Raw genomic sequence first — 144,179 nt, forward strand, 5'->3', positions numbered from 1 at the left:
ATTGCCCGAATTTTCAAAATAGCTCTTAAAACTTTGACCCAACCAGTAGAGCGACCATGCCTGTACCAGACCAGAACAGAGCAGAAAGGCAGTGGGAAGTGTCTGCCTGGAATCTTAGTCAAGTCCCTGTGTGAGCCACGATTGAATCTGCATAGCCATTTAATGTGTTGTCAAATAGGCTTTGTTGCTTTTTACTGAAAATAAAGTCTAAGGAACAAAGACAAAGTGTGTGGCTAATTCCCTGGGACTAAATTTGTTAGTGGCGGAAATATTTTAGGATCAATGTATTTGGGACTGCTTGGTCTCGAGACCCAGTGAGCAGCAAGGCAACTCTGGATCAATAGCAGCGTGCTCTGTCTTGAAGTTTGCGAAGAAAGTGTGTCTTAGGTCATCTCACCAAAAAATCTCTCTCACACAAAAATGGTCACATAGGAAATGATGTATCTGTTACAGTGTCGATGTGAATCAACGCGTCGTACCTTTCAGGGCCCGAAGGGTGTGCATTTTTTGTCAATTGACAACAATTTGATAAAGAGGGAGAATTTTTTTTAATAATGAAAAATAAAGTGTTTCAAAACTAAAATGAGGGTGTGGTTCTGCTTGGGCTGCTGTTGTTTTTCATTTTGTGTTTCAGACAGGATCTCATACTGTAGATCAGGCTTGCCCAGAGCACACTACGTAGCCTAGGTTAGCATGGAAGTCACGGCAATCGTCCTATTTAGCCCTCCAGTGCTGGGACCGCAGGTGAGAGCCCCCACCGCCCCTCCAGTGCTGAGACCGCAGGTGTGAGCCCCCACCGCGGGCGGAAATGAAACAGTCCGGAGCCGTGGCCACAGTGTCCATTGGGCTTGCGATGTTTTTTCTGAAGAAGTTATTTTCTTATTTGGTTCACTCCAGTGCTACCCTAAAAATGGGCCACAGGGTCACTGCAGAGACGCTATTATTGCAGGCTGGCGGTCGCTGCTGCCACTGCCACATAGAGAGGTCCCCAGACATCAAAGAGGACGCCGGATCCCTCAAGCCAGCTGTAACCTCCCACTGGGGTGTCCTGTAGTTAGTAAATGCGGCCACCACTTGCTTTGGGTGTCATTGGTTTTTTTTCTTTTTTTATTGATTTTTATTGAGCTCTACATTTTTCTTTGCTCCCCTCCCTTTCTCTCCCCTCCCCTTCAGCCCTCTCCCACGGTCCCCACGCTCCCAATTTACTCAGGAGATCTTGTCTTTTTCTACTTCCCATGTAGATTAGATCCATGTATGTCTCTCTTAGGGTCCTCTTTGTTATCTAGGTTCTCTGGGATTGTGATTTGTGGGCTGGTTATTTTTTGCTTTATGTTAAAAAACCACTTATGAGTGAGTACATGTGATATTTGTCTTTCTGTGTCTAGGTTACCTCACTCAATATGATGTTTTCTAGATTCATCCATTTGCCCTCAAATTTCAAGATGTTGTTATTTTTTCTGCTGTGTAGTGCTGCTCCATTGTGTAAATGTACCACATTTTCCTTATTCATTCTTCAGTTGAGGGGCATTTAGGTTGTTTCCAGGTTCTGGCTATGACAAACAAAGCTGCTATGAACATAGTTGAGCACATGTCCTTGTGGCACAATTGAGTATCCTTTGGATATATAACCAAAAGTGGTATTGCTGGGTCATGAGGAAGGTTGTTTCCTAATTTTCTGAGAAATCGCCACACTGACATCCAAAGGGGTGTACCAGCTTGCACTCCCACCAGCAATGCAGAAGTGTTTTCTTTACCCCACAACCTCTCTAGCATGTCAGCAGTCACTGGAGTTTTATAAGTTGTCATCAGGAACAGAAGGGAAGATGGCAGCCCTAGCTACAAGGTGACTTCGGCTAAGTCCAGTGCAGTAAAACCGTCATTTCTCTGATAGAAAACACGAAAACTTGGTTTTCTAGTGCAATCTATTGAGCTTCGGAGTTACCAGAGGTATTCCCCCAATGGGCGTGACACGTGTTCTTTCTGACTCACGTTCTTTCTGACCCGCGTTCTTTCTGACCCATGTTCTTTGTGACTCGCATTCTTTCTGACCTGTGTTCTTTGTGACCCGTGTTCTTTGTGACCTGTGTTCTTTCTGACCCATGTTCTTTGTGACCCGTGTTCTTTATGACCCATGTTCTTTCTGACCCATGTTCTTTGTGACCCGTGTTCTTTGTGACCCATGTTCTTTGTGACCCGTGTTCTTTGTGACCCGTGTTCTTTCTGACCCGTGTTCTTTGTGACCCGTGTTCTTTTTGACCCACGTTCTTTCTGACCTGTGTTCTTTGTGACCCGTGTTCTTTCTGACACGTGTTCTTTCTGACACGTGTTCTTTCTGACCCAGGTTCTTTCTGACACGTGTTCTTTCTGACCCAGGTTCTTTCTGACACGTGTTCTTTCTGACCCAGGTTCTTTCTGACCCAGGTTCTTTCTGACACGTGTTCTTTCTGACCCGTGTTCTTTCTGACCCAGGTTCTTTCTGACAAGTGTTCTTTCTGACCCACATTCTTTCTGACACATGTTCTTTCTGACCCAGGTTCTTTCTGACCCGTGTTCTTTCTGACCCAGGTTCTTTCTGACAAGTATTCTTTCTGACACATGTTCTTTCTGACCCAGGTTCTTTCTGACAAGTATTCTTTCTGACACATGTTCTTTCTGACCCAGGTTCTTTCTGACAAGTATTCTTTCTGACACATGTTCTTTCTGACCCGTGATCCTTCTGACCTGTGTTCTTTCTGACCCGTGTTCTTTCTGACCCAGGTTCTTTCTGACCCACGTTCTTTCTGACACGTGTTCTTTCTGACCCAGGTTCTTTCTGACAGGTGTCCTTTCTGACACGTGTTCTTTCTGACACGTGTCCTTTCTGACACGTGTTCTTTCTGACACGTGTCCTTTCTGACACGTGTTCTTTCTGACACGTGTTCTTTCTGACACGTGTTCTTTTTGACACGTGTTCTTTCTGTCATCACTATCTTGCTTTAGGTGTGGCCTAAAAGGAAACATGGCGAAAGAGGGCGTGGACACAGCTTCGTGGTGGAGCTCTCGCCTGGCAGTGGGAGGCCCTGGCTTCAATCTTCACACCCACAAAGGAAATTAGATAATAATCAGTAATGCAGAAGAGGAGCAGGGCCTTCTCTCCTTCACATTTGGGAGGTGCATGGCTTGACTCTAAGCTCAGTATGCAGACGTCGCTGTGGGTTCCATGGGGAAGAGGAGGAAGAGGCTCCGCATCAAAACAGTGCATGTGGCTTAGGACAGCACGCTGAGGTTTCTCTTCAGGAACATTCAGCAGGGCTTTGCAGGGCGAGCTACATGTGACCCCTCCACCCTGCTGTGAGCACCTGGAGGGCTTCCCAGCTATGTGTTGGTCACTAGAAAAGCCTTTCCAAGGTTGTTTATTTAGAAGTAGAGAAGGTGGGTGCACAGGACCAGAATCCAGGCATCTCTGGAGGAGAAAGGTAACAAGGCCACAGGTGGCCACTGGCACCGAGCCCCTCCATCTTGTGGCCACCAAGAAGGAAAAAAAGGGTTTTCCTCTGAGAACATTTCCATTGCAGTGGCCTAGTCTAGGAGCCCTGGTCACACCAGAGTAGAGAAGAGGACACATAACAGTCACTCTCTTGACATAAATATGCCCCAAATGTCACAATGTACATAATGAGAACCTATTCCAGAAATGATCCGTTCTCACAAATCTCCCTTAGCTCTGAAGGGAAACAACACAAGAACAAGGAATGGGATGAACCCAGGCCTGTGATGGTGTCTGTGGTGTGACCGGCGTCTCCAGAAAGGCGTCCAGTGCCATGCAGAGGCAAGTCCTCCACTTCTGCTGAGCTGGGACTCTCTAAGACACAGCCTCCAGGCCATCCTGACAGTATTCCACAAGAGAAAGTAGAGCCATTCCTGACTCTGCAGTGCTCCCCAACTTTTGAAATAAAGAAAACCACCTGTTCTCATGTGTTCTCACGGAAGATCTCATGTGTTTTCTGTAGATGTGATGAAAAGCAACTCAAAGAGGAAAGAAAATATTTAGCTCCCACATCACCACACATTCCATCCCTGAGGGAAGTCAGGGCAGGGTCCCGGAGGCAGGAACTGATGCAGAGACCACAGAGGGTGCTGCTTTCTGGCGTGCTCCCCAAAGGCTTGCTCAACCTGCTTTCCTATTGATCCCAGGGCCACCATCCCAGGAACAGCACCACCCACAGCAGACTCGGCCCCCCACATCAATCATGAAAACGCCCCCACAGACCTGCCTACAGGCTGGTGGGATGGGGTCCTCTGTTCAGCCGGGGTCCACTCTTCCCAGAGGACTCCAGCTTCTGTCAAGTTGATGAGAAACTAACGAGGACATCAGAGGAGGCCGCTCCTAAAAGACAATTTCAGAATCTGTTCACCTATGGAAGGCACCAGCTCTGCCCATTCCTAGTGGCTTCGCTCTGAAGAGCGAGGTCAAGGATGGTGCCTGAGGGCCAATTCTGTTACCCGTGAGCCCCTTCTAAAAGTCTGTAACCACCACATGTGTCTTTACACAAAGTATTTTAACTTTATCTGCATTTCAAGGAAGGAATACAGTGTTTAATGTCATCCATTATGATTGTTCTTCTTCATTTAAATGTAGGAAAATATGAGTAGATTATCACAAATATATTGAAATGGCTTATAATAAATTGTAACTCAATCCTGGCTTGTAATTGAGAATAACAGAAAAGGTGAGAAATTCAGTAGCTTAAAGCTTTGGAAATATCACCAGTTTATCTATCAAATGATTCACTCTGTTTTCAAGTTGTTATTTGGTTGGTGTAGTGTGGTGTGCGTGCATTCGTGTGTGTCTGTCTGTCTATCTGTATGTCTGTGTCTATCTGTCTCATTTAGCATTTACAATCAGAATACTTACTGTGGGGAAATTGCAGAACTTGTGAACCAGTACTTCTGTGTCTGGCTTTGCCTCCATTAGAAATCTGTAGTGTGACTTTGTGCAAGGGTATTTGGTTTGCATTTACCTTTCGGTCTTTGGATCTCCACATCTTGCCAGGAAAACGAAAGAATGATGAGCCACCTCCTGTTACAGTCATTTCACACACTGAAATGAACTCACAGCCGCTTTGCTGGCTTCCTCCCCTTTCCTTGAGAAACAGCTCCACCTTCTGGTGAGAGTGGCCATAACGTCTGTCAGTGGAAGACTAACTGGACAGAAGTTAGAGCCTTTGGGAAGGGGAAACCTTAGCAGAGGAATTGCTTATATCAGATTAGCCTGTGGGCAAGTCTAGGGGACATTGTCTTAATTGATGATTGATATGGGACGGATCAGCCCATCATGAATGATAACCATCCTTGAGCAGGTGGTCCTGTGAAGGCGTAAGTCACAAACAATGCCAATTTGGGATTATGATTAATAGGGTGATATTTATTTAAAGGGGAAAAACTTACAGATCACTTTCAGCCCTCTGCGTGACCAGGAAGGAAGTCAAGTCACCGGCGGAGCAGGAAGTGAAGAGAGAGAGGAGAGGGAAGTGGCCCCTTTTTTAAAGGGAGAGAGACCACGCCCCAAGGGGCTGGTATCTCAGCGGCGATAGGCTGGAGGAGTGGGAGGACCTCCCGCAACACCTCCCCCTTCTGTTTAAATAAGAGAGTTCTAAACCTACTATGAAATTATATACAATAAGTACAAATATGCTATTCTAACTAGCTTAGGTCTTGTATAATAAATAACTTGGCCAAGTCATGAGAGAAAGTAACTACATTTATATAGTCTTCAACCCCATCAAAGATCTGAGAAGGGAAATAATGTTACCTGGGTAATTAGGAAGTTCAGTAAAACAACTTCCAAAACATGCAACAAATCACAGAGACAACTAGCTACCTAGGCAATCACCCAAAGTCACATTAGCAGCGTTGAAGCAACCAACTTTGGCTAAGGCCTAACATAACTGACACACCATTTTCAAAGGCAAGCAACTTTCAAAACTATCTTACCCTGTCTTGGCAGGATAAGACAGCCCTGTTTTATTCCATTGATGCACGCTCTGTATCTTTGTCAGTGGTTGAGGTATGGGCATTTCTTTGCCCCAAGGCCAGTTCTGCCAAAAAGAAATGCTCCAGGTGGAGTGTCTTTGGTGCTCAACATTCTCTCGGGAATAGAGTGGTGTTGCCAGGAGCAATTGTGTCTCACTACCACAAAACTCTGAGTTAGATTAAAGGCCATTTTCTACAGCTCTTTGAAGAAGTTGAAGATTATCTATCTATACTGAGTATAATCTCTATATATCTAAAGAACCTGATTAGTCTAATTATAAATGACAAACTTAGATGACTATTAGTCTATATAATTCTCAATATCTATCTAACTTAAAGACTAAGACAATAAACGACTGTGAAACAAATGAGGACAATGACCTCCAAATATAAACAATGTACAAATATACATTGCAGTGGGTAAACATATACCAATACACGAACATTATATAAGTATCTTAATCAGAGGTAGAAATGTACACTGCAATATGGTAAATATATACAATATATATATGTCAATACATAAAAAATGTTTTAAACAGAGGTAGAAACATGAATGCATACAATAGTCAATACAATTTAACTTTGTATCAATATACAAGAATCTATATCAATATATTTGTCTAACAACAGTAACTCACAATTACAAATCTATTATCCCATCATCCCTCTTTTTTTTTTTTTTTTTCAAAATGATCCCTGAGCTTATAAAATTCCTCCCCCAACCCTCAATCGTATACTAATTATAATCAACCCCTAAATGATGTCCCTAAACCCAAGGGCAAACTTTACTGGGAGAGGGGACGTCGTCCTCTAAAATTACTTCCAGCTGTCATAGGGGCGACGTTCTTTCTGGGGGATCCTGTGAAAGTAAAATGATGGTTAAATTTCAAGATCAATGTCTTTTAAAATTGCAAATAGTCTCTGAGTATTTTGTGGAGGTCTGGCCAGAATGTTGTACAAGATGTGCACCATTTCAGCTAACCAAGTTGGAACTGTCTTGTGCAGCTGGTACCCAAAGCAGGTCTTGTTGTAGCGCTATCAGTATCTGACGTCATATCAACCAGGTGGAGTTGTTGTTATGGGGCCCCATCTTCTTCCTGGAAACTTCAAATGTCACTTCAGGAAAAACTCATTGTTCATTATGAAAAACTTAAGCATTAATCATATAGACATATATATATATATATTCAATGAAAGACATGATAGATATATTCAATGAAAAGTATGATAGATATGAAGAAAAGCAAAGATGTTTTCTAAACTCATATTTCTTTCTGTCCCACATCATGGCTCTTGACATGAGACAGAAACTCCAGAAACTCTGGGTTTTTCTCTTACTAACAGGCTTGGAATTGGAGAGGGACTGAGCCAGAGTCCAACTTCAAAACCAGCTTTATAAATTTAGAAATATGGTTTAATATTACTTACACAACCCATTCAGTTTTCTTGATATTTCCTATCGGGCAGGTATTTTTCCATCTGTCAGTATCCAAACATCCAGGGTCCCTTGAATTTCTCAAAGATGAGTGTTTTCCTGTGGAGATAAGAACAGAACCCTGCCCCCATTCTATATGTTTTTCTTACCACCTGTATGAATATCATCATTGTGGATAAGTTGTCATTTCTCCTTTCCAAGAGGTTTCTCCTCTTCAAATCGAAACTTTATTAATTTTGATGGTATCCACAATTTTTCTTCTCCTGTGGAAACAAGAGCAAAACCCCTTCCCCAACGTAGCACATCTCCTGGCTTCCACTGAGAGGTCAGCACATCTTTGAAATAAATCGGTTGATTTAGTTCAGCAGACTTTTCCATTATCCAATGTCTTTCTGCTGCTGTCGTTCCTTTCTCATTAGCGTTAAGAAAATTCAAGGTTAATAAAGCATTATGTAATCTATTTCTGGGGGTATTTTCGGTCCCTTTCTGTTTGTTCAGCATATCCTTTATAGTACGATTTGATCTTTCTATAACTGCCTGACCTGTAGGATTATTTGGTATACCTGTAATGTGTTTTATATTATAATAATCAAAAAAGCGTTTCATTTTCTTAGATACATATGCTGGACCATTGTCTGTCTTTATTTGTGCAGGTATACCCATGATGGCCATAACTTCCAATAAATGTGTGATTACTGAATCAGCCTTTTCTGAGCTCAGGGCAGTAGCCCATTGAAAACCTGAATACGTGTCTATGGTGTGGTGTACATATTTTAATTTACCAAATTCCATAAAGTGGAACACATCCATCTGCCAGATTTCATTTCTCTTAGTGCCTTTTGGGTTACTCCCTGCAGGCAACGGTGTTTGATTATAGAAAGAACAAGTAGGACATCTCTTTATAATGTCCTTAGCTTGTTGCCAAGTAATGGAAAATTCTTTCTTTAGGCCTTTACTATTGACATGATGCTTCTTATGAAATTCTGAGGCCTGCAACACACTTCCAATCAATAATTGATCAATCTCAGCATTGCCTTGGGCTAGAGGACCAGGCAGACCTGTATGGGAACGGATGTGTGTTATGTACATCGGACAAAGCCTGTTCCTGATTATGTCTTGTACCTGGATAAACAATGAAGTCAACTCTGTGCCATCTGGTATAAATTCAGCGGTTTCAATATGCAAGATAACTCTTTCTGCATATTGTGAATCTGTAACTATATTAAGAGGTTCTTTAAAATCCCTTAGCACCATAAGAATGGCATATAATTCTGCCTTCTGGACAGAATTATAAGGGCTTTGTTCCACCTTACTCAATTCATCTGACTTGTAACCTGCTTTCCCTGATTTATTTGCATCAGTATAGAACGTACGGGCTCCAGTTATTGGAGCATCACGTACAATTCTAGGAAGAATCCAAGAAGTTCTTTTTATGAGGTTAAGTCTACCACTTTTGGGATAGTTGCTATTAATTTCTCCCAAAAAATTAGCACAAGCTCTTTGCCACGGTTCATTGTCTTCCCATAACTTTTTTATTTCTTCAGTAGTAAAAGGCACTATAATTTCTGCTGGGTCTATACCTGCTAGTTGACGAAGTCTCAGCTTACCTTTTATAATTAATTCAGAGACTTTTTCCACATAAGTTTTTAATTTTTTACTTGGTTTATTAGGTATAAATATCCACTCTAAAATAATATCTTCCCTCTGCATTAGAATCCCTGTAGGAGAAATTCTGGAAGGCAATATGACTAGGATGCAGCTAAGATTTGGGTTCACCCTATCCACATGTGCCTCCTGTAATTTTTCCTCAATCATTGTCAGTTCCTTTTCTGCTTCAGCTGTCAGTTCTCTTGGACTATTCAAATCTTTATCACCATCTAAGGTTTTGTTTAAATGAACTATTAGATCAGGTGTTATCCCAACAGCTGGTCGTAGACTGGAAATGTCTCCTAACAATCTTTGGAAGTCATTAAGAGTCTTTAAGCGGTCTCTCCTAATTTGTGCCTTTTGCGTTTTAATTTTCTCTAACCCTATTCTGTAACCTAGGTAATTAATAGAGTTTCCTCTTTGAATCTTTTCAGGGGCAATTTGTAATCCCCACCTAGGCAAGACTTTCTTTACTTCTTCAAACATCCTTTCTAAAGTATCTTTATTTGAATCAGATAACAAGATGTCATCCATGTAATGATAAATAATGGACTTGGGGAATTGTTTACGAATTATTTCCAATGGCTTACTTACAAAATATTGGCACAGTGTAGGACTATTGAGCATACCCTGTGGGAGGACAGTCCATTGATATCTCCTATTGGGCTGAGAATTATTATAAGTAGGCACTGTAAAGGCAAATTTTTCTCTATCCTTTTCTTGTAACGGTATAGTGAAAAAACAATCTTTCAAATCAATAACTATAAGAGGCCATCCTTTTGGTAACAGAGAAGGCAAAGGAATTCCAGATTGTAGTGAGCCCATAGGTTGAATTACTTTGTTGACAGCTCTTAGATCTGTCACCATTCTCCATTTACCAGATTTCTTTTTTACAACAAACACAGGAGAATTCCAAGGGCTGGTTGATTCTTCAATGTGGTGAGCATCTAGTTGCTCCTGCACCAGCTGTTCCAATGCCTGTAGTTTATCTTCAGCTAGAGGCCACTGTTTGATCCATATTGGCTTCTCAGTTAGCCATTTTAAAGGTAGGGCTGTTGGTACCTCTAAAGGTTTGGTATTTGCTGTATGTTCTTGTACAGCCTGAATGGCTAGTGACCTTTTTCCATAATACCTCATCATATACTTCCCAGAATTATGAGTTCCTGGAACTACAGGAATGTTAATCTGGGTATTCCATTGCTGTAGCAGGTCACGGCCCCATAAATTTATGGCAATATTGGCTATATATGGCCTTAGTCTTCCTATTTGCCCTTCGGGCCCTATGCATTCAACCCATCTTGTGCTTTGTTTTACACGAGATAGGGTTCCAATTCCCAGGAACTGAACATCTACCTCTTGAAGAGGCCAATTCGGATGCCAAGATTCTGGGGTAATGATACTTACATCCGCACCTGTGTCTAATAAGCCTTCAATAAAAGTGCCATTTATACAGACTCTTAGCTTTGGTCTTTGATCATTAATAGAAGTCTGCCAAAATATACGTTTACTCTGTCCAACTGGGTTTTTTGACTCATCCTCCACATGGATTTCATCATTTAGACCAGTATTACTTTTTACAGCAGAAATTGGAGCTTTTAATTTTCTTGGTGAGGCACGTTCTCCACTGTGACTGGGAATGACTGGGCCACTGTTGGCTTGGGGGCCTGCGAGAGGCCCCTCAAGGAGTTTCCCGACGGTATCGGGTTGCCTTGTTTGTCTGTTGTTGACCTGCATTCATTGGACCAATGTCGGCCTTTACCGCATCTCCTACATATACCTGAAGGCCTAGGTCTCCTATCTTTGTCATTCCCAGAGGAGATAATATTCCTAGAAATTCTGTGCCTGCAATCCCTTTTCAGATGTCCTAATTTACCACAATTAAAACACCTGGCAGTTTGATGTCTCCTCATTGCTGTGGAAATCGCTTCTCCTACCCAAGATTCATCGTTATAGCTAAACGTCTCAACATTCATCGTATGCTGAATCCATTCATCCATAGGTGCCGATCTAGACTTTAAAGGCCCAATTATCTTTTTGCATTCTATATTTGCATTCTCAAAAGCTAGAGATTCAAGAAGTATTCGTCTAGCTTCTGGGTCTGTTACCCCTATGTCCAGAGCCTTAATTAATCTTTGCAAAAAGTCAATAAAGGGTTCTCTCTGTCCCTGCCTAATTCTGGTATATGATTCAACCCTTTTTGCTGGATCTTGTATCCTATTCCAAGCATTTAAAGCTGCTTGGTGACATAGACACAGTACTTCATCATCATAAAGAGCTTGGACCTGTGGATCAGCATATTCTCCTGCACCAAGAATTTGATCTTGGGAAACCTCAATACCTTTTGCTCTTCCTTGCTGTTCCATATGTTTGGATTCTTCTCTGAAATAAATTCCAAACATCAAGGAAGGTCCATTATCTAAAACTGCAGACACTAACTGATGGAAATCATGGGGGGTAGCTCTAGCATTAGAAGCCCAAGTCCTTATCATTTCCTTTACGTATGCAGAGTGCAAGCCAAAATTAACAATAGCTTGCTTAATTTCTTTTAGATCATTCATTGCTATTGGCGTCCATCTAGCTTCTCTGACTCCCTTTGAGCCTTTAGAAGTTGACGCTTTGTCAGAATTAAGTATAGGGTATGCTGCTAAAACCTTTGGTAAGCCAGTTCTAATAGCTGGTATTGGCATTGTATTCTGTCCTTGTGCCTTATTACTCTGTTCACCAGCTCCAATCATTTCTTCAATCATTTCAAGTCTTTTTATTATTGTCTCTTTTGAATCCTTAATCTCCTGACCTGCATGAGTTTCTAGTAAAGATTGTATGGTTCTTAGGAGTGCCATGATCTTCCTAAATGATAGAATATGCAAAAAAATACTGAAACCTAGTAACCAGTAAATTAAGTTATCCCCATAGTCATATAAACCTTGCATGATATAACCCATTGTATTGGTAACCAGAACAGTAAAATTCGCGTTGGAAACGAGAACTGCCATATTACCTATTATCCAGCAGGTGGCGCTGTTGCCAAGTCTCGATGAAAACACGGTCCTGTTTCAGAGTCCGCCTAGTATTTGTTAAAAACTGGAAAATGTAAGTTGCTCAACAAAGTAAATGTAATTAAATCAATTCCAGAGATGGAACCAGAAACCAGAATCCAGGGGTAGGGAAGAGCAACCTGGAAGCCGCTTATGCCTCCACGTGACAGAGTCACCCTGAGGGGTTGCAGCTTTCAGCAACCACGTGCTCTGGTTCGCGCCACTTAAGAGCTGTGCTTGCAAGGGAGATCTGAAAACGACTCAGAAAAGAGCAAATCACGCGGGCAGAGACTTCGCGGGCCTGTGGAGTTTAAATCCACAGGCAGCGGCTGAGGAAGCAACTGCTCCCGCCAAGCTGAACAAGCGCCCGCCAAGCCGAACTTGCGGTCGCCAAGCCGAACTTCCGGCCGCCAAGCCGAACTCGCGGCTGCGAGCCGGGAGAGGTTCTAAAACCAAACGTTGGGCGCCAAATGAAGGCGTAAGTCACAAACAATGCCAATTTGGGATTATGATTAATAGGGTGATATTTATTTAAAGGGGAAAAACTTACAGATCACTTTCAGCCCTCTGCGTGACCAGGAAGGAAGTCAAGTCACCGGCGGAGCAGGAAGTGAAGAGAGAGAGGAGAGGGAAGTGGCCCCTTTTTTAAAGGGAGAGAGACCACGCCCCAAGGGGCTGGTATCTCAGCGGCGATAGGCTGGAGGAGTGGGAGGACCTCCCGCAACAGTCCTGGGCTATAGAAGAAAGCAAACTGAGCGTGCCCACAGGCAGCAGCGAGCCAGTAAACTGCACTCCCCCGTGGCCTCTGCTTCAGTTCCTGCCTCCAGGTTCCTGCCTGGAGTTCCTGCCCTTGGCATCCCCTGATGATGGAAGGTAACCTATAAGCTAAATAAACCTTTTCCTCACTGAGTTACTTAGGGAGTGGTGTTTACCATGGAAACTATTGCAGGAGCGATTTGCTCTGAAGCAGCCATATTTCCCAACGTGTCCTTGAGTCTGCCCCCTGGATTAGGATACACGGTCATGGCCACGGACCCAGGCTATCAGCTGGAGCAGAGAAACAGACGAATCGTCCTGGCCCTGTCATCACAGTTAGTAACACTTTCCTGCAGAACAGGGTTTTAAAGGAAGCAAAGACTGTACCAGATCACTAGAGGCTGAGAAACAGCAACAGAAAGCTTCTCTCTGGGCAATTCTACTTGTGGCAACTCTTACCTGTTCTCCTTCTAAAGAAATAGCTCCACTTGGAGAATATGGATAGGTTTTGTTTCTTGAGACCACTCTTAAAATTACTCTCCTTTGTGAGATTATAATCACATAGTTGGAACTTCTCTCTGTTTAACCCACTCTGCCATCAAGATTCCGGTCCTCCTACTGCCTTCTCCCATCCACTGAAGCTGCAGTTGCCATGACAACTGGCTATGTATACTTTGTTAACAAGGAAGACACTTCTGTGTCTGATGTGAAGTTTCCTCAGGCAGCAAATGTTTACCCAGCCAACTGCGAACCAGTCTAAAGTTACACAAAGTCATTTTTATTGAATCTTCACACCACTCCTTGGGAGTGAATTGCCACACCTTTCAATAGTAGGAACCTGACACCCAGGCCCGGAGCCAGCAGAACTGAGTCAGGCTTGCATAGACCACCTGTAGACTGTCCTCCCCCACAGACAGGGCGGTAGCAGCCTGACCGGCAAGGACTCCCCCCTCTCTCTCAGTACAATGTTGCCATCAGTGCTTCAGATGCAAAGCTGAGTGAAGAGCCCCACTGCCTTCTTTGAAGTAAGATGAAGTAAGATCTGCACACGGAAAGCAGCCCCATCTTCACCGGCATTGCCTGAAGCTGCACCCTGAGTCACAACCAAAGCTGTGTGATATAGGAGTTCACTACTAGGTACCTGTTTCTGAGGGACAACCCCTCCTACATACTTGATACAGAACACTTAAAATTTCCCCTTCAATGACACCTCAAACTCATGGAGTCCATAGAGGTGCACCAGATAGGAACATGACATCATTTCCTACTCATCAAAAAGGAAGAAGGCAGCATCTCTTGTCCATGCTGGAGGGGCTTAGGATGTCTGCCTCAGGCCTATGACCATGTGTACTTAGATAATATGAGAAAGAAATTGGGGCTTCTGTTTTTTGCTTCCTCTATATCATTTTACATAATTCTGGTGCATAAAAATGAAGTAACTAAATATTTACATATATACTAGGAAAAAAATCATATGGTGCTGGACCCTACATGCTGCAATACCAATCTGCAAAGCACAAAGTGCTCACCAGTGCAGTAATGGCATGACTGTTAGGTGGTAACCAACTACTCTCTGAATGGATTTATGGCCTCTTAGACAGAAGGAAATTCCATGTCTGGTACTGTGATCCTGGTCAAAGGCCCATGGCTAGAGATGTTAGATTCCCTAGGAAGAGCCTACTGTTTCCAGTTTACTACATGTTCCTATTGTCAAACTGCCTTCTGAACAGTTATTGTGTCCGTAGACCTGGGCTGCTCTCAACCTTGGTCATAGCAGCTCCTCATTCAGTAGAGAGGTACATAACTGGTCAAAGTGTTGAGACTATAGACTGGGTATTTAGCCCCAAATGAGACACTTAGTTACACCGCCATCCACACACACTGAGGATCAGGGAACATCTCAAAAGAGAACGGAGGTCTGGAGGGTGCGAAGGAGGGATGTGAAATGCTGTAACCTAGACATGAGATGGCTATCCAATGAACTCATGGTAAGACCAAGCCAGCAAAAATCGAAGCATAGGTGGCCTCGTAGTTACAGTTTCTATCGCAACAATGAAACACTGTGACCAAGAGCATCTTGGGGAGGAAAGGGTTTATTTGGCTTGCATATCCTGAATCACACACTGTCCACTGAGAGAAACCAAGGCAGAAACTCAGACAGGGCAGGAACCTGGAGACAGGAGCTGATGCAGAGGCCATGGAGGGATGCTGCTTACTGGCTTGCTCTGCATGGGTTGTTCAGTCTGCCTTCTTATAGAAGCCAGGACCTCCAGCCCCAAAGTGTCCCCATCCAAAATGGTCTGGGCCTTCCTACATCAGTCACTAATTAAGACAACTCCCCACAGGCTTGCACACAGCCCAATTTTATGGAGGTATTTTTTTCAACTATTCCTCTTGGATACCTCTAGCTTGTGTTATTAAACCAGCCAGGACAGAGGGGTAGACAATCCCCAAGCCCCACCACTTACTGAGGAGCTAATGGCAGTTGATAGATGTTGGAGAAGTGAGGTTCTCTTTTGAGGACGTGGCCACTGGTAGGGTTCCCCTCCTCTAGGGTGTGAATGGCCCCACATCCCCATGCACACGTGTACAGCACTAACTGGACTTGGTGGATTATGAAACAGAACATGAAACTGGAGTGAGAACTTCCGGGGAGAATATGGCAGGAGTTGGAGATAGGGGAGCTGGAAGTAAATATGATCATATTTCAGTACATATCTGTGTGAAATTCTCAAGAACAACGGAAAGCAAATGCATATAGTCAGATAGATAGATCGATAGATAGATAGATAGATAGATAGATAGATAGATAGATAGATAGATAGATAGATAGAGTACTGAATGATTTTATGTCCATTGAGAGTAATTTTGGAAGAGGAAACCCCAGTTCAGAAAATGCCCCCACCAGACTGCCCTGGAGACAAGCTTCTGGTGCATCTTCTTGATTGGGTGATTGATGTGGGAGGGCCCAACCTATTGTGGGTGGGGCCACCCAGAGCAGTGGTCCCAGGTTATATAAGAAAGTAGGCTGAGCAAGCTATTAAGAGCAAACCAGCAAATGGTACCCCTCCACGGCCTCTGCACCAGCCTTCGGGTTCCTGCCCTCTGTGAGATCCTGTCCTGACTCCCCTCACTGATGGACTGCGGCACAGGACTGAAAGCTGACATTAATCCTATCCTCCCCATGCTGCTTTTCTTCTTGGTTTTATTTCAGCAAGAGAAGCCTAAGGGGAAATGCATATATTACATACATAAAACAAGAACTTCATAAATTGGAGTGTAGATATATCAGAGATGGTAGCTAAATCACTCTGGGATAAAGACCTCTCCAAGAAACTGCTCACAAGGGGAAGTGCTGGGGACCTTTTGTGGAGACAGGAAAAGACCAGATTGAACAAGACGCCAGGATGACTTGACCCTTTGGGGAAGGAGAAGTTAAGATATTGCATGTGACCCACAAGGCAGAGCAGAGGACAAGAACAATAACACATTGCATAGGGTTGGGATGTAGCTCTGTGGACTGCGTGTTTGCCTGGCATGTATGAGGCCTTGCTATCAATCCACAGGGCCACATAAATCAGGAGTGGTGGCACACTTACATAGGTGGAGGATCAGGAGTTCAAGGCCATCTTCGGCTACACAGACTTCCAGGCCATCCCAGGTTACATGAGATCCTGTCTCAAAACGATGAGGAGGAGGAGGAGGGCAATGATGATGATATATCACATAGAGCAGTATATGCCTCAATTGCGAGCAGTTTTATGCTCAGAGAAAACTGCTGCTCAAGGCCTAATGATTGCTAAACTGCAACCAATCCCGATCTCATGAGGAAACCTGGCCTTTGTTAGTGTTGCACATAATCAGAACTGTTGTGTCAGCTCTGTGGTGTCTCAGAACAGGAAAAAGAAGAAGGAAGGGAAGGGGGACACAGGCCTTGCCACAGAGCAGTCACGGAGGATGAAACAGAGAAGAAAAGCAGAACCGTCTACAGGGCATTGCGAGCTCCAGCAGCAAACCCTCCGCGGAGGCGGCAGAGCCAGCGCTAACTACAGCGGGTAAGAGCTTTCTCCAGGCCGGAAACGATGGCATTCGATTCGCACGGCCTGTTGTCAAGGTCACGCGTGTCTCTACCCCACTAGCCACTTATTTCCCTTCTTTATCCCCCACCTTCAACTAGCCATGCCTCCCCTCTGCGGTGCCTAATCTATAGGAGACTGAGACAACAGAGCATCAAACGTAATTGTTGTTTACACAGGAGTTACAAAGCCGGGGCTGCTCGCTAAGTGGGTTCTGTGGTGTCAAGAGCAAAGTCCACCACGCTCTGCTCTGTGGGGTGTTCTCAGAAAGCGCTCCCTCGTTTCAGAGCACAGATTCACCCAACTACGCATTTCCTTGAAAGCAGATGAGTATCTAACTGGATCCAAAGGATTTAGAATCTCATGCTTTCAGACCGTTAAGACTTCGCTTAGCCAGGGTCATCACTCTGTCCAGATGTAGCACATGGTAGGTGTGCAAGGAGGTGCGTAGGAGAGCAGTGTCTGTGACTTCCAGTTCGCTGTCAAATCCCCCTGCGCGTGACATGTGCACGAGATGCCGTGACGTGTGCCTAAGATGACTATGGCAATGTTTTATTTATGTTTTAAATAAATGAAGCTTTCCTGAAAATCAGAGGGTAAAACTAAGCCTCTAGAGCCTGGCAGTGGTGGCACCCACCTTTAATCCCAGGATCTGGGAGACAGAGACAGAGGGACCTCTGTGAGTTCAAGGCCACCTGGGCTACACAAGATCGCGCAGAAACAGATCTAGGAGAAGGTGGCTCACACCTTTAATCCCAGTACTGGGGAGTCACATGCCTTTAATCTCAGCACTAGAGGGGAATATAAGACAGGAGGAGACGGAGGCTCGGGGCTCAGTCTGCGGTCGCCCAGCCTTGGTAGAGGTGAGACTTCTCTAGTGACTTGGCTGTTCTGCTTTTCTGATCTTCAGCTTGAACCCCAATATATATCTGTCTCTGGGTTTTATTATTCGTGGTACAGATGGCCTTCTCAAATTTGTCTTCATATCACAGTCTTGGAGTTCAAGCGAGCAGCCACTGGGAGCTGCCTTGTTCTCCTAAAGGGAACAGGGACCACACTGCCTCCCCTTTGAGCAGCTGGCTGTGCCAAGACTTTCCCTGTATAAATGCTGTCTCTGCTCAGGCTAAGTCTGGACAGACTAACCTCATTACTTCAGTTAGATTTCTCTTGTGCATCCAGGAAAAGGCATTCTTTGCTCCCCACGAAAACGTGCCACTCCTAACCCAGACTGAGACAAACCGAGCATTTTGTAAAGGTTGTTGAAACCGTTGAATGGCATCCACAACTGGAACCCAGCTGTGAGATTTCTCCTTTCATTTTGTTTTATCGTTATTTAAAAAAAAATAAAACAAAAACAAAAGCCAGAAGAATATGTTGGTCATGCCTAGCCCTCGCCAAGAGGCTAAGTCTCCCTTTTCCACCATAAGTTTTTGGAAAAGGAATTGTTTTGGTTGCTTGCAACTCACACCAGCAGCTCGGAGGCTAACACTGGAGGACAGTCAAACGGTCTAACCTAAATGCGTTAGAGTTTGAACTCTGGCTTTGCCCATAAGCTTCACAATGGTCCCTGACCTCCGGGGGCACAGGGCGGGATACAGGTTGGTGATGATAGACCACAACTAGACGGCATTTTCTTCTTGGAAGCAGAGCATTCATGGAGTAAACCTTGGAACAACAGACAAGATTAAAGACCGCAGTTTTACAAAAAATTTTAGGAAAATATCTTTTGTTTGTTTGGAAGTGGGATGAGTGTACATGAGTGTGGAGGTCAGAGGTCAGTGTTCCAGCATCTCCCCTCAATCACTCTTCATGGTTTTTTTTTTTTTTTTTTTGAGACAGGGTCTCCTGGTGAACCTTGAACTTGGTGATCTACTTAGAGGGCACAGTCGGTGGGCTCCAGGGACCTGCCTGTCTCTGTCCCCCATCCCAGGTTTGGGGTCACGAATGTGTGCTCCAGCCCTGCTTTCACAGGGGTGCTGAGGCCCTGAACTCTGACCCTTAGCTCACACAGCAAGCGCCTTACACTGTGCTGTCTCCCCAACCCCAGATGCAATTTCTTTTCAAATATCTTCGCCTGTGACTTGTTAAACTGGTCATTGTGGAACCCAGGGGAGGAGGAACAATTATTAACACCAGATCAATCATGAATAAATGGTCGGGCTGTGGTGTATGCCTTCAGACAGATCTCCGAGTTTGAGGCCAGCCTGGTCTATGTAGCAAGCATCATGCTAGCCAAGGCTATATAGTGAGACCCCAGCTCCAAAAAAGAAGATAAATAAATATAAAAATAATTCCATAAAATTTTTTATTGTTTATGCATGCCCATAAGGAGGTCTGTAAAGAACATTTAAATACCCTGCAGCTCACACATGGAATTCATGAGTTCTGAGTCACTAACATAAAGAACCAGCAGAGAGCACTGTTTCCTAATAGGGAAGGAGCTATGGGACCTAAAAGATGGCCACGGGGTGCTTTCCTAGGGCTGCTCTAACAAAGAGCCTCAGCCTCGTACAACAGAAATACCTTTGCTCACAATCTGGAGACTGAAACCAGCATTACTGTATGCGCAGGGTTGGTTTCTTACCCTAAGACCTCACTGGCTGGAGTCTTCACACAGTCCCTCCTGTGCTTCTGTCCTGACCTGGACAGATGTCTCAGTGGCATAAGTCTCACAAAAGACTCTGGTCCAGCACCACGTGGGGTTAAACATCCTGTAACTCTGGGTCTAGGGGACCCAGCATCCTCTTCCAGTCTCCTTGGGTACCAGGCATGGTCATGGTACCCAAATACAGGCAAAGCACACATGCACACACCATCAAAATAAACAAATCCTTTTTTAAAAAGTCATATTAATTAGAGCCCAGACTAATAACCTCATTTAACCTTTTTAAAGGTTATATATCCAAATACAGTCGTATTTCTAAGATTACGACAGGTTGCAACACCAGCATGTGAATGGGGGTTGGGGCGTGACTCGACACATACAAGCTTCTCTGTTTCCGGCTTTGTTAACATTTTTAAGGACATGGACAGACATCCCTAAGCTGCAGCGGTTGCCTGGCCTTGCAAGGACGCGAACCTGCGCGACTGCACAGCGGGTCTGGAATCTGACTCGTTTCCTAGGCTATCAGTTCTCTCTCCATGCTGCTGGACAGCGTCAGTGGTCACAGCTCCCAGTGGGCCCAGTGGTCAAGAGTGGAGCCACTGATTCTGCCTGGCGCAAAGCTGGGGTGTCCGGTAGGCTGGCCGCGGTCAACACATTTCCTTGCTGCTTCCTGTATTTTCAACATAGAAGGAAACGAGCAAAAGATATCTGCATGTCAAATAGTCTTTTGTTTCCTTTTTGTATGGTGTGTGTGTGTGTGTGTGGGTGTGAGAGAGAGAGAGAGAGAGAGAGAGAGAGAGAGAGAGAGAGAGAGAGAGAGAGAGATGAGTGCTCATATAGATACTGGTTTGTGTGGAAGCCAGAGTTCAACCTTCCTTGTTGGTTTCTTGGTTTTTCAGTAGTTGATTTGCTGGTTTGTTTTGAGATAGCATCTTCGGCTGGCCTGAAGCTCTTTAATTAGTATAGCCTGGTTGGACAACAAGCCCAGCCCCATCTGCCCATCTCCACCCCCACAATGCCAAGGTTACCTATGCATATGACCACACCCAGCTTCTTTTTTAAATGTGGATTCTGAAGTCTGAAGTCCGATTCTCATGCTTTCAAAGTAAGAACTTTATAGGCTGAGTTATCACAAGCCCCGGTTTTCTAGAATTACATAACCTGCATGGTTTTGAGTCTCTCAATGATTCGATGGTGTAAAAACTTCCTACTGAATTTCGTCAGTGTGTGTTCACAGAGATTGGAAGTGAGATCTGGGCCCCCCTTGGCAGACCTTGTGAGGTGACCTACCTAAAGATACAGAAGGAAGGCTAAGCAGGGCAGAAACAGGTGGTTCGTGACCCTCCGCAGAGGCCCAAAGGTTCCTGAGACACCGAATGGGGGAGCTGAAGGTGTTAAGGACAAAAACGCTTATGTCACAAAGGACAACAGGTTGCAACAGCAGCCATGCAGAATCTCTCTTTCCAACCACTTCACACACAGGCAGCACAGTCCTCCAAGGTGCCTGGCCTGCATCTGCACCTCGAGGACAGTTGAGCTGATTCCAGGAGAAAAGGGGGGAACCAAGAAAAAGACAGAAGGGCACAGGGTTTGTGTGCATAGCGAACATCTCAAGGTGGATGCTGGGTTGGCAGAGAAGGTGCCGAGTGAATCTTAATAAAGAGGATTGAGGTGGGAAGCCTGTGCAAGGGCAGGGAGCCCTGGTCGTCTTAGCGGGAATCACATGTTATCCCTCACGCTGTGGGAGCCTGGGGAGATTTGAGCAAGATCATCTGTTTGCATTAGGAAGCTGGCCTGCCTGGTATGGGGAAAGTAGGGGGAAAACCATGGGGTTTCAAGGCTCTGCATGCTTGGATATGACCCACAGGAAACAAAGCACAGTCCAGTACAAACATGGGCCACATTCTAAGTGGACACTTGCCCATTTCTGAGGCTTGTATGAGGGTCACCATGGCCAGTTGTCATGGTGAGGGCTTAGCCCTTAGGATGTTGTTGTTGGAAGGGGTAGAACTTCTAGGAAGTGTGCCCTGTGAGAGGTTCTTTGGTCATTGGGCATGCTCCCAAAAGGGATCATGGGATGTCAGTCTACCCTCCCTCCTGCTTCTGGAGTGGATTTTGTTCTGGCGCATGCTTGCCATGACATGCTACCCTCAGTTCCAAAGCCACTGCATTCCAGAATCCTGAGCCCGAAATAAACCTGACCTCATTGTAAGCTGCTTGTCACTAACATCACACAGTGTGGTGGAAAGTTAATACTATACCCTAATTTAAGAAAAAGAATGCAATGACGTAATATTCAATAACCAAATTAGGAGCCTGAAGAGATGGCTCTGCAGTTAAGAGCACTGGCTGCTCTTGAGGGGACCCAGGTTCAGTTCCCAGCACTCACATGACAGCTCACAGTCACCTACAACTCCAGCTCCAGGAAACCCAACACTCTCTTCTGGCCTCTGAAGATACTTACACACATTTGCACATACACAGAGAGACACATTAATAAGGTAAAATAAGTCTTTAAGAAATATATTTAGGTACAGAAATTTAAATATATTTAAGAAATATAGTTAGGTCCAGAGCTTTACAAAGAGCTAGTGTTCCGTTAGCCTCTGAGTAAGCCACTTCTCATCACAGCACTGATGATAGGAACATACATGCAGACACACACACACACTCACACGCACAGAGACACATACTCACACTCACACGCACACACACAGACACAGACACTCACACACAGACACTCACGCACACACTCACTCACACAGACACTCACACTCACACACAGACACACACACACGCACACACAGACACTCACACACACAGACACACATACCCACACACACAGACACTCACGCACACACTCACTCACACAGACACTCACACAGACACTCACACTCACACACAGACACACACACTCACACACACACGCACACACAGACACACACACTCACACACAGACACTCACACACACAGACACACATACCCCCACACACAGACACTCACGCACACACTCACACTCACACAGACACTCACACACACACGCACACACAGACACACACACACTCACACGCCACAACGAACCTCGCCTAGACATACAGCACATACACCCAGTAGCCCCAGGAGACGGAGCTGTCGGCTAAAATCTGAGGTGTATTCCACTTAGGAAACTGAGGTATGGCTGGGATCGTAATTAATTAACAGGAATTAATTCCAGCATGAATCAGTTGAAACAAAGTTGGGTTATTAAGTAAAGAAAGGGAAATAGATAATACATGCTTTAGATTTAAGCAAGGAGGGTGGTGTCTACGGGTCTTAACATTATTCTGTGGTTTTCTAAAACTACACTCTCCCAAAAGAGCGTTAACAACCAGGTTCAGAAGCTAAGTAACTATGTTATAAATTTGAGTTATAAATATGAGAGGTCTTACTTATCTCTCGTACCTCTAATAATTTCCTTTTGTAAGTGAAATTGTGAGGTGATTTACAAAAGTTATTTTTCAAGATTAGGGATGTGAGGGGGAAAACTGACAAGGTTAATGTCAAAGGTCACAGACCTCCAACCCATTCGGTCTAAGGCAAGCTTGTCTCACTTCCTGTTTTCACTCTTCCATGTAAAGTCCCTTAGAAAGGCAAGTGCTGGCTTGCTTTAGGCAAGCTTCATGGTTTCCTAGCTGTTGACTGCACTGATGCCCTCCTGGCTCAGCCAGCAATAAAAGCAAACCAGGTACAAAGGGGAGGGGCTTCTGTTCCTTCCTGGGTCTCCTCAATCTACCTTTCTATTCTGTCTGAAGCCCACAAGCAACACTAGAACTCCTAGACACACTCTCCCCGCCATGAACATATATACTACGTACCACAAAACAGACATGCTCAGATCCCTATACACGGATGCCAGACACACTGCACATAGGCAAAGCAAGTCCACACGTGCCTCACATAATTCTGTTCTCCCCGCACCCCCTGCTCTGTATCCGAGGCTCGCTAAATTAATTTCATGATCCTGAGCAGAAGCCTGGAGAACCGGGACTTCAAGGGAGACAGAGGAAATCCACAGGCCTCTGTGAAGGGGATCTTTGGTCTGTGGTCTGCCCTTGAACTGTAAGTGGAGCTCCTGGTTGGAGCCCGGGCCTGAGGATCCTGCTAAAGCTGAGGGTTCCTCACACTGGCACCTACCAAGGACAAGAGAGGCGGAGTCTGGCAGCTTGCCAGTGGGCATGTGGGAGGGACCCCTGAAAGGATACACAGCTGCCTTCTCCCTGGAAACACCCTCACAATTTCGGTGTTACCTCTTCATTTCACAACACCTTGAGTGTTTCTTTACTATTTTCTGAATTATTGTTTTCCGAAGAACAGTTGAGTCATAAGCTCTGTCTAGTCAGCGCTTGGCATCTGCACGTTCCAAATTCCTGGACTTAACCAATCAGGAAAAAGCATGGGGTCTGTTACAAACATGGACAGACACTCCTCGCCATTGTCCCCTCCACAGCACTGATGTAGCATTTCCGTGGGAGTGGGTATTAGAGTGGTCTAGAGGTGGTTTAATACACAGAAGAGGGGCAGGCCTTATGTATACAGAGCTTGGGCCTCTGTGGAGCTGGGTATAGAGACAGGAACCCTGCAGACAGTTCTCCACAGACATGGCTGGGAGCAGGGGGCGGATTTCAGACAGCGTTAGAAGACAGAGAAGTGAAATGAGATGAGCTATGCCTGCTGGGACAGAACCCAATAGAACAGAGCACACTGTAAAGCTAAGTTCTGATGCGAGAGGGATGGGTATCAATGGATTTTGAAGTTTCTGCAGCTGTCAAGCAAGCTACAGAATAGATGAAGCCGTAAATACAAGGCAGAGAGAAAAGGTCATGTTCATGATTCAGACACAGAAGTACAGAATGGAGCAACCCCAGAAATTAGCAAAAAGATAAAAATCGGAGGCCCACAGCCAATGGTTAACCCTGCCGGGCCAAGGCATTTATCGTCTCCATCAGCGTTTTTCCTGGCGAGTGTCCAATCGGATGATCATCCTTCCTGCTGCAAGCAAGTCCACTTCTTGGCAAAGAGCTGAGGCCTCAGCCATGGGTGATTTCTCTCCTAAAGGACTTGGTTCTTGTCCCCGTATGGATGGGAAGCCATGGCTTTGCAAGCTGGAGAGCCAGGGAAGGTGTCAGCTGCACCTGGAGCCAGGAGGCAGCTGGAGGCAGAATTCCCACACCTACTACAGAACACAGTCCGCTTCACTCAAGGGTTACTGGCATGGTGCTCACTCTCCTTAACATTATCTTCCCAGAAACATCTAGGCTGGCATTCTTCCAAGTACGTACTAGCCAAACTGACGGGTGAAATTAGCTATCGCTCATTCCACCTTAGTGCTCCTACAACACCTGCGAGAAAACACGCTGACAAAAAAGAAACCCAGGGAGGACAGGGTTTATTTGACTCACAACTCCGTCAAGCAGCTAGTCAAATCACACCCACGGCCAAGAACACAGAGAAAAAAACGCACCCATACTTTCTACTTTTTTGCTTGCTAGCTTTCGTCATTCTTACACAGCTCAGGGCCCCAGCCTACGGAATGGTGCTGCCCACAGTGGCCTGGATCCCCTGACTTCATTAATAATCTAGACAACTGCCCCCAGTCACACCTACAGACCAACCTGAACTAGATAATTCCTCATTAAGATTCTCTTCCCAGGTGGTTCAATAGTTGAAGCTAATCAACACCCCACCTTGGGAAATAGTATCACCATCTAACTTAACGTCCTTTCCGTTATTAGCAGATACCGAATTCAGGGTGCTGGGAGTTAAGTTCGTTTCCTTACGTAACCCTTGCCATAGGGACAGTCTAGCACCATATTCTAGCACCATTGGCCTACACACGTCTAACCCCTTAACTAACTCTGTATTACTATCATTCTGGATGGGCAGAGGTCATTCCCAGGGGACACTGTAGAACGTTAGGAAAGCAGCTCTGGTATCATGTTGTTGGGGTGAGTGTTACCACCGTTCCATGAGCAGGGATCAAGGATGCTGACCACTGTGTAATCTCACAACTGTCCTCCATGATGCGTTCATGGCTAGATCCATAAGGGAAATTCCTGTTTGTAAATTATTCAAGCTTAGAACCCATTTCTGTTTTACATCTAACTATATATTTTTTGTACTTGACTCTATAGTCATATACCAAGATATACATGTATCCAAATTCATATGTCTCTTTATCAACAGTGAATGTGATTTTCCCTAAGGAGAACTCTGTTCTGGAGTTCACACCCCATACTAGCTGACAACCGCCCTCCCCCAACCCCTGATCTCATTGCCTTGGCCGAGACTCCTCCCCTCTCCCCCCTCCCCATGTTGGGACCTCAGCAGGCCCACCACAGCCATTTACCTTGAACCCCACTCCCCAAAAGCCAGCATTCTTGCTGACTCACATTCTTTTTCTGGCTTTATTATTTCACAATTCTCTCCTTCCTGTTTCTCACCCCCAGTGGGAAGTCCTTCTCAGTCTCTGATCAACGAATGAATCAAGATTTTGAACCCCAAAACTATCACTTACAAACAAATGCAATCCTCATTTTTCTTGGCCACTCTGCTCAAGAGAGAGACAGGAAGGATCTAGACAACAAAATAACCTTGAAGATTGTCCTGGGTGCTGCCCTTCTAGGATTCCATCAGAGGATTCCTGGGAGCAGGAGTCTGGGTTCTTCCTTTGCTAGTACTGCAGTTCCTTGGGGTCCAGATCCAGGGCTATAGCTTTACAGTTTTGCAGGAATTCCCCCAAAGCCTTCTGTGTCTTCAGGTTCTAATTCCACAGACTCAACCAGCCTTCTATTTAAAATATTCAGGGAAGCAACTGGAGAGACAGTATAGCTGGTAAAGCATTTGCCAGGCAAGCTTTAAGACCCAAGTTCAGCTCCCCAGATCACCTGGGATGACCCAGCCTAAGTTCCAAACAAGCTCTCGGCTTTGGAGCTCTCTCAAGGTAAGTGTTCTCCACTAGACCTTCCTGCTGTTCTAACACAGCCGTGTCTCCCCCACCATGGCTAACACAGCCGTGTCTCCCCCACCATGGGGACCTGCAATCTGAGCATCAGGATGTCTCTCTTTTGACTCTAGAATACCTTTCTGAGGAGATGGCTCCATCAAGTCAAGCACCTGCCTTGCAAACATAAAGACCTGAGTGAAATCCTAGAACCCATGTGAAAACATGGGTGTGGCGGTGCACACTTGTAATCCCATCTAACACTGGAGAGGCAGAGACAGAAGGATCCCTGGGGCTGCTTGGCCAGCCAGCATTCTAGCCTAGTTGGTGACTGCCAGGCCAATGAGAGACCAAGTCTCAAAGAATGTGGGTGGCAGAGGATGACACTCAGGGTTGTCCTCTGATCTCCACTCACATATGCCCATACATATATACATGTGTGCATTCACACACACACATATATACACGTGTGCATTCACACACACATATACACGTGTGCATTCACACACACATATACACGTGTGCATTCACACACACATATACACGTGTGCATTCACACACACATATATATACATGTGTGCATTCACACACACATATACATGTGTGCATTCACACACACATATATATACATGTGTGCATTCACACACACACACATATATATGTGTGCATTCACACACACACATATATATACATGTGTGCATTCACACACACACATATACATGTGTGCATTCACACACACACATATATACATGTGTGCAATCACACACACAAACACACACATATATATACATGTGTGCATTCACACACACATATATATACATGTGTGCATTCACACACATACATATATACACGTGTGCATTCACACACACACATATATACATGTGTGCATTTACACACACAAACACACACATATATATACATGTGTGCATTCACACACATAAACATATATACACACGTGTGCGTTCACACACACACAAATAAGTAGATAATTTTAAGAGAATTTAGAGAACCGTATGGAAAGGTGGGGTGTCAGATTAGAGGGAAAGAGGAGGGAGAAGCATCTCCCAGGGGAAACTGAGCCACTGTCCCTCTGGAAAGACACTGTGTGGATAACTATAGTCTCTAAATATGAGGGCAACACCGTAAGCTCCATGTAGATCTGCTCGGCTGGAGGAGCACTGGCTCAGCGACAGGAAGGCGGCTGGCAGGTGAGGAGCAGACCTCAGAATGTGGTGCTGACCCTGAAGACCAGTGAAAGAAGGAAATGAGTCATTTTAAGACTCTGAGGTGGGGGAAGGTCACGTGCATCTTAGCCAAGTACTCGGGTTGAGGTTGGAATAGAGAGGTTGGGGCAGCGGTGGCAGCTGCCTCTTGCCCTGTCAAGCAAGGTGGAATGTCCCGCTCACCACAGTCTCAACACCCCCTGAGCAGATCTCTTGCAGCCCCTGCTCCACTTCCTCCATCTGCTGGGTTGAGGCTGCATGTGAGCAAGTGGGGTTTGGGCTTCTCAGCCTGGAGACTGAGGAACTGGCTCTCACCCATCTCACACGTGCAGATTTGAGGGAAGTTCATGACCTGCCAAGGGGCACAACCATCTAGAGTGCCAGGCAGGATCTGCCAAGAGAATGCTAAAGTCCAGAATTTGGCCTCAAATGTAAATTTGACCCAGGGTGTGTTTACACTAGCTGCAGGACTAGCTCCAGTCCCCCAGGCACGTTATTTGGGGCTCTCTCCGTTGTCCTGGAAGAACAGGAAGTTTCTGGGTACAAAGCGCAGGAAAGAGAAGGACGAGACCTACATTACTGCAGCTCAAAGAACTTCACTGAATTCTCTTCTTCCGTGAAGCCTCTGACACACCCACGCATTCCATATCTAGAATATGCTTTCTCCACAATTCTCTCTCTCGGCTCTTGTTACAGGCCTTCTCTGCAAGAAAACACTGCCCCACACTTCCTGTAAAAAGCAGAAGCTGTCACTGGGGCTTCTTCCTCCAAGTCCACATACGGCCTACCTTCATTTCCTCCTTTACAAAGGATGTTAACCAAGGCCTTCTCTGTGTTCCTGGACTCTCATCCTCTCTCAGACACTTCTGTCTTGCCTTCATCTCCCTTTGCCAATGGATCCCTCTCTCTAGGGTCATTCCCAACAGGCTATGCTCATGGCCAACAATCCTCCATCTTCCAAACACCACTTTAGACAATGGAACATCTTTTCTAATGGTTGTTGTATGACAGAGTTTTCCTGGGGAGACAACACACACGCCTACTCACTCAAGATAGGGAGCCCACGACAGAACAGAGTATAAACACCACCAAAGCCCACCTGGGTGAACCAATGAGTTTTATGGGGGTTTCTCACAGGAACCTAGGTGAGGGGTTTACCTATAGGAGCATGGGGGACAGGTTACCTACAGGAACATGGATGAGGTGTCACTCACAAGAACATGGGTGGGGGTTACTCACAGGAACATGGGTGAGGGGTAACCTACAGGAACGTGCGTGGGGGTTACCTACAGGAACGTGGGTGGGAGTATCTTACAGGATGTAGGCAAGGAGTTACTCACAGGAACGTGGGTGAGGGATTACCTACAGAAACATAGGTGAGAGGTTACCTACAGGAGCATGAGGGAGGGGTTACCAACAGGAGCATGAGGGAGGGGTTACCAACAGGAACATGAGGGAGGGGTTACCAACAGGAGCATGAGGGAGGGGTTACCAACAGGAGCATGAGGGAGGGGTTACCAACAGGAGCATGAGGGAGGGGTTACCAACAGGAGCATGAGGGAGGGGGTACCAACAGGAGCATGAGGGAGGGGTTACCAACAGGAGCATGAGGGAGGGGTTACCAACAGGAGCATGAGGGAGGGGTTACCAACAGGAGCATGAGGGAGGGGTTACCAACAGGAGCATGAGGGAGGGGTTACCAACAGGAGCATGAGGGAGGGGTTACCAACAGGAGCATGAGGGAGGGGTTACCAACAGGAGCATGGGTGAAAGGTTACCTACAGGAACATGGATGAGGTGTTACTCACAGGGGCGTGGGGAAGGGGTTACTACAGGAATGTGGGTAAGGGGTTACCTACAGGAATGTGAGTGAGAGATTGCTAACAGAAATGTGGGTGAGGGGTCACTTACAGGAGCAGAAGAGACTCTAACACATGACCAGAGCCCACCCCAGCCTGGGTGACAGCTCACAAAGCTGGGAACCTGGAGCATACTGCACAGCCTGCAGGCAGCTCCATGGTTGGAGAGCATCCTTTCCAGGTGCCTCAGCAGGTTATAGCCCCTTTCAGAAAGCTTGAGTAATATATATGTATGTATGTGTATATATACACACACACATCTCCACTCTTTTGGATATTGATATCCACTTATTGTCTCTTTTATTTTATTTTTTATTGTTTTTATTGAGCTATAGATTTTTCTCCTCTCCCCTCCACTTCTACCCTCTCCCATGGTCCCCATGCTCCCAATTTACTCAGGAGATCTTGTCTTTTTCTATGGTGCATGTAGTTTAGATTCATGTATGTCTCTCTTGGGGTCCTCATGGTTGTTTAGGTTCTCTGGGGTTGTGAATTGTAGGCTGGTTTTTCTTTTAAGTCACTTATGAGTGAGAACATATGATGTTTGTCTTTCTGGGTCTGGGTTACCTCACTCAATATGATGTTTTCTAGATCCATACATTTGCCCTCAAATTTCAAGATGTTGTTTTTTTCTACTGTGTAGTGCCCCATTGTGTAAATGCACCACATTTTCCTTATCCATTCTTCGGTTGTGGGGCATTTAGGTTGTTTCCAGGTTCTGGCTTGACAAATAATGCTGCTATGAACATAGTTGAGCACATGCCCTTGTGGCACAATTGAGTATCCTTTGGATATATACCCAAAAGTGGTATTACTGGGTCTTGAGGAAGGTTATTTCCTAATTTTCTGAGAAATTGCCATATTGATATCCAAAGGGGCTGTACCAGCTTGCACTCCCACGAGCAATGGAAGAGTGTTCCCTTTCCCCCACAACCTCTCCAGCATAAGTTGTCATCAGTGTTTTTGATCTTGGCCATTCTTACAGGTGTAAAATGGAATCTCAGAGTTGTTTGATTTGCATTTCTCTGATGACTAAGGATGTTGAACATTTCCTTAAGTGTCTTTCAGCCATTTTAGATTCTTCTGTTGAGAGTTCTCTGTTTAGGTCTGTACTCCATTTTTCTTATTTGATTATTTGTTCTTTTGATGTCCAATTTCTTTATCTTTGTATATTTTGAAGATCAGCTCACTGTCCAATGTGGGGTTGGTAAAGATCTTTTCCCATTCTGTAGGCTGTCGTTTTGTCTTGTTGACTGTGTCCTTTGCTTCTCAGTTTCAGAAGGTCCCATTTATTGTTTCTCTCAGTGTCTGCGCTACTGGGGTTATATTTAGGAAGTGGTCTCCTGTGCCCATGCATTCAAGTGTACTTCCCACTTTCTCTTCTATAAGGTTCAGTTTGGCTGGCTTTATGTTGAGGTCTTTGATCCATTTGGACTTGAGTTTTGTGCATGGTGATAGATATGGGTCTATTTTCGTTCTTCTACATGTTGATATCCAGTTATGCCAGCACCATTTGTTAAATATGTTTTCTTTTTCCATTTTATATTTTTTTGCTTCTTTGACAAATATCAGGTGTTAGTAGGTGTGTCAATTGATATCAGAGTCTTCGGTTTGGTTCCATTGGTCCTCCTGTCTGTTCTTATGCCAATACCAGGTTGTTTTTAGCACTGTAGCTCTGTAGTAGAGTTGAAGTCAGGGATTGTGATATTTCTAGGAGTTCCTTTATTGTACAGGATTGTTTAGGATATTCTGGGGTTTTTGCTTTTCCATATGAAATTGAGTACCAATCTTTTGAGGTCTATGAAGAATTTTGCTGGATTTTTGATGGAAATTGCATTGAATCTGTTGATTGCTTTTGGTAAGATTGCCATTTTTACTATGTTAATTCTTCCTACCCAAGAGCATGGGAGATCTTTCCATTTTCTGGTGTCTTCTCCAATTTCTTTCTTCAGAGATTTAAAATTCTTGTCATGCAGGTCTTCACTTGTTTGGTTAGAATTATTTCAAGATATTTTATGCTATTTGTGGCTATTGTGAAGGGTGATGTTTCTCTGATTTCTTTCTCCACCCATTTACCATCCGTATACAGGAGGGCTACTGATTTTTTTTATTTAATCTTGTATCCTGCTACATTAGTGAAAATGTTAATTAGTTGTAGAAGTTCCTTGGTAGAATTTTTGGGGTCACTTATGTGAACTATCATATCATCTTTAAAAACTGAGAGTTTGACTTCTTCTTTTCCAATTTGTATCCCTTTGACCTCCTTTTTTTTTATTATTGCTCTAGCTGGAACCTCAAGAACTATATTGAATAGAAATGGAAAGAGTGAACAACGTTATCTAGCAGCCAGAAGCGGGAGCCAGAAGCAAGAGAGTGGGCACACATTTGCAGCATAAGAGACCACACCCAAGTGGGCTGGCATCTTAAAGGCTATTGACTGAAGGAGCAGAATGTGCTCCCACAGCACCTCTGCCATTTGTTTAAATAAGAGGGTTCCAAACACAATACAAAACTATATCCACTAGGAATAGATATCAAATACAATTAATTATAACCAGCATAAACAATATTAAACAAGGAATGTATGCTAAATGTTTTAATAAACATCCTATCCTAAGGAGTCTAAGTCTTTTATAGGAAATGACTTGGCTAGATCATAAGAGTACAGTAACTATGGCGATCTAATCTTCAATCCCATTGAAGGCCTGAGCAGGCAGGAAGTACCATCAAGTAGCTTCCAAAGCGAGCAGTATATGATGGAGACAATTAGATACCTGAGTAATCACTCAAAGTCTCATTTTGCAACGTAGAAGCAATCAACTTTGACTAAGGCCTAGCATAACTGACAGACCATTTTCAGAGGAAGGAAATTTTTCAGAATTGTCTTATCCTGTCTTGTCAAGATTTGACTGTCCTGCTTATCTATTTCCAGATACCATGCACTTTGTCAGTAGATGAGGTATGAGCAGTTCCTTGCCCAAAGGCCAATGGTGCCCAGAAGAAAACAAACTTCTAGTGGAGTGTCTTTGGTGCTCAACATTGTCTCAGGAGCAATCATGTCTCATGTCAACAGAACCCTAAATTATTTAAATGCCATGTTCTACAGATCCTTGAAGTGGTTGAAGATTACCTATCTAGTCCGAATACAACCTCTAAGTATCTAAAGAACCTAATTGATCTGACTGTAAGTACAACAAACATGAACAACTATTGACCTATAATAATTAATACCTGTGTACCTTAAAGACTAAAACTTCACATCAGAATATTAAATCATCTGTAAACAAATGTGCAACAAAAGAGGACAATGACCTCAAAATGTAAACAATCTATAAGTATCTTGATCAGAGGTAGGGGTGATATATAATGCAATATGAAAATACATCCTAAAAGTTGTATCAATATAAAAAATGTCCTAAACAGAGGTAGAAACATGCATGTATACAATCTGACAGAATAACTTTGCATAGGTGTACAAATAATGTAAACAAAAATAACAAATATAATTTGAACTTGTATCAATATACAAAAACTATACCAATGTAAATTATCCATGAGAAGGTGCACCATTTCAGCAGCTGGTACCCCAAAAAAAGTCTTACAGTAGCACAGTCAGCATCATGCTGTCATCTCAACTAGGTGGAGTTGTTGCTGTGGGGCCCCATCTTCTTCCTAGAAGCTTCAAAGATTACTGCAGGAAAAGGATCTGGAGGAAAATCTATGTTCATCGTGGAAAACTTAAACATCATTCATATAAATATACATTCAATGAAGAATACGATATAGACAAAAGCAATAAGCCAAGGCAAGGAACACAGGACGTGAAAGAGGAAAATTGAGAGTTCTGACTCCCACAGTCTCTTCCAGAACACACTGTTAATGAACAGGGTCTCCCAAAGGGCTCTGCTTCTTAGGGGTTGCATGGCTTTCCAGGAGAACCAAGATAAGAGCCAGGCACCCTGGGATACATCATACAAACTCGAGTAAGTGCTTGCTTGGAAAGACTTCCTTCTAGGGAACTGTCTGCCAATGGGTCATGTGTGGTTCTTTTACTAGGCTGCTTGACCTGAAAGTAAGATTAAACACTCAAATACAATTGATCATAGTTAACATTTGGATTTTTAAAAAATGATTAGAACAATGATACCTTTTTTTCCCAAGGGTATAAATGGAAATTTCAATAATCCCATATATATGTGTGTGTGTGTATATGTATATATATGTGTGTATATATATATGTGAGTGTGTGTGTGTGTATGTGTGTGTTATATACATATATGTGTGTGTGTTTTGTGTAGGAGGTCCTTCTGTTTATGTGTTGCTTTCATTGGTTGAATAAAGAAACTGCCTTGGCCTAGCTGATAGGACAGAACTTAGGTAAGCAGAGAAGACAGAACTGAATGCTGGGAAGAAGGGCAGAGTGGCAGACACCATGGATCTCCTGCCTGAGACAGACACTGGTTAGAATCTTGCTGGTAAGCCACAGTCATGTGGCAATACACAGATTAATAGAAATGGGTTAAATTAAGATGTAAGAGTTAGCCAATAAGAAGTTAGAGCTAACAGACCAGGCAGTGTTTAAATGAATACAGTTTCTGTGTGACTACTGAGGGTGTAAGCTAGCCAGGTGGCCGGGACAAACAAAGGGCCCCCGCTCCGTGCAACATGTGTTGTACATATGTGTGTGTATATGTGTGTGTATATATATATGTGTGTGTAATGTGTGTATATATGTGTATGTATGTGTGTGGTATGTATATATGTGTGTATATCTGTGTCTATACATATGTGTTGTATATGTGTCTATACATATGTGTTGTATATGTGTGTATATGTATATATGTGTGTGTATATGTGTGTGTATATGTGTATGTATGTGTGTGGTATGTATGTATGTGTGTGTGTATCTGTGTCTATACATATGTGTTGTATATATGTGTGTATATATGTATGTATATATATATGACACTGGACTTTATTCCTGTGCCCTTGTTGCCCTGGTCATCCCCTCCCCCTCTTGCTGTCCCCATCTTCCTCCCAAATATGCCCTATTCTGCTTTCATGACATGAATATTCGTTCTCCTCTCTGGTCTCCCCCCCTCCCTTTAGAACTCTTCTTCCACTCTCATAGACGTCTTTTTATTTTCATCACCTATATTGAAATTTGCATATTTATATATATATTTAAATCTACATTCCATATATGAGGGAAACATATTATTGGTCTGAGTTTGGTTTATTTTGCTGAACATAATGAGCTCCAGCCCCGCCCATTTTCTGCACTATTTCTACTTTTAATGCATATATTATACTTTTAATGCTCAAATGGAGGCACTCAGCACACAGTTTTGTATCAGCTTTACCCCATCTGCTGGAACCTTTTCTGCAGCTTCTTTGAAACTGTGGCTGAAATATTTGTTTGGTAGAGAGCCAGGACCCCAGGTAAGAGCCTTTCAAATTTGTGGGACTGGTAGGAATTCTGCCCCGGGGAACACAAGAGGTAGGCCTGTGACAGCTCTTCACAGCCCAGGAAGAGGCGAGGCGCCCCACAAATGATACCTCGTCGATGAAAAAGTTCCTTTAAGCTGAGTGTGGAGGCTCTCCGTAGTCATTCCAGCACTTGGTGGGTGGGGGAGGGGGATCTCAAGTTTCAAGTCAGTTGGACACATAAAGAAATCTTGTCTTTAAAGAAAAAAAGAACATTTTTATGGTAAAATAATCCCTCCACAAAAACTGTGCATTACCCCCTCCCCAAGAGACCTGAAAGTGAGATTCAGTGCTCAAATCAGGCTGAAAGCGTAGTCAGCCTCACACTGACATTTCCGTCTCGGTAACATTGGTAACATTCGTGTTTAGACTAGCCACACGCCGCTGAAAGGTGCCCAGATTCTATTTTGGAAGACAAAGAATATCAGTGTTTGGTTTAATCTTAATAAAAGCCTCTCCACGGATGCAAGAAACTCCAATCAAACGAGATTAAACCAAATTAAAATGCCCATTTTTTAAAAATAAATGCAGCACTCTCTGGTGGACCGAGAGAGCAAGGCAGGGTGAAAAACCTGTGGGAGCAGCGCTTGGCAACCGACTGGGGCAACTCCCAGGCCAGGGGCTTCCAAACATTCAGCACCTAAGTACGTAAGGAAGGATTGTTCTCTATCTATTTCTTGGGGGGTGAGAGCTGGGGAGTATTAAGCAAAGACCCAAGGAGAAGCAGGGGTTGGGTTTTGGTATTTATAATTTTTGCTTATACCCTGGGTGAAAAGTGACAATCAGAAGAGTTTATAAACAGGTAAGCGCGGGACCCAGGGGAGAGGGTTCATTCGTTGATCGGACCTAGGACCTAGTCCACGCTTAGCAAGTGTTCTGACACTCAGTGACACCCCAACCCCCTTTTCCTTTGTGTTTTGAGCCAGGGTCTCACTGTACTGCCCAGGCTGGCCTTCATTTTGCTCTGTATCCTAGGAAGGCATTGAATTTGAGATCCTGTCGCCCCGGCCTTGCTCGGAGCTGGGAGCACAAACGCGCACCACTGGGTCTGCATCCTGTATATTTGTATCGAGTCATCTCTAGACACTAACCTAGCCCCAAGAGGAGGCCAAGATAATAAAACAGCCCCCCCCCCATCCGTTATCTCTGGCTCCCTAGACTGTACTTGAAGTGGGTGGGGATGCCGCACTCTAATGGTTAAGAAGGTGCCCAATCTGGTGGCCTTGCCTGGGCCTCACTCCGCCCCCGGCCCCGCCTAGCGCCTCGCTCCCAGGTCGCCGCTGGTCAAGCGGCCAGGATCGCGAGGCGCCGGCGCTAGCGGCGCCCGGATCTTACTCCAGACCCGGGAAGCCCTGCTGCTAGCGGAGACTCTCCCGGTCGCGGAGCCCCGGCCACCAACCCGCAGTCTCCCGCTTTCGGCCTGGGTCGGCTCTCGCCGGGTGCGCATCAGCGCCTGTTGCCCAGGGCAGCTCCGAGGTGGCCCCAGGGACATCTCCGAGGGAATCTGCGAGATGCAGCTGTCCAGGTACTGTGGGGACCGCGGGAACGTGGGTGGGGACCTCAGGCACCGCCGACAGTAGGACCAAGGCCGCCTCTCCGCTGCCAGTTCCCGGAATCCCCCTTTCATTTCTCATCCTCGGGACTCCGCCTCTTCCTGCCTGTGTTCCTGGAGGTTCTGGGGACTCTGGCTCCTGCGAGGGCGCACCCCACGGGCTGCGACCCCGCACCCCACGGGCTGCGACCCCGGGGCCATCTCCACGCGGCGGCTCACCCTGCACCAGCGCCTTTTTTCATCGCTCCTGCGGTGAATCCTGGTTTTTGTGGGCTCTCCATCTGCCTTCACCCAACCCGCGTCGTCTCACCCTGAGTGTGCACGGGACACCTCAGCACTAGCCACTGCCAGATCCTAGAGGGTCGTTCCTCGGGATCCACTCCGCCTTGCCAAGCTGGGTTACCCTCTCCAGCCTCTGGGTCCGGGTCTGCGGCATGATCGCCCCCCTATCCCATCCCCTCCCCCCCCCACCCCCCCCCCACCCCCCCCCCCCCCCGGCCCGCAGCAGAAACCCCAGGATTATTTGCTCAGGAGCACACGAGGTCACAGCAGCAGCTATTGGAGTGTCCTGCATCCCGACCGATGCACCCCTGGGAAAGTGGGAGATCGGAGGCGAGGGGTCACGGCCACAGAGGCAGAAGGTGGACAGGGATGGGACGTTGGAAAGGCACTGGGTGAAGAATACTGGGATTGTTGGTAGCTTGTCTTTCTATGCCAAGCAGGCCAGTAGTTGCTTGCCGTAAACAGTTGGCCCCGTCGACCCATTTATTTGGTGAACAGGGCTTCACTGGGAAACTTGTGATAACCTATGAACGTTTACGTTTTAATGTTTGTTTGATGTCCTTGTTTTGCTTGGCAAGAGGTCTTATGAAACAGCCTGAATGTCATCTAAGAAAGGTGCTGGGACTAGGACCGGAGGCTGAGTGTACTCCATCATGCCAGGCCCTTGCCTATAGGTCCTTCTCGGCAGCCTGAGGTGGGGTGGAGATGGTGCGGTAACAGAGCTCACCGAAAGTGTCCTCATCGACTTCACCAACACATTAGAGACGGGGCCACGTCGGATGAGGCCCACCAGTTTGTCTCAGGAAATGGCTGTTGTTTCACAAGTGATCTTTCAATTTTAAGTCATAAAAAGAAAAACCCGGATGTGACTTAAAGGGTTTTTTTTCCCCCTGTTTATTATTGAAACATTAAAAAGGAGCTGGTGATTAAGTTAGTGATAGAGACCTGTCCTGGTAGTCTTGAAAGCCCTAGCTTGGATTCCTAGGGCTGCAAATTTAATTAATTATTTACTGTCGAGTTAAAGAAGATCCACCTCGGGTTTGGTTTGGGTGACTTAACAAAGTGTGATGGCCTGGCTGAGAGAAAACCAGAAGAGGTACCATTTTAGAAATAAGCTACTTTTTCTTTTTCTGTTTTTTTTTATGGTTTGTTGGTTTGTTAGGTGGTAGTGGGGACTGAAACCATATCTGATGAATGACAGATATTCTATCGCTGAGCCACATCTCCAGCCCAGAGGTAAAACATACATACATACCTACACCTGCATCTACACACAGACACACACACACACACACACGTATTTCAGTTGACAGGTGTGGCGGGTCACTGTGGAACCTGCAGCCTGTAAGTTCACTGAAAACTCAAGAGACTAAGGCAAGAAGAGTTTGTGTTTGAGGCTGGTGTAGTCTGCATGGTGAGATCTTAGCTCGGGGGGGGGGGCGCTCACAAAAAAAAAATCCCAAATGCCAAAATAATTTTGTCACTCCCTCCTGCCCACACAAAGCCTCACCGGACTCATTTCCTGTTATATCTCAAGGCCTTCAAACTGTTGAAGATTCAGTGACACAAATATATTCTTTGATTGTTGTTTACCACACATATTAAAATGTCATTGATTTTAAGATTACCTTAAAAGTGTGTAACCAAGTATAAAGTCATTCATACCAGCATGCCTCATTCCAGGAATGTCAAAGGTGTACTCTGTCATCCAGGAAATCTCAGTGCGTGGACACAGGTGCTTGCCAGTCCTTTTTGTGGTTTCTTGTTTTTGGTTTTTTGAGACAGGGTTTCTCTGTGTAACAGCCCTGGCTATCCTGGAACTCACTCTATAAACCAGGTTGGCCTTGAACTCACAGAGATCTGTCTGCTCCTGTCTCCTGAGTGCTGGGATTAAAGGTGTGCACCACCACACATAGCTATAACAGCGCTTCTTATCTGCAGCCATCATGACTGCAGGTTGAGCCGGGGCCCATACTCATGTGTGAGCTGTCTTCACGTCATTATCCCTTACACAGAACAGTGTGGTTGTTTGAATGAGATTGACACCCGCAGGCTCAGTCACGCTTAGTCCTGAACTGATAAACCGGCAGAGAAGGATTAGGAGGCATGACACTGTTGGGGAGGTGTGTCACTAGGGGCAAGCTTTGAGCTTTCAGAAGCGCACTCCAGAGCCAGTCTCCTTCTCTTTGTCTCTACTTTCTGCTACTGTTCCAGAACCTGTCTGCATGCCACCAGGCTCCCTGTCATGGTAGTAATGAACAGATGGTAACCTATCAGAGATTGAAACTGTAAGCAAGCCATGCGGCGCTACATAGTAAGAAGCAAAAAGAAACAAACCACAAAACCAGAATGAACTACTGGTGTGCAATCCAGAAAAGAATAAATGAGAAGCATGTCCTGTGAGAGGAGGTTGACGACTTAGGAACAGTGAGAGGCAAACCGACCATGGAGAACCCTCAAGGGCCTGCCTTGAAGGCGCTCATCCAGGTTCACAAAGAGAAACCGCAATAAGCATAGGAGCTCAAGTCTGATGGCCGCAGGAAAAGAATCTTCTCTCACAGAGTCTTTCTGTTCGTGTGCTCTTTATTCTACTGCCTCTACTCCAGGTCTCCTGTCCTAATTGTCTATAATTTCCTAACTCTACTTCTCTGTCTCAATTCTAATCCAGTCTCTGTTACAAATCTCTGCTCCAATTCATTCTTGTTCTAATTACTCTACATTCTCTCCTCCTCCTCCATCTTATTTCTTCTCAATCTATATCTCCTGCCCTTAGAAATTCCCAAATGTACATGTGTATATATATATGTGTGTGTGTGTGTGTGTGTGTGTGTGTGTGTGTGTGTGTGTGTATACATTCATTAGCAGCAACTTGTTTGTAATACAAAAAACTGCAAGGAAAATTCTCTGGGACACGGGTATTCTTTGAAGATATGTAGCAAAACAAATCAGCTAGTTTGTAGCTAAAGGTGGCTGCAGCTGTGAGGGGGTCAGGCAGTTCTTTAAAGGAACTGCTACAGGTTACAAAGGGAGAAAACTAAACCACTGAGAGATCTAAAGAAAAGACAAAGAATATGTGCATTATTTTACACGTCTGAAATGCGATTAATAATATCTAGACACGGTTAGTCAGTTGGGAGCTATTGGTGTCTTGAAGGACTAAGATAGAACAAGGACAGACACCTGCAATACAGCCCTAATTTATCATAAATCCACTGAGGGCCTTAGATTCTACAAGGCCAGACACCTGCAATTTCATAAGTAAAATCTTGAAAGTTCCGTTTGTGATCCAGGACACATGTCTGGCTGGCTGTCGCTGTCAGGGAGGCTAATGACAGAGAACAGGCTTCTGAGTTTCTCACCGTGATGTGGAGAACATAGTGTAGAGAGAAGTCATCTTTATGACCATCCCAAAATGTGTGCGTCCATAAAATTGAGATGTATTCGTGAGATTACATGTGCACGTTACATGAAAATGCATGGGAGTGGGGAGCTGTCATAGCTGTTATTGTACAAACAAATTCCAGACGGAAGCAGCAGTTCTCAGAGTCAGGGCCCTGCCGGCTCTGCCAGGCAGGCTTCCTCCATCTGAGAGTAATTTCTCGGGTGGATTGACATCTGAACCATCAATTGCTATAAGCTGTAGTTGAGTCATGGCCACAGTAGCTCCTAAAAAACGCTCCTGACAGTAGACCAAGGGTGAGGAATTGGGGTGTGGATGAGAAGCAGGAAGGGGTGGATTGGAAATTTTTATTTCTGGAACCAATAGGAAGATGAATACACTAGTTAGCCTAGAAGCCAGTTTATAAACTGGATATCCTTAAACTTTATCTTAGTTTTTGTTTGTTTATTTTTAATCCAGATATTCTTCAAAATTCCTTATTTTTTAAGATTTAGCCATACTCTGAGCACTAGAGACTGTTCTACAAGTCAACAAAACTCTTGAACATTTTATTTTATAATCACCAGGAAAGAAGCAGGTGGGCAGACATGGCTTTTTCTTTTTCTCACAGAGGAGCAGTAGTCTTTTGTGTGCGCAGAGACCAGCAAGAGGGGAAAGGTGCTCCAAGGTTCTGCCCCAGTTGGAGACCAAACCAGGGTGAATGGTTGGCATCGCTTGCTTCTCCCCTCCTGGCAGTGAGCAAAGTACCAGACACGAGTCTCTGTGGAGAAAACACGCACAGAGTTCTGGAGCAGGCCACGCTCTCTTGTGTGCCTTCTTCCCAGCTCTAGTACGAGCTCCTCCTTCAGGGACATGAAGCTGCCCTTGCTCTCCGTCCAAGCAAAATCAGGCTGAGATATGAGAAAAGAAGCCATAAGATTCTATATGAAATTCCAACGCACTTCTTCACAACAGCAGTAATGGAAGCCAGCCCCGTGCAGCAGAGAGGGCTGGGAGGCCAAGGAAAGATAGGGTAGCATGCAAGGAGTCTTACTTTAAAATATCTATAAGGGACTGGGCTGTAGCTCCCTTGGTAGAGTGCTGGCCTAGTATGCATGAGGCCTGCTAGGTTTCATCCCATCTACCTGGTGACACGCCTATCACCCTAGCATTCTGGGAGGTGGAGGCAGAAGGATCAGAAACTCAGGGTCATCCTTGTCCATGTCATGGTATATGAGTCCTTATCTCAAATACACAGGCATAGGTTTAATGTGTGTGTGTGTGTGTGTGTGTGGTGATAGCTTTTGGCTGATATATATTTATATCTTGGAGCTGAAGAATTTCCTTACAAGTTAATAAAATGGAATTCATGCTGGAATATTGACTAGCCTGGTCTTGTTCAGGTACCCATAGTGAGCTCGTAACTGCAGTGAGTCTGTCCTGTGTAGAAGAGTTTTCCCTAGTCCTCCTGCCCCTGGCTCCCTTCCATGCTTCCCTGAACCTTGGGAGGAGGACACATGATCCAGATGTCCCGCTTACTCTGTGCCGTGGCCAGCTGTGAATGTGTGTTAACCGTCACCCTCCCCGGGCCACTGCTCAGAGATGCTCCCCTGAGGACCAAGGCTGCGCTCGTCTGTGGTAGAGAGACACTTTGATTCTGTGTCTATGTAGCAGAAGGAGAACAGCCTTTCATCCCTGCTAGAGAAGAAATTGTTTTCTTCATGAGAGTGGCCTCAGGGAGGTCGGCTATGCACCAGCAGACGGCCCCACAGCCATTCTTGTATTGAACCCAATAAGTTATTTTTTTTTAAAAAAAAAAAAGCTGCTGTGAGATTAGTCGTGGAGTTGGGGAGGGGTGTGGGTCTGAGAAATCAGCTTCCTATTAATCAAAATGCATCATATGCATATATAAAGCTTTGAAATAAAAATACTGCATCACATTTTCAATCACTACAACAAACTCAAAGGTGAGGAAATGGACATGGAAAGCGAGACTGGATGCAGAAGACTCCATGTGAGTGGAAGACCACAGGGACACAGTCACAGAAGCCATGAGTCAGGGAGAGCGTGGGAAACAGGGACACAATCACAGAAGCCACGAGTCAGGGAGAACGTGGGAAACAGTGACAAAATGAATGTATAGATTTCATTTTTAAAATTAGAGTTATTCATTTTGTTTTATGTGTATTTTGCCTGCATATATGCATTGTGCTATGTGCATGGTTAATTCCCACAGAGGTCAGAAAAGGGAGTCAGATCCTCTAGAACTGGAGTTACAGATGGTTGTGAGCCACCATGTGGGATTAGAACCTGGGTTCTCTGCGAGAGTAACAAGGCCTCTCAACTGTTGAGTCTTCTCTCCAACCCCCAAATATGTTTTTTGTTTGTTTGTTTGTTTTTTGATTTTTAGAGTTAGGGTCTCTCTGTGTAACAGTCCTGGCAATCCTAACTATCCTGAAAGTAGTTCTTGTAGACCAGGCTACCCTCGAACTCATAGAGATCCGCCTGCCTCTACCTCCAGAGTGCTGGGATTAAAGGCATATGCCATCACTGCCCGGCTCAAATAAAAATATTTTAACTCTAGAAAGACTTGATTTAAACCCAAATGAAAGCAGCGGAAAGACACAAAGATAAATCAATTAGAAGACTCTCCTAGAAGACAGAGTACAATCACATGCTTAGAATAGTTGGAATCCTTCATACAGCAAAAGTCACAAGTACAGCAGAAAGTGCACACGAAAATAGCACAAAGGAAATACCACTGGGGCAAAGACAAAGGCCTGCTGGCATAAAAATAAAATAAACTAGCCATGTTCTAAAAGAATGGCATGACCGCTCAGCTCAAGAGGCCGTAAAGGATTCCCTTCAATGAAAAAGGACTAGTTAGGATGCAGGAAGAAAAAGTAAAGGAGGAAAAACCAAAACAAACGAACCAAAAAGCCCAACTGTCCCCAGACTTTGCCAGAATCAGTGGCTCTGAAGGATACAAGGGGGCGGGGCGGGGGGAAGCCTTGTCTGCTGAGCGGGTCATGCAGGTTGAAAGTCAAAGGTCAGACCTCAAATATGAAAGGCCAGTGGGGAGGTAACAAACTAGATAATAAAAGTGGAGACAAGTGGAAATCATGAACAAGGTCAGGAGGAAAACTTGGGCAGTTTTATCTCAGTGCAGGACAGATTGGCTCGGGCACAGGTCGGCTTAGAAGCCAGGGGAGTGCTCTGCTGGGCCCTCACTGAGCCTTCGGTGGCCATGCATGGAGGTGGGGTGGGGTTGGGGGATAAGCAGGATCAAGTCTGGCGGCTGGAAAGTGACACAAACCAAGATGGTCCTCAGGCAGACTGTTCCGGTCAGAAAGCAAATCTCAGGCTGGGGAGGTGGCTCCATGGGTCACTTGTCACTCAAGCAGGGGTTGGTGTTCAATCCCCTAGAACCCAGTTTAAAAAAAAAAAAAAAGGTGGCACAGCCCTGTAATCCTAGCTCTGGGTGATTGACACGGGGTGGGCGGGGGTTGGCACCCTGGCAGCCAAAGCAGCCCTATCTGTAGGCGCCAGGCTCCCAGTGGGAGACTCTGCCTCAGCAAAGTGAGGTGAGGCTGCCCTTGAGCGTTCTGGCTCTAGGAGCCGGCTGCTCCTGTGGAGTCATCCGTCTCTTTAAATAAGATTTCTTGCTGCTTGCCAAAAAGAAACAAAGTGAAGAGTGATGGAGAAAGACGCCCCATATCAACCTCTGGCCTGCACACGCATCCACACACATCGACCTCTGACCTCCACACGCATCCTCACACACACATCGGCCTCTGACCTCCACACACATCCACACACATCGACCTCTGACCTCCACACGCATACACACACACATCGACCTCTGACCTCCACACGCATCCACACACAACATCCTCTGACCTCCACACGCATCCACACACACACATCGACCTCTGACCTCCACACGCATCCACACACATCGACCTCTGACCTCCACACGCATCCACACACACACATCGACCTCTGACCTCCACACGCATACACACACACATCAACCTCTGACCTCCACACGCATCCACACACATCGACCTCTGACCTCCACACGCATCCACACACATCGACCTCTGACCTCCACACGCATCCACACACACACATCGACCTCTACCTCCACACACATCCACACACACATCGACCTCTGACCTCCACACGCATACACACACACATCAACCTCTGACCTCCACACGCATCCACACACACACATCGACCTCTGACCTCCACACGCATCCACACACATCGACCTCTGACCTCCACACGCATCCACACACATCGACCTCTGACCTCCACACGCATCCACACACACACATCGACCTCTGACCTCCACACACATCCACACACACATCGACCTCTGACCTCCACACGCATACACACACACATCAACCTCTGACCTCCACACGCATCCACACACACATCAACCTCTGACCTCCACACTCATCCACACACACACATCGACCTCTGACCTCCACACGCATCCACACACATCGACCTCTGACCTCCACACGCATCCACACACATCGACCTCTGACCTCCACACGCATCCACACACACACATCGACCTCTGACCTCCACACGCATCCACACACATCGACCTCTGACCTCCACACGCATCCACACACATCGACCTCTGACCTCCACACGCATCCACACACATCGACCTCTGACCTCCACACGCATCCACACACACACATCGACCTCTGACCTCCACACGCATCCACACACATCGACCTCTGACCTCCACACGCATCCACACACATCGACCTCTGACCTCCACACGCATCCACACACACACATCGACCTCTGACCTCCACACGCATCCACACACATCGACCTCTGACCTCCACACGCATCCACACACACATCGACCTCTGACCTCCACACGCATCCACACACAACATCCTCTGACCTCCACACGCATACACACACACATCAACCTCTGACCTCCACACGCATACACACACACATCAACCTCTGACCTCCACACGCATCCACACACACACATCGACCTCTGACCTCCACACGCATCCACACACATCGACCTCTGACCTCCACACGCATCCACAGATATCGACCTCTGACCTCCACAAGCATCCACACACATCGACCTCTGGCCTGCACACGCATCCACACACATCGACCTCTGACCTCCACACGCATCCACACACATCGACCTCTGACCTCCACACGCATCCACACACATCGGCCTCTGACCTCCACACACATCCACACACACATCGACCTCTGACCTCCACACGCATCCACACACATCGACCTCTGACTTCCACACGCATCCACACACACACATCGACCTCTGACCTCCACACGCATCCACACACATCGACCTCTGACCTCCACACGCATCCACACACACATCGACCTCTGACCTCCACACGCATCCACACACACACATCGACCTCTGACCTCCACAAGCATCCACACACATCGACCTCTGGCCTGCACATAGCAGCGCACACAAACCTGATCACACCTGCACTCAAACCAAGCAAAACCAGGCATTCCAGTATTTCTCAAGCCTCAAAAGGTGTTGTGAGACTCCTGATAATGGTTTGTTGGGAAGATTAAGTTACTGACCTAATAATATCTGAATCTAAGTAGCAACTTAGCTCTGTGGAAAAATCTCCAAGGTTCAGAAAAGGATGTGTGGTCTTCTTGTGACCGTTTTTGAGCCATTTTTACTTTTTCCATGTTTTTATTTTTTTCCATACTAAAGGATACAAAGAGGATGCTGGGGGTGAGGAGGTGCACTGGGGGGGTGCATTGGGGGATGGGAGGTGCATTGTGGAGAGTGCACGGGGGAAGGGCATTGGGGGAGTGTACTGGGGGTGGGAAGGGCATTGGGGGAGTGCACTGGGTGGGGAGGAAGGGCATTGGGGGAGTGCACTGGGGGTGGGAAGGGCATTGGTGGAGTGCACTGGGTGGGGAGGAAGGGCATTGGGGGAGTGCACTGGGGGTGGGAAGGGCATTGGTGGAGTGCACTGGGTGGGGAGGAAGGGCATTGGGGGAGTGCACTGGGGGTGGGAAGGGCATTGGTGGAGTGCACTGGGTGGGGAGGAAGGGCATTGGGGGAGTGCACTGGGGGTGGGAAGGGCATTGGGGGAGTGCACTGGGTGGGGAGGAAGGGCATTGGGGGAGTGCACTGGGGAAGGGCATTGGGGGAGTGCACGGGGGAAGGGCATTGGGGGAGTGTACTGGGTGGGGAGGAAGGGCATTGGGGGAGTGCACTGGGGGTGGGAAGGGCATTGGGGGATGGGAGGTGCATTGTGGAGAGTGCACGGGGGAAGGGCATTGGGGGAGTGCACTGGGTGGGGAGGAAGGGCATTGGGGGAGTGCACTGGGGGTGGGAAGGGCATTGGTGGAGTGCACTGGGTGGGGAGGAAGGGCATTGGGGGAGTGCACTGGGGGTGGGAAGGGCATTGGGGGAGTGCACTGGGTGGGGAGGAAGGGCATTGGGGGAGTGCACTGGGGAAGGGCATTGGGGGAGTGCACGGGGGAAGGGCATTGGGGGAGTGTACTGGGGAAGGGCATTGGGGGAGTGCACGGGGGAAGGGCATTGGAGGAGTGCACTGGGGAAGGGCATTGGGGGAGTGCACGGGGGAAGGGCATTGGGGGAGTGTACTGGGGAAGGGCATTGGGGGAGTGCACGGGGGAAGGGCATTGGGGGAGTGCACTGGGGGTGGGAAGGGCATTGGGGGAGTGCACTGGGTGGGGAGGAAGGGCATTGGGGTAGTTTTCTGGGGTGGGAAGGGCATTGGGGGAGTGCACTGGGGGTGGGAAGGGCATTGGGGGAGTGCACTGGGTGGGGAGGAAGGGCATTGGGGTAGTGCACTGGGGTGGGAAGGGCATTGGGGGAGTGCACGGGGGAAGGGCATTGGGGGAGTGCACGGGGGAAGGGCATTGGGGGAGTGCACTGGGGAAGGGCATTGGGGGAGTGCAGTGGGGAAGGGCATTGGGGGAGTGTACGGGGAAGGGCATTGGGGGAGTGCACTGGGGAAGGGCATTGGGGGAGTGCAGTGGGGGTGGGAAGGGCATTGGGGGAGTGCACTGGGGAAGGGCATTGGGGGAGTGCACTGGGGAAGGGCATTGGGGGAGTGCAGTGGGGAAGGGCATTGGGGAGTGCAGTGGGGAAGGGCATTGGGGGAGTGCACTGGGGAAGGGCATTGGGGGAGTGCACTGGGGGTGGGAAGGGCATTGGGGGAGTGCACTGGGGAAGGGCATTGGGGGAGTGCACTGGGGAAGGGCATTGGGGGAGTGCACTGGGGAAGGGCATTGGGGGAGTGCAGTGGGGAAGGGCATTGGGGAGTGCAGTGGGGAAGGGCATTGGGGGAGTGCACTGGGGAAGGGCATTGGGGGAGTGCACTGGGGGTGGGAAGGGCATTGGGGGAGTGCACTGGGGGTGGGAAGGGCATTGGGGGAGTGCACTGGGGAAGGGCATTGGGGGAGTGCACGGGGGAAGGGCATTGGGGGAGTGCACTGGGGAAGGGCATTGGGGGAGTGCACTGGGGGTGGGAAGGGCATTGGGGGAGTGCACTGGGTGGGGAGGAAGGGCATTGGGGTAGTGCACTGGGGTGGGAAGGGCATTGGGGGAGTGCACTGGAGAAGGGCATTGGGGGAGTGCACGGGGGAAGGGCATTGGGGGAGTGCACTGGAGAAGGGCATTGGGGGAGTGCACGGGGGAAGGGCATTGGGGGAGTGCACTGGAGAAGGGCATTGGGGGAGTGCACTGGGGAAGGGCATTGGGGGAGTGCACTGGGGGTGGGAAGGGCATTGGGGGAGTGCACTGGGTGGGGAGGAAGGGCATTGGGGTAGTGCACTGGGGTGGGAAGGGCATTGGGGGAGTGCACTGGAGAAGGGCATTGGGGGAGTGCACTGGGGAAGGGCATTGGGGGAGTGCACTGGGGAAGGGCATTGGGGGAGTGCAGTGGGGAAGGGCATTGGGGGAGTGCACGGGGAAGGGCATTGGGGGAGTGCACTGGGGAAGGGCATTGGGGGAGTGCACTGGGGGTGGGAAGGGCATTGGGGGAGTGCACTGGAGAAGGGCATTGGGGGAGTGCACTGGGGGTGGGAAGGGCATTGGGGGAGTGCACTGGGGAAGGGCATTGGGGGAGTGCACTGGGGGTGGGAAGGGCATTGGGGGAGTGCACTGGGGAAGGGCATTGGGGGAGTGCACTGGGGGTGGGAAGGGCATTGGGGGAGTGCACTGGGGAAGGGCATTGGGGGAGTGCAGTGGGGAAGGGCATTGGGGGAGTGCACTGGGGGTGGGAAGGGCATTGGGGGAGTGCACTGGGGGTGGGAAGGGCATTGGGGGAGTGCACTGGGGAAGGGCATTGGGGGAGTGCAGTGGGGAAGAGCATTGGGGGAGTGCAGTGGGGGTGGGAAGGGCATTGGGGGAGTGCACTGGGGAAGGGCATTGGGGGAGTGCAGTGGGTGTGGGAAGGGCATTGGGGGAGTGCACTGGGGGAGGGCATTGGGGGAGTGCAGTGGGGAAGGGCATTGGGGGAGTTGCACTGGGGAAGGGCATTGGGGGAGTGCAGTGGGGAAGGGCATTGGGGGAGTTGCACTGGGGAAGGGCATTGGGGGAGTGCACTGGGGAAGGGCATTGGGGGAGTGCACTGGGGGTGGGAAGGGCATTGGGGGAGTGCACTGGGGAAGGGCATTGGGGGAGTGCACTGGTGGTGCTACAGATCTCCACAGGTGTAAAGTGTGGGTTCTGTCTCAGTGAGGACTCTGAGCATGAGTGAATATAGGCCTGACAGGCTCCTTCCTGTCAGCTCCCCCGTTCCGTTTTCTAAGGACTCACCCTCCTGTAGCTGACTGGCCATCCTATAGCCTTCTATAGGTTGAGGTATCTGCAGACCTCTATTGTAAGTCTGCTAGTGTTGGGGGGTGGGTTATCAACTTATTCCCACCCAGACTCCAGCCAGTTTCCCATTAGTAAAAGAACAAATGGTTCCAGTCCATCCATCTCTGGGCTGAACCACCCCACCCTGACCTCCTGGCGCTTGCCTCCGGAGGGCTTCAGTGGAACAATGAGATCCCACTGCTGTGACCTAGTTGGCACCCGAACATGGAGCAATAGCATTCCTGAGTCCTGGTTAGCCCATCTTGTTTTGGGAAGAGAAAAGAGCTCAGATAAGAACTGGGGCTTTGTGCCCTGAATGCACCACTACCCCCCATTAAAGGGGGCTAAAAAAAGAAACATAGTCAAAGGTACCTTAGGAATCTTAAGACAGGAGAATGTGAAACAAGTGTGGAGTCCTACATCCAAGACCCTGAGACTGACAGGGCCTGACTCCAGAGAGGAGACAATAAGAGCTCTGTTTTAGGAAGGCCAAGCTGTTTGGGGTCAGGGAGACTTTTCAGGGTCTCGGTTAAGAATTCAGGCAGGACTCCAGCACTGGAAACTAGAGTCAACAAAGAAGGATTTAGTTAGAAGCCACCTGGTATGAAACTGAGCCTGGTTTGCCTGGAACAAAGCAAGGGAGAAGATTTTTCTTGGCCCAGAAGGAGAAGAAGAGTGTGTGTGTGTGTGCGTGTTTATGCATGCATGTGTGAGTGTGTGCTTGCACACATGTGGGCATTTGTGCATGTGTGTATGTGCGCATGTGTGTGTGTGTGCTCCCACTACTGAAGCAACTGAGTCTTGCTTGAAATACATCATGAAAACAAAGACCGATCACCATCAGAAAAACAAGAAGACCAAGCGTACAGGCAGGTGTCCAGATGAGACTATGAAAGTGTCCCCTGCATCCAGGAAGGCTCCTAGCCATGCACGCTCTCCCGTGAGTTGTGATGGGAAGTGATGACACACATCACAAGGCTCTCCCGAACGATGCTTCCATAGGAGAGTGGAGAGTGTGATGGGAAATCTCTGCAGAAGAGCTGAGCTGAATTTTAACCTGGAGTCTTTTTTTTTTTTATGTATACAATATTCTGTCTGTGTGTTTGCCTGCAGGCCAGAAGAGGGCACCAGACCTCATTACAGATGGTTGTGAGCCACCATGTGCTTGCTGGGAATTGAACTCAGGACCTTTGGAAGAGCAGGCAATGCTCTTAACGGCTGAGCCATCTCTCCAGCCCCCTCTGGAGTCTTATTAAGTTGTTTGTAGCTTACGCTGAGTCAGTCATTTTGTGGTCCTTTTTCCTTTTGGTTTCCATCTCAGAAAGTTTTATTATGGAGTGGGAGAACCAAAGAATCTCTCTGTGACCTCTAAGACCTCAGTGAGAGAAAATAAATAAGATCAAATGGGGCTCCTTTAAATCTTAGAAACCCGTCTCACCTTGGCGTGGGGAACGCTTTCGAAGATTCAAATCCCAGAAACTAAGAAAATAAATATAGTCATTCCTTGATAACCTCGTGGGTCGGTTCCAGAGAAACTTGGAATACCAAACTCCAAAGATGCTTAAACCCATGTATAAGATGCTGTTGTATAGTGTAACCCCCATCCTCACTGGGCACAGAGATATGCAGCCGGAATCCAAGTACTCAGGAAGTAGGAGGCAAGAGGATCTTCCACATTCAAAGCCAGCCTGATTTACATGGCGAGATCTTGTCTCAGAAGACCAAAAATTGAAGACGTAAATATCAGGGTTGGTGATGTGTGTGGAGTGGTAGAATGCCTTCTAGCATATTTGGGTGTGGGTTGGAGCCCCAGCACTGTGTAAAGTCAGATGTGATGGTAGAGTCCTTACAATCCTGACACAATGCAAAGCAGAAGGAGGAGGACCAAAACTTCAAGGTCATTCTCTGCTACAAAGCAAGTTCAAGGCCAGTGTAGAATACATGAGTCCCTGTTCCAAAAATAAATAAGAATTGTTGCCCAATTTGTACATGTCCGGTTGTGTTGACTGGGTTTCTATCCTGCCCGGTTCCCGCAGTCGTTAAGTCCCAAAGAAATCACACAGAGGTCTACATTAACTATAAACTGATTGGCCCATTAGCTCAGGCTTCTTATTAACTCTTATAACTTATATTAGCCCATTCTTCTTGTCTATGTTAGCCACATGGTTCAGTACCTTTTTCAGAGAGGCAATCACTTCTTCTTCTTCTGTGGCCAGGTCAGGACTGCAGAGGAGTGGGCTTCCTTCTTCCCAGAATTCTCCTGTTCTCATTGACTTGCCTCTACTTCCTGCCTGGTTGTACCGCCTATACTTCCTGCCTGGCTACTGGCCAATCAGCGTTTATTTAAGATATAATTGACAGAATACAGACCACAGTCCCACACAACAGTTGCATTCTTTAATCCTGTCTAAATTATGGACAGAGTAGTCCTGGACCTCTGCAGATCTGGATGTGAGTCTGGGACCTCTGAGGGAATAGCCCTGAGCCAGGACCTCTGTGGGTCCAGGTGGGAGTATGGGACATCAGAGGGAGTGGGGAGGAACCAGAGACCTCTACCAGAGCAGGCCCAAGGCAGCAACCTCAATGGAAGAAGCCCCAAGCAAGCAATCTCTGTGGGAATAGACCTAAAAGACACCTGGTATTGCAGAGCAAACCCCAGGAATACCGAGAAACCTCCAGGAACACGGAGTGACCAATGGAGTGTCCAATGGGGTGATCAACGGGGTGACTGGAACTGTGGCCCTGACTGCACCACAAGGAGCAACCATCTGAGCCTTGGATCTACTAGCACCTGGAAGACTGGCCACCAGAGTCACAAACAGACCCAACTACACCAATCAGAGGAAAAGACAGTAGACAAGATAAGAACACACTCAACACCACAAAGGGCAACACCACACCAATAAAAACTAGTGACCTTATAACAGCAAGACTTGAACAACCAATCAGAGATGAAGCAGAAGAAAATGACCTAAAAAATAACTTTAGGAGAATGTATGAGACCCTTAAAAAGGAAATGAAAAATGAAATAGAGGAAAAGACAAACAAAAAATTGGAAGAAATCAACAAATCCCTTAAAGAAAACCAAGAAAAAGCAATCAAACAATTAAAAGAAACTATTCATGACTTGAAAACTGAAATATAGGCAATGAAAAAACACAAGCCAAGAGAATTATAAAAATAGAAATCATGAGAAAATAATCAGGAACCACAAATGAAAGCATAAACAGAGGAATACAAAAGATGGAAGAGAGACTCTCAAGCGCTGAAGATACAATAGAGGAAATAGACTCAACGGTCAAAGAAAACATTAAATCTAACAAAAGCTTGACACAAAATATCCAGGAAATATGGGACACAATGAAAAGACCAAACCTAAGAATAATAAGGATAGAAGAACTCCAGCTCAAAGGCACAGAAAATATATTCACCAAAATTATAGAAGAAAACTTTCCCAACCTAAAGAAAGATATGCCTATAAAGACACAAGAAGTTTACAGAACATCAAGGAGATTGGATTAAAAAAAAAGTTCCATCACCACATAATAATCAAGACATTAAACATTCAGAATAAAGAAAGAATATTAAGAGCTGCAAAACAAAAAAAGGCCAAGTAACATATAAAGGCAGACCTATCAGAATTATACCTGACTTTTCAATGGAAACATAAAGATCAGAATGTCCTATTCAAGCGTTATGCAGACATTAAGAGACCACAGATGCCAGCCCAGACTACTATACCCAGTAAAACTTTCAATCACCATAGAAGGACAAAACAAGATATTCCATGACAAAACCAGATTTAACCTAGCCATAAACCCAGCCCTACATAAAGTACTAGAAGAAAAACTCCAACCCAAGGTAGTTGGCTACATCAACAAAAACACAGACAATTGATGATCTCACAGCAGAAAATCCCAAATAAGGGGAAAACACACAAATTAGCGTAACCAACAACAAAAACTAAATTAACAGAAGATAGCAATCACTGGTCATTAATATCCCTTAGTGCAAATGGACTCAACTCACCTATAAAAAGACACAGACTAATAGATTGGATACAAAAACAGAATCCATCCTCCTTCTGCATACAAGAAACATACCTCAACCTCAAAGACAGACATTGCCCCAGAGTAAAGGGTTGGTAAAAAATTTTCCAATCAAATGGACCTAAGAAACAAGCTGGTTTAGCTAACCTAATATATAATAAAATAGACTTCAAACCAAAATCAATCAAAAGAGACAAAGAAGGACATTTCATATTAATCACAGGAAAAGTCCATCAAGAGGAAATGACAATACTGAACACCTATTCCCCGAATACAAGGGCACCTTCATTTGTAAACGAATCACTTCTAAAGCTTAAATCAAACATTAAACCCCATACACTAACAATGGGAGACTTCAACACTTCACTCTCACTACTGGACAGTCAGTCAGATAGAAAATTAACAGAGAAATAAGGGAACTAACAGATGTTATGACTCAAATGGACTTAACAGACATCTATAGAACATTCCATCCAAACATAAAAGAATGTACCTTCTTCACAGCATCTCATGAAACCTTCTCAAAAAAAAAATGATCACATACTAGGTAACAAAACAAACCTCAACAGATAAAAAAAAAACTGGAATAACCCCATGTATCTTATCAGATCATCATGGCTTAAAATTAGAATTCAACAGCAACACTAATTCCAGAAAGCCCACAAACACATGGAAATTAAACAATGCTTACCTGAAGCATCAATGGGTCAAGGAAGAAACAAAGTGAGAAATTAAAGACTTCCTAAAATTCAATGAAAATGACCACAAAACATGCCCAAATTTAGGGGACACAATAAAAGCAGTGTTAAGAGGAAAGTTTATAGCACTAAAAACCTACATAAAGAAGCTGGGAAAATCCCACACTAGTGAATTAACAGAACATTTGAAAACTTTAGAACAAAAAGAAACAAACATCCAGGAGAACTAGACGGCAGGAAATAATCAAATTGAGAGGTGAGATCAACAAAATGAAAACAAAGAAAACAATACAAAGAATCAATGAGACAAAGAGTGGATTCTTCGAGAAAAATCAAAAAACAGACAAACCTTTATGCAAACTAACCAAAAGGCAGAGAGAGAATATCTAAGTTAACAAAATCAGAAATGAAAAGGGGGATATAACAACAGACATGAGACATGGAGGAACTTCAGAGAATCATTAGATCGTATTTTGAAAACCTGAATTCCACAAAATTGGAAAACTTAAAGGAAATGGACAACTTTCTGGATAAATATCACTTACCAAAATTAAATCAAGACAAGATAAGCAAAATAAATAGCCCTACAACTGCTAAAGAAATAGAAACAGTCATTAAAAATCTTCCACGCAAAAAAAGCCCAGGACCAGATGGTTTCAGCTCAGAGTTCGAAAAGATTTTCAAAGAAGAGCTAATACCAATACTCTTCAAATTGTTCCACACAATAGAAACAGAAGGAACATTGCCAAACTCTTTTTATCAGACTACAATTACCCTCACACCCAAACCACAGAAAGACATCACTAAGAAAGAGAATTACAGACCAATCTCACTCATGAACATTTATGCAAAAATACTCAGTAAAAATACTGGCAAATTGAATCCAAGAACACATCCGAATCATCATCCATCATGATCAAGTTGACTTCATCCCAGAGATGCAGGAATGATTCAACAGACAAAAATTGGTCAACATGTTCCACCATATGAACAATCTAAAAAATAAAAACCACATGATATTAGATGCCGAAAAAGCTTTCGACAAAATATAACATCCCTTCATGATAAAGGTCTTGGAGAGAGCAGGGGTACAAGGAACAAACCTAAATATAATAAAGCAATATAGAGCAAGCCACCAGCCAACATCAACTAAATGGAGAGAAAGTCCCAGCGATTCCACTGAAATCAGGAATAAGACAAGGTTGTCCACTCTCTCCATATCTATTCAATATACTTCTTGAGGTTCTAGCTAGAGCAATAATAAAACAAAAGGAGATTAAGGGGATACAAATTGGAAAAAGAAGTCAAACTCTGTTTGCTAATGATATGATAGTTTACATAAGCAACCCCAAAAATTCTACCAAGGAACTTCAACAACTCATAAGCACCTTCAGTAATGTAGCGGGATACAAGATTAACTCAAAAAAAAAAAACAGTAGCCTTTCCTTACACAGATGATAAATGGTCTGAGAAAGAAATCAGAGAAATATCACCCTTCACAATAGCCACAAATATCATAAAACATCTCGGAGTAACTTTAACCAAACAAGTGAAGACATGCATGACAAGAATTTTAAATCTTTGAAGAAAGAAATTGAAAAAGACTCCAGAAAATGGAAAAATCTCTCATGCTCTTGAGTAAGGAGAATTAACATAGGAAAAATGGCAGTCTTACCAAAAGCAATCTACAGATTCAATGCAATGCCCATCAAAATCCTAGCAAAAATCTTCACAGACCTCAAAAGACCAGTACTCAATTTCATATGGAAAAGCGAAAAACCCAGGAAAGCCAACACAATCTTGTACAATAATGAACTTTCTGAAAGCATCATAATCCCTGACTTCAACTCTACTACAGAGCTACAGTACTGAAAACAGCCTGGTACTGGCATAAAAACAGACAGGAGGACCAATGGAACTAAATAGAAGACCCGGATATCAATCTACACATCTTCGAACACCTGATTTTTGACAAAGAAGCAAAAACTATAAAATGGGGGAAAAAGTGTATTTAACAAATGGTGCTGGCATAACTGGATATCAACATGTAGAAGAATGAAAATAGATCCATATCTATTGCCATGCATAAAACTCAAGTCCAAATGGATCAAAGACCTCATGAACCTCATAGAAGAGAAACTGGGAAGTACACTTGAACACATTGACACAGGAAATTAATAAATATATATATACTTCCTAAGTATAATCCCAGTAGCACAGACACTGAGAGCAACAATTAATAAATGGGACCCCCTGAAATTGAGAAGCTTCTGTAAAGCAATGGACACGGTCAACACAAGACAAAACGGGAGCCTACAGAATGGGAAAGATCTTTACCAACCCCACATCAGACAGAGGGCTGATCTCCAAAATATACAAAAAACTCAAGAATTTGGTCATCAAAAGAAAAAATTATCCAATAAAAAAAATGGAGTACAGACATAAACAGAGAACTCTCAACAGAGGAATCTAAAATGGCTGAAAGACACTTAAGGAAATGCTCAACATCCTTTAGCCATCAGAGAAATACAAATCAAAACAACTCTGAGATTCCATCTTACACCTGGAAGAATGGCCAAGATCAAAAACACTGATAACAACTTATGCTGGAGAGGTTGTGGGGGAAAGGGAACACTCTCCCATTGCTGGTGGGAGTGCAAGCTGGTACAGCCCCTTTGGATATCAGTATGGTGATTTCTCAAAAAATTAGGAAACAGCCTTCTCAGGACCCAGCAATATCACTTTTGGGTATATATCCAAAGGATACTCAATTGTGCCACAAGGGCATGTGCTCAACTATGTTTATAACAGCATTGTTTGTCACAGCCAGAACCTGGAAACAACCTAAATGCCCCTCGACTAAAGAATGGATAAGAAAAATGTGGTACATTTACACAGTGGAGTACTACACAGCAGAAAAAAACAATTACATCTTGAAATTTGCAGGCAAATGGATGGAGCTAGAAAATATCATATTGAGTGAGGTAACCCAGACCCAGAAAGACAAACATCATATGTACTCACTGATCAGTGGCTTTTAGACATAAAACAAAGAAAACTGGCTTACAAATCACAATCCCAGGGAATCTAGACAACAATGAGGACCCTAAAAGAGACATACTTGAGTCTAAACTACATGGGAAGTAGAAAAAAAAAACAAGATCTCACGAGTAAATTGGGTTGAAGGGGAGTGGGGAGGCAGGGAGTGGAGCAGAGAAAATGTATAGCTCAATAAAATCAATTTAAAAATTCATGTCTCAATTACATGTACTACCTAGTACAATTCAAATGAAATGTAAGCAGTTACATTGTATTGTTTAAGGAATAATGAAAAGAAAAACAATTGTTTGTACCAATTCAATACAGACAATTCTTTTTCTGGTATTTTTGGTCCACAACTGGTCAAATCCACTAATGCTGAATCCACGGATAAGGAGGGACAATTGTACCTTTCCATGTGGAAGCATGAACACCAGGAGCTCCCAAATGATGTACACACACATACACACACGTGTACACACACACACACACACACACACACACACACACGTGAATGCACATGCCAGCACTTGCAATCAAAAGCAGGCAGGGAACTCTCTAGAAAGAGAAAAAAGAATGTGATTCATACAGTGAATTGTCAGGTTCTCATACTTAGAAAGTCCCTGCCAAAAAGAGAAAAACATCAATAGAAGTGGAAGAAAGAGTTGGCAGAAAAGAATGGTACGTAGCCTTCAAATGTGTGGAAAGATACCTAACACCCACCCAGAATAAGAGAGAAAAACTAATATAAGGAAAGAGGGTTTTTATTTATAAATTTGATAAAAAAATAAAACCCAAGGTTTGGATGCTTGGAGAGGGCGTGGAGGGCAAACACCTCTGTGAATTGGTACAGCCTTAAAGGCCAGCGGCAAGACAATTTTTGTCAAAGTTAGAATGTTTAGCCCCCTCACCTAGGCGCTACTGTTTGTCCCCCAGGCCCAGCTTTTACGGTCTTCCCCTAGGCTCCTGTCCTGCAGGCACACACCACCACTCTAGCTGAGTTTGGACATGTGATATAATGACGTAATGAAAGCCATGTGTCCTCGGTCCCACCCTGAAGCCTCTGTGGCCTGGAGGTGTCATTTTGCTGTCTGTCATACTCTTCAGATGGGATTCTCCATACAAGCTCCTGCTGGTCTTGTGTTTTCTCTTCAGTGTCCGAGTAGTGATGCCTCCCCTGTTGCTAGCAGGAGGCCCTGAATGTTCCCTGCTGGTGGGTGTACACCTTGTTCACGTGTGTGTAACTAGACGGTATTAAATTCTTCCTGTGTTGTTCCCTGTAATAACCTAATAGCCATATACCACGGTCTTCACTCATGTTCTGCTAGACTAATAGAACAGCACAGACTGGGAAATTTTTAATAAGCAGAGGTTTGTTTGGCTTACAAGTCTGAACACTGGGAAATCCCACATCACAGCCACAGCAGGAAGGACTGGACCAAAGCAAGACCAAATCCCAATACCAAATCCTAAAGTTCCACCTCTGGCATCTAGGGTCCTGGAGCTATAGCTGGGGCCCACTTGAGCTATTACAGTCTTGGGCAGCCCGGCCCCTCCAGTTCTGCCTGTGGTACTCATGACCTTCTCCTTGGACCAGCTCCAACTTGCCACCTGCAGCTTTCCTTGGTGAACATCCCACATTTTTGATGTCTTCGATACCTAAGCCCATATTACAGTGTGGGCTTGACCTCACAGCTTCACATGCAGCCTATTCAGGAGATGAATGCTAGAAACACATGCTATACCCCCCTCTCAGGACTGGTAGAAGACTCCTTTAATCCACGCATTCTTGGGTCTTGCATTCCTGCAAAAACAGCACCACACAGAACACCAAGATTTGCTGCCACCTTGAGATGCAGAGTGGCCTCCCTGTACCTCAGCTGCTGTCCTAGGCAGCTGTTTTGCAATGGGGCATGGAGGGGGGGAGCGGATACCAGTGGATTCTGTCTACCTCTCCAGTGGCCTTCTTTTCCCAGTGGAATGCATTGTTATAGCCCGGAACGCTCAGTGGGCGGCATCTTGCCTTTGGGATAACTTTCTTATGATCCTAGCCAAGTGCAAACTCCCTGGCTTCTCTTTGGTGGCGCTAACATCTTTAACAGTTGCCAGTGTCGCCCACACCCACCTTGCCTGCAAGCAGCTTTCAACGCGCTGCCTTCTTTGCCAGGCTTCATGTTTCTCCGTGGTTTTCGGCATCACCTGTTGCTCTCTTTCAGCACAGACCTGGATAAGAACGGTGAGCAGTAACCATGGCAGCCTGCGTGTGCATCCCATCTTTAATTAAGACATACTCCTTCAAACAAATCAGCCCGTGACTTCCAACTCAGCCTCCTCAGGCCACAGGCGGAGTCTTTGCCAGACTGCAGCACAAACGACCTTTAGCCAGATTCCCTGGAGAGTCCTTGTTCCTCTCTGAAACCATAGAGTAGAGTCTCTACTGCTTGTGTATCTGAGGGCATTTTGGCCTTCCAAATCCCTATTAAAGCTTTAAGCACTTAATAGGCACTTAAAAGCTTCTGTCACCAACAGCTCCAAAGTCTTCCACATTCCTCCGGAAAACCCTCCCCAAGACTGAGGAACTGCATGGTCAAGGTTGTAACAGCAATGGCTAGTCTTGTTGCTAGTGTTCTGTTTTAGTTACATTTCCCGCTGCTGTAACCAAATACCTGGTCAGAAGGAGAGGATTGTGTTGGCTCACACTTTGAGAGGCTAATCCATCATTGTGGGGAACATATGGCAGAACCAGCGATGGGTGGAGAAACTTCCTAAGTGATAGTGTGTCCATGGAGACATACTGAACAACAACTATATTTTAAAAACAAAGCATTTTCTCTGGTGGGAAGACCTGTCAAATTTGTTTTTTAGGAGAAAAAAAAATAAATAGGAAATGGTTGAATATTCTACCTCTTGTCTACAAGAAAGGGAAATTCATTAGCCAGGATGGTGGTGCCTGGCTGTAATCTTAGCACTTGGGAGACTGAGCCAGGAGGCTTGTTCAAGTTCAAGCCAGCCTGTGTCACATAGTAATAACATAGGTGCTAGAGAGATGTCTCAGCAGTTAGGTTTACAGAAGGTTCAGATTCAATCCTCAGCACCCACGAAGGGAGACTCATAACCGCCTGTAACTCCAGCTCCTTGGGCCTCCACAGGCGCCCCTGCTTACATACACATACCCACACACAGACATGGTCAGATTTGTTAATTTAATTTTTTAATAATTAAAAATAAATTAACCCAATACTCATTGCCTATTCAAACATTTAAGCTTTAAAAAAAAATCTCCTTAGCTAGGGATTGGCACCGCAAGCTGGAAGAAGAGCTAAGCAAATCGATGGTCCAATCCCAAGGAACTAGGGAAGATAAAACCAGGAATTTGGCTGCCTTGTCCCTGCTGGCTTCAAACTCCCTATGTAGCTGAGGATGACCTTGAACTTCTGATTCTCTCCCCATCTCTCTGAGTGCTTAGATGACAGATGTACCCCAGCACACTGAGTCTATGCCAGGCTGGAGACTAGTCCGGGTCTACCAACAGAACCACAACCGTAGCTCGAATTCCGCCAGTTCTCACTTGCCTTTTATTATTGCGTGTGTGGTGTGTGTGACAATATAATTGGGTGCTTCTGAATTTTTGATCACCTCAATATTATATTTTTCAGATGTGAGAGCAGAGGAAGGACTTACAGACTCACCAGGATGCTTTCCAACCGCGCCTTCTCTACCGTCAGTTTCTGTAACCTGTGTCTTGCGCGTAAGTGTTACTGTTCATCTAACAGCTGTTAGAGAAGCAAGCCTGTGTCCACGTCATCACACACAGCCCTGATGTGGTTTGGCAAACCAATGTCCATGGCTGGAGGACCCAGATCGGCATGACCAGTATCAGGCACCCTGTGGTTTTCTGCCTGTTAATTTGAGTTAAGCCGGAATAATGTAAGCTACAATCATATTAGGGAAACACCCTTGTTTCTAACCGAAGGGTGGTTGCTCTAAGTCTAACCACAGTGGAGTGGAGAGGACAATCCCTTTATCTATTTCCATGGACACAAAATTGGAAATCTAGCCCTGAACTTGGGGTTATGCAGTTCGTTTGTTTGTTTGTTTATTTATTTATTTATTTATTTATTTTTAGCCCTTTTCTTCACTACAGTTCTATTTTGTCCCACCCCTTCTCCTTCTTCCTCTTGACTGTTTCACTGACAGATCATCTGTCCCTTCATTTGTCCTTAGGGACTCCTGAGTGTGACCATTGTCCCAGTGTAGGTACCCGTGGATAATGTGTAACCACTCATGGACTCCACCTTCTGTAAAATGCCGGGAATCCCACTTCCCTTAAGTCTTTACCAGATCTGGAAATAAATGCCCCCCTTAACTTAAGCCTGCTCCAAGGGGACAGCACTCATAGCTCCCATCCCAAACCCCTCTCTTCACCGTCCGCCCTGGGTAAACATCTTTACCTATAAAGTGTATTAGTGAACAGCATGATGATTTCTGTGCTGAGATTTCATATGCACAGCTGCTCCTCAGACACTCTCTTCCTACCCAGTCCTCACTGTGTCGGGTCCCAGAGGCCTCACCTTGCTTCTGCCCTGATTGCCACAAGTGTCAGTGGTGCCAGTTTTGGCCAGAAACTTTTCTGTTCTTCACAGTATTTTTGTTAGCACAAGCGAATCTCAGCGTTGGTGAGTGCGCGCGTGTCAAAGGCTCTTAAATTTAGCGTGCGCGCGTGTCAAAGGCTCTTAAATTTAGCGTGATGCTGATAATCTGAACCCAGAATAAACATCTCTGTTACTTGTTTTTCTTCCTCCTAGTGTGCATGATCCTACAATTTGGTTCGCCATCTGCTTTTGTTGGTAAGAATTATTCTGAATTTGGCTATATTTAATGTAAGGGTCAAAGTGTCGGGCTAACAGACAGGGAAAGCTTGATCTCGGGTGTGCTAACAAGCTTATCGGAATCCTTTGTCCAGAAGAGGAGCTAGGATTGTCTAACAGAAGTTTTCATTATCTGTCTCCTATAGCGGCCACAGAAGAAACATACGAGAAAGTTACTGGTAAGTCGCAGCCTTGTGGTGATATGTAGAGTAATAGAAATGGGTTAATTTAAGATGTAAGAGCTAGTTAGGAATATGCCTGAGCCATTGGCCAAGCAGTGTTGTAGTTAATAGAGCTTCTGTGTGATTGTTCCGGTCTGGGTAGCCAAGAGATGAAAGCACAGTCTCCATTTACAGTCTCCTAAAACCATCATAAGAAAAGAAACACTAGTGATCACTAAGACACCCTCTTACAGAAACACTGAAGTTTTAATCTCTCACTAATAAAAGAATGAAGACAGAAAATATGATGCAGACATAGTTTCTCTTTAATATCTCATCTTCTACATACTGGTTTCAGGTAAAGGAAAATACATTTTTAAAACTAGAGTTCTTCTCCCTTTTTGTGACCAGGGAAATTAAAGTGCAGTGGGGAACTGAGCTGGGGAAAGGGAGGGAGGGAGGGAGAGAGACAGGGAGATAGAGAGAGGGAAAGTCTAAAGTGGGTGGAGCGATTTATGGACCAGTGGAGCAAAGAGGATGAGGTTGTGGAAAAAGCCCCTGGTCCGGAAGGAGCATGATTATTTGGGAACCCTTTGTCCAAGTCTGTTTACAGGGTGCTGGTTCCTGTTTGTGAACTTTGCTCCTCTGACAGTATGTTGTCGCTAGCTAGCTGAATTACTTCATTTCCCATGTCCAGCAGACTTCCTGCACGTTCCAGATGCCATTGTGCTTGGGCTTCCCTGGGGGACGTTGGGTCTGAGCTCCCAAGCGGGAGAGCAATCCTGAATTTCAGATTTCATATTTTGTTTGTTTGTTTTGTTTTCTTTCTTTTCACCTCCCATTCCCTCCAGAGTACCCAGAAGAATCTTGCACTGTGAACCTGATATTACGAAACTTCCGGCTAGTTGTATCGTTGGAATTAGAGAACAAGTCACTCCCGCCCACTCACTTTACATTTTGGAGCACAATGATGAGGTTGGTTGGTGTTTCATTTTCTTCTCTTGCTGAATGTGTTACCTTTCTTTCATATTGTGCGATTTCTCCCCTCAATATACACACTTCTGGTCCCAGACTTTTTTAAGTTAATTTATGTGTGTGGGGGGAACATGTGCATGTGTTTGCTGAGGCCCGAGGTTGGTTGACATTATATGTCTGCCTCATCCACTCTCCACCTTAAGTTTTGAGGGAGGGGCTTGAGGCTTTTGCTAGGTTGGCTAGCCAGTAAGCCCCAGGGATCCTCCAGTCTGTCTCCCCAGGGCTAGGATTGTAGGTGCTGCCTCCATGTGATGGCTGGGGATCGAACACAGATCCTCATGCCTTCTGGGCAACCACTTCACTGACTCAGCCATCTCTTCCCAACTCTTTGTCTTGGATTTCTCTTTTTTAAATTCAGAACCTTAAAGGGTCAAAGTCAAAACACTGATCCTTTCTTAATTAATTTGAAATCTTTAATAACCCAAAGCTATTTGGGGGCAACGTTTGTGTTCATAACCAAAGCCAGATTCTTGTGGTTCACAGTGATCTGTTTTCAGTCACTCTGACATTTAAGGGTCTCACTTCCCATGGGGCTCAAAGTCTGTTGACCACATGATGCTTTCCGTCCACGTTTCTTTACTCATGGAGACAGGTCAGATTCTAGAAACTCTGCAAGCTTGGGTCCAACGTCATTTCGCCACTGACAAGCTTGATACTTAGTCCAGAGCGTTTTGTCTCTGCTTAAGGATTGCTACAAGGAGTAAAGATGGAGTTGATGGAGACTACCTTGGCCCTCTTGCTCCCACGCTCATCTTTCCTGCAGCCTTGTTATGACCAAGTAGCTCTTTGAGGAGAGAGTATTGTATATGTAAGCTCTGTGACCTGGCCCAAAATGTCCTTTTCTTGATTATGTACCTGATGTCCAACTGTTAAACTGGCCAGGAGAAGGCAAAGGTCTCTTGTGAATCTCCCTTTCTCCTGACAAGTCTGTTTTTATCTTCTCGATGATCACACATGCTGTTAGCCTACCCGGTCTAGTTTCTGCCACTGTGATAAAACACCCTGGCCAACAGGAACTTGGGGAAGAAAGAGGTTTATTTGGATTACAATTCCAGGCTACAGTCCACTGTTGAGGGAAATCAAGGCAGGAACTTCAAGTGTCACCTCACAGTCATGATCAGAGAAACAAATCCATGGAGCCTTGCTTGCTCTGCTTAAGCTAGTCCTTCAGCTACCTTTTTATACTCATACCATTCAGCACCCAGGCCAGGAAGCAGGGTCACCCACCTTCAGGGTGCTTCCAATGTCAATTAACAATCAAGATAGTCACCTACAGACTTGTCCATGGGCAAACTCAATCCAGATAATTATTCAGCCCTAGGTTCTCCTCCCTCCCTCCTGTTGACAGTTAAAGCTAACCAACACTTTCCCTTTCTTCCCCAAGCTTGGTAGACCAGATGTCCGTGTTGTCCCTAAACTAACACAGTTCTGACTTAAGACTCTGTTTATGACCTTCAGACAGAGAGGGAGGGCTTGGTAAAGCAGTTGTAACTGTCTGAGAGTGAGAGGGAGGTCTGAGGCCAAGGCCAGGAAAGCCTCCCTCCCTCCCTCCCTCCCTCCCTCCCTCCCTCCCTTCATGCAGCAGATTGCATCCATGAAACAAAGCCCTTTCCTCTAGGCACAGATATTCAGAAAGAAGCTGGGGACATTATTAAGCAAATAAAGATATAATGAATCCTCAGGGGGAAAAAGTCCAAAAGAGATTGAAAGTGTGGGGCCAGATAGAGTTTAACATGTCCAATTTTAAGATAAAGTAAGTGTGGAATATCTGGTCAGAGCCCTGAAGGAATGAATGAGGCCCAGAGAGTGGACTCTCAGAACACATATGCTCAGCTTTTCCTTTTTCATCTTCTCCCCCACCCACAAAGCGAAACAGAAGCTCCGAAGGTGCTTGAGAACTGTAGAAATATCACAGAACCATCTTGCGACGTGACAGACAAGTGGAATGGAGCACATGAGACCTATGTTCTCATCATCGTCATTTACAGAGGAGACTCCATGCCGAGCTATTGTGATTCCTCCGTCATGGACATAGACAGTGAGCATGCCTCTCTCTCTCTCCGTGGTTTGCTACATAGAGAAAGGTCCGCAAAGGTGTTTGACTTCAGAGCTGGGTTGACTCTTGGCCCTGCCTTGTGTGGTCATTGATTGCTCAGAGCCTCAGCTTTCTGATCTGAAAAGTGGGTCCGTAACCTCGTCTTCTCAGATTATTGGCAGGTTTTCAGCAGTAGCTGCAGCTGTTTTCCTGATCTCTTTGCAGCCTGGCAGGAAGTGGGGAAGAGCCTGATAGGAAGTGAGGAGGAGCCTGGCAGGAAGTAGGGAGGAGCCTGGCAGGAAGTGAGGAGGAGCCTGGCAGGAAGTAGGGAGGAGCCTGGCAGGAAGTGAGGAGGAGCCTGACAGGAAATGGGGAAGAGGGTTTGTGTGTTTCTTTCTAAGCTGTTGTGTCAGTTTAGGCCAGTGTCTTCCTGACTACCACAGCCTGTCTGAGACTATAACCCAATAAAGCTGCATATGTGAGCCCTAGGACCCTCAGCTCACAGGGTGGAGTGACCCTTTCTCTCTTTCCCTGTGCCTGAGGGCCACCTCCTGGGCACTTGTGTTAGTGGTTCCAGCTCCTTTGTAACTGGTTTCCAAGGTCATGATTTGGTTTTGGCATGCTCTTACAGATCGAGTAGGTGTGTGTGTGTGTGTGTGTGTGTGTGTGTGTGTGTGTGTGTGCAGACATACTTGGCAAATGATAATGTGGCTACCATGACCCATGATTCAGATCTTACGAGGCATGAGACCACTGCAGTGGTATGCAGGCTTTGGATCACCATTTATATCTGTGCATAGACACGCAGAAAAGAGATTGAAGAATAATTTATAGATCATGATAAGGAATATGTATTCAAGTAATAAGTATTTTTCATGATCCAAATAATAAATATGAAAAGAATACTAAAACCTAAGATCGCCAAGTATGGTGGTGCACACATATAATTCCAGCCCCCAAGAGCCTGAGACAGGAGGATTACTGCAGGTTTGAGGTCAGCTTAGGCTGCATAGAATATAGGAAGTCAGTCAGGGCTACATAGTCAGGCCCTTTGTCAAACAAACAAAATCAAATCCCCAGGACTAGAAAAGCAACACAGACCTCCTGCTGTAACACCGTTCTTCTGAACAGATTCAGCAATGCGTATTTAAAAAAAAAAAAAAAAAAACCAAGTAACGTAAGCCAGCAAGATGGCTCAGTGAGTAAAGGCATTTGTCCCCAAACCCAATGATCTGGTCAGTCTCTACCCACATGGTAGAGAAGGAGCAGTTCCCAAAAGTTGTCCTCTGACCTGCACACCTGTGCTGTGATGCATGTGCCCACACACATATGCATGCACACGCACAAATAAAGTAAAAACTTTAAAAAAAAACTTAAAATAGTAGATGTTTTTCTATCAAATATGGAGAGAATATATAAAACAAAAAATCCTTTAACATGTGACGACTCTAACCAAGAATTCCCTATTGCTAATTTGTTATTAAAAATGGTCAAGACGATTGGAGAGATGGCTGGGCAACTAAGAGTACACAGTGTTCCTACAGAGCTGAGTTCAGTTCCCAGCAGCCACAGCTCACAACCACCTAGAACTCCAGCTTCAGGGATCTGCTGCCCTCTTCTGGCCTCTGCACGCAACTGCACTTATGTGCACATTCCCCACAAGTGTGCACACATACACATAATTTAATAATTTTTTAAAAGCACTTTAAAAAAAATCAATGTAATTTTTTAAGATTTATTTATTATGTACACAGTGTTCAGCCTCCATGTATACCTGCAGGCCAGAAGAGGGCACCAGATCTCATTACAGATGGTTGTGATCCACCATGTGAGTTGCTGGGAATTGAACTCAGGACCTTCGGAAGAGCAGTCAGTGCTCTTAACCTCTGAGCCATCTCTCCAGCCCCTAAAAGCACTTTTAAAAGGAAAAAGATTCTGGCAGTGGTGGCACATGCCTTTAATTCCAGCACTCGGAGGCAGAGGCAGATGGATCTCTGAATTTGAGATCAGTCTGGTCTACAAAGTGAATCTCAGGATAGCCAGAGCTGTTACACAGAGAAACCCTGTCTCAGAAAAAAAGAAGGCGACACAGAGAGAAAGAAATAGCTAAGGACAAATGCAAAGATTCAGCTCAAGAACACTGAATGACACATTGGTTCTTTTCATAAATATTAAGGATAATCAATTTGTTCAAAACAGTGAATCAGTTGGGGGTCTAGAACACAAGGTTTTAAATTCATCCTGGAAAGTTACGCGGTGAGTTGGGGGTCAGTGCTCCTCATGAAGGCCAGAGAAGAACACGTTAGACATGGTGGCCCATATACAGGATACAGGCTCTGTTGGTTGTCCTTCATGTTTTCCTTTGAGATTCCCACCCCCCCAAAAATGCAAAATCATCCAAAAGACAAAGATATGAAATTGTAGGTTGTGCCAAAGTCTAACCCATGAGACATGGTTTTCCAGCCCTTGGGGTAGATGATTATGTTTATGAATTACAGTTAAGTGAGCCAGGGATGATGGCTTGTGCTTGGAATCCCAGCACTGAAGAGCCAGAAGGCGAGAACTGTGAGTTCAAGGTCAGCCAGGCTGTGTAGGGAAAATCTGGGTTGTTTTGTTTGTCTGTTTTTTAAGTAGTTAAGTGGCATTAAAAAAAAATGTGGGTTAGAAGGATTTAATTTCCGTGTGTATATCTGTGAACATACATACGCATGTATGGCAGTTATACGCCCCAGTTAATACTTGTGAACACGTATTTATTCATATACATACATCATGGAAGTTAATTATACTCAAAGGAAATTCCCACCTGTATTTTCTGCAAGTGTGTATTGTTGCTATATATTTATGTTAAGTTATAAAGACAAGTCCCTTTAAATTTTGTATGTAGAATACAGCGTGAGAACTGGAACTCTGTTGCTGTCCGTCTCAAATCTGTCTCAATGTGCCATAGGAATGCTCATGAATCGTTTTACTTTTGTATTCTCTGCTTTTCACCAGTAAATGAGCCTTTCTTAGGAGGGGCCACCTTGCATACCAAAAGACCAACTGGAACTCACTCTCATTCTCTTTCCCACACAGTTAGACCTGAGCCGCCAGAATTTGAGATTATTGGCTTCGTGGATCACATCAACGTGACAGTGAAATTCCCACCTGTCACCCCCAAGATATACGGGGAGAGCATATGGAAAGTACTAGGCTCTAAGTCGTTTTTCATCGAAGAGCGGGCGGGCAAGAACATGAAGATGGTAAGTGCTTCCTCGGGTTCAGATCAAAGCGATGCCAAGCTGGCCGTGGATGTTCCTCACTATCTCTTCAAGAGCTGTGTAAAGCCAGGAAAGGGCTGCGTGTTTCTGTCATGTTCGTGTTCGACACTCAGCATTGCAGAGAGAGCTGGGGCAGGGGTAGGAAGGGGAAAGGCGTTGTAGTATCTCCTGTTACATTTCAGCCACGCTTCCTCATGTTCTTACCATGAACTGCAGCATTTTAGACTGTTTCAGAAATGAAGTGTGTTTACTAGGATAATAACGACACTGTGGGATGAAAACTATAGGCAGCAGGGCTCTTCTTTACTAAAGAAAAATCCTCTTTAAATCAAATTAAATCTTGGAATAGAAGAGGCCATTGGTGTAACCCAGGCAACAGGTGGGAGTAGCCTGGACCAGTTGGCCATGGGACCTTCCAGGGCTACAGTGCAGTTTATAAAGGGACTCTAGAGTATGGTCCCTCTAGAGAAAAGGGAAAAGTTAAGGCCACAGCATGTTACAGTTGCCACTAGTGGAAGTCATGAGGACTCTGGCTGAAGCTCAGTTAGGTTTTGTTAAATGAGAGATGCCAAGATGGTGTTCAGCAGGAGGCTGTGGCAGGCGGGTCCCATGTCTGGAGTGAAGGGAGAGTCCTTTGATAAGGGTGCCTCTGGTGAGTCGTGGGACAGAGCCTGACTGGAATGGGCTCCTTCCCGAAAAGCATGGCAGAGCTCGCTCTCCTCTGGAGCGTCTCTTTTAAAGGGAAGGAATGCTCAGTGGGCTGGGGAAATGGCCAGCTATGGTCATGGGCACTCAGGACCTTGGGAGCCTGTTTTATTTCCTTCCCCTGGGAGGTGCTGGCTTCGCTGCTGCACCGTGTCCACCCCGCCCCACCGTCTTTTCCATGACTCCCCTCCGTGCATGAGCTTGTGTTTTGTTGACCCATCTGCCTCTTTGTTTAGTAACCCCTCCTGCTCAGAAGAAGCTGGTAGAGGCGCGGTCTTACTGAAGACTTGTATGACTATAAGTCCCAACTTAAGAAATTGCTACTGAGAGTGCCCTTGAGGAATTGCACAATAAGACTTTTTACAGAGTTAGTATTTGGAGTAGAGGTGGGGCTAAGGGAAAATGGTAATATTGTAGAAAGGATATCACAGGAATCTTCATTCAATTTAGTACTTTTTTTCCTCATCCAGAAAAGGAGTTGATAGGCCAGATGTGGTTTTAAAATATGTGTGCATATGTCTAAACATGTGGTTTGGTGATAAACTGCTTGCTTCTAGAGACGTATAACCCTTTTCACAATTAATCCTATGATGTTTTTAAACCTGTTTACAATTTGAAAAAGGGACTTTTAGAGCTCAGAGCTCTCACCAAGGTCTTAACTGATCTCTCTCTCTCTCTCTCTCTCTCTCTCTCTCTCTCTCTCTCTCTCTCTCTTGTGTGTGTGTGTGTGTGTGTGTCCGTGTCTGTGTTTCTTTTTACAGCACAATCCCAAAATGGATAACACCACGGGGAATTTCACCTATGTCCTCCGAGACTTACTTCCAAAGACAAATTATTGTGTGTCGGTTTATTTTAAAGCTGCAAAGATGGAAGACACCATTAAGTCCCCCTTTAAGTGCACTCTTCTTCCGCCTGGTCAGGAAGCAGGTATGGCTAGGCTTTTAAAATTTGTACTTTTGTTTTGATGGAAAATCTGCTGGATGAAAAAAAATTCTCAAGTTCTAGTGTGCTAAATGTACTTCTTCCAATAAATGCATGTCACGGAGCTGTTCCTACTGGTCCATCTCTAATGTCTAATAACCAAATGTCTGCTTGAGAAGGTCATATCCTCTCTGGCACTTTAAGGAATTCTGGGTTAAACCCAGCGCTGTGTGCCCTTTGGCCATTGTTTGTGCCTAGTGCTAGAAGACTGGAAGTGGCTTGAAGCCCTGGCATTGGACGCCTGGGAAGGTACAGGATGGAAACCGAGACCTTGGGTGTGAGTCCTAAGAATATGAGGGAAGCTTCTCCACAGAGAGGATACAGCCCCTGGCGAGGTCAAGAAGCCTTCCTATTACAGACCCTTGAACAGCCAGTACTACGACCCCAACGTTTCTTTACCTGCGAAGCTGAGCGGCCAGAACAGGGGAGCAGCGGTAGGGAGCATGGGATGTGGTGGTGCATACCTGTACTCTGACCTTCTGGAGGGGAGGGAAGATGATGAGCTTGAGGTCATCCTGTGCTCCACAGTGAGTTTCAAGCCAGCCTGGGTTATGTAGCAAGGCCTTGCCTCAAAAACAGAACAGTGATCAGAGCGGCTGAGTTTAGGCACCCTACCTATTGTCTAGGACGGCCACCAGCTCTCTGACGTCTCACTGAAAGAAAAAGGTTCTGAAAATCCACTGCCACCCCCCCCCGCCCCGCCCTCTCCCCATCCCCCACCCTCCCCACCCTCCGCCCTGCCCAGAGTTGTTTTGAAATCCCTCAGCCCTAAAGACAGCCTCCTCAGCACTGTCGTCCAGCAGAGTAAAAGACTGTATTTGCAAGGGAACCAGGAGATGGTTCGAATGGTAAATATCTCCCATGGATGGACTCATGGTCTGAGCTCTTGACCTCCAGCTGATGGCACCATTTGTGGTCTTTCTGGAAAACTTTGGGAGGTTGGCCCTAACTGACCAGAGTAGGTCACTGGGACTGGCTGGCCTTTGAAGGTTATAACCACCTCTGGCCCTGCCTGCGGAATGTTCTCTGCCTCCTCGTCCACCACCTGAACGGCTTCCAGTCCACACTCCTGCAACCAAGCCCATCACCTCTGCCCTCCTTCCCAGACAGGATGGACACACTCTCCGAAATCATGAGCCAATCCTGCCCCCTCACATTTCTTCTGTCAGGCAGTCGGCTACAATGTTGCCAAGGTAACTTACAAGGGACTCAGCTATTTGGGGACTCACTAGGTAGGGCCTGGCACTAGGTGATCTGGTAGCAGTGTGACTTCATGGTCCTGTGTTCCTCAAAGCCGGAAGATACACAGACTGATTGATACTAAAGGCAAAGGCCAACCCTTACCTTAAGCTGAGTTCCAGTGTCTGTAGCTTATAACTCCTACAAAACGATTAACATAGGCCCCGAGCAAGTCAGCCTGTTCATGTTTGGCACCAGACCTCTTAACTCCAAGTAGACAGCCAATACTCTAGCTCTCTTCTGATCCACTACCCAGTCAGAGCAGGCAGGATAAGTACCTGTTGTCACAGGACGTCCCAGCTTCAAATGCAAGCCACAAGTTCAAGGTCTTCATAGCACTTGGACTCCTGTCCAACTGGGCTACAAAATCAAGAACTCCCCAAAATTCCTCTCAGATCCAATAGTTTGATGACGTGCCTCCCAGAACTCCTGGGACTTGCGTGACTAGTCGGGATAAAAGTTCTACCCGAGTCTAGTGAAGACCTTAGACTCCCCGCATGGGGGAAGGAAGAGTCCCAGAACGCCAGCATGTCCACTCTCCCACATTCAGGGATTGAGCTGGGTCTAATGAAGTCGTTGGCTGCAGCATTAGACTTAGTCCCCTGAAGGGAGGAGGAATACACCTCCCTGGTCATACCAGTTCTTTCCTCTACAAATCAGACCTCATCCTGATGCTGGCTCCCTGTTCTCCAGGGGGTCACCTCATTGGCATAGACTTAAATATGATTGCTACCTTAGTCTCTTTACCGCTGCTGTAATGAAATAACCCAAGTGGATAACTTTATACAAAGAAAAGACATTTAGAGGGCTGGCGAGATGGCTCAGAGGTTAAGTGCACTGGCTGTTCTTACAGAGGTCCTGAGTTCAATTCCCAGCACCCACATAGTGGCTCACAGCCATCTAAAATGGGATCTGATGCCCTCTTCTGGCATAAAATTGTCCATGCAGACAGTGCACTCATACATAAAGTAAATAAATAAATCTTTAAAAAGAGAGATAGGAAAATAGAAATATTTATTTCTACTGTGGGCTTGGAAATGCAAAATGGGAAGGGTTCCTTTCTGAATCTGTAGATGTCACATGCCATGGAGGGGAAGTAGCAAGCTGTTTTATGATCACCCATTCCCCTAATGACAGCATTACTCCACAACTGAGGGCAGAGTCTCATGACCCAAGTCCTTCCTAACACCCCCCTCCCTTCTCAGTGGGCACCATAGCAGGCCTCAAGTAGTGCTTGTTAAAAAGAGCGGCTTTCGGTCAGGGAATTTCATGAGGTCTGAAGCCTTGTGCCTAGAACCAGGAAAAGGGGGGGAGGAAGAGAGGGAGGGAGGGAGGGAGGGAGAGAGAGAGAGAGAGAGAGAGAGAGAGAGAGAGAGAGAGAATATGAACATATGTATATATACAGGTACAGGAAACATCATGATCTTATATACAGATAAAACTCTCACAAGCAATAATTCAAGTCAGGGTGGATGAGATGGCTCAGGGGGTAAAGGTGCTTGCTGCCACATTTGATCCCAGAGCCCACACAGTGGCAGAAAATAACGAACTCCAGAAGGTTGTCTTGAAACCTCCACATGCACACACACACACATGCACACACAAATTTAGTAAAAAAAAAAAAATTTAGTAAAACCACAGAGGAAGGTTTACTGCGACCCAGAGTCGTTGACCCAGCAGCTGGCCGTTCTCTGGAAATTGACCTCTTTTCCCCTCTCCCCACCCGGTGTTCCACCTGCTAAGGCCTGGTCTTGCAATAGCATACTGTGGGTTCATCCCATCATGATCCGGTGTTAACACATGGTTTAATGTGTCGCCGGCCTCCCTTCTGTCATTAACTGAGACAGCTCACGTCTACAACTATCCTGACACTTGTGCTTTCTTGTCTGGCACTCAGCAATCACAGATTCCAATAGTAAGACCCCTCCCGCTGTCCACTACCGTCTGAGCTGCTCTTAACCAGCAAAAGCAGCGGTCAGCAGATACAGCTTGACAGACAGCTGAGACCAGGGCTTACTTTTAGGGTGGGGGCCACAGGAGGGCGTTAGCCCAGAGATATGGTGAGGCATCTTCCCCTTGTTAATCCCTAAATCCATCAAATGGCTCCTAGCAAACCCTGTAACAAACACAGCAATGACAGAAATAGAAGTCTCTGGTGTTGTGGAACTCCCACAGCAGTAGGACACGGAATAGTGAGATTAAAATGTAGAAATAAAGTAACAGTAAGAACCATGGGGGGTGGGGCAGAAAGAAGGTCGGCAAGGAAGTGTCTAGGGGAGGGGTGGGCAGTCACTGTTTCAAATGTGGCCGTCCGGGTGCACATGCCCTTCGATTCCTATTCACTTGTGATTTGTATGGAGGTGAACAAACCCCAGAAAGGGGATGAAGGAACAAGTGTGGGCCAGCAAGGACAAAACTAATGGGTACCCTTGGCATGGGCATCCTTGGCTCAGCAGCCAATCCCAGGGGCTCCTCAGAAACCTGTCACCCTCAGTCACTGGGGTGATTAATAGTCCCGGGTGGTGTGACCTCCAGGTGGGAGCAACTTTGTCTCAGTCAGGTCAAGTCCTTCAGAAGCATCTCATGCTTGGCTGTTAGCCTGCACCAAAGCACCCACGCCTCACTGATGGGTAAGGAATGTGGGTGGGACACCTACAGCATCCGCCACAGATGACTGAAGTGAGTGGTTCCTGGATGAGGACCCCCGGGGATGTGTGGTAGACAGAGTAACAGCCACGTATAGACATCTGTATCTCAAGACACCTGTATCTTGATTTTAGCCCTGTGGCCAAAGAGACTGGGTGCTTCCTGATAAATTCAGAATGGAGATAGATTATCCCGGGTCACCTATGTGGGCCTCCTGGGAGCACAGAGGACAGTGACAACGGAAGCAAAGATCGGACAGTGAGAGACTGAGAGCCGCTGGTCTGCTGGCTCTGAGGACGGAAGAGAGCTCTGCAAAGCAGAAAAAGGCTTGGGCATGGATCTCCGATGCCATCCCGCAAACACCCTGGTCTTTATCCCAGAGAAACTCAATTAGAACATCTAACATAGGAATTGTATGCCAATCTGAGTTGAGCCGGGTTTTGCCACCTTGCTTCTGTAGGCCAGACCACAGGAACAAAGCAAACGCGTTTAGGAGACCTAGCAGGGGGGATTCCATATGATGAGACCAGCGGATGCTGACTAAGGGCCTCAGGCACGCTGACTTGGAGTGAAGAGAGCAAAGAGGAACAGTACTGGTTTACGTCAGAGGGTGTGAGACTCTAGATGGCGTAAGTCTTTAAAAGACATTACAAGGGATGAAGACGCCAGGGGGACTTGAGCAGATCTGACTTAAGATGTAGGAGGGACAGTGGTGGGCCACAAAGTGGGAGATCCAAGTGGCTTCCTGCCAGGCTCTGCAATGATCTAAGTGGTTCTCATCCAGAGAAACCAGCAGGGAAGAACTCCAAGAAGCATCAGCTACTACATCATCCACTGCATCACCCGCTACATAATCCTCTAATTATCCTCTTCATCATCCATTACATCATCTGCTACATCATCCTCTACATCATCCATTACATCATCCGTTACATCATCTGCTACATCATTCTCTACATCATCCATTACACCATCCGCTACATACTCCTCTAATTATCCTCTACATCATCCATTACATCATCCGCTATATCATCCTCTACATCATTCATTACATCATCCTCTACATCATCCATTACATCATCCGCTACATCATCCGCTACATCACCTGCTACATCATCTGTTACATCAGTCCACTACATCATCCTCTACATCATCCATTACATCATCTGCTACATCATCCTCTATATCATCCATTACATCATCTGCTACATCATCCTCTATATTATCCGCTACATCATCCGCTACATCACCCGCTACATCATCTGCTACATCACCTGCTACATCATCCTCTATATCATCCGCTACATCACCTGCTACATCATCTGTTACATCAGTCCACTACATCATCCGCTACATCATCCATCTGCTACATCATCCACTATATCATCCGCTACATCATCCACTACATCATCCTCTATATCATCCATCTGCTACATCATCCACTACATCATCCATTACATCATTGCTACATCATCCACTACATCATCCATTACATCATTGCTAATCATCCACTACATCACCTGCTACATCAGTCTGCTACATCATCAGTCTACTACAGAGAACGGCATTTATAAAACACTATCCTTGCCACTCAGGCCTCTTAGGTTTTAAAAGAAAGACAAGACACATCCAAGGCCAAGATTTGAAGATATAAATCTGGCCTCTGCTTCCCAAAATGAGCTGTTCTAACCATCTTTTAGGAAAACAATCTATGATGATAACATACACTCATAATTGGCTGCAACCCAAGAGATTGTATTTTACCTCACCACTAAGCTAAAATCAAACACAGAACCTTCAAGTCGTGAAGACCCTTGGGACTGATGCCACATGGCCCTGTGAGAAGCATTGTTCTAGCTTGCTACTGACTACAGTTTGTCTAATGTGCTTGTGGGTTAAGTTTACTGCACTGCTCTTATGTAGACTCTTTAGAAAGTTTGGTAGGTCCATGAATCATCTGTGAGTCAAAATCCTCATATCGTGCCTCTGAGGCCAGGTCTGAGGATCCTCTACCATCTACCCTCTCCATGGGCCTGCGTTTGGAAGTCAGGGCTAACTCCCAATGCCTGGGGTCTTCACTGAGCTAGCCATTCATTAATTCACCTTTTCAAAGACTTGAAGTACGTGATCCATTTTCAGTCCCTTATACTTCTTCTGCCTGTTTTTCCTTGAAGCTCTGATACAGGGTTCATACTAATATAGATCCTTTCTGGAAATCTAAGAGAATGTCACCTGTGGTGACTCACTGCACCTTGGTCCAGTTGTCCTTAGGGGAAGCAGCTGCTCTCAAGGCAATGGGAGAAATCTTCCAAGAGGAAGCTTGAGAAGAGACTGGGAAAGGTCTTCGGAGGCAGAGCACTGGCCGGGTTTGGGTTCCTGCTGTGTCCAAGGCCAAGCCTCAGAACCCCCTAATTAGTTTCCCAGGCTGATGTCCCATCCTCCAGCTGGGCCACCAGGGAGGGCTGAGTGCCCACAGGCAATTGAGATCTGGTGTGACAGAGAAAGTAGATTCCAGTTTTGATCATTGAAATTTCAAGAAGCTCAGACAGCTAGCAGCTACTCTATTGCAGTTGTCTAACCTAAAACTATTGATTTTGAAAACCTAAGTATATTTGGTTTCAAATAATGCATTTATATTAGCTTCCTTTCTTTGGTATTTAGCAATATAATTTTTTCAAACTTTTGCTTCCTCCGCATTAACTTCTGACACCAAACCAATGTGAGTATACCCCACCTGTGACCATGCGTTCAATTTCTCCTGAATAAACTCATGTATCTTTTCATCAACAGGATTGTCAGAATCTACCACAGTAGGAATAATTGCTGTGTGTTTCATAACGATGAGCACCATAAGCTTCATCATATTGCTGAAACGGATTGGTTGTATATGCTTAAAAAATAGTTTCCCCAATGCTTTGGTATGTAGTTTATCTTTATTATTTAATTTAATAATTTTATTATAGATGTAATATGTTTGCAGGAAAAAAAATCTCATCTTCTAAAAACATCAGTCATCTTGGTCATTCTAGATCCTTTGTCATTTCTGCAAGTGTCCAATGTATTTGGGCCTTTTCTACTTTTTGTATTTTCTACCTTTATTCATTCTCTCTCCCTTTCCCTCTCTCTCTCTCTCCCTCTCCTTTTCCCTCTCTCTCTCTCTTCCATTTCTCCTCCCCCCATAGGTACTTGTTCATGGTGTCTTTCTCAGTGGCTCCCCAGCTTATTTTTCTTTAAATATTTCTAATTCAGTCTTTGAGAATTCCATACAGTATCTTTTTTCATGTTCTTTCCTGGGTCCCAACTCCTCCCAGATTCTACCCACCCAACTTCATTGTCTTCTGTCTTAAAAGAAAACAAAATAACTAAATGAACATTTATTTATTTATTTGTTCTTGGGAAAGGGCACATTCCATGGCATTCGTATGAAGTCAGAGGACAATGTAAGGAGGGGTCAGCTCTCTTTCCACTCTCAGGTCCCGGATGGAGCTCAGGTGGCCAGTCTTGACGTGCTGATTTCAAGAGTTTTCACCTGCCAAGCCGTCTTCCTCGCCTTTTCCAATTAATTTTTTTTTGTTTTTTAACATGTATAAAACATTCTTTCTGTTTATTAAGCTTAATTGATTTTTCTATAAAACCGCACAACTTTTCCAAAACAAGCTAATGGTTGCTTTTTGTAAACTTTTAAAATTTTATGTTTTTTGAGATTATAGCTAAATCCTTTCCCCCTCCTCCTCCCTCCCACCAAACCTTCCCATATACTCCCCCTTGCTCCCTCTCAAATTCATGGCTCTTTTTCTCATCAATTAGTATTATATACATATGCATTGTATTACACACACACATATATTTGTGTGTACATATACATATACGTGTGTATTCCTAAATACATAAGTACGACCTGCTCAGTCTGAATAATGGTACTTTTATGTGTGTTTTCAGGGCAGACCAATTGGTACTGAATAACCAATGTGCCCTTCCCTGGGGAAGACTATTTCTCCAGCTCCAACTCCCAGCTGTCCTTAGCTGCCTTTAGCTCTTTGAGGTCGAGGCCTCCAGGGCTTCCTGGTCCCCGGTCTACTTTGCATGTCTATTGGTGTCGCCCTTGTTCAGCACCTGTTTAGGCAGTCATATTGCTGAGACATTACAGGTGTAGCTTCTGCCATTGCAAGGAGACACAATCTCACAGCAGACTCCTCGGTCCTCTGGCTCCTACAGCCTTTCTGCCCCTTCTGCTGCAATGTCCCTTAAACCTTAAAGATGGGGTACCGTTTCCCCTTTATCTTTTTAGAAGGTCTCTCACTGAACCTGGAAGCCATCCGTTCAGCTAGGCCGGCTGACAATGAGCTTCAAGGTTCCACCTGTCTCTAGTCTCTATCCCTCCCCTCCCATGCTGGGATCACAAACTAAGGCTATTGAATCAGCTCCCCGCCCTCTCCCCACCCAGCTCCCCGCCCTCCTCCCACCCAGCGCCCCACCCTCCCCCCCCCACCCTGAGTTCTGGGATCAGAACTCCAGCCTCACGTAACAGTTACTGAATTCAGTAAGAGTCGTTACAGGCATGTTGCTGAACGGGTCCTCTCAGCCCCCATCTATTATATTTAATGATCATGGAATGACATTATCAAGGCATTGTTTTTTCCCAGCTGTAGGGCATTTGGGTTGACTTTCTTCTCTTTTTCTCTTTCCAGTTAGGAATAGTACAATGGAAATTTTTATGTGGGTCACCTTTTCGTTTTAGATTACTTGAAGGGACCACACACACACACAATAGATTTATCGTATAAAATGTCATGACGAGCTGGTTTCTCGTGCTCTGTTCGCTGTCCTGTACTTGGTGGCTGCTCACACTTGTTCTCGCCTGCTGCTTCCGTTGGTGAAGACAGCCGTTTGCTTAGCTCCCTTCTGCTTCTGCTTGGAGCTTGGGTCCGGCAGGCTATGAGTGTTGGTCTCCTCTTTCTAAACGTCCCTTGTCTTCGCTCAGCTGCCATCCCCGACCACTTGTCCTTTCTTCTATCAGATGGTCCCTTTCACACCGCCTTTGTGACATTTCAATAGAAATACCTCGTTTTCCCCTGGGTAGCTCATCTGCCTGATTCTATTCTCCCGGCAGCCACTGCCCCGCCAGAGCTGAGAGTTTTAGTCACTTTTTTCTAGTGTCACCTTGGGTCTGTCTTCTGTTTCTCTGTTAAAAATTATTGCTCTCCATTTAAGCAAATCCACCAGAAAAAGGAAACTGTGACCCTCTAGGCCTAGTGTGTTTGTAATGCATATTTACCAGAAAGTTCAGTTTAGGGGGAATCAAACTCAGGGTCTTGAACATTCTAGTAAAATTTTTAAATGGTTTCTGTTTTGAATTTGACAAATCCTTGTTGACTTACTACTGATTACAATGTATTCCAAGTGTTGGTCTGTGGAACAGGGCAAATGAAAGCCCCGCCCATGGGGCGGGACAAAGCGAACAAAAGCCCCGCCCATGGGGCAGAGCAAGGCAAACAAAGCCCCGCCCATGGGGCTTAGTATGAAGAGTAGGGCAGACAATAATAATTTACGAATAAGAATATTAGGTTCAAAAGTTTACATTACTCTGAAGCTAAATTTTTATGTCAGTAATCTGTCCTACGTAGTGAATACAGGGCCAGCAAGAGCACACAGGGAGACAGTCTCAAAGAAAAAAAATCAAAAGGTTTGGCAAAGTCATTGCATGCTTAATAAATTGGGTGTTTAATTAGAAGATAAGCGTGATGCAGTTTCCAACCTCAGAGGAAAAAGAGTACACAAACCACTGTGTAAAGCCCACTGAATCTTACACAACCCAAACAACCGTGTAACTTAAGCCCAGATCAAGAAAAGAAAAAAAAAAAAGCCAGCTCTCCCAGAATTCTCTCTCTTGCCACCTGCCAAAGCACCAGTGCTCACTAAGATTAAACCAGATTACCAGTGACATAAATTGTTTTCCTGGCTTTTATATTTACAAGAATGGAGTATCATTATCGATAGCCCTACAATCCATAGAATTACAGGAGCAGCATTTTTTTTAATTTAAGAAATAAATCGAATAAACAGCATGCATAACCATCACACAGGGAAGGATCCAGTCTTACTGAAAAGAGAAACAAAAGCCTATCAGAGGAGAAGCTCAGAAACACGGGTCCTAACACAGAAGCCTGCTGGGTGACAGTCAGCTGTGCAATCTGCTGGGGGAACCATGGCTGCTGATGGTGTTAGCTGTGCTAGAGGAACTCTATGGGATCCCCCTCTGCCTCATGCCACACACAGTTAGATGTGTGAAAGTCTAGAGGCTGGGTGTCCAGTAGCACGGGGTATGCTTAGCATGCAAAGAGCCCTGTGGTCAATCCCCGTGTGAGGCAAAGCATCCCCAGGCTTCACCCAAGAACACACAGGGCTTCTAACCAGACTCTTTCTTGGCAGTGTTCCCTCAGCAATGCTCTCTTGCATTCACACAGCGTTGGTGTCGTACTGAGTTCTGTAAGCAATCTCGAGGTGGTTGAAAGTGTCCAGGAGGGAGCACAGAGGAGACACACAAACGCTGTGACATTTCATGTGGGTTTGGAAACACAGGAGTGGGGCCCAGCAACTAGCAAGTGCGGCATGACCGTCAGCTTCTGTTATTATATGCCCACATCCACATCCCTTCACAGCCAACGCTAAGCTTTATCTGTTGAAGAGCTAATATGAGTGAAGGCCTTTCTCTCTCCTCTCTTCCTCACCTGTGCCCTCCCCCTTCTAGAATCTCCATAACATTTTATACTGGATCTTCCCTGAAGTGCCTCCATCCGAAGCAGTGGACAAGCTAGAGATCATTCCTACAAACAAAAAGAAGAAAGTGTGGAACTACGATTACGGAGATGAAAGCGACAGCGATGAGGAGGAGGTGCCCAAAGCCAGCGCCACGGGTTACACCACGCACGGACTGATGGGCAGGCTTCCGCACCCGGCCTCGGACTCCTCAGCCAACCCTCAGGAGGCCCAGCTTGAAGAGGACTCTGCTGCCGAGGAATCCGACGAAGCTGGAGCCAGAGCTGGTGCTATGGCAGAACACCCCACAGAGGCTGAGGTGGGGTCAGGTCTCAGGCCCTCAGAAGACCCGAGCAGCCCCTATGAGAAGAAAGAGAGGGGGATCCAGGACTCTTTCCCCGGGGATGACAGCAGCTCCGTGAATGGGCCGGGGGACAAAGTTATCTTCAATGTGAATTTAAACTCTGTGTTTTTGAGAGCTCTCCACGACGACCCTGAGGAAGCCTCCGAGGTCCTATCTCTTGCAGAAGATACAGGGCACCTAGACGAGGCTCCCCACAGGACAGAGTCAGGCCTTCTGACGGCCGGCAGCGACAGCACGCAGCTGCCCCAACCCGGCATCTCTTCCCAGGTTCTGTGGACCGAAAATGAGTCTTCTGAAACAACCGACAGCTCGGATTCTGATGCTGACCTAGGGGATGGCTATATCATGAGATAATTTCAGAAGCGGCTGGTTGGCTCGATCTGAACACCTACAGGGTTCTCATAAAGGTCTGCCTTGATCCCTGTGTCCGCGAGGGAGGGACAAGGAAACTGGAGACCCTTGTGGTTCTTGCTGATGGCCTTCTCTGTGCATATTCCCAGTTTGGGGGTCCATATTGTTTACATGGGTCATGAGCATGACCCTCCCACGCCCTGTTCAGCGATGCTATTGGAGGGGCTGTGTTATGTTTCCCAGAGAACAGTATTCAGTGCAGCTTTCAGAGGCAGCCAAGGCCTCCCATTCCTGTGTCATTTCTAGGAAATGATTAAACTGGGGAAGAGGAAAGGAAAGAAAAACGGGTCAAGAAGTGTTTAGCCAGGCTCAGGAATGAGCCTGAAAGCAGGCAAAAGGGAAGGGGAAGGGCACGCGGTCAGTGGGGAGAAAGGGGCGATATACGCACAGGAAGCCAGCGAGGTCTGGACCCTTCTCAGATGCCACGGCCTGTTCCGTCCACTCTGAGACGGTCATTCACGTCCACCCAATAAGCCCTCCACGGTAAAGCAGGGTGGAGAAAGCCACGTCACTAATTCCAGGAACCTACAGATGACTCCAGAGAAAGTCATCTGGCGAAGCGGAGGGGGAGGAGCAAATCTCAGTGCCCACTGTATTTTAAGATTTTTGTTTTTAAGAACAAAAGTGAGCATTTCAAGGCCTTCAGAACAAACAGGGGATACCAGTGTTAGGGGCGCACTTTGCAGTTTTTAAAGTACTCTGTATAGATTTGGATGACAGTCGCTGGGAGCGACAGTCGCAGTGATCAAAGTTTTAAATGCCATGGAGGGAGAGCCAGTGGATGGATTTGGGGTTCCTGTATGGTTTTTATTTTATTTTGTTTTATTTGGACAAGGTCTCTCATATAGGATGATCTTTTGATCTTCCTGCCTGCACCTCGCCAGCGCTGTGGTTACGGGAATGTACTGTCATAAGGTTCAACCCAGGGCAGCATGCAGGCCAGGCAAGCACCCTGCCATATTTTTGCTTCACCTCTTTGAGCTTCCGTTTCTTTCTTTCTTTCTTTCTTTCTTTCTTTCTTTCTTTCTTTCTTTCTTTCTTTCTTTTTGAATTTTCGAGACAGAGTTTCTCTGTAGCTTTTTTTGGTTCCTGTCCTGGAACTAGCTCTTGTAGACCAGGCTGGCCTCGAACTCACAGAGATCCGCCTGCCTATGCCTCCCAGGTGCTGGGATTAAAGGCATGTGCCACCACCGCCTGGCCCGTTTCTTTATATATGAAGTCAAGGGACTGGGTCAAGTCATCTCCACCGTCCCAGAAGCCTGGGACCAATGCTGGAAAGAAGGGGATAAAGACCCTTGGAGGTGCTGAGCCTCAGAGGCATCCAGGATGGGGCCCTCCCATCTTGCTCCTCACCACAAAAGACAGTTTCTCACATCTTCCTTCTATTCAGAAAGGGAAAACTACATGGGTCCAATCTCAAAGGCTTCTGAAGTAACTCATGTGACTTCTTCTAAAGCAATTCAAAAGAAGACCTAATAAAATCTCACAGGAGAGAGAGACCCTATACACAAACCATCTCTGCACTCTGAGAACATCTGTCTTCTTACCCAGCCTCCTTTGCTGCCCAGCTTTTCTTTGAAGCTTTGCATAATTGCTGGAAAACAGTTTTTAATGCTTGCACTTATTTTTTTTTAATTTTGTATGTTTGAATATTGTCAGAGGTAATAAAAAAAATACTTTTTCATACCAGCCTGTGGTCTTTTGAGTCATTTCTCTATAGAATGTGTCTCAACCTGGAATGTATTTCTTTAGCATATTTGTGGTTCTCCTGGCCTATCAAGATTATACCGTCTTTCTCTAAGTCTGCGGTGGCCTGCTGGGATGCCCCCCCCCACGTGACGTGTTCCTCAACATGTAGACAGCCAGCCTACTGTGCATTTTCCCACCTCCTCACCTGGTCTGTTTAAGAAGAGGAAATTAAAGCTTTCTCAGCAATCTTGTGTAAGAAACATGTTACCAAGAAGTGAACAACTTGGTCTTGCGCCATCTCCTTGGGGTGGGGAGGGGCACTAAAGCATTCCGAAACTGTGCTGAGGGGTGCTCTGATTCACCTTTTGTTTCGGGGACAGGACTTTGGAGAAGTGATGTTTCGGTAGGGAAAATCACTAAGCGATACTAAGAAAAGAAAGTGCCCAGCACTAGGGAAGCTGAGACAGGTGGATCGCTTCGGATTCCGTCTACCTGGGAAAAGAGAAAGAAACTCAAGTGGGGAGGGAACCGGAGGATGAGGGCGGGTGCGGGGACGACCCTGTAACCCCGGACTGGCTTCTTAGTGCCTTTAGCTTGAGGCCACCTGCGCAGCTCTGGTCCCGGCGGGCTGCGGGCGGAGAGAGCCGAGGGGTGTGGCCTGGCTGCGCGGCGGAGGTTCCCGGAAGGGCCCCGGCGGCTGCCGGCTGCGGGGCTGCGGCGCGGGGCCATGGCCTGGGCACGGAGCGTGGTGGGCTGGCTGGGCGGCTTCCTGCTGCTGCCAGGTGAGCTCGGTGGGCAGGGGTCCCGGGCGGGCAGGTTTCCCGGCTTGGGAACTCAGAGGCGGGGCGTCCCCAAGTCTCGGTCCCGTGGGCGCCCCGAAAGGGACCCTGTGCGGCAGGGAGCACTGGCAGGTAACCCCCTCGCCGCGGCGGGAGGCGCACACGCGGGGTTGAGCTGTCTGGATCCTGGGTGGACTACCATCACCCCCAGCCCGCAGCCGGGTTACAGGCTGTCCAGCCGGGAAACTGAAGCGGGATGCGGGCACAGCTGCTGTCAGACACCCCCCTCCCCCACGAGAGTACTAACAGAAGTCGAATTTTGTGAAAGACCCAGACGCTCCGCGGTGTCTGTCCCGATCCTCGGGGACAAACCCTGAGTCCTCCCAAGCCGCCCACACCCTCCCTCTGCCCCCTCCTCTGCCGGGTCAGCTCCCCGTCCCCACGCCTTCCTCGTCACACCTTCACATCCTGAAATCTGAATTCTGCCCCTCAGCTCCCTCAAATAACTTCTGGAGACTCTCAGCAGCGTGTGTCTCTCTGGGCGCTGCGCTCTTGGGATTCCCCATCCTCAGGCGAGTTCTGCTTGAGGTCCTCTTTCTTCTCTCCTTCCTTATCATGAGATTTTGAGAGTCCCTGGCAGACTGGTGTTGAATAGTTACTGCCACACTTCATCTCTGATGACTCCAGGATAAGTGGTTTAGAATTTTCTAGTAAAAACTAAAATGATGATGATGATGATAATAATAATAATAATAATGTCTGACCCTAGCCCAAGGCTATACTCTTTGCGACCTCAGGCTCACTCATGCAAACGTCTCCCTGATAACCCTTCTTGAGTCTCCATGGTGGATCCAGTCTGTTGCAGCTGATTTGAGACTCCTGGGTTCTCTGCTCTGCCTGTGCACCCCCACCCCAACCAGGGCTCCAGGGCTATCAGCCAGAAAAGGCCATTAGCCCTGACGGGTCCCCACCAGGTCTATATGGAGTGTCTATTTATAAAACTGGATCTGAAATCACCTGACCCCTTATCCATTCCTACCACTCAAATTTCGGCCACCATCATCTGTCCCCAACTATCGTCTACCTCCAAATTTCTTCTCCTTATTGCTTCAGACAAAACATAGCCTCCTCAGCTTAGCTAATACCCCCCGGCCCCCACACCACATTTGAAGGTGAGGCTCAGGGAGACCAATACTGGCTGTAGTCATTTTGCTGATCTCTTTTTGAGGAAAACATTGCAGTCTTTCCCCACCGCCCCTTTAATTTCTTTTTCAGCTCTAGGAATGATTCCACCTCCTAAGAATGTTAAGATGAATTCAATTAACTTCAAGAACATTCTACAATGGGAGTCACCCGCTTTCCCCAAGGAGAATCTGACGTTTACAGCTCAGTATGAAAGGTAGGGTTGGTGGTTGTTTTTGTGACGGCATGGAGGACTGTGACCCTAGGCTGGAAGTCGGAGGGAGAGAGTCTAACCGCTTCCACCTGTGAGGCTGTGACAGCCCAGGGGGGTCATTCTGTTGGCCCCTTTCTTCCTCTGAAGGAAAATACTGTAGTCCACACTCTCTGCCCCTCCCTCCGACTCCAGGTCTTGCCCTGCTGGCTGTGTCATCCAGGGAAGGGGAGAAGTCACTATGTAGCCCAGGCTGTCCTCAGACTGATGTATCTGAAGAGGACAGCGATGCGGCTGTCATTCCCAGTTACACAGCCAACAGTGAGAAGTCAACAGTGTGCAGTGGATGCTGCCTGAAAATCCCAGGTGGACAGAACAGTCAGGAAGGCGCTTGCTTCGCGCCACCTACCCTTCACTGCAGGCCTCCTAGAACATTCTAGCATGGGCCTCGACCACTGCAGGCTCCTCTACTTGTCTGTCAGCAGGTCCCTGCACCTGGTGAAGAGTGCGGGCCAGCCTTCCCCAACAGCCCGCCCTTGGTCACTGCCATAGGCTGGATGACAGGTAACACACCAATAGCGCAGGACGCCCAAGGGTCAGCCAGCACAGTGACTCAGAACCGTCGGAGACAGACAGGAGAGCATTCCGCCCAGAGCTCCGTGGCCCCGCCCTCTTTTCCATGCAGCTGTCATTTCACACACACACACACACACTCAAGGGTAGCAAAGTTCAAGAAGGAACAGAAAGGAGAATAAAGTGACCCATGCCTACACGCTGGGTTTTTAATGTTTTTCTTAGTTTGAAATAATTTCATACAAACTGAACATTTCAACTTTGTTTGGTTGGTTGGTTGGTTTTGTTTTTCAAGACAGGGTTTCTCTGTGTAACAGTCCTGGCTGTCCTGGAACTCACCTTGTAGACCAGGCTGACCTCAAACTCACAGAGATCCGCCTGCCTCTGCCTCCCTAGTGCTGGGATTAAAGGTGTACGCCACCACCACCCAGCACACTTCAACATTTTAAGTACAGTATTAAAACGAGAGCACCTACATTGAGATTTATCGGTTTTTAGTATTTGCTATATTTTTCCTCCCTGAACTCTCTGCCCTTCTCTATTCCTTTCTTCTCCTGTTGCTCTGACATCTGACAAAGCGACATGAGGTGGGAAAGGTTGTGGGGGCTTGGTTTGGGGTACAGCCCATCACCGTGGGGACCGTGCCTGTCCCACACAGACTATCCAGTCAGGAAGCGGAGAGAAAGCTGCTCCCTCAGAACTGAGTCTGAGGCCTCAGTTCCTGAGAAAGCATTGCTCACATCCAGACACCCAGGATGTGTCCAACCTTCCTGCAAAATTGAAAATTCACCACCATGCACACCTGTGTTTCCGTGTGTGCTTCATAAGAACAGGCTGTTCTTTCCCACCGCAGGATGATTATCTATGGTCCAGAGTCCAGGGATAGACGGAAGGCCTGTGGCGTCTCTAGTGAGGTGGCTTTTCTCATTGCATCTCCCTGGTCTGGAAAGACATAGCAATTTCACTGTGGAAAGTTAGCTTCCTCTTCTATCAGCTGGAGTTGTTGCTGGAATGAAATACCTGAGCTGGGCCACAGGTCTCTTAGCTGTCGATGGCCTCGGTGGCAGAGACACAAAGCAGTGCAGCGGGGATGTCACGGGCGAGTGACAGAAAGCATGCAAGCATGTGCTGGTACTGCTTTCTCTTTAATAAAGCCACCAGCACTTAATCATATTACACATTTGCCAGCAAAAGTGCTCATCAGTGGCAAAAAGAACAGAGGAGTCACTACAGAATGACCTTAGAATACGTGTGTCGGCCACCTGATGGATTAGCTGAACAAAATGGCCAATGAAGTGACCCCTGGACTTTGCCATCGTAGACTGTAAGGTTGGTAGCCATGAGGTCGGCTGGCAAGATGTTTGTGGCATGGGAAAGGCAGGTTGTAGAACACTATGATCTCAGCAGTCCCTACCTACTTTTCCAAAGCTCTGGGTATCAGTCACGATGCAGTGAGCCGTGATGTACTCCTTAGAACCCTGACATCAACAGAGAATGTGTTAAGGCCCCTTGCTGATCTTGCAGAGGATCGGAGTTCGGCTCCCAGCACCTGAGAGAGACAGCTCGCAGGTACCTGTACCTCCAGCTGCAGGGGATTCAGTGTCCATTTCTGGCCTCCAGGAGTTTATGCACACGCACATACACATAAATAAAAAGAAAATAAACCCTTTTGAAAGGCGTGAAAGTGAGCCGAACACACACACATGCGTTCTCTGCTCCCCTAACCATTTGCTTTGAACCCCAGATGCCTTGACTTCCCTGCAGTGAGGGACTGAAATCTGCCCCCATGGGCTAGGATAAACTTTCTGCCTTAAACTGATTTTGTCAGAATATTCTATCATAGCTACAGGAAAACTAACGAAAACAGACAACGAGGATGGCTGGCCTAGACATGCAGGTGTGATGGGAACCAGTCAGACAGCTCTGTGCTTACCGGGAGGGAGCCCGTGTTTTCTTGGGTGGGGGGCAGCTAATTACACCCCCGGGGCTGAATTCTACTTGCCACCCTCTCGCTGTGGTTGCTGCTGTTGCTGTCGTCCTGAGGATGGATGAGTTGTTTTGTAATCTTTCCAGAAACATCGCATTGTGACTCATTCTTGGGACATTATTCGAAGTTATCTAATTATTTGCTAATCTGTGTGTCAGCCTCTTACAAATTGTAGGCCGGTGCTTTCCGAAATGCACGCTCCAGGAAGGAAGCGTTCTCAGTCCCGTGTGCTGAATGCTCAGCCTGGGGGTTGGAGCCATAAATGCTTGTTGGGCTATTGAAACCTCTGTTCCCAAGATGTCTATTTTTGTTTAACTCAATTTCTCCACAGATTTTTTGGCTATAGGATAGACTGTATTGATATGCCTTGTGATTCCTCAGGGATCGTTAAGATCTCAGGAAACATGCAGTTTGAGAAATATTAATTTCCTTGTGCATACCATTTATCCAAATTAGTGATTAAGAATTTTCCAGGCATAGCAGTACACACCTGAAACCCCAGCATGTGGGGTGTTGAGGCAAGAGGATCTTAAGTTAGAGGCCAGCCGGGGAGACTCTCTCTAAAAGCATGAAACAAAAACAAGCAAACAGAGACGCGCGTCTTTCCTTCGCCGTCACCAACCTCCATCTGTCTTTGGTGTCGCAGGGAATAGCGCGAGCATCAGCCCAGAGACCAAACTTTCCTGCTCTTGTCTTTCTGATTGTGTAGTTACCGGTATTTCCAAGATCAGTGCAAGAACACTGCCTCCACCCAGTGCGACTTCTCACTTCTGTCTAAGTATGGTGACCACACGGTGAGAGTCAGGGCAGAGTCTGCAGATGAGCTCTCCGAGTGGGTCCAAGTCACCTTCTGCCCCATGGATGACAGTAAGCCGTTTGTTCTTTGTTTTGTTAGACGCAGTCATTTTACCATGCTTCTGTCCACACTGGTGGTCCATCAGTAAGGACTGTTAGCATGCCTCAGAGGGATGGCTTATGCGATACCAGGGAGCTCGGGATATAGCAAAGAAGCTGCGTCCTCAAAGAATCCACGGGTGAATCAGGAAAAGAATAGACTTGACTACCTCCCGGGTGTGAATGAGTTAGGGCCAGCACTCCAAAGAGAGGAAATGGAGAGCTGGGACAGTTTGCTGGAAGAAAGTTGCTGTGGAATTAGGCATTAAACCAAGAAATATGGGCCTAGAGAGGTGACTCGGTGGTTAAGAGCACTGGCTGTTCTTCCAGAGAGCTCAGGTTCGAGTCCCAGCACCCACATGTCAGCTCAGAACAGTGTGACATTCCAGCCTCATGGGACCCAACAGCAGTTCTGGCCTCTGGACACCTAGTACATAGAACATACCTGCAAGCAAGACACCATACACACGAAATTAAAATCAAATAAAAATTAATATTTAAAATGTGACAGAAGACAAGCGGTTAGAGGTAGATGCTGGAAGAGAAGGCTCAGTGCAGGGAGCAGTTGCCTGGCGAAGGTGGAAGAACTGGCTGAGGCTCGCTGCTCAGCCTCCGAAAGAACACGCCCTGGTCAGAAGTGAGGGCTGTGGGGACGAACATGTCCAGAGTATCGGGTTTGGAAACCAGTTAAATCACCATACAGCAACTGGGAGAACAGAGGTCAGAGGTCACGGGACGTCAGGAAGAAAGCGCAAATGAGGCCCTGGCAGGCGCATCAGAGGGAAGAACCGTGTCCCTGAGATTGCCCATAAACACGTTATTACAAATGGGCTCTGCCACTTCCACAGTGAGAGCCACCCTCAGGCAGAGCGAGACTGAAGCCCATTCTCTTCCTACTTCTATCCTAGGACAAGAACAAAACTCTTATCTCTGCAGCTGGAAAGGCTCAGAGTTAATTTTCTTTTCAAAAGAACAAAGGAAACAAATGTTTAAAAAAATACAGCTCATTGTCCGCCAGGCTCCAAAACTAAACTCTCTTCAGTGCTGTTACATTCCCGCAAACCCATCATAAACTGAAGATATCAGAAGTCAAACATGCGTTTGACAGGCCTGGTCCACCACACCGTAGCTCACCAACACAGCACGCAGTGGAAGACTGTTTATTCTCTCCTGATCCCAGGACTGAAGGGGAGGTGGTGGCTCACAGCCATCTGCCTGCATTGAAAAGGAAATCAAAACACGGTCCTTAGCTCGAGGGCTACTGCAATCAGAGGCAGAAGAACAGCCCCTGTTTAATGTTGGTCTTGTTCATACCATAAGCCAAACCATAGTACGTTGGGGACCATTTGATATACAGGCTTTTGCTCTTGTATGTCTAGCTGGGCCTGGCTGTTTCTAAATCCTACATCCATCCCATCGAGGCCAGTTCCCCGTAGACACAGATCCAGGAGCATTGACCCACGGTCACACATGTAAAGGTGAGGGAGCAAAGATGCTGACTCAGGCCCCTATGGCTTATTAGCAGCAGTCAAAGAGGAGGACACAAGACATAACTCAGCATGCTTTTCCAGAGTCTTTTGTTATTCCTTCTGTGCTTGTTTCTGAGCACCTACTGTGTGCTCAGCATGGTCTTCAGTACTGTTACATTCCTGCAAACCCATCATACACTGAAGATATCAGAACAGGAACAGTTGTTGCCCTCGTGGAGTAGAATAGGCTCATAGGAAGACTGACAGTGACCCAGCACGTGGCTAGTTTAGGACTCAGCGTGCCTTTGACGCACACAGTGGAAAGAAAGGAAGGGACGCCTCTCTTCCCATAGCGCGGCAATATACCTGCGCCCCAGGAGAGAAGCTTGAATGGCGATCCAGGTGGAGTGACGAGCCTAGCCACACGCATAGATAGTGACAGAAAAGCTGTCAAATACATATACTTATAGATAATAAATATAAGTAATCTCTACAATAGTAGAAATCTCATTTGTAGCTTTAAGGCCAGAAAACAGAAGAAAATTAAAGCCAGGAGAAGGAAGAAAACAAAGAGAAGAAGCTAATACAATTAAAAATTTAAAAGTAGACTTTTTGTCAAGCATGGTGGTCCTGTCTATAGCAACAGAACTGAGAAGGCTTAGGTACACGTTTGAGCTAGCACGAGATATGTACAAGGGCAGCCCCTACCCCGCAAAATAAGCCATTTTTACAAACAATGCAAAACAATATAGTTGAGACAATCCTAAATATATTAGGTATCACTGTAAGAATGGTGGTCCTGCCCGTAGCAGCAGAACTGAGAAGGCTTGGGCACACGTTTGAGCTAACGTGAGCTAGGTACCGGGGCAGCCCCTACTCCGCAAAAAAAAAAAAAAAAAGCCATTTTTACAAACAATGCAACAATATAGTTGAAATAATCCTAAATATATCACTGTGAACTGAATGGATTAAATTTGATTAATAAGGACAAAGGTTATCGAATCTTTTTAAATAGGCCAAAAAAAAAAAATCCGTCCATCTCCCTTAGCAACCTCACTCGGCGCTGTAACAGTGGCCTGCAGAGACCAGGGTTATCTTCCAGTAGCTTGTTGCACACATATAAAACTGCTGTTCAAGTGAAGTGTTTAAAATGTGATTTGGTTTTGATTGTCATTTTATTGTGTTCTTATACTTAGCCATCATTGGACCTCCTGAGATGCATATAGAATCTCTTGCTGATTCTCTGCACATGCGTTTCTCAGCCCCCAAAATTGAAAATGAACCCGAGAAGTGGACCATGAAGAACTTGTATAACTCGTGGGCTTATCGGGTGCAATACTGGAAAAACGGGACTAGCGAGAAGGTGAGCTTGGCTGTTGAGCGCGTTTCAGATGTAGGTACCCATGCTCTGCTCGGTTCGGTAGGCCACGATAACAGGAAAAGCCGCACAGAGGCTGGGGTGATGTATCCGTGGGGGAAGGGCTTGCTGTGCAAATGTGACAACCAGAATCTGGATTCCCCAACACGCAAGTGAAAAGCCAGGCATGACAGTGCCCAGCTGTAATCACAGTGCGAGATGGGGACAGGAGAATGCTGGGTACCCACTGGCCTGCTGGCTTAGTCCACAGGTGAGCTCCAGAGAATGCTGGGTACCCACTGGCATGCTCGCTTAGTCTGCGGGTGAGCCCCAGAGAATGCTGGGTAACCACTGGCATGCTGGCTTAGTCCACAGGTGAGCTCCAGAGAATGCTGGGTACCCACTGGCCTGCTGGCTTAGTCTGCGGGTGAGCCCCAGAGTCAGGGAGAGATCCTGTCTCAAAAACAAGGGGAGCAGAGACAGAGGTGGACACCTGATGCCAATCTGCCTCCCATACACACTCGCCTGTGCATGCACGCACACACGTGACCAAGCTGAGTCTTGCAGAGTGGCAGCACCTGGTGCCCAGAGAGTCTAAAGCCTGGCCCTTTACAAGCCAAAAGCTCCTGGACTCCCGTCCATCAAGGGACACACATGGGACAGACTCTCAGGGTGAGCCACACAGCAGACTTCCTCTCTTTGAAAGGAAGTTTCAGGAGTCACAGGGCATCGTCAGCATTTGACCAGGGGAAGCTGGAGTCAGCTGCACCCCTGCCGTCCCCCACAAACCACAGTCACTTTATGGTAAGAACACCTTTCGACTGCTGACATGTTTAAGCACAGTGTCATTTTTAACCCTTCCTATCCAGTATTTCCGCGTTGCTCTCTTTAGGACACATTCTTTCCAAAGAAATGTGTTTCTTTATGCTATGGGGCATGCTGAAGTCCCGGAGATCCCAGATCAGGCCTTCATGGCTGGGTCACTTCACAGCTTGGGGGACAGTTCTTTTCAAATGAAGCCCCAAAGTCTGGTTGGAATATTGCTTCTGTCACTGTGTTGCTGGTCACATGACCCCAGCTTCCTCAGCTCTAACAACGGGCACAACAACCAACTTCACTCCCAAAACAGGAAGAAAAGCCCAGTTCGTAGAACGGTTATGGGGTTTGCTGACAAAGGCCAAATGTTTCCCATTATCTGCCAAAGTAGGAGTCTCTCTTCTCTTTTTGCAGACATGTTTATTCATTATTAGTCAGACAGTGCTTCTGCGATAATACCGTTTGTGGTCCTGGACTGACATATGTGCTGTGCAAATGAATTCCAATAAATGTTCATCCGCTTCTTCCCAAGAGCCTGAGAGTCTTAGGATGATATAATTAAATTCACACACACACACACACACACACACACTGAAGAGCCAAACACAAATCTCAAGTTAATTTTTTCACCCAAAAAAAATCTTTCCCAGACTGGAGCTGTGCTGTAGTCTGCTCCCACGCTATAAGAAAGTGGGCAGTTTATAAATGAAGATTCTAGATCAGAGGAGTCCAAGATCAGGACACAGTGGCAGGCCCAAGTCTCCTGAAGACCAGCTCACTCTGTTCCCCAGGTAACGCCGTCCTTTGATGACCTAGGTGAAGGTCAAAGCAGTGGACAGCTCCCTGGCCCCTTTTGTAAGATCATTAATGGCATTCACGAGGGCTCCTGCTGGTCACCTCCTGAAGACCACAACATAAAAACTTTTTTAAAAGGATTAATTTAAATTTTCTTCGTGGGTGTGGGTGTAGGTGTGCGCGCACACACACACGCGCGCGCACGGAGAAATCAAAAGACAGTTTATAGGAGTTGGCTCTCTCCTTACACCTTGTAGGTCCCAGGTTGAACTCAGGTCATCCGGCTTGGTGGCAGACACCTTTACACATTAAGCTATCTCAACAGCCTGGCCTTCCCTTTTAATATGGTGGTTAAGTGGCATCATAAAACACATACATTATACCATAGGACGTCTGCCTTTGCAAGAGGTGGTTTTGCTCACAGCCAAGACTTCAGGAAGTTCATGCCTACAAAATATCTAGTTTCATAATCATTCGTCGGTATAATATCTCTGCTAAGCCCAGCAACCCAGAGATGAGACCATTCGCTACTCTCCAGGGATCACCGGTGTCTTCCAATGAAGGACCCAGTTCCGTAGTCGCCATGACCTAGTGCCTCCCTCACCAAGCGTGACGTACCAAACCCCTCATATTTGCTTATCTAGAACACGCCCACAGTGCTGGCGCGTGGTTGCGTGTCCATCTTCTAGCGTCACTTTGCTGTGCCAATGCGAGAAAGTTCACCTGCTCCCTCCTTCCTGCCTCATACCACCGTGTAGCATCCTAAAGTGCCACCCTCCCTCCGATGCTGATGCTGCTGGGGCAGTTCCCTAAACTAAAGGGCTTTTGGAAAGAAGTTCCATTGTCTTGATGGGGAAAAGGGGATGAAAACAGAATAACCCCGAAATAAAAGGCAAGAGAAAGCCCCGAAGGAGATTTCAGAGGGACCATTCACTTCCCAGCGCCTGCGCTTCAGAAATCGCATGACAGGGGTTAGAGGCACTGAATTATTAGAAGTAAAATCTAGCATTTGTTATGTTTTCTTTTAAGTCTTTCATTGTTGTTGGTGGTGGTGCTTTGTTTATTTGGGGGCGGTGTCTGTCTCTTCTTGGATTCCACAGCTGTAATCTGGTTCCTGCCATCAATACTGACAAGCTGGCAACAGCTCCTCCCCCACGGGGAAAGGAACCAATCATGAAGAACAGAGAAGAGTCTGTGTTTCCTTAGTGTGCTCTTTTTGTCCCCTCTTTTTTGCTGAGGAACTCTTGGTTTCTCAAACTCAGAAGCGTATCATTCATAATGCTGTTCTGGTATTTGAATTCAAATGGCATTAGTCCGGGACTGCAGCCACCAGAAACAGAAGCAGGAGTATCCTGAAAAGAACAAAGACCTGGGTGTCGAGCCCACCCAGGCCCCATACAACGGGAGTCCACACCAAGGATCACAAATCTGCTGTGAACCTGGGGGCAGGGTGGGAGCACCCCGAGTCTCACCGTACATGACTCCTGTTAGCTAGCTAAGTTAGTAGTTTCAACTAACGTTATTGTCTAACATTTCTGGAGCCTCAGAGTTGAAGATCAGCATGTCTTCAGGGCCTCGCTCTTGAAGATGTGGGATTCGCCCCCTCCCTCTCCCCCAGCTCTTGCAGGCTTGCTGGCAATTGTTTGGCTCTCTTTGGCTTCAGGGAGCATCTTCAGGTCTTGGTTGTTTCTGTACATGGCTTTCTCCCTGGATGCCTGCCTATATGACCTGCCCTAATTTCTATCCTTTGAAAAATATCATTTTTAAAGGTTTATTTTAGAGAGAGAGAGAGTGTGTGTGTGTGTGTGTGTGTGTGTGTGTGTGTGTGTGTGGTGGTGTGTGTTGGGATTAAAGGCATGCACCACCATGCCCAGCAATAAGTTTACATTTTAAAGGAGCTACATCCAAATAAGGTCACATTTACAGGTACAAATACATGAAATTTTATGTATGCAGTTCAACTCATATATATATATATATATATATATATATATATATATATATATTCACTGAACGTATTAGTTAGTGAACAGCACCATGGAAACCCTCATGAGGGCATGGCTCACCAATTGTCCAGTGGACCACAGCTGGGGAATAGTTAACCCATAGCTATCAGGATGAGCTGCTTCTCTGCAATTTATCTGCCTTCAACTAGGCAAAGCCCCACTTGAGATGTGGAACTCGAACTTGGCCCTGCAGAGAGTCTCAGCCACGTGTGTCTGCTGCTGCTGCTGCTGCTGCTGCTGCTGCTGCTGCTGCTGCTGCTGCTGCTGCTGCTGCTGCTGCTGCATGTGTAAAGGCCTGGCCAGTGCAGATCCCAGCCAGTGCGCACTGGGGCATCCCCAAGGCTCCTCACAGACCTGTCTAGAGCCTGGAGTAGGGATACCATGACAAGATAGCAGGGTATAAAGATCTACAGGAAATTCTGTCTCCAGGGGCCCTTAGAGCAATGCATACAAGCAGCAGGCTGCGCATGCTCCCAAGGGGACTGCTACTTGCAGGCCCTGCACACTGGGCCCCCATGAGGAAAGGAACCTTGTTGCCTTAACTGGCTACAAGCATTTTTTTAAAGGAAGTGTGATGGTTTAGATGCCACATATGTTACAGAACTGAGGCAATGAGATAAAGGTTTTCCGGCCTTACAGTTGGTCTTGTCACATTCTTTAGGATGTCACATGTATCGGGAGCTGGAAGGAGTTCCAGCAGGTGGCTCCTTCTGAAGCACAGTTTATAGCGCTGGGAGAGGGAGATAAGAAAGAGATGGTGTCCCTTCACACTGTGTATGTCTCCCTTATAGTTCCAAGTCATTTCTCGGTATGACTCCGAGGTCCTCAGAGACCTGGAGCCATGGACAACTTACTGCATTCAAGTTCAAGGATTTCTTCTTGATCAAAACAGAACGGGAGAATGGAGCAAACCTATCTGTGAGCGGACAACCAACGATGGTGAGTGCGGACATGCGCAGCCTATAACTGCTTCCTCAGAGGCACATGGACACCACCCATGAGTCTACACCGTGACAGTCAGCTCACATACCACCGCAGGTCAGAGATCAGCCTCCCCATCATCTGCATGGTCCCCAGACCCCGACGGCTCTGCTTCATGCTATAAACGAGATGCCCCATTCTGAGAAAACTGGCTGTCCCTCGCCAGCCTGCTGGGCTGAGGTCTGCCTCAATGAATGTCCTTTACTGCATTCCATTGCCCTGTCCGCTCTCTGAAGTAGGTTAACTTGTCCTCATACAGTCACCCAGCAGACTGAGCCCTGACACAGCTTGTCTATCCTTCCCCGCATCTCTGACTTTGGGGACCTGGAGCACACATCAGCATCTCAGCTAGTACCATGTCTTAAGGCCCCTTGTAAAATATGGAGCCAGGGCACAGTGGCATCCAGCAGGGCGCTCTCCACACTGTGTATTAACAGAACAAGTGTCAGGGGGTGGTTCCATGATAAAGGTCTTATCTAGCATGTATGGCCTGGATTCTACCCCAGCACAAACTTCCCCCAACACACACACATATGTGCTGGGCAAGGGAGAGGGAGAAAAGGAGAGGAGAGGAGCGGGGAGGAGAGAGTTGATCCAAGAGGAGAGAGAGAAGACGTGTGGCTTAGCCTGGGCGCTGCCTGTGCACAGATACACTGTGCCTGTCGTCAGATGAGAATATATTGCCCAATGTCTGTAGCGGCCAAAGAACTGTCAAGATGCAGTAATCTGGGAGCATGAGAGGCAGACACCTGTAGAGCTGCTTGTGCCATGAAATCTGATGTAAGAGACACACTTTGATCTAAAAATACTACTTCAAGCCTGGTGCGGGGCTCAAGGCTGTAATTCCCATAGTTGAGCCCTAAGAGTCACCATGAGGCCTTGTTGGACTGCGCAGGGAGCTGCAGGCCGACTGAGGCCACAGAATAAGGTTGTCTCCTGACACGATCCAAACTTTTTTTTAAAGGAGAAATGCCCAAAGTCACTCTCAGCTAGCGAAGGACAAAGAAAACTGAGCAAAGGCCCTGTGTAAACACAGCCCTGTTGTGTTCTCTTTACCTCTTTGCCTACAGACTAATTCCAAAGGTAAACTGAGGCACCCAATCCTTAAAGTAAGACCAAGAAACACGATCTGCTGATAATACAGTCAAATAGGTCCGCAGGCAGGGGAAGAACCAGCCGAGCGTGTGGAGAGGTGGGTTACCCTGCAGTTCACACCCTTTCGAAGGCACCCTCCCACCTCAACCTCCGCACTCTTCCTGAGAAATAACACAAATGTCACTGTCAGCCAGGTGTGGCCTTATCTAAAATACCAGGAAGCTAGCTGTTATCATCCACTGCCCCACCTGAGAGAGCCTGGAACACTGGCGCACCCTACCACACTGGGGTGGAAGCTTGCCTGGATGATAAGGAAAGCCTGAAACTTTCTCAGGAAAGTTTCTGAGATAGGATGACCTCATATTGCCAGATCCCTCCTAGGAACTACTCCAGCCAGCTCACTGGACCCTCCATTTATCGGGAAAAAAACATGGCCAATGAGGCAAAGGGCTGTTCAGCGTGAAACAAGACCCTGGGACTGGGATGTAGTTCTTCCAATCTGGCAAGGTGTAAGGTGGGACAGTCAGGAGTTTGGTGCGTGTGGACACTAGACCAGAGAGTGAAGGAGGGAGGCTGAAGATGTGACGGTTTCTTCCCAGTCTCTCACCCACAGAAATACTCCATCCGCCCATCTGTCTGTCTCCATCCATCCGTCCTTCTGTCTGTCCATCCATATATCCATCCATGTATTTATCCATGGACATTTAAAGAGCCAGGCACCATGACAAGTTTGCTCAAATACCAGCAGATGCCTACAGTCAATGGGATACTGGGACCACCATCCTGGTCAGGATTCTCTGGTCTTCTGTATGTAGGTGACAGTTGGTATTCTCCACACAGACAGTCCCTATCGGGTGTTCTCTCGGTCGCACTAGGTACCAGATGCGCATGTCCTTGCTCATGAAGGTGATGCTGGCTGGCAAGGGTTGGGTAGAGAGAGGCCAACTGGAGAAGGGACTGGTGTGAGGGCCGGAAGTTGGGACCACAGCTGACCAGGGTGACCTCCTGGACGCTGCCACATAACCCAACAGGATTGACTGAAGCAGATGCACTGATTCAGTGACTGCCGAGCTCCACCTGTGCAAAGAGGCGTCCAAAAGGGAGAAAGTGGAGAGGGAGGTGCCAAGCGGAGGAGTAAAAACATACCAGCTGAGTTCAGTGCCATCGCCACTCACCATCTGGGTCTGCCCACTGGTATTTATCAAAACCTACCGATCTCCTGTAGAGACACGCTTCCTGTTGGCATCACAGAAGTGGTTATCCGGGTCACAGCACCCTGAGTATGGTCCAGATAGGCAGAGGTCTCAGGGGGGAAGGCCTTGCTAGAAAAGCTCACTGCAAGCAATCAGAGGCGTGTGGCCACTGCTGACACAGCCCACGCACGCTGTGCTGGAGCTGGTCAGGAACTCCAGGAAGAATGAACGGTCCCAGAGACAAGGTGATGGTCACTTGGGTTTGTGTGTGCTCCTCTTGGGGAGCTGTTTTCTGCTCTCAGTACCGAGCACAGGGCCTGTGCCCCCCTGGGGGCCCATGTGCGGTGTCAGAGCAGAATATCCAGCATAGTTACAAATAGGAAAGTAGACCAGGATCCTTCCTTCTTGTTCTTCTGTGTGCCACGCTATAAAGAGGGTTGGGGAAAGAGGTGAAACTCATTGTAAACACCAAGACAATTGCAGCCAACTGCCATGTTTCTGGGACATTGTGACCAGATGGACCTGGTTTGGTTTTGTTTTTCTGGGTTTCTCTGGGTTTCTCTATGTAATATTGGCTGTCCTGGAACTTGCTCTGTAGACCAGGCTGGTCTCAAATTCACAGAGATCCACCTGCCTCTGCCTCCCGAGTGCTGGGATTAAAGGCGTGCACCACCACCGCCCAGCCAGATGGGCCTGTTTTGACCACAGTGCTTGGAATGGGTACATGATCCCTGTGACTCACCCTGTGTGTGTGCCAAGAGTCTAACCTTCTCCACTGTCCCCAACAGAAACAACCCCTTCCTGGATGGTGGCCATCATCCTGGTGACCTCCGTCTTCGTGGCCTTCCTCTTCCTCCTCGGCTGCTTTGTCTTGCTGTGGTTCATATATAAGAAGGCCAAGCACACCTTCCATTCTGGGACGTCGATTCCACAGCACCTGAAGGAGGTAGGCGGGATGCGGTGAGGGGCCGCTTCTCTCAGGTCGAGGCTGCCCAGTGCCGGGCAACATGTTCTAAAGAGCATGCTGCATGCCCATGTGCTAGCCCATTCCCATGTGCCAAGGCAACAAAGGTTTGTTCCGGAATTCCTTCTGGACCTGGGTTGTTCCTTCTTCACTGCCCAGATCATCGAGTCCTTGGGTTCAAAGGTGGTGGTTCTGGCAGGGGAGAGCAGAATTCGCTGTGAGATGGGACAGAACAGAATGTTCCAGGCTGAACACTGGCGAAGGGAGAGTGGAGGGAGGGAGAGGTGGACCGTGTTTTCATCCGGGAACGTCACCATGATTGATGTCCTGGGGTATATATCATGGAAGGGGGGCTGTTTATGGAGGTTTAGAGAGGAGGAGCAGGAGTATACGGCTCCTGCTTAAAGGCTGTAAGGTTGACTAGTTCTTAAGTGGTATTCTGTGCTACAGCCAGCCTTCCATGTGAGTGGCTTCTCCGTGTGTTGATTCAAACAAATGCAGACCACATATATTTTTTGAATTGTGTCTATAACTGCTGGGGTCCACAGCTCAGGAGTAGAGCACTTGTCCAGCGTCCTAAGTAGCCTTTTCTGTTGCTCTTATAAACACCATGACCTACAGCAACATGGAGAGGCAAGGGCTTATTTGGCTTACAGATTATAGTCCACCATAGAGGAAAGGCGGAAGCTGAAGCAGAGAGTCTGGACGCTGCTTACCAACTTTCTTCCCCTGGCCTTCTCAACCTGCTTTCCATATAGTCCAGGCCTATTTATCTAGGGGTGGCAACACCCACAATGCTCTGGGCCCTTACATCAATCAGCAATCAAGAAAACGCCCCTAGAGCCATGCCTACAGGCCAATCTGATGGGATGGAGGCAGCTCCTCAGTTCAGGTCCCCTCTAGGTATGTCTGGCTTCTTGTCAAGTTTACAAAAACCAACCAGCGTGGGTAAGGTCCTGAGTTCAATCCCTGGTAGTGTGTGGCACAAATTCTATTTGGTCTTAATAATAAAAACCCAGAGTCAGTTATCAGGGTAAATGCTGAAAGAGCAGAGAACAGAGAGGTAAGGAAGGCAGCCATTAGAGAGACCTTTTACCACTACCGAATTCTCAGACCAAAGTGGGCAAATCCTATCCCCACGAATCCTCAGACTGAATAAATGCCTTAAGCTCCTGCCTCCTCCCGCCTTATATTCTCTTTCTGCCCAGTCATATCCCTTCCTGTCTCCACCTCCCTAGTGCTGGGATTAAAGGTGTGAGCCATCACTGCCTGGCTCTGTTTCTCTTTGAGACTGGATTAATCCAGTGTAGCCCAGGGTAGCCTTGAACTCATAGAGAGAGATCTATGAGTCTACCTCTGCCTCCTAGTGCTGGGATTAAAGGTGTGTGCCACCACTGCTTGGCCTCTATGGCTAACTAATAGCTTATAGCTCCACGCTCTGATCTTTAGGCAAGCTTTATTTGTTAGATCACAAACAAAATATCAAATGTAATGTTCAGATATCAAAATGAAGCTGTACTGAGTGCATACTTGCAAAAAATAACCAAGAAAACTTTTATATGGTATTTGCACTGCTGGTGATCTAGACAGATGGTCTGCTGTCTGAAGGTGATAGCAGAGTTCCCTGACATCCCAGCCCGCTTCCTGCTAGTCCCCTGACCACCAGCATAGCCAGTAAGGTCCTCCAGTGATTCCGTGGCAACCCTGGTCTTGGGCTTCTTATTTATACACTAAGAGGCTGGTCACATGCCCAGGCTGAAGCCCAACCTGTGGAGGGCTTGTTCCCATGATAGGATGCCCACAGACTATGTCTGTCTCCCTGTAGAGCAACGTCGGCCTTCCCTCCAACATCTGATCATGAGGATGGGGCTCCTGATGTGGTCACAGTATGAACATGTAGAACAGAGACGGGGGCTGGGGAAACTGTACCACCCATGTGTGTGGTTGACCGACAACCTCTAACCTCATATAAGGACAGGCCTAACGGACATACAGTAATGTCACTCTGTGTAATAACAGAAACGCTCTTTTTTTAAAAAATCATTTTATTACTCCTTTTATCTCTTTTCTCTCCTTTTATCTCTCCTCCTCCCTCTCTTTCTTTCTCTCTCTCCCTCTCTCCCTCAATAAATATTTTACCTTTATGCCTAAAAAAAAAAATCATTTTATTAAAGATGGGACAGGGAATTTGCAATTCCAGGGTACATGTCATGGTGGACAGAGGAGGGGCACGGGAAGGGTGGTGGCGGTGGTGATCTTAGGTATACTTAGGGAAGTAAGGGAAAACACATTTAAGGGTAAACTGAGGCAAAGTTCACTAGTAGTTTTGAAACAACAACCCTTGTCTGAAATGTCAGTAGCAACATTGATGCTGGCTCAATATTTTGAGAAAAGCAACCACAACCTCTTGGGTGAAAGTCCTTGCAGAGGTGGCCTTTGTCTGAGTTGTGGTTCAGTGGAGCGTCTTGCCACAGCTGGGGTCATAGGACAGATTGCACAGGAAGCCCCTTCCTGTGTGACCTCATGGCCCTGTTTTGTCTGGCTTTGACATAGAGCTGGTGCTGTGCACAGTGGCCACTTTGGGGCTGTATATTTGCCTAGTCTCCCTCAGTCAGACACTCCATCTTCACTAGGTCCTCACAGGCCACACTGCGCTGCGGTGCGTGGGTCAGCCTGAACTCATAGCTCCACTGTCTGCATTGCAATTCTCCTCATGCAGTTGACCGTGAAGTCCATCCAGTGTTTCCCCATTGCACAGTTGACAGATCTGTAGGGTCACACATGTGCCAGGCTCGGTTAGCATGTAATCACTGAGTCACACGCCAGCCTGAAGGTCTAAGCAAGACTGCCTGCTCCACAGCTCATCCATGCTGCAGGGCCCTTTTCTGGTCTATGCTCCTCCGAGTGCCAGCAGCCTCTGGATGAACACAGTGTGCCGTATTCCCACGAGTGGAATCTGCTGGTCAAGCAGCCAGAAGTACTTCCTTCTCAGTATGGCATGGATGATCTGTTGTTGGCCTTCTTTGGTGTGCCTGCTCCCTGAGGCTCCTCAAACTTGTCTGATGCACTAGGTCTCCGGTTCTTCCTAGGGAAGATCCCCGACTCGGTCCAGCTTTAACGATGCCATGGTCACTACCAGTCCCTTCATGTACTGTGACAGCCGGTGTTCCCATACCAAAGATCGGCGTGAATGATTGCAGAGGAGGACACCGCTCTATGCTATGAGTGTTGCTCCCAGAAAGGGACCCAGCGATGAACAGTTCCAGCTGCCAGAATTCCTAGAAGCCGGGGACACTTTCAAAGGCCTCTGGGTACCGCAGGACAGCACCCCCTCCAAGGCTAGGAAGCAAGACCTGGGACCATAGCGTTTCTAAGAGGAAGGCGAGCGAGCAAGCCCTGCAGCAGCACAGCTGAGAATCTCCGGGGCTGAGCGGGTGTGAACCTAGTTGGAGCAAGAACAAAGAGGGGCAGGCCTTGGTTCTGGGTGGAAAATGTTTTGTTGCCTGAGAACCAGGAAGGAACTAAACTCTTCCCCCCAAGTGTTTTTGCTGCTTGGCTTCACCATCTAAAAGAAACTGGCCAGACAGGAAGAGATGGATGGATCAAAGCTAGGCAAATGCATTCAAGGGGCCAGTCTGACCGAGCCCCCACCTCCAAGGCCGGCAAGCCTCACAGTCGCTGGGAGGGCAGTGGGGGCGTGGAGAGGAGCTCGACAGTGAAGGCAAAGGAACTAACACCCCAACATCGTCGCTCTCCAATTCAACTCATGACACACCATGCATGCTAACTTGGCGTGGTCAATTAGGGGGGCTGACCTGGGGATGCTGGGAGGAGGTCTCAGCCTGGCGCTGTGGAACCCGCAGATGTTTCAGCATTGCAGTATTTTATGAAACACAGGAAATCTAAAAACATCGTTTCAATATTCAACCAGTATGTTTTAAGTTTTTAAAATATTTTTACATTTTTTATACAAAATCTTCAACATTACACGTCTAATCCACGCTCACACATCTCAGTTCAAACCAGGCACCTGTCAAGTGGCCAGTAGCCACACGTGGCCCTCGGCTACTGGACTGGACATTACCAGGTTAAAGGTCAAGATGGAGCGCCAGAGAAGATGCTGGTGAACTTGACCTGAGACACTTGAGATACACCATGAGTCCATCCATGGCCTGCACACCCCCCACCGTCACCCCATCCCCCCCACACACCCCGCTTCCTAGAGGAAATGGCAGCCAGGCATGTGTCTTACTGCCTGGAGATCAGGCTAAGAGTGCACCTTGTTTTCCAGAAGAACTGTTGGAGAGTGACAGCTGAGCATTCTGTGGACAAGCCGCCAGTTCTTGTCCCGCCTCTTCACCATGGTAAAATGCAGGCAGCATCCCCCACCTTAACCACACTTCGGAATGTAGTTCAGTGGCATTAAGACGCCAATGCCACCAGTGCTACCACGCACCCCCAGAGCCCTCTCCACATGCATGGCAGGAACTCATCCTGCTGAACGGTCCCTGGTGCTCCTTCCTGACAGTCACCATCCTAACATCTTCTGGATCACTCTTGATCCCTCCCATAACTGCAACCCCACACGCTGGTTATCTGCCTGGCTTTCTCTTTTTAAAGACTGGGTCTCAAATACCCAGGCTGGCCTCAAACTCATGACGTAGCCAGGAATGACTGAACTTCTGATCCCCCTGCTTCCACCTCCCACGTGCTGGGATCAGGACCATGGACGTGCACCTACCTGCCCAGTTGTCCTCTGCTGGACAATCGTCTGTTAGCTGAGCTACACCTAGTATAGGAGAGAGGACAGCTCTCAGGAGCTGGTTCTGTCCTGTCATGGAGGTGGGGGTCACACTTGGGGCACCAAGGGTTCATGGAAAGTACCTTTGCCACTGAAGTACCCGCGCACGGCGTGTTTGCGTCGTTTGTGTGTTCATCCCTGGGTGACGCTTGTCTTTGCTCTGCTGTCCCGGCTGTTCACAGGTAAATGAGTCTCTTCAGCCTTCCTTTCCCTTGAGAACATACCTGTGACTGGAATTGCTAGGTCATGTGATAATGTTTTCAAGGAGCCACCCCCGTAGTACTGTTGCATTTTAAAGTTGCATCCTCTAGCCCTAAAATTTTTCATACAATCCTTGTCAGCCCAGAAAAAGGAAGAAGAACGGGGATGGGGAGGATTTGGTTCTTAAGTAACGGTCTTTAACTTTTCCGCAGTTTCTGGGCCATCCTCACCATGGCACTTTCCTGTTCTCCTTCCCGCTCTCTGACGAGACCGAGGTGTTCGACAGACTGAGTATCGTCACTGAAGTGTCTAAAGGCAGCAGACAGAATCCCGGAGACAGCTGTGCCCTGGGGACCCTGTGTGAGCCAGGACCTCAAGAGCTGGGATCCAAGGACAAAGCCCCCTCACGGGCACAGGAGGAGCCCTTGCTTCTCACGTCCACCTCAGAAGTGTGATCAGAAGGGCTGGTCAGGGAAACTGATGGCCAGTAGAGACTGGTGTTGGACTTGTACAGACAACCCAAGAGCCAGGATTTTAAAGCCCCCATGAGAAAAATCCTCCATTTGGAAGTTCTCAGCTTTACAAAAGCTAATAGTTTAGGGGCTGAGGGTGTAGCTCAGCTGTTGGACTTGTACAGACAACCAAAGAGCCAGGTTTTCAAAGCCCCAGTGAGAAAAATACTCCATTTGGAAGTTTGCAGCTTTATAAAAACTAATAGTTTAGGGGCTGAGGGTGTAGCTCCGCTGATAGAATGCTTACCCAACATACATGAAGTCCTAGCTTCAATCCCCAACACCATATAAGCTAGGAATGGCGGTGACTGCCTTTAAGCACAACTCTTGGGAGGTAGAGGCAGGAGGGGCAGGAGCTCAGGGCCAAGCTGGACTGGAGACCCTGTCTAAAAAGGAAGAAGAGAGTCTTAAATAATTATTTTTTGAACGACCACTGAATGTAATTTGAGCCCTTTATGCTCACTGAAGCTCACAAAACTGGAAACACTGTAAGACCGAAAGAATGTCTGTAGACGGCCCTCGTCTCAGAAATGGCTGGCCCTATGCTGGACAGACATGGATGTTTTGGATTCTCAAGGATCAAAGAGAGTTCCTTCCTACCTGTGTGTTTTGTATATTACTGGTGTTCTATGAATATTCTATATTTGTTTATTTGTGTTTTCTCGCTTTCCGCTGTTGTAACTAAATACCTAACATAAACTATTTAAAAGGAAGAAAGGTGTTTTGTAATGTCGTGTCATGACTTCAGAGGTTTCTGTTCCTGGTCTCTCTGCCCCTTGGTTTTGGGGCTGTATTCCGGTGCATTACACCACGGGGGAATATGTGCTAGACCCTGATCACCTCATGGTAGCCAGGAAAAGGAAAGGTGTGGGGAGGGTCAGGGTCCTCCGAAACCTCTTCAGGGCAGTCTTCCCATGACCTAACTTCCTCCTTCCAGGCTCTACTTCTTACGATTGCACTACTTTCCAACAGCACCACAAGCTGGCCACCATTGTCCCCACATCTCATTGTTTAGCTACGGGATTGGGGACACTGAAGATCTAAGCCATAGGAGAATTAGGTACCACATTTGTGCAGTTGTTAAAATATGCACGGAAGAGGCCCCCTTTGCCCCTGTCCAGACGGCCAGCACTTGTTGACGCTGAGCTCGTAATCTTATTCAGTAGGGATGAATCTCCGTCTAGGATGTCTCCAAAAACAGGAAAGTCCTGGGCTTTGTCCACTTGGACATTTCCTAGCCTGTGGCCTCTCTGCTTGACCTGTCTGTGGGGTTGAGAAGACAATGATTAAAGATACAAATGTAGAAAGTGGCTACCCCAGGATCAGCACAAATAGTCCCTTGATAGATGGTGTCCATTCATAATCCATGTGATCCAGTAGGTGTGACCAATAACAAACATCCTCCATTCTGTGCCAGACAGACCAAGAAAGATGATCCATCAAAGGCCCCCGAAGAGGAGAAGAAACTTTGAATTGTTTGAGACTGGGCTGTGGATGTAGCTCAGTGGCAAGGTCCTTGTCTAGCATGGGCAAGGCACTGACCACCACGGCCACCCCGTTTCAGTCAGGTCTCTATTGCGGTGCCACCATCAAAAGCAACTTGGAAAGGAAAGGGTTTGTGTGTCTTACAGCTTAACTGTCCCTCATCAGGGGAAGCCTGGGCAGAAAGCTGAGGACAGGAACCGAAGCAGAGACCATCGAGGAATGCTGCCTCTTGGCTTGTTTAGTTTGGCTTTTCATAGACAGCACGTCCCCCAGCGAGCTGGGACCTCCCACATCAATCAAGAAAATTCCCCATATTTGTCCACAGCCAGTGTGATGGGGGCATTTTATTGATTGGGATTCTCTCAACTCAGATGACTCAAATGACCTGAACCAAGTTGACAGAAAGCTCACACACACACACACCATTTTAAAAACAAAAACAGAAAGAGACCATGGTTTATGAGATAAACACTCCTTCGTCACCCCAGTTGTTTCCAGTTCTCAATGGGGACAACCTCACTCTGCTGACCTGCCAGCAATCACTGTGCCTCTTGCTCTCTTCTGAGAAGCCAAAGCTGTGAGGGACTCCACACAAAACCACAATGTTCGACTCGACAGGAATAAGAGAGAGTTTGTTCTGGAGCTAATTATGAGTGGCCAGAGCTCAGAACACAGAGTTGGGTTCTCTCAAATATGATGTTCCAGCATGGGAGTGGTTTTGTAGAGATTTAATGTAACATAGCAAAGAAAGCCATAAGTCAAAGCATTTGAGAATGCATAGGGAATCTCAGCTATGGGCCGCAGACCCTATCTGATACTCTTCCCAGCCCTTCCCTTGGTGGAAGATGGGGTTGTGTTAGGACAACGCATTCCAAAGGTTTTATCTGCTCGTCAGGATGTCAGGTCTGCACATGTGTGGACAGGTATTTGCTCGTCAGAACCTCAGGTCTGCACACATGAGGACAGGTATCTGCTCGTCAGAACCTCAGGTCTGCACACGTGTGGACAGGTATCTGCTCGTCAGAACCTCAGGTCTGCACACGTGTGGACAGGTATCTGCTCGTCAGAACCTCAGGTCTGCACACGTGTGGACAGGTATCTGCTCTTCAGGACCTCAGGTCTGCACACATATGGACAGGAGGCTGTCCAGGACTATAACCAGAGAGAAGCTATTATATAAGCTGTGATTATACTTTCCACCTGGAACGCCCCAGTCATTCAAGTTTTCATCAGCCTTTGTAGGAGGCCTCCTTTCCGAAACTATATTACTTAAATCACTGCTTGGCCAACCCCTTGAGTGTACTGCTAGCTAGCTCCTATAGCTTTGGCTAACCTATTTCCATTAATCTGTGTATTGCCACGTGGCAGTGGCTTACCCGGTAAAGTTCTGTCCAGCGTCGGTCTCTGGTGGGGCTACACGGCTTCTCTTTGACTCCGCCTTCTCTCTCCTCCTCTGTCTACTTGGAACTCCTGCCTTGCCCTATTCTGCTAAGCCACTGGCTGAAAGTTTCTGAGTGGTTATTTTGTGGTCTAGGCAGCCAGGAATGAACAAGCAGCCTCCTACAACAAGCTACCACTTGGAAGAACCTGGGTTGAAGCTCATCCAGAAAGCCAATGCTTTTATTAAAGAGTTATTCTACATTCAAACTTACAGAAGGCTGTTTGATTGACTACAATCTGTGAAAGAAAATCCCCTTAGGCATACCACTGTGTGTGACACAGGAATCTATATTACAATTTATATAAGAGACCAGAATTGATAAGGAAAGATAGATTTACTTTCAGCCAGAATTTGGGACAGAAGAAAACTCAACCTATTTCTCCCTTGCCCACAGCATTGTCGCTATTTACAGAAATCATGGGACAAAATTAGAAACACACACATTTGGTTGTGAACTCAAGCAATCAGAACTGGGAGGTGGGCAGTCAAGCTGTCAATCAGAACTGATAGGTGGGTCATATCTACCGAAGGTGGGGCCCACCTCTGGGTCAGCACACCAAGCAGGGACTTCCCACAGAAGTTATAACCCTTAGGACCTGTGAACATGAAAACAGCTCTCACACCTAAAGAACAAAGCTGTTTTATTCTGGAGCTAAATATGAGTGGCCATGGCTGGAGAGCAGAGATTCAGGCTGCCCCCAGTACCAGGCTTTGACCCAGCAGCAGACCTTAGACACCAACAACTTTCCTTAGCTGATAAGAATGTTTGAAGTTGGTGGATAGGAAGGGGTCTGTTCATGCATTCCAAAGGATTTACCTGACAGTCACAAGGATGCTATACCACACAGAGGTGAGAAAGACTTGACAAAGGTGAGGGCAAATATAGCCCAGCGTAATTTGTCTCTGGACTTGTGCAATTCCATCCTCTTACGTCACTGAAGTTCTAACCAATCGGCCTTTGCAGTCACGACTTCGTTGCAGAAACCTGGGTTCATGGTTCCTCATGCTGGCCAAACGTCCCATTCTATGTGTGTGGGGGACAGATGTTATCTCATTAAACATGTACTGCCTCACGTTGCTGGGAAGGCTCTTCCTGAGGATCTCATAAGGATGAGGCGGAGTAAACAGGAAAGCCGTCTTCGGGACCAACAAGGTCATACCGAACCTGTTACCCATCGTGAACCCGACTTGATGGCTTTGTCCTCGGCACACACTACGACATTTACATGCCACGTGTGATGGGAGTATTGTATTTACCACGAAGACAATCAAGAGCAAGTCTGGCCAAATGAAGTAAACATAGCAAACAAAGGAAGCAGGCAGCCTAAGCGACCCATAATTCAGCACCTGTCACCACACTCCTTACCTGGGTGGATGATGTATTCTTCCCCTGTGTCTACAGTCATTCGTACAAACTTGATTTAGTGTTTGGAATATTTGAAATAATCAATTATCCTTTGTTCTTATGACAAGTTTGGCTCCACAGCTACAGTCCCATGTGGAGTGGCTAGCTCTAAATCTAGGAAAGTCTTCCATATCTAAATTATTTATAGGTAACAAAGAACTTGATCTGCCCTGTTATCAAGCTCCACTTTGAAGAAGTAAATGGACAGTCACATATCCGAAGGAACAGAGCACAGGTGACATTTTAAATCCCCACCCGACAGACTCATCCTTTCCCCGTGTACCAAATATTACTCATGACGGGCTAAAACAAGAGGCAAAACCTGGGGGACGTCAGAATTCTATCGGTTTTACGGTTGCAACCAAATCTTACTTTTCATTCACAGTCAGAGAGGGGCGTGGCACTCCAATAGATGCTATTTTTGTGATATTGCCCACCTGTTTCCCAGTGAGAGACCACAGATATTCTTCAGGATGTTCCAACGCCAGCTAGCTGTACTACGGAACACCTTGGAAATGCATCTAAGTCGGAAGCATGGGTTCTTAAAGGACTGGGGCTCAAATTACAAATCCTGTGTATTATTTTCCATAGTTGAGATTTTCTATACAATGTCCACAGCTCATTAGCCCTAGCCTCTGCATCAGAAGTGTTGGCCACAGCCCCGCGGTGACCTCAGACTCCATCTATTAACATTATCTACAGTCCCTGCTGAGCTGAATTACAGGTCCCTACTCACCTCTGAGTCTGGGAACAATTCGGTATGGTTTGCTTAGTGCTTTTAACCTGTTCCTATAATACATCTTTCTTCTTTAGAAGAGTTTCCCATCCCTTTCCCTCCTCTTAAAATGGTACACCCTGCAAGTCAGAGCTGTGCAAGTTGAGAAGCTGTGCAGGGAACTTCCAGCATCTCTGCAACGCCACATCCAGGCACGACAGCACTGTTTCTCCCTCACAAGGTGCCATAAAGGATCATGTAAGCCATTTCTGCTAAAATAAGGCATTGTATACGATTGTGGAGGGAACCTTATCAGTCATTATGTCTGTTGAGAGTTTTTTTCCTCCACAAGTGGCATGGAGAAAATGGGGAAATCATAGGTTCCCAGGGCCCACTACATTTAAGGTCATCTCTCTGTTTTGAGAAGAGGGGACAAGAGCATTTTGTTTTTCTAAAAGATCATGTCCTAGCAAATGGACGAGGGTGCAACTGACCAGCAGAGAGCTGTGATACCTACAGTTTCTCACCAACAGAGAGATGTGATACCCTACAGTTTCTCCCAATAGTGGTGTCAGAGGGTTTGTCTTCAGTATTTACCAAGGCCTTTGCTTCCTGTTGACCGATCATCATTTCTGTTTCTCCTGAGGTAAGGGAAAACTTTCTGGTTTTCCCCTGGTTTTTCTTTCAAGGTCTCTCTCAGAGACCTGCTGCCCCTTCTGGGAGAGCAACTGCTTTGTGTTCCCACAATCCCTTTTGAAAGAGCTAAGTCTTTCATAGTAGTTAGAAACAACTTTATCTCTCTCGAGAGGGAGGAGGGAGGAGGTCTCTTTGCATGGGAGCCTAACTGTTTAATTGTAACTCATAATTTGGGTAGCCATGTCTTCCTTTCCAGTGACTGGCCTTAAAAGTTGGTCAGTAGAGTCACATGGGCACCATGAAAAGCAAGGCCCACGCTGGATTGTTTCTGAACAACATGGCCAAATCTTTTTCCAGCCCTTACCGAAATATATAATTTAACAAGACATCACACCTGTGACCCTCATCGCTCTGGGGTGGAAGTTCATAAGTGATGATTAAATTCTTTTGCAAATCTGACATAAAGGTCAGACGTGATTTCCTCTGGCCGTAGCTTACGTGGCTGCGTTTTGGCCCAGTTAATTTGTGGGGTAATTTTGCTATCCCAGCACAGAGGCAGTTTCCTAACTCATGACGGCATCTTTAGCATCGGTATCCATTTTATTAACATCCTCAGGGGTTTCAACAACCAAGAGAAGCCATAGACAAATACAGATTTAGACACCAGGATTTTCAAGAGACAAAGTCTGAGTCTTAGCAAATCACTAAGCCAAATGCTGTGAGAGCAATAAGACCCAACTGAGCAGCCAGAAACCTATATTCTGAGCAAGCAAACAAAACTGGTGCCTTAAGCCAAACCCTTCAATCAAACAACAAATAAACTAAATCAAATGAAGAGGACTTTTTAAAAAATCAGAATAAACCAATGTAGCACAAACCAAATCTGGAGGGTGGGGCAAGCCTGCGAAAAACTCATCAGCATCTGGGGCAATGAGACAGTGCGGGATAATGCTGGCACCTGGTCCCAATCCCGCTGATTCTGCCAAGGAGAAGCTGATTGGTGTTTAGGGGCCCACATTTGGTGGTCAAAACGTGCAGATATAAAAACACAGTTCTTCTAGGCCCTCTAAATGTGGGTGACAGTCATGTGGCTTGGTCTGTTGGGGAGACCTCTGGCGGTGGGACCAGGAAATATCCTGGGTACATCAACTACGTTTTTGGAGCCCATTCCCTATGGTGGGGTATCTTGTTCAGCCTTGACACAAGGGTGAGGGGCTTGATTCTTCCTCAACGTGGTATACCAGACCTTGTCAGCTCCCCAAGGGAGGCCTCACTCTCTTCTGAGGAGTGGATGGGAGTGGGATGGGAGGAGATGGGAGGAGTGGAAAAGGGGGAGAGAAGGGAACTGGGGCTAGTATGTAAAATTTTAATAATTAAAAAAAAACCCACTATTCTTACATCAAAGGAAAAAACAGACTGGAGCCAAGTATGACCTGACTAATGGGTTTGGTTGCCCCGAAACCGTGTTCCAAAGGGGCAGCACTTTGACCAGGTTCCCATGACAGTGTTAGGGGAAAAGTCAAACTGGCAAGAAACCAACCACACACTCAGCAGCAGGAGAAACTCTTTGTCATGTGTGGGCTTGAAACCAAGACGATACTTTGAAAGGCCCAACAGGCCCTACAGTTTCTTAGAGCCTTTCACAGGTCAGGCAACATCATCTTCGTGATCATCTTGAAGCAATCTGTGAGCCCTTCAATCATTCAAGGGACTTTAGTTAAGATTACCTATAAGAGCAAAAATTGTGGGGACAGTTTTGTAGGTAGATACTTTTCGGGCAGCAATTACAATGTGGAAACATTGGGTGGGCACTAACATACAAGCATTTGCAAATAACAGCAGACTTTTGGCAGGTACACGGATGCTTTCCTAGCAAGCAAAAGCAGGGTGGGCAGCATGACGTTGTCTGGACAGCTGTCTTGTTAGGGCTTTATTGCTGTGAAGAGATACCACGGTCATGGCAACTCTTATAAGGAACATTTCATGGTGGCTGCCCTAGAGTTCAGAGGCTTGGCCCATTATTGTTATGATGTGAGGTTGGGAAGCTAGGGCACCTGTAGCTTCACAGCCCCTGCACATGACAGGATGAGTCGATCCGCACAATCCAAGGCACAAGGTCCAAACAACAGACCTGAGAGTAGTTGGAGAGGAGGCTCTGCCGAGGACACAAACCAAGCTGTTTAGCACTTGCTGTATAAAATTCACAGAGGTCAAGCCAGGTGGGGGCAGGAGCACGCCTTTAATCCCAGCACTTGGAAGGCAGAGGCAGGAGGATCTCTGTGAGTTCGAGGCTAGCCTGGTCTACAGAGCTAGTTCCAGGACAGGCTCCAAAGCTACAGAGAAACCCTGTCTCAAAAAACCAAAAAGAAAAAAAGTTCACAGAGTTCCCCTATTTGGGCCCCCGAGGACCATTCCTTGTTGTCCCTGGAGTGTGACCCAGAGACATAGTCTTGGGAGGGCTCTAGCTGGCCAAGTCTCTTACTCTTGGGGCTCTTTTGTCTTCTAGCTCCCAGTGTGGCAAATCCAGAGAGAGCCACCTTCAACTTTAACAGCCTTGGGAGATGTCAGGTCCAAAAGAAACTCAGGACAAGTGGCTGACTGTAGTTCCTATCAGCATAGCAAAGTGTCTGCTGGCCTCCAGCTCACTCAGTTTTTGTGCTCCACCCTTCTCACCCTACCCCTACTGGTGGGAGGCCCTTCTGTATATGTGCTGCTTTTATTGGTTAATGGATAAAGAAGCTGCTTGGGCCTATGGCAGAGCAGAATAGAGCAAGGCGGGAATTCCACGCAGAGATAGAGGAGAAAAGAAGGTGGAGTCAGGGAGACACCACGTAGCTGCCAGAGGAGACAGATGCTGGAACTTTACCCAGTAAGCCACAGCCTTGTGGCCATACACAGAATAATAGAAATGGGTTAATTTAAGATGTAAGAGTTAGTTAACAAGAAGCCTAAGCTATTGGCCAAGCAGTGTTGTAATTAATATTGTTTCTGTGTGATTATTTCAGGTCTGAGTGGGCAGGAAATGAACAAACAGCCTCTGCTTACACCTAGCGCTCTCTAGCTCATGGGCTTCCATGCGCCCTCTTGGCCCCTCTTCTTGCTCTCCTCCTGCCCCCCATGACCCAGTTCACTCTGCTGGCATGTTTAGTGTACTACTTTCTCTCCGTGCTCGGACTCTTCCAGATGCCCCTGGCTACGCTCTCCTTCATATCTACAATAAAAAACCTTTCCCTCAACCACACTTTAAAGTGATCGTGTTTTTACTTTATACTGGAGCAACCAAAATTATCACGAGAGCCTGGCCTTCTTGGGTACAGGTAGGCCCTGCAATGTTGAATTGATACAGAGATATGATGTCCTATATCCAGGTAGTGTTTTCTTTGTCAGGAAGAGAATTACCCGTGAAAAATAGTTGTTAAACAACATATAACTAAGTATAATATCTGAGTAATATGGTCCCTGGGGCTATTCAAGAATTAAATCATAGAAAACCATAACTGAACACATTGCAAAGATCAATGAATCAAGGGTGCCAGCCCCGGGAGATACATCTCTATCACAGACCCTGCATCTATGACTCAGGGAACATCAAGAAAGAGGGAACACAAAGGGTGTGAGGGCTGGAATACCAGGACGGCTACCGAGAGAGGCTCTCCTAGGAATGGCTGCAGAGTCCAGCCTGGAAAGAAGGTGATATCAGTGGACAGTGTCAAAGGAGGAAAGCCTCACGGAGTCCCTCCCTAGACAAAGCACTACAGGCAACAATGGGGAGAAGCAGAATTAGAATGTCCCAGGGAGGAGCCCTCTTATGGCCACCCATGGACAAACAAGCAAAAGTGGACTAGCTCAGCAGGTTGTGTTGTGTGGATGTGTACATAGAAACACACACACACACCAATCAAAGAAAAAAGAGTGGGGGTGGGAGGGGTTGGAGGGAAAGTGACGTAATTCTATTTCCATTTAAAATGTATTTTCAGGGGCTGGAGAGGTAGCTCAGGGGTTGAGAGCACTTGTTGCTCTTACAGAGGACCAGGGTTTGGTTCCCAGCACCCACATGGTGGATCGCCGCCACCTGTGACTCCAGGTCCAGGGGAATCCATGGACCTCTTCTGACCTCAGAGGGCACTAGGCACACACATGGTGCACACACATACATGCAGGCAAAATACTCATCTACATAAGACAAAATAAATAGATCTACAAAAGCATATTTTAAAAAATAAAGTACTCAAAGAGAAAGGACGAGACAGCTGCTCCGGCCTGTGGGCTTCAGGCATAACAGAGTCCACAGTAAGCGTGTCACCCTGAGGGTCTAACAGGACAGGCAGCTGACCTCCTGGGGGACACTTTCCCTAAGTACTACAGCAGACATTCAGAATCTACCCTCGGAGTGCCCAGATGTGTACACGCCTCCCTGCGCTGTGGAGCAAAGCCCAGAAGGAAGGGGCGTGTCCTCTGAGGAGGAGGACACTCGGAATCCCCTCTGTCGTGTCCCATGCAGGACCCTTGGCAATGCTTACTCATGATGGAATCTGAACTGTGGCTTGGAACCTCTCATTCCAACCTAAAGTCATATATGTTCACCACGGGATTTCAAACAAGCCCTGGAGAACTCTGTAGCCACAGGAGGTCCTCAGGGGCACCGTAGCCATGGAGCTACAAAGGAGAGCATCCGTACCACAGCAGGCTGCACGTTTATCTGACGTTATGTTTCCCTCCCATTCCTTAACCTCTCGGAGAGGTACCTGATTGATGGTCTTCCAGAAAAGGCCTCCAATGACCCTAAGCTCTCGATGGCTCTCCTAAGAAAGCCTCTGGTGAAGAAGGCCACTTGATGATCAGATGTCTTCTAAAAGGCATGGCACAGATTTAGAATGGGTCTCCCTACCTCAAATGATCCAGTGAGGGTCACTAAAACTTTAATCCCATGAGGAGTACCCAGTCCTTGTTGGTGGGATTGGCATCTTGTCCAGACCTACATGTTGCTCCTGGATGCCATCTCTCAGTGGCTCTGGGTGACTGAAAAGCTGTATTAGTTAGGGTTCTCTAGAGGAACAAAACTTATGTAATGAATAGATAAACAGAAAAGAAAGGAGGAAGAAAAGAAGGAAGGGAGGGAGGAAGGGAGGGAGGGAGAAAAGAAGGAAGGAAGTGAGGAAGGAGGGAGGGAGGGAGAAAAGGAGGAAGGAAGTGAGGAAGGAAGGAGGGAGGGAGGGAAGGACAGAAGGGAAGAAGGAAGGAAGAGAGGGAGGGAGGGAAAGAGGGTAGGAAGGAAGGAGAGAAGGAGGGAAGGAGGGAGGGAGGAAAGAAGGAAAAAAGTGAGGAAGGAAGGAAGGAAGGAAGGAAGGAAGGAAGGAAGGAAGGAAGGAAGGGAAGAAGGGAGAAAGTAAGAGGGAGAGACGAAAGGAGGGAAGGAAAGAGGAGAGAGAGAGAGAGAGAGAGAGAGAGAGAGAGAGAGAGAGAAAGAAAGAGGAAAATGTTGGGTCCAGGGGTGTCGTGCAAAGATGGGGACAGACCACCAAAGTATAATAAACCAGAAACAAACTTTATTCTAGAAACCAGATTCCATGAAAAAAATAAATAAAAATAAAATAAAATCTCCATGGGGCACAAAAAGCTTATCGGCTAGCTGAGACCACAGCCAGAGATGGATTTTAAGGCTGTGGTAAAGGCCGGTTTCTGAACCCACCTTTTTATAGTAGGGGCACTAAGCATTCGGTCTGAACAAAGGCAATTTTACAATCTCAAGGTAAAACTAATATACAGATTGCCTTACTTTACAATCTCCATTAACAGAGTTTTTCAGTTAAACTAGAGTTTGTACTTAATCTGTTGCCTTCCTTGGTACTTTCAGGTTTACTGAAGCCCTGTGTTCTCCCTTTGATGCTGCCAGTTTCACATAGCAGGGATAACGCATAACCCAGAGGTCATATATCCATCTCCTAAAAGGTGACTCAGCTCATATCTGTAGGCTAGCTCTCAGTTTGCAGAGAAATGCTTTGGCCTTGTAATAGAGCTATGGGTTGTAAAGCAGGGTAACCCACTGTTAATAGTTAATCCTCAAGCTGCTGAGAAAGCTGCTGACAGCCTACTCTCATTCTCCTAGGCTTACAACTTTACATTTCTTTATTTTTATATTCTTATTTCTGAAATCGACATTTTTATATTCTTATTCTTGGTCCCCTCAGGAAGAAAGGAAAAGAAAGAAGGGAGGGAGGGAGGGAGAAAGGGAGGGAGGGAGAGAGAGAGAGAGAGAGAGAGAGAGAGAGAGAGAGAGAGAGAGAGAGAGAAAAGGAGGGAAATTATTAGAATGGCTCACAGGCTGCAGTCCACCTGTCTCTGCCTCCCAAGTGCTGGGATTAAAGGCATGCACCACCACCGCCCAGCCACACCCTGAATTTTTATATGGGTCCTAGGCACTCGGGTTGCTTGTGTTAGCAAGACAAGCCCTTTACCAACTGAGCTGCCTCCCCAGCCCAACAAACACCCTTTAAAGGGTTCCTTAGCAAGGACAGAAAGAAAACTCAGAAGCCAACAAAACCCAAAGAGATCATCAATGCCACCTCCTGCCTCAAAGGCATTTTAGGTTTTAGCCTCTCCTAAGAGCTCCCATGATAGAAAAGCCCACAATCACCTGAATGGAGCCTAAAGGAGACCCCAATATAGTGGTATATTATTTGTGTTTTAATAAATCAAGCTTGCCTGAAGATCAGAGGGCAAGCCATACACTAGCCAGCCATTCTGGCCAGGCAGTCAGTGGTGGCGCACACCTTTAATCCCAGGACTCAGGAGACACACGCAGACGGATCTCTGTGAGTTCAAGGCTACCCTGGGCTATGTGAAATCAATCCAGAAACAGATCCAGGTGGTGGTGGTTCACACCTTTAATCTTAGTATTTGGGAGTCACACACCTTTACTCCCAGCACTAGGGAGGTGGAGACAGGAGCGATATGGCTGGATAGAGAGGAATATAAAGGGGAAGAGAAAGAAACTCACTGGAGTGTGGGGTCTGAGGACTCATGGAGAAAGGATCTCACCTTTTTGGTCTGCAGATTTGGTAGAGGTAAAAGGTCTCTCTAGTGGTTGGCTGCTTTGCTTTTCTGATCTTCAACTTGAACCCCAATATCTATCTCTGGGTTTATAGTATTTGTGCAATACCCCAAAGACTGAGACCCTTGGTGAACTGGGAACGAATGAGTCCTTCTCCTCCATGCCAGTGTCCTGTGACTAGTGCAATATCCTCACATGCTCGGTAGTTCAGACGGCAGAACTAATTTTCAGAGTCAGAGACTCCAGAATCACTGGGATGAGATCAGAGCCTCCAATGACTCTGAAGAGACTCCCTTCCTCGCCTCTTCCAACCCTTATTATTCTTTGGCTGGTGGCCACACCCGTCCTTCCTCTGCCTCTCCTCTTCCTTCCCTCTCTCTTCTAAGGGCTCTGTAGCTGCTGAGTCTGGTTTGCAATCCAAGACAACCTCCCATCTCAATATTCCTAGTCACATTTGCAAAGGGCACCCTGACAACAGTCACAAGTGCCAAGGACAAGGATCTGATGATCTCAGGGCTCATCACTCAGGGCCTTTGCATACCTGTCTTAACTACAAGAAAACCATTTTGGTTTGCATACCTTCCTTAACTATGAGGAAAACATTTTGGTTTGCTTTGGTGTTTGGCTTGGTTTCTGAGCGATGAAGCCAAACTCTCTCTTTCCTGAGAAGTTCTAACCTCATAGCTGTCCTCGTGGTGGGTCGCATTCCAAATCACCCTATCTAGGTGGTCAACCCCTGAAGATCACAAAACCCAAAAGGGGTTCTCCAACTAACTAGAGCCAGCGGGAACAATGACCAGCTACCAAGCCAGACCCAGCAAGGTGCCAACGGAGAGCAGAATAAGAACAGCTGATGTGGGTGTTTGGTTCATTCGCACGGAAGACGGCCCTGGCAGCGTGAGGGGAGCCCAGGAGGTGACCCAGACATGGACCCCAATTTTCCATGGAGCTTTACAGCAAAGGCTATTTCTCACTCATGCTCCAAGCAGCTGGAGGAAGACTCAGTCTCTACAGCCCCATGCCAAAAGGGAAGCTGAGTCAGTTCCCACGGCAACTGGTTGCTTCTGCTGACAGCCCAGCCCTCTGCCCAGAGCCCCCGGGGGCAGGAAATGGCCAAAGCCAGTGTAAAGGAAATGAGGAAGTGGATTCCTCCCTGGGCAACAGCTGCTGATAGTGCAGCGACCAGGCGGGAATGAGTAATTTTTTTCATTGCGCTATGAGCGTGTGTACATGTGTGTGTTCATATGATGTGTACATGTGAGTGCCTGTCTTCACCCTCCACTTCGTGTTGTTGTTTTTTTAGACAAGGTCTCTCTGTGTAACAGCCCTGGCTGTCCTGGAACTTGTAGACCAGACTGTCCTCAAACTCACAGAGATCCACCTTCCTCTGCCTCCTGAGAGCTGGGATTAAAGGTGTGTGTCACCACTACGTGATTGGATGGTGAGGATTTTTTTTAAGAAATTTGTTTCGTTGTTACTTACAATTATCATTGCTATTGTTGTTGTACTGTGTAATGTGTGTATTTGTGATTGTGGTCAACACCACTTTTGTTGATTGTGAGTGCCACAGCCTGTGTGTGAAGGCCAGAGGACCACTTTACAAAGATGGTTGTTGGATTCTACCATGGGATCTGGGGATTGAGCTGAAGGTGTCAGGCTCCCGTGACAGGCGCTTTTACCCACTGAGCCTTCTCCCTGGAAGACTTTTCCATTCAAGTCCGAAGGCAGTCTGGGAGCCAGGGGAGTGCATATCTTTTCTCATACTTATGGCTGGAGGTTTGGGGACAGGAAGATCAGCCCCGCCCCACATCTAGAAGCTGGTACGTGTAGAAGTCTTCAACCGACAAAGATTCCCACCAGCCACCGGTACTTACAAAAGCCTGTGCGACACTTAGTTCCGATTCCAAAGTGACCACTGGACTCAAGCCACACCTACTGGGCTCCCAGACTCAGGCAATACTCCAGTACCCTGTCAATCATGTTACTACCTGGCTCCTGGCTCCCATAGGAACAGGAGGAGCCGCTAATCCCTTAAATATACCTCCTTTTACATTTTAGTTCGGATGAGGCCCATCACATTCTAGAGTAAACTATTCTACCCAGATCTTATGGTTTTAATCCTACCTTAAAAAAAAAAACAATACTTTCACAGTATAAGGGACTAACTTTTCCTAGACTGTGTATTTAGAGAAATGCAGATCTCCTAAAATTGTACCTTAAGAACCTCGTTAAGCTAAATAGTTTTATTGTAAAATATTAGAATTCTTTAGGCAAAAAGCACCTTGTCTGTAAAAACAGCATCTTACTTTTATTACTTTTAATTTTTAAAAATATTTTTTTAAAAAAAACTACCTTTTTTCATTTCACATAACACTTCCTAAATATAACACCAGTAGCACAGACACTGAGGACATCTTACTTTTAAACAAATGGTTTTCTAGAGCAGAGTAGAGAAAAGCAAAAGGACAGAAAGTGAGGGCAGTTTCCATAAGCGATAACAGAAGAGAGGAGCACTCTGTTAGATGTCGGATAGTCCAGCACAGGCCACGACTGAATGTCTAAAAAGAAAACGGCCGATAAAAGACTCCATCTACAAGTTAGAAATCTCAAACCCCAATTTGCTCCAAAAGTGGAGAAACCACATGAGAGCGAAGCTGCAGTACACGGAGACCAGGACGGCAGGTGTTCCGGGGAGGAACCGGTCGCACTGATGCCGGGAGGGGTGGGACGCCGCCTTCCGGGTGCACCAAAGCCTGCTCTGCCTGGGCTTGTTTACATGAATACCCAGTCCTCTCTCGGGAGCTTTACTGCACAAAGTATCAGGAAGCGAGATACAATAACGACTCGGCAAAGTCAGAGAGTTAGATATCAGGAGATCTTTTTCATGATCTTAGGGATTATTTTGGGAAAAAAGAAACTGATCTCAGAGGGGAGTGGTACCGTTTTAAAAAGCAGGAAAAGTCTGGGTCATACACTGGTTAATCAAAACAAATACTGACTTATCATATCAAACAGCGGCAGTCCAAACAAGCTCTCTGTAGTACACAAACGCGGAGCGAGACCTCTGGAACCGGAGCTAACCAAAAAAAACTTTAAGTTATCTCAACATTAAAAAAAAAAAAAGGAAGTTCGAGACCACCCTGGTCTATAAGAACTAGTTCCAGGACAGGCTCCAAAACCACAGAGAAACCCTGTCTCGAAAAACAAAACAAAACAAAAAAAATCTTGTCTATATATGTTAGTCATTTCACAATGCAAACATATTTCAAAATGTCATGTTTTACACAATAGAAACAAGTTTTGCAATTAAATATAAATAAAAGCCAGGCATGGCGGTTCACCCATTCCTACCCCAGGAGAAACTCAGGAAGGTGAAACAAGATTACGGATCAGCCTGAGCTACACAGTGAGCTTGAGGCCAGCCTGGGCTACATAATGGCACCTGTCTAAAATAATAGTTTGTTTTTTAAACAACTATAGTTTTTAAAAATAACTAAAACAGGAGAGGAATTTTTTACATATTACATCATCTCCTTTCTTCTTTTATTTTTGAGATTATGATTATTCTCCCTTCCTTCCCCTCTCTCTAAACCCCTCCTATATACCTCACCTTGCTCTCTTCCAAATTCATTGTCTCTTTTTCAAAAAGAAAATGTTGTTGAATGTATCTATGTTTGCATATAAATATGTATGCACATATATTCCTAAATACAACCTGCTCAGTCTGTGTAATGTTACTTGTATGTGTGGTTTCAGGGTACTGGGTAGCCATTGGTGTGCTCCTTGCAGGGGAAAACCACTTCCCCCACTGTCAGCTGGGGCTGCTCTGTCTGGGCTGAGGCCTCACAGGCTTTCAGAAGGGGAAAGTCTGAAATCCAAGCATCTCTTATGTTCTCGTTGTCCGGGAGAAACGGAGAATTACCGAGGTCTCTCTACAGTAAAACACACACGAGTTAAATATGGTGAAGTTTCTAGAGCAGTGTCACCAGAGAAGTGTTCCTCAACGGGAGGTGGCTTTGTCTCCAGGGGACGTCTCATCTGGCAGTGTCTGCAAACATACTGACTGTCTCAGCTGAATAGACCATTGCTGGCACCTAGAGAATAGAGCTGGCAATGTTATAAATTACCAAATTATACAAGCAGCTCCCCCACACACACAAGTTACCAAATTATACAAGCAGCCCCTTGACGCACACAAGTTACCAAATTATACAAGCAGCTTCCCCCACACACACAAGTTACCAAATTATACAAGCAGCTCCCCTGCCACACACACACACAAATTGCTAGGCCTGAGATGACCATAGCATAGAGGTTGAAACCCTGTTCTAGAGGAGAAAGTGGACTAAAAATAATTATTCAGTGAAGGGAGAAACGGTAAACCTTTTCGGAAAAAGGCAGGACAAAGGAAAACACACACAATGTCAGGAAGTCTGAAACCGAAAGGACCACATGAGCCAAGGGACGAAGTTGTCTGACCACTTTTGCTTGTTTGTCTTAACGTGTCTGGGTGTTTTGACTGCATGTATGTCTGCACACCAATTTCTTGCGTGGTTCTTACAAATATCTCCAAAGAGGGCATCCAGTCCACCAGAACTGGAGTTTTAGAGAATTGTGAGCCACCGTGGGTGCTGGGAACTGAGCTGGATCTCTGGAAGAGCAGCCCATGCTATTAAGACTGAGCCATCTCTCCATCCCAGAGTCCATGGCTTTTATTTTTATTTTATTTATTTTATTTTTGAGGCATGGTTTCTTTGTGTAGCCCTGGTTGTCCTGGAATTAGCTCTGTAGACCAACCTGTCCTCAAACTCAGAGATCTGCCTACCTCTGCCCCCTGAGTGCTGGGATTAAAAGCACGTGCCACCAATTCCCAGCAAGACCATGGCTTTTAAATGTTGGTAAAGCTTTAACAGTTTTCAAAAGACTCACACAATACAAAAAGATACAGAGAAATTGGAAATAAAAGAGGGATAAAAGATCATGAGGAAAAAAACTATTATTACTGTGGTAATAATAACTGAAATTTGTGTGGCACTAACAATGAGCCCAACCCTGTGCTGGCACCTGAGCGTTCTGTTGTCTTTTGAGTGAAAGTTATCAATTATAAAATAGGTTATTAGTGCTTGAACCACTGAGTGAGGGCTATTGCTAATATATTCCTCACCACCAACAGGGAAATACATCTAAACATCAGTGGTGTGTGTGTGATCAGTGGTGTGTGTGTGTGTGTACACATCTAAACATCAGTGGTGTGTGTGTGATCAGTGGTGTGTGTGATCAGTGGTATGTGTGTGATCAGTGGTGTGTGTGTGATCAGTGGTGTGTGTGTGATCAGCGGTGTGTGTGTGTGTGTGTGTACACATCTAAACATCAGTGGTGTGTGTGTGATCAGTGGTGTGTGTGATCAGTGGTATGTGTGTGATCAGTGGTGTGTGTGTGATCAGTGGTGTGTGTGTGATCAGCGGTGTGTGTGTGATCAGTGGTGTGTGTGTGATCAGCGGTGTGTGTGTGATCAGCGGTGTGTGTGTGTGTGTACACATCTAAACATCAGTGGTGTGTGTGTGATCAGTGGTGTGTGTGTGTATGTGTGTACACATCTAAACATCAGTGGTGTGTGTTGATCAGTGGTGTGTGTGTGTGTGTACACATCTAAACATCAGTGGTGTGTGTTGATCAGTGGTGTGTGTGTGTGTGTACACATGAACACATATAACCCTCATGTGCGAATAGAGAGAAAGAAAGCAAATATGTCAGAGAAATATGTCAGAGTGCCAATGTTGATCTACACAGAGTATCCTTTTAAAGATTTAATTTTTTTTAAAATGAAAATTAGGAGAAAAATGTAATCAAACTACAAATGTTTTCAGATAATCTCATCCCAATGTGAGTTTTATTCCTACATGGATTCCAAGCATGCAGTGGGTTTTTATTCTTTTAGATAACTTGGGCCTAGAGAGATGGCCCAGCAGTTAAGAGTGTATGCAGAGGACTTGGACCCAGTTCCCAGCCCTCACACGGCAGCTCACAACTGCTTGTACCTCCAGCTGCCCCAGGGATCTGATGCCCTCTTCTGAGCTCCTTGGGCACCAGGCATGCATGTGGCACTCATCCATGCATCCAGATAAAATAGGAATAAATATTCAGGCTTTGCCAGTTGGTGTTGCTAGATGGTCTTTGCAATCTCTTTGTCTCAGTGTTTTTCTGATGGGTAACCTTTCCAGCCCAGATGACAGGAAGGGTGCCATCGGGAGTCACCCACTTAGTGGCAAGTGGGGGGGGGGACCTCTGCCTGTGCTGAGAGGGAGCCCCTAGCAACTGAGAAGTTATCTGCAATAGCTGATGTGTGGCCTGAGCCCACAATCCCTGGTGAGCCTCCGTGGGGCTCACAGGGAGAGATTCAAGAGAATGAGTAAGCCAACGAAGTCTCCAGAATCAGGGGATGGAGAAGAGTCCTAGTCAGAGCTGGCCCACTGGGAGCCCGAGCTGGCCCACTGTGCACTGATGCCTTCGTTTGCATTTTGTTGACTCTGCCCGGGGTTTCCTAGATGCCTTCTCTCAAAATCAAAATCTCTTTCCACACCGAGAGGCTCCCTAAGGTCTGGGGAATGAAGGCAATGGTTGCCTTCCTCAGAGATGTGTTTGGATTTTTTTTCCTTCCTTCTCTTTTGAGGCAGAGTCTTGCCGTGTAGCACAGGTTGGCTTGAACTCATTACTTCCTGCCTCCGCCTCCTAAGAGCCGGAATAAAAGGCCTGGACCATCACACCCTGCCTTATTGTTTAACAATACTGATAAAAGCACCTGTACCAAACACTTGCTATTTGCCCGGCCTTGAGGTAAACAAGCTGAGTATATGATCTTGTTTATCCTTCTACAGGAATTCCCCACATATTACAGCAATCAGCGAGGTGGCCTTGGAGTCACAGAGTTTGTGCTGATGAGCGGGCACGGGCTGTGCTTAGAGGATGTGGGCAAGCAGGTGTCAAAACTGGCAAGACACAGCCCGGAAGTGAAGGGAGGAAGAAACTGGTCATCAAAGCAATGTCTGAGCACCCTGGGGCCTGAGGAGCCTCAGCAGGTGTCTTCCAGGATAGCAGTAAGATGACGTCCAAAACTGTGTGTCCTGTTCTCAGAAGGTCCCCGAGATACCACCGTTCTCTTTCCCCACCTCCTACGCTGGCTCTTCCTGCCAGCCCAGGCTTGGCAGGCTCTCGGTGCACTTCCTCACAGGCCCCCGCTCCAGTGTCTGGATTCACTTCAAAGAACCCTGTTCTTCTGCAACTATGCGTCTCAGCTTTGCAGCCACGGGGTTTGGGGTGGGTCCGTGGAAATGCCCTCCCTTACCATGACCGGTTTGTTCTGGTCTCTGGGGTGGGCGTCTAGCATCACTGTTTGTTTTGTTCAGTTATTGCTGTTGTTGCAGGGGGCTGTGTGTGTGTGTGTGTGTGTGTGTGTGTGTGTGTGTGTGTGTGTTATGTACTTATGCTTGATATATGCACTGAGTGTTGTATGTGTGTGTTTGTGTATGTATGTGTGATATGTATGTGGGGAGTTGTGTGTTTATGTATGTCTGTGTGATGTATGCGTTGGAATGTGTATACGAGGGTTGTGCACATGTGGAGGATACAGGTACTGGAGTATGTTTGAGTATGTGGTCTGTATGTCTGTGTGATGTGTGCACTGGAGTGTGTGGGTAAATGTACTTGTGTGCACCTGTGTGAAGACCACAGCTGGATGCTGGAGTTCGACTTCCATCACTCTTTGCCTTCCTGCTTTGAGAACAGGTCTCTCACCTTTCGGCTAGGTTGGCTGGCCAGTGAGCTTGTGGGATCCGCCTGCCTCTGCCTCCCAGTGCTGGAGCCGCAGGCATGCGCATGCGTGGCTTTAAACATGGGCACTGGGGCTTCAAACTAAGCGCCCCACGCTTGCACACACTCTTCCCACTGAGTCATCTCTCTGGTTCTTGTTTTTGTTTTATGGTTGTTGGTTTGTTTGCTACAATAGGACCTAATGGAGCTGAGGCTGCCCTTGAATTCCTAATTCTTCTGCCTCTGCTTCTCCAGGCCTGTGCTACCACAGCTGGCTTCCATTTCAACACCAGTTTGTTTTTTTTGTTTGTTTATTTGTTTGTTTTTTAAAGTTCCCCAGATGATTCCAATAGGCAACCAAGGTGGAGACCCCTAGCTGTACCAAATAGACATGGTAGGTCATGGGGACTTCAGCATGACTTCGTTGTATTCAAGGGATCTGGAGAAGTTCAGTTTGGTCTGACCACAGCTGTCATGGTCAATTCCAGCATGACTACATGAGAGAAACCCCAGTCAGTTTTCCTTGCATAGTTCCCCAACAAGCCACAGATAAAAACCACAGGAGCATAGGCTGAGCTTTACGACCAACTGACCCTGGCATCATCAATATAGGAATGTGCCCGTCATCTTTGATATTGGCTTAAGAAAAACCACGCACATACTGGTTTGGATCAAGTCACTTTTGGTCACCCCCCCCAAACCCAAAATTGAGACTCCACTGTCATCCCCAATAAATTACGCTGGATGCAACCCCTGCTAGCTGCCTCTGTCTTTCATTCTATGACTCCTGAGACTCATTCCAGCACCCCTGGGCAGGCGTTTTTTTTTCTGGGAAATGGTTACTTTTGCTATGAGTTCTCAGCTAGCTGCATGTAGTGATACTTTGTTTGTGTTTTAACAAATAAAGCTTGCCTGAAGATCAGAGTGCAGAGCTAAGCCACTAGAGGTCAGAGAGTGGTGGCACACACCTATAATCCCAGGACTTGGGAGGCAGAGGCAGAGGGATCTCTGCTAATTCAAGGCCACCCTGGGCTACACAAGATTGAATCTGTCTAAAAAGAGAAACAGATCTCACACCAAGGTGTCCCAGCACTGGGGGATCCCACACCTTTAATCCCAGCATAGGGAGGTGGAGACAGGAGAGATATGGCTGGGCAGAGAGAGGAATATAAGGTGGGCAGAGACAGGAGCTCTGTGCAGTCTGAGGAGCAATGCAGTCTAGGCAGTCAGTCTGAAGAGGCAATCTGAGGACAGGATCGCCCTTTCATTCTGAGCATTGGTAAGAGGTCAGACCTCTCTACCAGTGACCATCTATCGGCTTCTCTCATCTCTCAACTCCCCCTGATATCTGACTCTGAGTTTTTATTATTAGGACCAACTAGAATTCGTGCTACAAGCTTCAGTCACCGGATAGTCAGTCTGGTTCATTTCAGTGGATTATCATCACCTCTGAGCAATGCCTTTCTCCCTGGCCCCTCAGTTTTTCCTGGAAAGAGGTTCTTCTTGTCGCAACTCCTCCCTGTGTGCTAGCCCCTGGCATGGTGCGATGTATACAGCTATTACTCAGAATGACAACTCATGAGGGATTTTTTTTTTTTTTGCAAACTGAAGCCTTCTTGGCACAAGTCAACATGCAGAGTAGAGCCACTGATTCATACAGATCAAATAAAAAGCTATAGCTAACCAAAACATGCCTGCAAGAGAAAAACAAAACTAATTAAAAAAACTATTCCAGATAAAAGAAAACTGTGTCTGTGCAGGTTATCTTGATGCGATGGTCTAGGTGTTGATGGTCTAGGTGTTGAAATCCAGGCGGGTGTAGTGAGAGGTGCTTACCTGTGGACTGTGACTAAATCAAAGGGATGGAGCCCTCGGGCTGGGACCAGTCTTCCTAACAGGGGACCCCTTCTTCCAACCATCCAAGGACAAACGGAAGGCGCCATCTATAGGACAGACCCGCATCTGACATCCCATCTGCTTGAACCTCCATCATGGACAACCCAAGTCTGCAAAACTGAGACCAAAAATTTCTGTTGTTTAAAAATGACCCAGCCTGTGGTATTGTGTTATATTACCCTGAGCATACAGACCCCTGACTTCCCAAAGCTGCGTTATAGCTGGTTCTCAATTTCCATTGTGTGTGTCAAGACATTCAGCATTTTACAGCATCTATGTGAAATGTAGCATGTGAAAATATAAAAATATTTTGATACTTTTCATATTGCTAAAATATAGTCCTTGTCTTAGTTAACAGAACAGAAGTTTTAAAATTACACCAAGCTTTGTTTTATCCCTAAAAGCCATCTTGGAGCTTAGTAACAAGTAAACTTTAAAAGTTTAGCACTTGGGCTCCTCAAATAACTCCAGACACATTTTAGACTCAGTATTCGATCAGAAGTTTGTGGTGTCTGACCTCCGTCAGAGACAGATGTAGGAATTAAGGATGGTGTAGCTCAGGGTGCTCACCCACCAAGTCTGAGACCCTGGGTTTGATCCCTAGCAGCCCGTACACTGGGCATGGTGGTGCATGCCCAGCATCCCGGCACTTGGAGGGAGAGAGGCAGGAGATCAGAGGTTCAGGGCCATTCTCGGCTATGTAGACCTTAGCTTCTTGAGGCCATGTCTTCCAAAACTAAGGAGTTCCTGTGTCCCCAGTGTGGTTTCTGCTCAGATATCAGTTTTCAGAATTCTTGCAGTGTCCTGAGTCCCTCAGAGGCCCCAGAAAGGTCATCTGTTGCTGCTTCATTCCCACCAGAGACAAATAAGGAGGAAGCAAGCCACAATGGGCAGATCCAATCCTACAGAGTGTCGTGTGTTTTTGAAAATCAGCCCATTCCTTCCTTTCTTTCTGTGGAGACCCACAGAACTCCTAGCTGGAAAACGTCATTTAAAACAATAGCAACAAATTGCTCTTGTTAAACCAAGTGATGGAACCTTCATCCTTGTATGGTACTTGCCTTAAGCCAGACCTAGCCTTGAAGCTGATCACAATGTCACAAAATACCCTTGCACATGGCAGACATCACTGTGTCCAGGAAGCTACTCAAAGAATCAAGGTGACAATACTGTGAACTCAGGAAGCTCGCGGCAAACCAACCCTCAAGGTACCTTAGTTACCATCCTCAGACCTGCCTGTACATCCCTAACAAATACAGTTTCATTTCTTTTTTTAAAAATAAATCAGTTTTAATGGGAAATGGACCAAAAACCTTATGTCTCAGCCATGCAAAGTTTTTAATCTAGTTAGTAAGCTTTAACTTCTCTGCTGCAATCCACTTTCCCAGCCCCAGAAGAAGCCCCTAGCCATTGCCAGCCCTCTCTGCACCCTGCCCAGCCCTCCCCAGCTCCAGCAACCCCAAGCTGCTTTCTGCATCAGTGATTTCACTTCTGGAAAGTTCATGCGAGTGGAGCAAAGGAGAATGTTCCCCTTTGTGTGTGTCTTCTGTGACTCTGGAACGTGTCTCAAATGATTTGTCTTGATCACAGTTTGCGGACAAACCTTGTTTCGTTCATCGACCAACTGCTAGGTGGATGTTGACAAAGGTCATGATGAGCCGGGGAAGAATTCTGGCGGTCTCCGTCTGTGCCCAGCAAGGGCTGTACCACTAGCGACACCCCCAGCATGCCCATGTATAGATCCATATGCAGATTCGTGTTCTCATTTCTCATGAGCATGTGTGTATCTGGGACTGAAAGGTGTGGCTCATGTGATAATTTTATGCTTAGTGGTTTAAGAGCTATCAACAGCCGCTGTGCCCTTCAAACGCTGTCCTTCCAAGGACCTCTCCCCGTGGTTATCCCTTACAGCAGTCAGAGCTCACGGCAGTCTTGCCCGGGTCTGCTCAAACTGGAAACAGCAAAGGTGCTAATACGTTTGCTGAGACGGCTTCTGTTTTCAAGTTCGTCGTTCTTCCTTAGTCTTCTAGTGACCTGGATGCTCACTGGAAAGCAGAGGCACATTCCTTGTTAAGATCTGAGAAACTGATAATCCTGCCCAAGCCAAACTGGGTTACCAGTTCCCTGGTGAGCCCCCTCTACAAACAGGCCTTTGGCTGTCAGGAGTTCCCTGCCTGGCTACGCATCTTCGCCTGCCTGCTTCACATGAGGAGCAGAGAGGTGGGAGATGGGGATTGAAAAGTAGCCAGTTTTCAGGGACCATCGCAAATGCCTGGGACAGTTAGCATGAAAGAGAAAACTGGCTTGTTTTGGCTCACGCTTGTGAAGAGTTCAGTTCCTCCGGCCCACGATCAATTAGTCACATTGCTACAAGCAGAGCGGAGTGGAAATATAAGGAGACCAAGATGTTCACCTTGTGTCTGGGGTGAGTGGGAAGTGAAAATGAAGAGACTCAGTCCACTTTGAGAGCAAGTCACTGTGACTCAAAGCCCGTCACTAAGCCCCACCGCTCCCGAAAGTACCAAGCTAGAGCCAGGTCTTTGATTCATGGGTCTTTGAGAAATGTATGAGATCCAAACTCTGAGTATCTGAGTCCAGACTTCCTCAGGGAAATAGGGAGGGAACTGCCCAGGATCCAACTCAGCAGATTCAAGAGCTAGATATACTTGTAGGGCTGAGTGTGGTGACTCAAGCCTGTCACCCCAGCACTTGGGAGTGTATGTAAGTGTGACATGAGAGAGGAGGGAGGGAGAGAGAGACAAAGAGAGAGAGACAAAGAGAGACAGAGAGAGAGAGAGAGAGAGAGAGAGAGAGAGAGAGAGAGAGAGAGAGAAGCTGAGCGGCCTGTTTGAAACCGCAGCATATCAAATGTTTGATAAAGTTCTCTGTAGCTCTTTCAACCCAAATCTCCCTCTCCCACCCGTATCTCTAAGTTAAAATTATTTTCCAGGCTGTGGTTAATACAGTCTACACATCAAGAGTCAAGCTAGGAGAAGTGATGAGGTGGCCCCCCTTTCTGGCCCTCCTGGTTCTTCAGGGGTCGTCAGCACCACAGCCCTTACTCCTCAGCTTGGCCAGGTCTTCTGGCCCAGGCAGAGGTGGCTTTTTCCACCAGCTTCTTCTCTTATGCCTTGGCTGTGAGCTACCCATCAGCATGGTTATTCTTGCTGTCTGTTTCTTTCTGAATTGTCTCCTAGAAGAGGAAGTCAGAAGCAAAAAGAGCAAGTCAAGAGTTTCCTTCTGGCTCTCAGTTCTCAAAACACCTCCTCAAAGCAAAAGGCCTGTGCCCTTTGTTCTCCTGGCTGAAATCGGGCTTTACAACACTTCAGCACGCTGTGTGCACGTTCGGAGCCCTCATACTGAACCACCCTGATACGTACAGCTAATACCTGAACAAAACGATACACACAATTGCTGGTTCATCTGGGCTGCGGTTTTGATAGACCACTCTGGATGTTCTGAAGCAACGGTCATGTGCTCACTTTCAGTCTTTAGGATGCATCTTTTCTGAGTAATGCTTACAAATGTTGTTGGAAGAGATACTCTCAGACTGGACGGGGTGGCACATGCCTGCAATCTGAGCACTGAGGAGGTTGAGATACAGGGTTTCTGGGGAGTTCAAGGCCCACTTGGGCTACAGAGTGAGACTGTCTCAAAAAGCAAGGAAGGGAGGAGGAAGAACAGCAATGAAACAAAGGAACATATTTACTCTTATTATTGCCCTCTTTGTTATATTTAGTTTGGGAGGCCATGGTAGACTACTTAACAAGAGAGTCTTAGATGTTCCTCACTGAATTGAGGTCACATGAGACAGGTTGACAGGAGGCCAGAGACGCTGTGGTGGAAGATAAGCCAGCCCCACAGTGTGGCTGAGCTGACAGCTCTTCTGGCCAGCTCTGGGAGCCAAACCTGTGTTCTCAGTACGTCTGCCTGCAGGATGTGAGGGCATGGACCCTGTCTGGTTTCTAAGATACCAGGAGCATGCAGGCACATCTGGGTGTGAAAGGTGTCAAGGGGTTTCCTGAAGCAGACTTAAATGATTTCAAAGCAAAAAAGTTGACAATGCAAAGGATCAGGGTCCTCAGGCCACAGTGGAGTGTGCAGGGTCCCAGGGCCACCGCGGAATGTGCAGGGTCCCAGGGCCACTGCGGAATGTGCAGGGTCCCAGGGTCACCGCAGAATGTTCAGGGTCCTCAGGTCACCATGGAATGTGCTACATACTAGAAACGGGGTGAGCTGGATGAATTAGTCTACCGCAAAAAAGGCAGAACTCTCCTGGTTCTTCTAGTAGATTACTGGAGAAGAATCAAGATTCTTCTGTTCTGCTCAAGGAGCAACCCTTGGACTGGAGCAGCTGGCAGTTATGAATGCTTCCTGCTCTTCCCGAGGACCTGAGCTCAGTTCCTCATGCCCACGTCAAGCAGTCCACAACCATCTGTAACTCCAGTTCCAAGGGATCTGAAGCCCTCTTCTGGCCTCCGTGGGCAACACACATATAACTGGTGTGTGAGGTCCTTTTGTCTATGTGTTGCTTTTATTCGTTAATGAATAAAGAACGGCTTTGAGCCTATGGCAGGGAAGAACAGAACTAGGCGGGGAAAGCTAGGCTGTCTGCTGGGAGGAAGAAGGGCAGAGTCAGAGAGAGGCACCATGGAGCCGCTGCTGGAAATAAACGTGCTGAAACTTTGCTGGTAGGCTGCGACCTCATGGTAACACATAGATTAATAGAAATGGGTTAAATTAATATGTAAGAGTTAGCCAATAAGAAGCTAGAGCTAATGGGCCAAGCAGTGATTTAATTAATATAGTTTCTGTGTGGTTATTTTGGTTCTGGGCAGCCGGAAACCAATAAGCAGCTCCCTCCAACACATAACATACACTCACATACACATAAACAAAGGCAAATCTTAAAAAGTAACAATTCTAACAGAAATTGAACTTGAACTTGGACATAGTTGTCTGCATCTCTGGATCTCTGGGGACTTTAACGTCATACTAGGAGTGACATGAAACAGGGGTGTGCACCTCAGAGCATGCCTCAGCCATAGAGTGGTACCCCTCTTCCTTCTCCCCTTTCCTATCTTCCAGTTAGAGCTATGCTTCAGATTTAGAAGAAAAAGGAGAGGGTGGCAGGCTCTCTGCTCCCAACACTATTCTCAGGGGGTGACAGGACAGCCACACTGATGCAGACCAACATGTCCAGGAGTAAAACACAAGCCTTGCGTGGTGGCACACCCATGCGGCCCCCGCCACTGGGAGACTGAGGCAGGGGGATTTCATATCTGAGTTCATCCTGTGCTACATACTGAAACCTCATCTGAAAAATAAAATAAAAATAAAAATACATGCTAGAACTAGTCACAATATGTTCCTTACTGCTCCATATTCCCACGGACTTTAGATACAGCATGATAACCAGTTAAAAACAAAACAATTAGTAAAAGTGAAAATGAGAAAATGATTGGTATTTGTACCCACAAACCATCTTGTCTACTCAGGTCCTCAGAATAGGACTTTCTGTGAAAATGGGCTTGAGGGCATCTTGCGGCTAGGAGCAGGATGGCATAGGAACACTCCGGCCCTGCCAAGAAGGAAGCTGATAGAACGAACTTCTGCTGTTTTAAACCACTGAGAAACCTAACTAGCAATGAAAACATTCTCTGTGTTCTCACAGCCCCGTCTAGCCTCTTCTGGGGGCCTGAAACAGAAAAAAGGGGTGGGCGATAGTTTCCGTCCCCTGGACAGGAACCCGAGCCATCCTGTCCTCTGCGTGTGGCTTGGTCTCTCTTCCTAACTACTGCTTCAGAGGATGCACAAGTCCACCCAGGTTCGGAAACAACACAGTGTTTTCTGCTGTTGTTTTAAATCTATCATGAAACAGATTGATGAGGCTTCAGTCAAGTTCGCGGGTGTGAGTCCTGGCTCCTTACCCACTTGGTGGGCCAAGCAGACATGACATCATGCTTTTGTCTCTGTGCTCCTCAGTCTTAAGCAGTCACCAACTAATAGGCTGGCATTTTATGAGGCCAGATTTGCTGCTTGGTGTTAAATGAAAACATTGTCAGATAGACATACGAGGATAGTATTTATAAGCTGGGAGAGGGGGCATGACAAAAACAGACTTTATTATTATCAATGTTCTTTTTTAAAGATTTATTTATGTTATGTGTGTGTGTGTGTGTGTGTGTGTGTGTGTGTGTGTGTGTATTCTGTCTGCATGTATACCTGAATGTCAGAAGATGGAATCTGATCCCATTATAGATGGTTGTGAGCCACCATGTGGTTGCTGGGAATTAAACTCAGGACCTCTGTGAGAACAGCCAGTGCTCTTAACTGCTGAGCCATCTCTCCAGCCCCTTATTACTTTTTTTTCTTTCAAGACACAGGTTTCCCTGTATAGCTTTGAAGCCTGTCCTGGAACTCTCCCTGCAGACCCAGCTAGCCTCAAACTCACAGAGATTCTCCTGCCTCTGCCTCCCCTATTTTTGAGGTAATAATAATATAATCATTATTCTCCGCCTCCCATTTACTTCCTCCAAACTGTTCATGTAACCCTCCCCCCTTGCTCTCTTTCAAATTCAAATTGGCCTCTTTTCCTTTAGTTTATCTGTGGTGATGGTGGTGTGTGTGTGTGTACGCAAAGACAACACCAATAGACATGCTACATGGTAACTTGGAAAGGCAGTTTTTAAATCAGCAAACCACTCAATGAAAACAGCAAGCATGAGGCAGCTACAACACTCCTGGGTCTATCTTCTGATGGAGTCTGCCATGCTAGGAATACTGTCCTTGAGCCATTCTTTGCACACTTGTTTCTGTGTCGTTGAGAGCATGGGCACGACAATTGTCAACCGATGTGGGATTCCCCTCTATAAGATGCCAGCCAGAACCTTACCAGTAGACCACAGCCTCATGACAATACACAGATTAGTAGAAATAATTTAAAATGTAAGTTAGCTAGAAATATGCCTAAGCTATTGGCCAAACAGTGTTGTAATTAATAAAGTTTCTGTGTGATTATTCATGTCTGGGCAGCAGGGAAATGAACAAGCAGTCTTTGCATATAGTCAACCATTATTATTCTAAGCAATTTTGCTTATTTTCACATCAACTCAGACAGAGCAGATACTATTGCTTTCATTGATTTTTAGAGAAGGAAATAAAAGCACAGAAAGGCTAAGGACTTTACCAAGGATCACACAGGCAAGAATGATGGAGCCAGTACTACAGAATATACAACGAGAAGACTCATGAAGCAGTCTCATGAAGTTTTATAGATTACAAAGAGAGTCATACATCAAGGCAGGTTTAAAATACGTCGGTGGCCACACCAGAGAAACAGGCACAGCTAGGGGACATGTTTCTATACGTATCAGATGCTATCTAAGTTAATAGATTCTGAAAGTTTTTAATCTGACAGTCACAGAATGTTAGCATCGGCACAGAGGTGAGCAAGGAATGGCTGAGAGGCCGCTGCCTTGAAGAAGCCCCAGGTAATTGGCCTTTGGGCCTGTGACAGTCCAGTCTCTCTAGTACTCCCTTGTACTGTACTCCTTCTCACCCAACCAGTCTGCAGACACAGCTTCCTTCCAGGTGAAAAGGACACATCTGAGCAGAAGGCCAGAAGGAGCTGAAAGAGGACGATGTGCAAATACAAAGGATTGCACTCTCGGGTGGAGCGGCAAGTTCTAAAGTACTCAATGATGGCGCCTTTGCCATGACAGAAATGCAGATTCCAGAAGTAAGAATGTAGAAATAAAGAAATACAAGTTGTAAGCCTGGGAGAACAGAAGCAGGCTGTCAGCAGCTTTCTCCACAGCTAAACAATTAACTGTCAACAGTGGTTCCTTCGCTTTACAAACCACAGCTCTGTCTGCAAGGCTGAAGCGGCCTTCTGCAAACTTTTAGAAAACCCCTGGCCACCGTGACCAGCAACTGATGTGAGCTGAGTTAAGCATTGTCCCTGCTACATGAAACTGGCAGGCTCAGGGGAGTGAAGGGTAAACACCATCAGAAATGCCAGACGAAGACAACAGCCTAAATACAAACACTAGTTTAACCAAAAAACAAAAACCTTGTTAATGGAAATTGTATAAAAGGCAATTTGTATCTGAGTTTTACCTTGAGATTGTAAAATATTCTTTTGTTCATGCCTAATGTGTGCTGCTTACTATAAAAATGGGAGTTAGGAAACAGCCCATTGCAACAGCCTAACAAGTCCATCTCTGGCTGTGGTCTCAGCTAGCTGATAATCTTTTGGTGCCCCATGGAGATTGATTTTTTTAATTTTTTCCTGGAATAAAGTTTGCTTCTGGTTTTCTAGACTTTGGTGGTCAGTCGCCATCTTTCACAACTCCGTGGACCCAACAGTTGCTGTGAAGTTCAGCTTCTCCACAGTATGCTCCGTTTTCCGACTTTAAGTTGTATGCTAGTAAGAGGCAGTTGTTTCATGACTAGATTATCTCTTGTGTATCGTTAGGTCATGCTTCATATTTTTTGAAAAGAGGAGAGGCAGGCATGGAATCATATGTCTGTAATCCCTGGAGTTTAAGATGCAGAGGCAGCAGGATAGGGGTTTCAAAGTCAGTCTCAGCTACTTGATAAGTTTGAACACCAATCTGGACTACAAAACACTCTGGAAACAAGAAGTGATCTATTGTGGTACAAAGTCCCATGTGACATCGAGGCCACAGATGTCCTTGTCCAGCTCCAGGTCCACCGTCATGGCAAGCAGACATGTGTGGCCGTAGGGACTTCATCTGAAGGGTGGCTATGATCTTGACTTTTGCCACAGAGAAGAATTTTAGGACACGCTGGTAGGAAGACAAGCTGAGTCACTAAGAGAGATAAAAGAAATGTATCTGTGTAGAGCTGTGTGTGACTGGGGAGGGAGGGGAGGAGGAAGGACAGGAGATGAAGGAGAGGGGGCACGAAAGGGGAGTCCCAAGCACAGCTCATGGCTTTTGAAGTTACATTGTTCAAAGGGGCTCACAGAGGAGCTGAGGTAAGAGTCACTAAGAGGCAAAGCCAGGCTTGTGCGTTTAGTTGGGCCAGCATGTTGGTACAGTTGGTACAGTCTTGTCAGAAATAGCCTGTTTGTAAAGGGAATTGTGAAATGGTTGGTGGTGTGAGTGAGTTTCAGGGACGAGAGAGAAAAGCCCATGAGATCAAACGGAAAGCTCATGGGTGTTGTGCCGTGGGTGGCTTCTCCTGCTTGAATCATCGCTCAGAAGCCTCTGTGTTAGCCATCCTCCCCAAGGTCCCCATCTTGCCAGTGGTATTCAAAATGTAACCACACATACAATGTTACTTGGAGAGCAACAGACAAGAGGTGTCAGCATATATGTGGGTTCTGAAAAGTCAACTTAAAAAACCAGTCCTGGAGTAGAGACCCTGAAAACCGTTTAAAGGAGGGCCGCCTGTGAGAACCTAGAACCCAGAAGGCTCCAGGTAGGGAACGAGCCTCATAACCCAGGCAGCAGGTCCAAGGAGCCAAGCTGAAATAGAGCTTGCTCTTCTGTGACATGCTGGGGAAATTGAAGAGAGTGAAGTTAGCGAGATCTGAATAGAGTCACTGGTCTTTCATGGCGAAAGAAGGGAGAATCATGTTCTATAAACAGCTACATTTCAGCCCCACTGACAGAGGGTCTCAGCTGGAGAGTGCCAGGGAGGTGGCGGGATCCCAGCAGACACAAAAACCTAAGGCAGCACCACAAAGGGACAGTTCACCTCACCTCATCCTTGTGGTCTCCTGCCAGGATCACCCAGCCCCAAGACAACCTTCTTCCAAGAAAAAGGCAAGCTGAGGACATTGCCATACCCAAATGGCCTCTGTGACCACTTGAGACAATTCAAAGGAGCCCCTGAAGTCCTCACGGGCCCCACATATGGGAGAGCTGCCCAGAGTCCACAGCTGAGCTGCCTCAGAGTGGAAGCCCACATTTAGCCACTGATATCTAAGCCACTATGGTTCAGTGCCATCTTGAAGCCAGACCCAGGTAGAACCTGTCCTGCCCTGGGGGCTAGGATCCCACAGTGGCTTTCTTTTCTGGAGACTCCACAGTTACTCCACCATGTTCAAACAGGTGACCAGAGGACCACAATCCCGGCTGCTCAGAGCTCACGTCCAGCAGGAAGAAGGCAACCTCAGACTGACAGTGTGGCCTCCTAACCTTCAGCAGACATGCACAGAAAGGAAGGTGACAGACACACAGCCAGCAGCCTGACACGCCCATGTGTCTTTGTGGCCAGCCCCACAGTTAGCCAGAAGTCACTGCCTCCTACCCAAGGAAACCATCACACACCTGACCAGACCACAATGTACCACACTCAAATGAGACAGAAGAGCCTAAAAATGGGCAACCTTCCCTCCTCTTTGGAGAGCAGGCTGAACGCCAACCTTGCCCCTCCTCTACCTAGTCCAACTGTCAGCCAGGTGGCCGCTCAGCTGCACAGCCATGAGGCCCTCAGCTCCCAGGCACACCCAAGCCCAGACAGTAAGTCAGATAACAACCCCACCCACCGTGGAGCCTGCTGTACAGCCAGTAGCTGATCATACCCACAGGCACCTGTGCTGGCCCAACTGCCAGACACACAGTGGCCCAAGCCCAGGAAGACCATGCCATACTACGACAATCACAAAGACAGTCAGCCCAGACCCCTGGCACAGCTGAGTCCATTCAGAACCAAAGTTGACGGCCACAGTGTTCTGTACAGTCCAGAGAATAATCTGACAGCCACACTTTCAGTTTTTGAACAAGTGAGATTATTAAGGAGATAAAAAGTCAAAGTAAAAGAATAAATAACAAGAGCCAGGTGTGCAAGCACGAGCCCTAAATTCCAGCATTTGGGAGGCAGAGGCCGGTGGGTCTCTGAGTTCAAGGCCAGCCTGGTCTACAGAGTGAGTTCCAGGACAGCCAGGGCTACATAGAAAACCCCTATTTTGAAAGAAACAAAACAAACAGCAAAAATAAATAAATAAATAAATAAACGGAGAAAAAAACAGTAAGAAGGTAATGTCATCATACTGGGGGCTTATAAGACATCCATCAGAAACCAACCAAAGAAACCCCATTAAATCAGCCATCACCTCAGGCAGAACAAGGTGTCTCTCAGGTGAGGTTCCCAAGGAAAAGAACAGCTAGCAACCCATAGCTACCAAATCGGACCCCCCCCCGCAACATCCCGCAGAAACTGCCTGAGGAAACTGAGGCAGCGCTGCAGTTCTCAGCTTTCCCAGGCTGAACTCTGGTCTCTCTCACTGCGGGCATCCTGCATTATAGGATACAATATACATTATAGGTTACAATAGCAACCTCTATTGGAAGTGATTTGCCTTCTAGCTGTTCTCGAAGACACACGATTTTATGGCTAATTGTTGTAGCATCAATTCTCTTGGCTCACCATCAAGGAGGATGGGAGGGTTAGGCGGCCCCCCCTCCACACAAGGGGCCTTGAAGGATACCTGGAGACGAACATAGTTTGGTCTGAAATGGTGAGCTCACTACCAAAGCCATCTTCTCAGTGAACTCAAATAGCACATGACAATTGACCAACATAGTGCAAATTACACACTGCCAGTGTTCCCTGCCCTGGGAGCCATAGACACAAATTTGGTGGTGGTGGTGGTGGGGTCTGTTGCTTTCATATCAACTGTGTATATGCATGTGTGATGCTTTCATCTGACTCTGTGTGTGTGTGTGTGTGTGTGTGTGTGTGTGTGTTGCTTTCACATGACTCTGTATGTGGGTAGGCGTGTGTATGTGCATGTTGCTTTCATATGACTGTGTGGGTGTGTGCACCCAGGCACCTCCAGGAGGAGGCCATGCTCAAGATGCCACCCAGTGCTGGAGACCACTTCCTGTGGACATCGAGTGTACTGGCTGGTTTTGTGTCTCCACCTGACACAAGCTAGCGTCATCAGAGAGCAAGGAGCCTCAGTGAGAAACGCCCCCATGAGATCCAGCTGCAAGGCGTTTTCTTAATTAGTGATTGATGGGGAAGGCCCAGCCCTTTGTGTAGGGAGTGCCATCCTCTGCAGGCGTCTATCAAAAAGCAGGCTGAGGAAGCCACGGGAAGCAAGCCAGGAAGCAGCACTCCTCCATGGCCCCTGCATCAGCTCCTGCCCACAGATTCCTACCCTGCTTGATTTCCTGTCCTGACTTCCTCTGGTGATGAACAGCAGTGTAAAAGTGTCAGCTGAATAAACCCTTTCCTTGTGTCTTAGTTAGGGTTTCTATTGCTGTGAAGAGACACCATGACCATGACAACTCTTATAAAGGAAACCATTTCACTCATGGTGGGAGCATGGCGGCACATGGGCACACAGGGTGCTGGAGAAGCAGAGCTGAGAGTCCTACATCTTGCAGGCCACAGGAAGTGGTCTCCAGCACTGGGTGGCATCTTGAGCATGAGATCTCAAAGCCCGCCTTCATAGTGACACACTTCCTGCAATGAGATCACACCAATCATAACAAGGCCACACTGCCTAGTTGAGCTGCTCCCTTTGGGGGCCATTTTCTTTCTTTTTTCCCCCCCGACATTTATTTATTTATTTATTATGTATACAATATTCTGTCTGCGTGCATGCCTGAAGAGGGCACCAGGCCTCATTACAGATGGTTGTGAGCCACCATGTGGTTGCTGGGAATTGAACTCAGGACCTTTGGAAGAGCAGGCAATGCTCTTAACCACTGAGCCATCTCTCCAGCCCCCTGGCCATTTTCTTTCAAACCACCATACTCTCCAACTTGATTTTGGTCGCAGGGTTTCATTGCAGCAATGGAAACCCTGACTACAACATGGAGTGTCCTCTTTCATCTGGCTGTCTTGAGTCAACGTCTTTTACTGACTGGGAAGCTGCCTGGGCCAGTGAGCCCTTGGGATCTGTCTACACCTGCTCCCCAGTGTTGGAGTTACAGGCATACACTGCTATGCTTAGCTTTCTATCCGGGTTGGGATTCAAACTCCGGTCCTCCAGGGGAGAGCCACTCTGGGTCCGTGAGATCTACCGTAGTGGAATCAAGTCCATCATTGTATCCAGGTTTAGCGTTAGAATGAAGTCGCTGTGCTTCACCGTATCCAGGGTAACATTAGAAAGTGACAGCTGTTTGTTGGAGGTCCTTAGACTTGGAAGAAATTATTGTAGAACCACGATTGTTTTCTATGGTGCATAGGGTTGTTTTACGTCCTTTAAATGACTTTGGTCACAAGGCTATCCTGGCGCACCTGGAACATCTCGCGTTACTGGGCTCTGCAAACAGCACGGAATAAGGACTGAAGTTGCAGGGGTGTGATGTTTTCCTGCAGGGAACATGTGGATCAAAGGGCTTTGGGCTGAGGAACTTGCTGTGTAACAATCAATAAATACACCTTTGCAGGACTATGTGGGTTCAGGCCATCGAGGGGGCCCTCCTTGCTGCCACAGGACTACCTTCATCTTGGAGTGACTCTCTTTCTTTTTTTTTTAATATTTATTCATTCACTTATTATGTATACAATATTCTGTCTGCATGTATGCCTGAAGGCCAGAAGAGGACACCAGACCTCATTACAGATGGCTATGAGCCACCATGTGGTTGCTGGGAATTGAACTCAGGACCTTTGGAAGAGCAGGCAATGCTCTTAACCACTGAGCCATCTCTCCAGCCCCGACTCTCTTTCTTTGATCCTCCCAAGAACACAGAACACGAACACACTGCCCTATTCTCTTCTGAGAACAACCCCTTCAGTGGCGGGGACCTCTCAGTAGGTCCCACCTCTTTAAGGTCCCACACTACACTGAGGCTAAAGTCTCCAACACATGAACATTGGGGGTACCAACCACATCCAAGCCAGAGGAACAGCACTAAAGCCTCCCCACAAGGGCCTGAGCCTTGCAGCTTTCGACAGAACTGCACTGTATTCGCCCGTACACTTGGATACAGCGAGTGTTTTTATTCTGAAAAGAATGAGATGGCTGTTTCTGCTTTAGATGAAAGTTATTTTATGACTAGGTAAAGAAGTTGCTCAACCATTGGTTAGGTTACCTAAATAGGAAGAAAATTTGAAATACCCTACCAGCACTAACAAGAATTAGAGATATATGTGTGTGTGTATGTGTATATTTTATGTGTATAAGTGGTTTGCCTGCATGTGTATATATTCACCATGTGTGTGCCTGGTGCACAGAGTTCAGAAGAGAGCACTGGATTCCCTGGAACTGGAGTTGCAGATGGTGTTGTGAGCCACCACATGGGTGCTGGGACCTGAACTCCAGCCCCACTGAGGACAAAGGTTGACAGTCTACAAGTTACAATGTAACAACATGCAGAAAGAAAGAAAGAAAGAAAGAAAGAAAGAAAGAAAGAAAGAAAGAAAGAAAGAAAGGAAGGAAGGAAGGAAGAAAGAAAGGAAGAAAGGAGCTAGATGGCTCAGAGGTTAAGAGCATTGCCTGCTCTTCCAGAGGTCCTGAGTTCAATTCCCAGCAACCACATGGTGGCTCACAACCATCTGTAATGAGATCTGGTGTCCCCTTTTGTCATGCAGGCAGAATATTGTATACATAATAAACAAATATTTTAGAAAGAAAGAAAGAAAAAAGAAAGGAAGGAAGAAGAAAGAAAGAAAGGAAGGAAGGAAGGAAGAAAGAAAGAAAGAAAGAAAGAAAGAAAGAAAGAAAGAAATTACGAAAGAAAGAAAAGCAGACCTGTGTCACTTCAGAAGTACCCAGGAACAGTGACTTGAAGAGTGACAATTGTGGGGCCTGGGGAGACAGCTCAGCCTGTCAAGGGTTTGCTGCACAAATGTGAGGGTCTCAGCTCAACCTCCAGAATTCATGCAAAAATAAATATAAGGTCAAGTTAGGTTTAAGGTTAGAGTTAGGGTTTGTTTGAAATCTCCGCTCTAGGAAGTGGAAGCAGGCAGAGTTCTCTGGCTTCCTGGATGCCAGCCTAGCCTACCTCAAAGCCCTAGGCCAATGAGAGACCCTGTCTCAAAAATAAGGCAGACGTCACCTCTTGAGGAATGGTCCTCAAAGCTGTCTTCTGGCCCCCAAACACACATACATGGCACATGTGCAAGTGCATCCACACACACTGTTACCCATGTGAATGTGTGAATGCATACACACACCTGCAAACGCATGCATGCATGGACGCATGCACACACACACACACATGAACGCATACACACACTAGTATTGTAGTGGCATTTCATTTGCATTTTAATAAATAAAGCTTGCCTAAGGGTCAGAAAAGTAAAACAGCCACACTGACCAGCCTTACAGACAAGGCAGCAATGACACACACCTTTAGTCCTAGTAGCCAAACTAGTTGCCACAGAAACCAGGCACTAGTGCCTTTAATCCCAGCCCTAGAGAGGATTATAAAATAGGGTGGGAGGGAGACAGCTCTCAGACACAATCTCATCCTGAGATTCCTAGAGGCAGGATTGCCATTTTTGGACTGAGGTCAAGTTAAGAGTCAGTGGCTGGCTGGTTTGATTTGCTTCTCTGATGATCTTCAGGTTGAACCCCAATATCTGTCTCTGAGCTTCTAATAATTGTGCTTCAAGTTAGTGATAAAAAGATAAAAATTCTTTAACGTTTCTCACAGTGCGTTCCTTGGTCCTGGAAAGTCAGTACCACCAGAAATGTATAAGAAATCTCTGCTTGACTCTGTCTCAGACCTACTGGCTTAAAGATCCTGGGTCTGGGTTTTGGTCCGGGTTTTAGCAGGCACAGGTGATTCTGCGGCACATTGAATTTGGAGAACCACTGCCTTGGTGAATGCAGAAGTCCCTGAGCACAGACGAACGTCCTGACTCAGAGCTTCTGTGTCTTTGTTTTTGTACTGTAAAAATGTTCCGTTGTGGTAGAGATAAGCAGATGTGAAACCTTCGGCAGAGCAGTTGTGTCAGCTGGGATGTGTGTGTGTGTTCCACCTGCTCGTGCAGGTTTGTGGTCCGAGGTCTTAGTGACAGCCCTGCCACATCCTAAGTCTCTGGTGCTGCCCAAACCCTGAGCAGCACGAAGGACTTTAGAGAACGGGCAGGAAATGTGTGTCTTCTCTCCAGAGTCCCTTCTTGGCCCTTTAAAGAGGCAACGTGAGCTCTCCGTGAGGAAGTGGTGGTGAGGACATCACTTTTGGTCCAGACTACCATTTATCCTAATTTAACACTTCCCCCCACTTCCAGAAAACCTTCTGATGACTGAATGCAGGGTTTTCCCCGGGAGAAGGGATAGCAACAGAGCAGAGAGGAGGGGACACAGGAAAGGAAGTCCTCCCGTGAGCCCGCTCCTGACCTTGGTAACCCCTAAGCCTGTGGAAAGCATGCACAAGACTGTGCAGAGAATGCGGCTCAGACGTGCTGGCCAAGGGAAGGAGCCAGGTTTCTTGCCCTCGATTCATTAATCACTGCTTACGAGGTGGCCTGAGGTGACACTAGCTCCAAGAACTTCTGTTCTGCGCCTGAGAAAGGTACGATAAACTACAGCCAGATGCACACAGAAACAATGGGCACCAAAGGAGTCATGGATGGCTCTCCAGTCACGCTGCACATTCAAGGGCCGACGACACTGTGTAATCCAGAACCTCAGCTTGACAAATGCAGGCTTAGGCCCTGCTTAGCACAAAGTTTATTTTGGTTTATACCGGAAGCAGCAAAGAAGTTTCTGTAAATGTGATTAAAACAGGGAAGAAACGTGTGCACGCATGAGCCTCCACAGCATCCATGACTCGGGTCCTCAGTTCCACGGTCTCCCCAGCTGCACCAAGGGCCTACTTCGG

General features: G+C 46.6%; 1 protein-coding gene and 1 non-coding gene across 5 annotated transcripts; one reads left to right on the plus strand and one right to left on the minus strand.

The window, feature by feature from the left end:
- Positions 1-16,783: 16,783 nt before the first annotated feature.
- Positions 16,784-105,695, plus strand: LOC142843098 (interleukin-10 receptor subunit beta-like). Of its 4 annotated transcripts, XM_075959979.1 has the most exons (14): positions 16,784-16,943; positions 60,666-60,757; positions 61,815-61,856; positions 62,024-62,056; positions 62,890-63,013; positions 64,942-65,111; positions 68,187-68,353; positions 69,838-70,003; positions 85,217-85,340; positions 88,604-88,761; positions 91,454-91,620; positions 96,023-96,170; positions 99,289-99,446; positions 104,679-105,034. In XM_075959979.1, the coding sequence occupies exons 1-14, from the start codon at positions 16,846-16,848 to the stop codon at positions 104,919-104,921; spliced, it is 1,890 nt and encodes a 629-aa protein (XP_075816094.1). In that variant the 5' UTR covers positions 16,784-16,845; the 3' UTR covers positions 104,922-105,034. The 4 variants fall into 4 exon arrangements, with proteins under 4 accessions (XP_075816094.1, XP_075816069.1, XP_075816075.1 ...); XM_075959954.1 differs by lacking the exons at positions 85,217-85,340; positions 88,604-88,761; positions 91,454-91,620; ... (1 more) ...; positions 99,289-99,446; positions 104,679-105,034 and adding exons at positions 76,733-76,860; positions 80,691-83,159; XM_075959960.1 differs by lacking the exons at positions 16,784-16,943; positions 85,217-85,340; positions 88,604-88,761; ... (2 more) ...; positions 99,289-99,446; positions 104,679-105,034 and adding exons at positions 36,530-36,642; positions 76,733-76,860; positions 80,691-83,159.
- On the minus strand, positions 95,649-95,783 carry LOC142842816 (small nucleolar RNA SNORA70). The gene has a single exon (XR_012909478.1). It is a non-coding gene; the product is annotated as a small nucleolar RNA SNORA70 (small nucleolar RNA).
- Positions 105,696-144,179: the final 38,484 nt, after the last annotated feature.

This window comes from Microtus pennsylvanicus, chromosome 1 (genome assembly GCF_037038515.1).
Source record: "Microtus pennsylvanicus isolate mMicPen1 chromosome 1, mMicPen1.hap1, whole genome shotgun sequence".
Lineage (NCBI taxonomy): Eukaryota > Metazoa > Chordata > Mammalia > Rodentia > Cricetidae > Microtus > Microtus pennsylvanicus.

Coding starts and splice junctions, on each gene's coding strand:
- LOC142843098 (XM_075959979.1), top strand. CDS start 16,846: ATGAAACAGAGAAGAAAAGCAGAACCGTCTACAGGGCATTGCGAGCTC. Junction 16,944..60,665: donor GCCAGCGCTAACTACAGCGG/GTAAGAGCTTTC, acceptor TATATTTTTCAG/ATGTGAGAGCAGAGGAAGGA. Junction 96,171..99,288: donor TGAGCGGACAACCAACGATG/GTGAGTGCGGAC, acceptor TGTCCCCAACAG/AAACAACCCCTTCCTGGATG.